This window comes from Staurois parvus, unplaced genomic scaffold (genome assembly GCF_062004578.1).
Source record: "Staurois parvus isolate SC_StPar_1 unplaced genomic scaffold, SC_StPar_1.0 ptg000080l, whole genome shotgun sequence".
Taxonomy (NCBI): Eukaryota; Metazoa; Chordata; class Amphibia; order Anura; family Ranidae; genus Staurois; species Staurois parvus.
Genome location: NW_028317876.1, coordinates 7,004,011 through 7,148,189, shown reverse-complemented (window position 1 = coordinate 7,148,189; position 144,179 = coordinate 7,004,011). Strand labels below are relative to the sequence as shown.

The 144,179-nt window shown below is 42.7% G+C and overlaps 2 protein-coding genes across 10 annotated transcripts in view; both read right to left on the bottom strand.

The window, feature by feature from the left end:
- The window catches only part of CENPU (centromere protein U), a 48,308-nt gene extending 33,371 nt beyond the window's left edge, over positions 1-14,937 (bottom strand). For 2 of the 7 annotated variants that reach the window (XM_089669618.1, XM_089669619.1), the window contains exons 1-4: positions 14,825-14,899; positions 8,520-8,624; positions 7,585-7,636; positions 818-941 (exon numbers count right to left, since the gene is read on the bottom strand). In XM_089669618.1, coding sequence (XP_089525744.1) covers positions 818-941; positions 7,585-7,636; positions 8,520-8,624; positions 14,825-14,883 — 340 coding nt within the window. In that variant the 5' untranslated portion in view covers positions 14,884-14,899. Of the gene's footprint in view, positions 1-817; positions 942-7,584; positions 7,637-7,700; positions 7,791-8,519; positions 8,625-11,482; positions 11,584-14,824 lie in introns of those variants that run through there. The other 5 variants (XM_089669616.1, XM_089669617.1, XM_089669614.1 and 2 more) reach the window with 5 other exon arrangements.
- Positions 14,938-25,326: 10,389 nt separating this feature from the next.
- ACSL1 (acyl-CoA synthetase long chain family member 1) lies at positions 25,327-143,413 on the bottom strand. 3 transcript variants are annotated; one of them, XM_089669611.1, is made up of 21 exons: positions 143,261-143,413; positions 104,151-104,363; positions 83,982-84,096; positions 78,739-78,803; positions 73,987-74,088; positions 66,443-66,542; positions 63,288-63,466; positions 59,480-59,512; positions 58,032-58,083; positions 55,201-55,274; positions 50,994-51,071; positions 48,634-48,768; positions 48,414-48,548; positions 47,610-47,705; positions 45,765-45,837; positions 44,273-44,361; positions 44,071-44,187; positions 39,041-39,184; positions 38,864-38,965; positions 34,286-34,357; positions 25,327-27,380 (listed from the first exon to the last, which is right to left on the bottom strand). In XM_089669611.1, exons 2-21 carry the CDS (start codon positions 104,343-104,345, stop codon positions 27,240-27,242), a joined length of 2,097 nt encoding a protein of 698 aa, XP_089525737.1. In that variant the 5' UTR covers positions 104,346-104,363; positions 143,261-143,413; the 3' UTR covers positions 25,327-27,239. The 3 variants fall into 3 exon arrangements, with proteins under 3 accessions (XP_089525737.1, XP_089525739.1, XP_089525738.1); XM_089669613.1 differs by lacking the exon at positions 50,994-51,071 and adding an exon at positions 50,858-50,935; XM_089669612.1 differs by lacking the exon at positions 143,261-143,413 and adding an exon at positions 110,784-110,972.
- Positions 143,414-144,179: the final 766 nt, after the last annotated feature.

The window sequence follows — 144,179 nt, the reverse complement described above, 5'->3', positions numbered from 1 at the left end:
GATGTAATTACCATAATATGGGCAGGCTTTCTATTGAGTCAGATCACAGAGATTTTCTGAAACATTTCTGGCAGTCAATCATGATACCTTCTCCAAAAAAGTTAGAAATACTTCTCTGAAAAAAATGTCTTATATGCTGTGTGACTGGGAATATATAACATATGGGGGCGGGGTTCTCAAATCTGATTGCAAAAAGTGAAATGCACAAGAAAGAGAAATACATAGGTTGCAATCTCTGACTTGTAGAAATGCTAGTTGATTGGCTGCCATGCTGTTTCTGTGACTGCAGGGACATCACCTTTAAAACCTGTATGAAGATCAGGAGTTCTGACTTCACTGGCAGCATGTGTATCCCAGATCTGTCACTCTATTAAACTATTTAAGTCTGAGATAGCTTGGCAGTTAGCATTTTTGACATGGGTGCAAGCAATGACAGGCTCCATCATGACTGTTTATAGGTGCGCTGGCTATCTGAGGTCCTACTGACCACAAAAGCAGTTAGGATAATCTCCCAAAAGGAGCTCAGAAAGCAAAAAACAAGCACATTGGAAAAGGGGTACCTCTTTATCATTTTGCAAAAAAAATAATTAAATATTTTTTTACTGCAGCCTGTAACCCAGTTGGAGAAATTCTCCTCATATCCTGTTCAAATGTCCACAAAGTGTGGCACCTATTGCAGAAACAGAGATACAATTCTGACAGGTTCCAACCCTTTCCGACCTGATCAAAGCCAAAAATAATGTTTTACAAGAGTTCCACTTAAAAACCAATCCAGTCAAAGTAATTTCACCCACAATTTGTACATTTGTGTACTCACTAAAAGATTCTTCTGAAATATCATCCTGCAGAGCTTCCCCCGCCTGCTTCAAAATGGTGAAGGAATTCAAAGAGGTTTGTTTTAATTGAGCAGACTTCTTTTTCTTGCCGTTTCTTTCTTTTCCCTTAACATAAAGTGAATGGATGAGAAAATGGGACTGTTTTGGTGTAGCATTTACAGTATAAACACATAGTTAATGGGAACTTGATGAGTTCTGTAATCTAGAGCAAGCCATGGAAACAAGATTCATGTCAAACCAGCAAGTAATGGCCAAGCGTACATAAAACCCTCCTAGCCGTGAGCTCTGTTAACAAAAAAAGTTACCCACTTATATTCATAGTTTGCAACAGAATGAATTGTACTATAAAAGGAAAAAACAACTAGCCACTGAGATGACTCACAGGTCTAACTTGCTCTTTCTTGCACATCCCAGGTGCTACTGCAACTACTAAAAAGAGGGTCTTCAAATTCCTTGTTGGATTTTTATTTTGAAATTTTTATTTTCATTTCAGATCCAAGATGGCTTTAAAATTACCAACAGAAGAAGATCACATTGAACTTGTTCTCCTGTATGCATGACAGTAACAGGAATCTTGCCTCTGCAAATTACACTCTTTCCTGTTTCTCCATGACATTCCTTTGGTGGAACAACATAAAATAGCACAGTTTGCTATTACTGTCAGAATTCTTTTTAAACAAAGACTTTTCCTAACAGATGGATCAGGAAGTGAGGTCCATTCAAATGGCCCCCTAGGTCTTCAGACCTAACACAAGTAGATTTTTTCTTTGTGGTCATCTGAAGTCAGTTTTTTGAATCGGCTCAGAGCAATTGTTGCACGAAAAGGAGGAAATCATCTCTGCATGTAACAGTTCTGCTACATTAAGAAACATTAAACATTCCTATATTCAGCATATAAAAAAAATGTCACAAAGTTCAAGGTCACCAATTTAAGCATTTAATGTAACAAAATGTTTGCATATGGATTCACAGACTTTTGTGATAACCAGCATTTTTACCAGAAACGTCTGTGCTATTATTTATGTATTCTTACAAAGGAGAGTGACAGGAAGAAGCCCTTGAAATACCAAAGCTAAAAATCTCAATATCTAAAGTAATACCACCAAGGTACTATAGTATACTAAAACATGCCCGAACCTGCTACTAAATTTACTATACAAATAGTGACTGACCACCATAGTTACACCACAGTCAGAATATGCATTGGCAGTGGCCAACCAATTGGAGACAGAAACCTAAAAGGCTACAACAGAATCTGTTGAAATATTATAAAAACAAACAAATCTGGTGCACTCACAAAACGATTATTATTTGTAACTGGTAGTTGTAAATGTTTTCAAAGTATGTTCACACTAAAAGATCAATCAGCTCCATTCTAGGAGTGTTGACTAAAAATCTAAATGACCTTGCTGACTGTCACTTAAAAGGAAAGTGCACTTATCTTCAAAGTACATCTCCTTGTGGTGTTCTGAACTTTGCAGCCTTCGAGCACCAAAGCACTTTATTTAAAATCTAACTGGTTACATGCATCGTGCAGTTTGTCACAGGATGGCCTCATTTGTGGATTTCCACTGAAATAAATACACACTGCGGAGAATGTGAGTAGAAGGTTGCACTGGCCAGATTCTAAAGGCTGTGGTGTGTATGTAAGCTGCGTATGTAGGAGTCCCCATGATCTAAGATTTTCTTAATTAACATGCTCAACATGTGATGTGTGTACTTTTATATTTATGGGCTACATGGCCCATGCAATTTTGTCCATCTCTGGTTTATAAAATACGAAAGACTAGTCTGTTAAAAAAAATTATCAAAAGAACAACCTAAGTAGTTGTGAGCTCCACTCCAATTTTAATTGATTTGTCTTTTAGACATTATTTCCTTGACTTACTATATTCTCATTAAAAACATTTACAGTATGCGGCATGATCCCCGATTTTTCATTTGTCAAATCGTACACCACTCTAATACAACAAACACCATTCAAGTACAACTAAATGCTTCTACGTGACCGTCTGAATACCAAATCCAGTTATGTGATGCACATGCTTCATAAAAGTAAAAAAAAAATGTCCTTTACCTTTCTGACTGATCCAAATGCTTATTTGTGTCTTACTCCGCACCCCCCTCCTCCTCCTAAACACTGCAGATCATAAATGGGAGGTTTCAGCAACAGACAGTGCTACCAATCCAGAAAGCAGTGGGTAGGACTAGGTGTGGTCGATTGACCAGCTACAGCCTTGTGAATCAGCAGTGATAATGCTGATAGTCACACCTTCTGTAACATCTTCTCATCCCGCTGTAGTTAAGCAGGCACAGCCGACATGAGTGGCAGCGCTGCTCTAAATTCAGGAGCAGTGCAGCCTCATTGCCACACCATCAAATGAAGCTGAAATAGGTATACTTCACTAGCAGGAGTAACAGGTATTTGTGGGACTCTGAGGGGGAACAAAGAAAATTGCAAGTACAGATGCACTTATACAGTCAGGTCCATAAATATTGGGACATCAACACAATTCTAACATTTTTGGCTCTATACACCACCACAATGGATTTGAAATGAAACAAAGAAGATGTGCTTTAACTGCAGACTGTCAGCTTAATTTGAGGGTATTTACATCCAAATCAGGTGAACGGTGTAGGAATTACAACAGTTTGCATATGTGCCTCCCACTTGTTAAGGGACCAAAAGTAATGGGACAGAATAATAATCATAAATCAAACTTTCACTTTTTAATACTTGGTTGCAAATCCTTTGCAGTCAATTACAGCCTGAAGTCTGGAACGCATAGACATCACCAGGCGCTGGGTTTCATCCCTGGTGATGCTCTGCCCGGCCTCTACTGCAACTGTCTTCAGTTCCTGCTTGTTCTTGGGGCATTTTCCCTTCAGTTTTGTCTTCAGCAAGTGAAATGCATGCTCAATCGGATTCAGGTCAGGTGATTGACTTGGCCATTGCATAACATTCCACTTCTTTCCCTTAAACTCTTTGGTTGCTTTTGCAGTATGCTTTGGGTCATTGTCCATCTGCACTGTGAAGCGGCGTCCAATGAGTTCTGAAGCATTTGGCTGAATATGAGCAGATAATATTGCCCGAAACACTTCAGAATTCATCCTGCTGCTTTTGTCAGCAGTCACATCATCAATAAATACAAGAGAACCAGTTCCATTGGCAGCCATACATGCCCACGCCATGACACTACCACCACCATGCTTCACTGATGAGGTGGTATGCTTAGGATCATGAGCAGTTCCTTTCCTTCTCCATACTCTTCTCTTCCCATCACTCTGGTACAAGTTGATCTTGGTCTCATCTGTCCATAGGATGTTGTTCCAGAACTGTGAAGGCTTTTTTAGATATCGTTTGGCAAACTCTAATCTGGCCTTCCTGTTTTTGAGGCTCATCAATGGTTTACATCTTGTGGTGAACCCTCTGTATTCACCCTGGTGAAGTCTTCTCTTGATTGTTGACTTTGACACACATACACCTACCTCTTGGAGAGTGTTCTTGATCTGGCCAACTGTTGTGAAGGGTGTTTTCTTCACCAGGGAAAGAATTTTCGGTCATCCACCACAGTTGTTTTCCGTGGTCTTCCAGGTCTTTTGCTGTTGCTGAGCTCACCGGTGCGTTCCTTCTTTTTAAGGATGTTCCAAACAGTTGTTTTGGCCACGCCTAATGTTTTTGCTATCTCTCTGATGGGTTTGTTTTGTTTTTTCAGCCTATTGATGGCTTGCTTCACTGATAGTGACAGCTCTTTGGATCTCATATTGAGAGTTGACAGCAACAGATTCCAAATGCAATAGCACACTTGAAATGAACTCTGGACCTTTTATCTGCTCATTGTAATTGGGATAATGAGGGAATAACACACACCTGGCCATGGAACAGCTGAGAAGCCAATTGTCCCATTACTTTTGGTCCCTTAACAAGTGGGAGGCACATATCCAAACTGTTGTAATTCCTACACCGTTCACCTGATTTGGATGTAAATACCCTCAAATTAAAGCTGACAGTCTGCAGTTAAAGCACATCTTGTTCGTTTCATTTCAAATCCATTGTGGTGGTGTATAGAGCCAAAAATGTTAGAATTGTGTCGATGTCCCAATATTTATGGACCCGACTGTATATTCTTGTTAATGCTACTCCCTGAGCCTTGATATAGCAGACAGGCTTACAAGCAGATGGAGATGGTTGCTGATATTGCGTAGAGTTTTTGTCCCCCCCCCCCTTTTTTTTCCTTTACTTTCTTCCTAAACCTGTCCCCCCTTCTTACACCAACCTTATGACATGTCCTTGGCTCTATTCTTTTCTTTCTTGTCTACTTCCACTCACCTCCCCGACTTCAGCAGGAATCAATGTTGCTAAGCCATATATTTAGACAAGGACTACTTTACACTAACCTGTATTTATTTAATTATGTCTTTGTATACAAACTTGTCATGAGGCAAGGAAGTTAGAAATGGTTTCCAAACAACCCTGTTGATGCCTCACATACCTAAACAGAAGTTGAAACAAAGTGAAAGCAATCATTTAAAGCAGTAGTAAACACCCCTGGGACACTTGTACCTACAGGTAAGCTTATAATAAAACTTACTTGTAGATACAAGGAAAATCTCCTAAATGGTGCATGGTTTTTTGCAACATGGCAAATGTGCTCTGAAGAGACAGCATACTCATGCTGTCCTTTCACAGCTCTGTGCCGCAGCCATGACTCCCGTGCGCAAGTGCAGGAGTGAAGTCATCGCAGCTTCGCCATTCCAACGGCTGGAGCCCGCAAACCCAGAAAGAAGACCAGGTGAAGATGGAGGTGTCAGCTCACCACTGGAGGGCAACATTTTAAGGGAAGTCTTTCATAATGTGCTAGTATGTGATGAATACTAGCACATTATGCCTTTACTTTGCAGGGAGAAAGTTTTTTTGTTTGTTTTTGCCCTACTTCACTACCGCTTTAATGCTATAGCAAAATTCCTGTTTACAACACATTGTCCTGACATGTGACGTATTACTTTGTTCATGCTGTTGATAGATCAAAATGCATATGACGAATGAAGTAATGTACAGTCATGGACAAAAACATTGGCACCCCTGCATTTCTGTCAGATAATGTACCACTTCGCCCAGAAAATGTTTGCAAATACAAATGTTTAGGCATTCTCATGTTTATTTCTGTTGTTTGTATTGGTATGACACAAAAAAGTGGTGAACCAAGAAGCCAAATCTGACACATTCCACGCAAAGCCCCAAAAATGTACATGACAAAATTATTGGCACCTTCTCAAAACTGAAAGGAATAATTGCATTTCAAATTTGTTATGCTCCTGTAAGTTGTAATTAAACTCACCTGTATCAATTAACATGTGCTGCTGACAATATAGAAATCACACCAGCAACCAGTTAAAACAGTGAAGAATTGACTCGACCTTTCTGTTGTATGTCTCTGTTGCACATGGAGCATGGAGAAGAGAAAGAGCAGCAAAGAATTGTCTCAGGATTTGAGAACAAAAATTGTGCAAAAGCATAGACAATCTCAAGGTTACAAGTCCATCTCCAGAGATCTTATTGTTCCTGTGTCCACTGTGTGCAACATTGTCAGGAAGTTTACAGCCCATGACACTGTAGCTAATCTCCCTGGACATGGACAAAAGAGAAAAACTGATCAAAGATTGCAATTAAGGATTGTTCAAATGGTGGCTAAAGAACCTAGATCAACTTCCAGACAAATGACCTTCAGGCACAGGGTACAACTGTGTCAGCACGCACTATACATCACCCTCTAAATGAAAAGGGACAAGGTAGGAGACCCAGGAGGACCCCACTGCTGACACAAACAAAAAAGCCAGATTTGTGTTTGCCAAAACTTACCTGAGGAAGCCAAAATCCTTTTGGGAGAATGTGCTGTGGACAAATGAAACAAAAATTACAGCTTTTTGGTAAAGCCCATCATTTTACTGGTTTCAGAAAAAGAAATGAGGCCTTTAAAGAAAAGAATACAGTCCCTACAGTCAAACATGATGGAGGTTCACTGATGTTTTGAGGTTGCTTTGCTGCTTCAGGCACTGGATGTCTTGATCATGTGCATAGCATTATTAAATCTGAAGACCATCAAAGAATTCTGGGGTGCAATGTAAGGCCTAGTGCCAAAATGTTGGGTCTCCGTCAACAGGACAATGACCCAAAGCACACATCAAAAAGCACCCAGAAATGGTTTCAGACAAAGCGCTGGAGAGTACTGAACTGGCCAGCAACGAGTCCAGATCTCAATCCACCTGTGGAGAGATCTCAAAGCAGCAGTTGAGAAAAAGAACCCTTCCAATCTGAGAGACCTGGATCAGATGGCGAAAGAAGAGTGGTCAACATTCCAGTATAGAGGGGTAAGAAACTCATTGATGGTTACAGGGAGTGATTGATTTCATTTTTTTCCCAAGGGGTGAGCTACCAACTATTAAATTGAGGGTGCCAATAATTTTGTCCAGTCCATGGTTAGGGTTTTGCATGGAATGTGTCAGATTTGGCTTTGTGTGTCATAATAATAAAAACAAAAGAAATAAACATCAGAATGCCTAAACATTGGAGTGGCAATAATTTTGACCATGACTGTATATACACATGTAGTATAATGCCTTGCTTAATTTCGGGAAAATATAAAATTGTGCTGCATGATAGATTTTCGACCATAGTTTTACTTAAAATATTTCTTATTACAAAATAAGTAATAGTAAAACAGTGATTATGATTTCCAGAACCACTTACCTTTCTGGGTAGTTCTCTGTCCTCGACATTTTCTCTAAATAAGCTTTTTTTCCTACACATCATAACACAACAAAGTTGTAGTGAAAAAGAAAAACATTTAATAAAATCACACCTACATAAGTACTTTTCTGGAGAGTATGTGGTCTATTGTCCTGTCTGTATCTGAAGTTCCTAAACTTTGACAGAAACATTTACCGTTACACATACCAAAAGCATTAAAATTAAAAAGATTTACATTAATTAATTGATTACTATGAGCAATACCCCGTTTACTTGCTTCTCATAAATGAGTAAAAAAAGCTAAAAAATAAGCAAATAATAGGGAAAAAAAAGGAGGAGGAAGGTTAAGCATAGCAAGCATTCAGACAGGTACTGAGCACCCACTGGCTGCAGCAAGTGATTGATATGGGACTCCGGTGACACTGGTTATGGACTATTGGTCTACCATTACTGGTAAAACCTTTTTCTGTTTCAATAAAAAAATTTTGAAAATAAACAGCAAGTGCACATAGTATAATTTTCATTATACAATGGTAGTTGATCAGTGGTCTTACAACCCAACATAAAATTTGTTTATAAAACACCTCTAACTAGGGTACGGTTCCAAACATTTTAGTAACTTGCATACCCTTTGGCAGTCAATTTCTATAAACTGTACCCCTCAATGGGGGAGAAACAGGAGTAGGGGGCAGGGATAATAGCAGCACGCATTACCAACTGGTGGGTGTGTCAAAGACAGTGGGAGGGGCTTAAAGGGGTACGCTTAAATAAAATCTAACCCTACCCTGCTCTGGTTCAAGAGTGAAGGGGTCAGGAGTAAGGTACAGGCGCAGGGATCAGAAGCAAATAAAGCACAGAGAGCAGGTGTCAAAAGTAAGTAAAGCACAGAGTGCTTCCCAAGTGAAAATTCCTCCCATGCTGCTTTGGGCTGTTACCTGGATGCTGTCTTTAACTTCTGATCCCTGCTCCTCGGTTCCACTGGCTTTGCCGCCAGCTCAAAAGTCGTCCTTCTCCAATTCTTAGTCTTCTTCCCCTTGTTCCTTTGAGCAAATTTTCAGTTACACAAGTTCCGCAACTACAATACAGATTTTACCAATATAACCACTTTTTGTGCATCGGTTTTGTACTTGATAACTGTTTTATGTGATTTATAAAGTAGCAGAGAACAAATCTAGAAAAAGGTGGTTATGTTGGTGACATCTATATTGTATTAACACTGACTGCAACTTGTGTAACTGAGAACTTTGGCAAAGATGTATTCATTTTTAACAAAATGCATTTACACATATTATATTATATATTGCACATTGGAACAAGTTTTCAGGTATACAAGTTACAAGCAGTATAAATACAACGCAAATTTCACCAATATAACTACTTTTAACTATTGAACATTTGTCCAGTACTACCAGTTACATTTTATGTATTTTAATGCTTATTTTAATCAGTTACATAGCAAACACCTGCAGACTACCAGACTACACAGCACACTGTGACTGTCTTCAGTGAGCAGCATGGCAGCAGGAGGAGGGTGACATCAGTTCATCCTTACCCTCCTGCCAGCTGAGGCCTGCACCGTAACTTAGTGATCTTAATGACGAAGTGTCAAAGAGATTCTACTGCCACCATTTTAAAAAACGTTTTCACATACCCCTAAATGTACTGGAATGTACCCTTGGGGGTACTTGTATTCTATGTCAAGAATTGCTGGTCTACTTAACTAGAGCTGGATAATTCCAGGTGACCAGGTCCCCACTGCCACTAAGAATCCCTTTCCTCCTGTACTTACAGCCACATTAGTGAGCTGAATGCTATAGCGGAGCTTTTGGTGACCCTATAGTATGAAATCCTGGGTTACAGCACTCCCCAACGATTGTCTACAGCAGTGGTCTCCAAACTGTGGCCCTTTGCTTGCCTTTATCTGGCCCTTGGGGCACTATTTCATTCACCAACACCAACAGTGATGCACAGTTCCTGCCAATGACACCAACAATGGGGCCCAATGACACTAATGATGGGGCAAAATTCCTACCAATGATGGGGCAAAATTCCTCCCAATGATACAATGATGGGGCAAAATTCCTCTTCATGACACCATCGTTAATGTCATTGGGAGGAATAGTGCCCCATCATTGGTGTCATTGGGAGGAATAGGACCCCATGACTCTTATGATGGGGCACAATTCCTCCCAATTACACAAATGATGGGACACTATTCCTACCGATGATGGGGCACTATTCCTTCCAATGACACCAATGATGGGGCACTATTCCTCCCAATGACAACAACGATGGGGATCAATTCCTTCCAATCACACCAATGATAGAACACTATTCCTACCAATCAGACCAATGATAGGGCACTATTCCTCCCAATGACACCAATGATGGAGCACAATTCCTTCCAAAGACACCAGCAATAGGACATTATTTACTCCAACTGATGCTGTGACATTTTCTACTCCCGAAGGCCTCCTAGATTGTAAGCCCCAAGGAGCAGGGCCCTTGAACCCCTCGTGTATTGAATTGCATTGTTACTGTACTGTCTTGTATACGGTCTCCCATTATAATGTACAGCGCTAAGCAAACTGTTGGTGCTATATAAATCCTGTATAATAATAATAATAATGTCCCCAACGCTGCAGCCCGCTGCAGCCTGCTGTACCCCCCCCCTACCCCCCACTCATGACAGAAGTTCCCCATACTAGCGGTCGCTTTTTAAAAACAGCGCGGCCGTGCGGGGCTCCGTCCACACAGCCGCGTCATTCATTTACAGTGTTCTGTGAATTAACAAACTACAAGTCCCGACAGCCTTAGAGGCTGTTGGCTTACAGTTCTCAATGAACTACCAAAGCACTGTGGAGCACCGTGGTAGTTCACTGAATCTTCTTATCAATATATCTGCTTGCCTGTACATCCCATACAGGAAAATAGATATACTGACAGATCTGCTGGTACATTGCTTTGCAGGCTCCTGCAACCAGACATAATAACTGCACTACTTTTAACATGCACAAAAAAGTGCATTTATTATTTTTGGTCAAAAGGTGAACTTATCCTTTAAGGCTGATCAACATTCATATCAGTCAACAATGATATAAGATTCCATGTTCTTGTTGTCAGTGGAACAAGTCCCTTGCCTGCTACTTCATACACACATCTCTTCAGACCTGTCTCTTATTTGATTATGTTTAATTCCATTATAAGATCACAAGGTTTGATCACATTTCCTAGCATTTTCTACAATACTATTCATAGATTCCACCAAGCACAGTACATTGTCAAAAAGTCCCCAACTTCTCTCATAATTTTGTTTTCCTTTAACCTTTAAGAAGGAAAGCAAAATATCTGCATAAATCTGACCAGAATATAAAAAAATATTGAAAAATCAAATAGGCTCATTGAAACGTGCAGACACAATGGAGGTTATTTACTAAAACTGGAGAATGCAAAATCTAGTGCAACTCTGCATAGAAACCAAGCAGCTTCCAGGTTTTGTCAAAAGCTTAACTGAACAAGCTGAAGTTAGATGCTGCTTGGCTACCATGCACAGCTGCATCAGATTCTGAGTGCTCCAGTTTTAGTAAATCTCCACCATTATAGCATAAATGTAAACAAAGTCTGTTCAATATTAACAGAACAAATGTTTTCTATTTAACCATTATCTTGCTATGTATCTTTCAGCTACCTATATAGTCATATGCAGGTTGGGTAGTGCTGACTCCTAGTTCGGGGAGAGATTTTGGCAGGCTTGTACATACCTCACCTCTTAAATCACACACATATTACTCCGTGAGATCTACAGAGCACAATATAGCTTCAATCACCAGGCTGTCTAGAAGGAATATGAACACAACCTATATATATTAGATTCCCCAAGATTCTAGAGGGAGCTTACTCTGAGCCCTTATTTCTTGACTTGTTCTTCTTTGTTGACATGTTTACTCCTTACAGACTCACGTTTTGTAGAATTAAGACATATTGTTTCTGTGGCTGGGCCTGTAAAACATAATATTTTCAAAATGAAAATTCCACGTTCTTTTGACAAATTTGTAAGGCTGGCTGGGAGAGAAGTTCTAGTACACCTGTCACTATTAATAATTAAACTGGATTTGACAATAAAAGGTAGGCATTTAGCAATGCCTCCACATACATTTAGTGGTCTTTTCAAATGCTGAGTCAATATAGCCAATCTCAACACTTCCTAGCATTGTCCAGAGCTTATTCTGCATTTCCTCTTAGTTGCCTTTTAGTCAAAAAGGCTGACCATCACAGTGATGACAATAAAAAACATGGAAGGTGCAGCTTTCAACATTGCTAGGTACAGCTGAACTTTGCGTATTCGAGCACCCCAGGATTTGGACCACCAGAAACCTAAGTAGAGGTCTGGCAACGTGTTATATGTTTATTGCCTCTTAGTATATGTGATGTTGATATACTAGGAGGCTGCAGGAAGAGGCTTTTTGTCATTCTCACCTTGGCAAGAAGCAGGTTGTAAACAAAATGAGTAAATAAAAAAAAAAAACAGTAAATAAAAATCAGTTTTCTTGAATCGTTTAAAACCTCACCCCTTTTGCCAAGTCCTACTCCTTTGTCGCAGCTGGTACAAACAGCTGGATCACAACTTCTGACATCAGGAGATATGATCCAAGGAGGGAGAAGTGAGCCCCAGTCTATGATTATCTCCCTCTTTCTGGCCACCATCTCTCCAGTTCAGCACCAGTCCCTCCTCTGCTACTGGGACATGGTTAAAAGACATTACTCTCCATCCTACAACCTCTCCTAGTGGATTACCCTCTCTCTCCGCCACTGCAACATTCACTTCCACTTTTGCCTTTTCGCATCCCTGATCACAGTTAGGCCTCATTCACACGGGGTGTACATAACCGTACGTGCATGCAAGGCCATGTTTACCGGCATGTGGATGCATAGGTGATCCATGTATTCCTGTGCAGGCAATCCCACTACTGTTAATTGGGGCACAGCGGCTTCATTGACACAGCCACTACTCCCAATATGACATCCGTATGTGTGCACAGCCCGAACACATCCAGAGTCTTTTCACACTGGCATTCGGTCTACATCCATCTGCCAGTTTTTTTTGCCTGGATCCAGACTGAAAATTAGTGTATGTCTATGGGCGGATATAAACAGATAATCGTCTGTTTACAATTGCCTATATCCGTGCCCATTCAGGTCCATTTGTTAATGGAACAAGGCTGCATCCTTTTCCATTGAGATAGATTTGAAGAGATGTAAACATCTGTTTTTTGGAAAGAAACATTTTTTTGCTTATACTTTTGTTACCTATGTTTTGTTTCTGCAATAAAAAATAGGATGCAAAAACAGGTGTGAACTGTACTGCAGATGGATGTGTGGGATTATGGATGTAAATTAAAGTGGCTATAAACCTCAGACATGAAATATGAACAAAGTATATCCCTCTATAGTGTGTACTTGTCTCAATGAAGAGCACTAAGTGTCATTTCTGTCTGCTACCTTGTTCCTCTGCATGAGTCACTGACTATTCCTGACATCAAAGAGAAGATTGACAGCTTTACCTCTGTTCCTGTGAGCTGTGTGGAGGGGGCTATTTCTCTTCCCTCTAATCACCTCTCCTCACTGAGGTCTGCAGTGTGTAATTTCAGCTCTCTGTCCCCTTTTTTCTGAACTCTCAGAATCTTTATAAATTCTGTAATTTAAATGGCTGTAGAGGAAATTGCAGATAAATAGGTACAACTTATGTAGGAGGATCTGTTTTCTCTCTGTGTATTACCTGAGGTCAGTAACTTCATTGGGTATGTGTAAAGGTGTACAAACACTTTAACGCCTCGGCCTGAGGCAAGAACATGTGTGCCCCATGCAGGGCTGTTTTGTCGGCACAGGGATGCACAGGTGTTCCATGCAGACAGTGCCATTGATATCAGTTGGAACACAGCTGCTGCTGCCAATATGACATCCATGTGGGTGTATGGCCTCAAATGCACACTGTGTGAGTTTGGGGACATTCACACGCACCCGCAGATGTCATATCGGGAGAAGCTGTTGTGTCTGTACAGCAGATGTATCCCAATAGACAATAATGGGCCTGCCTGCATTGAACACTGGTGTATGCCCTTGCCAGCAAAACACGGCCCTGGCACAGAGTACACATGTAATCTCTCCATGTGGATGAGGCCTAATATAAACTGAATCCGTATTCCATTTGTTTATTCTTAGCTATAAACCTGACTGAGCAGATGATGTCCCTGTAATAGGACCCTCAGCTACTACTATACCACCCCTTCCCCCATCCTCAGTGATCCTCCAGCTATGCTCAGTCCCACTCTATGTATTCTTACAATATTACAGGATCACATGAGATCATGTAAAGGGAAAGTATACAGTCCATGTAGACTATTGTAAAATGGAATATGTTCCAGATCAGGCAGAGGGTAATCCAGTTGACATCATCAGGATGTGACGCACATCTGAGCATGCGCGGGGACCACTAGGGACCGGCGTGCTCTTTCTTCAGGCATACATGTACGATCTATGCCTGAAGAAAGAGCGCCAGTCCCTAGTGGTCCTCGCACATGCTCAGAAATGCGGGGCATCCTGATGATGTCAGACGCCTACATCTTCAGCTCCGGACATACCAGGGACTGTCGGGCTTCTCCATCCATGACCCTTCACGTGCAGCGCCTCTTGCTGATCGGCCCATAATCCCTTCCAGAGCATCTACCCACACCTGGCGATAGACGTTTTCCACACTTCGTCCCTATGAGCCTGTATACTTATTGAAAGATGTGCGTTGCCTAACTTGCTTTTTAACAATAAATGATTATACAGTTCACACTTAGAGGCGCTGTGTCCTCTGATTCAGATCAGATCATCCTCAGCTGTCTCAGCCCCTCCCCCATCAGATACCATTCAGCTTCAAGTTCTAGATCATACTAGCACTCAGCTGGCATCCTCCGCCGCCCTCTAGTGGCAGACATGGATACATCAGGTGCAGTCTTCTATAGCAGTCACAACCAGTGAACCAATCCCAATGCTCCTCTCCTGGTTCACAATCGCCGATGGCAGCACTGCTTATACCAGACATTAGCATTTCTCCTTTCCCGGCTGTAATGGAAACACCGCGTTTCCCAGTGGAACAGCGGGAGAGGGTCTGAGGACACATAGAGAACTCTAAGAACTCCCCCCTGTACTTATCTCCTCCGGAAATACCCTCTAGAATACAGACCGCGCTTCTTACATGGTTCGTAATATCCACACTTTGAATCCTATAGAGCCCGCTAGTTCCCTCGGACTCATCAGTCGGCGCCAAACCAGAAGAGAGTCGTGGAACGCAAACAACTCACATCCGCTTCCTTCTTCCTGAATAGAGAACTTCCTGCCTTCTGATGGCTGAGGAAGAGGTGTGCTTTCTGCCTCCTGACAGCAAGGGGCGATGTACTGCGTGGCTGATCACAGTGTGATGGAGGTCTTCTCCGATTTTGTATGCTATTTTGATGTCCATTTGAAACACGTTTGTGAATGATGGCTCTGAATGGGGGGCATTGTTTGCTAAAACACAGTGTATAATATACAATTTTTTTATTATACCAATCTGTTTATTACATTTCCATATGTACAGGGAAAACAAATGATACTGTCTGCCCCAAAAGAGTTGCGTAAGGAAAAACAAAACACAAGAACGTATCAAAATAGACAATAGTACAATGGGAGGACACAAGACAGCAAGCGGTGGTATCTAGTAGTCCGTTACCTCCTGGTATCCAATCCTATGTGTACTCCAAAGACATGCTGATAGGTTAAAGTGTTACTGAACCCACAACAGTAAAATCAGTCTGTATATACAGTGAAGCATGCTTGTGGAACCTAAGGGGCCAATCCTCTGCATTGTGTAAAAAGGCTGTTTGACCCTGAGTTCTCTGATCCTCCTCTTATTCCAGTATCCCCCTCCTATCTCTTGATAAGACATATCGTGTGGAGTCACTCTGCACATGCTCAATTTGGTGTATATTGCTAGAAAGGTTTTTTTTTCTTGGGAGAGTGCATGTGATCAGCACAGGACCAATCAACACTCTCCAAACAGAGGTCAGTAGTTCTACATCCTCCTAGAGAAAACTTCTACAAGCTTTAACCAGTGCGCAACTGGACACTGATAGATGTCACAAGACTACTCTGCTGATGAGAAAACTGAAAAATTCCCACTCATAGCCTTGGGAGGGTACTCCTACTGCCATGGAATTCATCACAAAAAGAGAATTACGGTAAGTATTTGATAAGAAATTTTCCGTTTTCTTGACAGACTCCATGGCAGCATACTTATGGGAAATAGCTAGCCATACACACATGGGTGGGCAGTTACTCAAAGACTTTAATTTGCTCTGTCAACCAACAGGAGTTTCAAACCAAAATTAATAGGGGATAAGGAGGCAGGTTCTACACAGTAATGAGCCATAAAAGTGTTGATTGAGGACCATGAAGCCACTCTGCAGATCATCTCAGGGGTGACATGCCGGGAAGCCACCCAGGACATAGCCACACTTCTGGTTGAATGTGTGGTCACCGCCTCTGGAGGCACAAAGTCCTTATCTCTGTAGGCCATTTGGATGGCCTGGACGATCCAGGGAGATGCCCGGTCTCTTTTACTCGGCCCATGGAAAAGGATGAATAAATGGCCTGACCTACGGAAGGATGCTGTGACCCACAAGTATAGCCTTAAGGTCTCACCTACATCCAGGGGGTGAGCAACATCGACTCCCGAGGCTCTAAATGTTGGCAGGACAATCTCTTGGTTCTCATGGAAGACTGAGGCCACTTTAGGATTAGAACCTAGCACAGGGATGAGGACCAATCAATCTGGGAAGAATGTCAGAAATCGCTCTTTACAGCTAAGGTTCCCAGTTTTGGAGACTCTTTTTGCCAATGTAACCACCACCAGAAAGGGCGCCTTGATGGAGAGCTCCCTCTCTATGGGTGGCCCAGCTGCTTCTGGCACGCCTCCAGAGAAGAAGTCAAGGACAAGCGGAAGGTCCCATTTTGGGAACCTCAGTTTCCTCTGGGACCTTAACCTTACTGCCCCTTTGAAGAATTGCTGAACCAGAGAGTGACCGGCCCATGATACTCCAGTGAAGGCTGAGATGGCTGACACTTGAACCCTGAGGGTGCTGACCCACAGGGGCAGGTCCAGGTCAGGCTGCAGGAATCCCAGGACATCCTGAACCCTTGGATTACCAAAGGATCCACCCACGGTCAAGATACAGTCCACAAATTTAGACCAGACTTTCCCATAGACCCTGCTGGTACTTGGTCTTCTGGCATTCATCAAGGTAGGGATGACCTCAGCAGGACAGCCTAAGGCCTCCAACCCCCCCCCCCCCCCCCCCTCTTAAGAACCAGACCATTAGATGAAGCCAAGCTGGGCAAGAGTGAAGAATGGCCCCCTGTAACAGCAGGTCTGGCTTAAGAAGGAGAGGAATCGGATCCTGAAAGCTGAGCTGCGGCAGTAAGGGAAACCATGGTTTGTTCGGCCAGTATGGAATTACAGCCACTACCTCCGCTGCTTCTGCTCTGAGCCTCCGAAGAAACCTGAAGATAACAGGGACCAGGGGAAATGCATAGGCCATGCGAAACCTCCACTGATCCATCAGAGCATCTACCCCAAAGGCCTGGGGACAACAATTCCTGGTGTAGAACATTCCCAGTTTGCTGTTGTACGGGGAGGCAAACAGGTCAACTTCCTGACTGATCACGAGGGTCAGTATACACTTGAAAACTTCTGTGTTGAGAGACCACTCATTGTTGTCCAATTGAACCATGGATACGAAGTCTGCTTGCGAGTTCTGGACTCCGGGGACATATACTGCCGATATGTTGGACAGGTTTCTCTGAGCCCAAGCCATGATTGGCTCTACCTCTCGCAAGAGGGACAGGCTGTGGGTCCCGCCTTGTCTCCTTATGTAGGACACTGCCGTCATATTGTCGGACCTCAAGAGCACTGATTTCCCCTGTGTTAGGTGCTGGAAGGCCCTTAGGGCACAGAGCGCCTCTCGTAATTCCAGGACGTTCGACCCCAACCTGTAGGAGGGGAAGCTCCATTTGCCCTGGGCTATCTCTGACTGGCAGAGAGCACCCAATCTGGAGTTGCTGGCATCCATAATGATTGTGACCCAGGAGATGGGGGCAATCGAATGGCAATTGAGCGGGTTCTTCCCCTGCAGCCGCCAAGGAAGGCTCTCCTTCATGGAGGGAGATATGTAAATGACCTGGCCCATGCTGCCTGGATTCCACTATTGAAGAAAGCCCTTCTGGAAGGGTCGCATTCTCCACTGTGCCCACTTCACCATTGGCGCTGTGGACACCATGGTGCCAATGATCTTCAGGCATTGGAGGGCTTGAAGGTGTGAGGAAGACAGGGTAGATAGTATTCAGCTCTGGATCACTGGAATCTTCTCCATGGGTAGGGAGATGGTGGCACTGATCGTGTCAAAATGAGCCTCGAGAAATATTAGGGACTGCGTGGGCTCCAACTGGCTCTTCTACATATTCAGCAACCACCCAAATTTGAGAAGGGTTGAGATGACATGGGCACTGTGCTGTAATAGCTGTTCTCTGTCCTGGGATAGTAGGAGCAGGTCGTCTAGGCAGTGGTGCAGGCAAATGCCTCTGGTTCTGATCATGGCCATGACTGGCAACAAGACTTTTGAAAACAGCCGAGGCAACATCGAAAGCCCAAAGGGGAGACACACGAACTGGAGATACCAAAGATCCACATCAAACTGGAGGAACCTCTGAAAATCTCGTGCAATGGGCACATGAAAGTAGGCGTCTTTCAGATCTATAGACAGGATCCAGTCACCTAGTTGAATTGGTTGTTGAATTATGAACAGAGTCTCCATCTTGAATTTTGACTTCCTGATAAAGGAATTTAGATGGGTGAGGTCTATAACCAGCCTCCATGCCCAGTTTCTCTTCTGGACCAAAAAAGGGGCGAGTACATGCCCTGAAATTCTTTGCCCTCCGGAAACGGCACAACAGCACCCTGCGCCACCAGAGAGTCCATGTAGGACAGCAGGATTTCTCTCCTTTCTTCGGAATGTGGAAGGGACATAGGGGTGAACCTGAGATGAGGAGGGCTCTTGAACGCCCAAGCATTCCCTAAAGATACCGTGTTGACGGCCCAGGCGTCCTTGATTGAAGCCTCTCAGACATGCCAAAAGTGGCAAGGGCGTGCCCCCACCTGGCCAATCTCAAAAGGACTTTGTGGCCTCACAACCTCCAGAGGTCGGGCTCTTGGAGAATTTCTGAAAAGATGATCGGCTTCTCCTCCAGCCTCTCTTGAATTCGCAGCCTGGCTTGTACAGGTGCGAGTCCCTAGCTCGTTCTGAGCCTTGACTTCTGGGCTGAGCCCTCTTCTGGCCTAGCAGATGCCAATCCTGCGCCAGGAAACTGGACCTCCCACCTGTAGCCCAGGCTATAGAGCTGTCCAGTTTGTTCCCAAACACGGAATGGAAAGTTTGGACGATCCTTCCTTATGTGTTTGAAGAATTTCCTGTGTTTAGGGGAAGACTCCACGGCTCCTTTCCACTTCAGGGTCTCTTTGACTGCTTTGACTAAGGGCGAGACCAAAGCGAAATCGAAGCCCAAACATGGATCATCACTCTCCGCCTCACTATCCAAGGCTCTGGCTGACAGGTTGCTAGGTTGTGAAGGCTCCAATCCCTCTTGGGGATCACACCCTGACTGATGGGCTGCAGGCACGACTAGTCCCAATTTCTTTCAGGGTGTCAGGAAATAAGATCGCCGCGGCGCACGAATCTGCGCATGCGCGGGATCCCGACAAGGCATGCAGGCGTGCGGGCACTAGGACCAAGGCGCCCAAGGCGGCACTTGCGGCCACGCATGTGCACTCGCGGGTGCGAGCCTGTCACCAATGACGACAGCAGGCAGGCTATTTAAACGGGCCACTGCAGGATCCTAATTGCCGTATGGTCTTATTCTTCTGCTTGTGATTTCTGACTCTGATTTGTTTTCTGTTACTGAACCCAGCCTGCTCCTGACTACTGTTGACCATCTCCTGCCCTGACCCCTGGCTTGTCTGTGGATATTCTTCTGCCTGCTCCTGATCATTTGACCTCCTGTTTCTGAACCTGGCCTGTGACCCGACTATCCTTCTGCCTGCTGCTCTGCCTCCTCTGATATCAAACCCGGCCCGTCTGACTCCGCTACTTGCCTCACGGTGCATCCGCATCCATCCATCCATCCTGTACGGATCCATCCGCATCCTGCTATGGTCTGCTCTGCCTCATCCATCCATCCTGCATGGATCCATCTGCATCCATCTGTTCCTCCCCAGTCCTGCTACTTCACCAGACGGATCCCAGGCCCTCTCACCTCACCGCGCTCCTGTGACTGCTGTCTCACTCTCAGCGGTTCCCGAGCCGGGGCTGTCGAGTGGTCTGCCTCTTCACGTCAGGCTCACTACTAAGGTACGTGACACAGGGACTCTTGAACTTGAGAATCACACCCTCAGCAAGTTTTCCTATTGGAGCTGCGGGAGTGCCCCTTAACGCGATGACTGGAGGAGGAACAAGAGCTTCTCCTATGACGCCTAGAACTGGAAGGAGACCTGTAGCATCCGGATTTAGAGGACGAGTGATGGCACCGAGACCTGGATGTACCTCCGTCATTGTGTGCTGTATAGTGGCGATCAGACCTAGAAGTGCTGAGAGAAAAAAAAAAAAAAAAGACACAGAACAGGGGACAGTTAAAAGCACAAAAAAGCGCTAGTAGGGGATCAAGGGGCTAAAGCCGTCTGTACCTACTGCACAGGGGCTGGGCACAAGGAGGCAATGACACATCTATGCCGGGTCAGCTGCGAAGGCAACCAAGCTGTAAAAAAAAACATGACATGCAGAATCCCAGCAGACCACCAGGGGCGGCAGAAGGGAGCAGGTACTGACCTTCACAGTAAACCACAGTGCGTGGGGAAGCTAGCACATTCAGCCCACAGGATTTCCCAAAGAAAACAGCTTTGACAGCTGTTTAAATTTGCCACCAAAGCTATAACGTCACCACCACTGTACTGCGCATGCACTGGGCCCCAGGACGCCTGCATGCATGTGCCACCATCTTGCGCATGCACGAAGCCAAGCCTCATTCCAAGGCCGACTCACACATGCAAAGTACGCCGGGGACCGCTCTGCACCAGGAAGCGGTGGCCTGGAGTGCAGCATTGCGCTCAAGGCACCCATTAGCACCAGGGAAAGATAAAGAATGAATAACAAGAAAAAATGAGACCCGGAGTGGGCAAGGAGCACTGCTTACCAACCCTGCACAGCCACGACCGCCTGCCTTGGAGAACGCCTCGTCCGTTTGGGGCGCTACATGGCCACCAGCTGTTAGCAGGCTATCCGGCCCAAGTTGCCACTCGCTCGCCAATAGCAGACCTTAGCTTTTCCAGGCACCAACTCCTGCTCACACATTTCCACCCTGCTATTAGCTGGGGAACACTGGAATTGATGAGGGGACACCTGCTACGCCACTCCTGGTACCGCATCCATTCGCTACGTCCAATACCCGCCTTTAGCTGGGGACCCCTGGAACTGACAAGCGGCACGTCACCTCACATCTTCCAGAGAGGCTCGCCAGGCTTTGGTCGTTGACCATCTTGTATACAGGAACCAGGTAAGACTTGCACTACATCCATTGGAGGAGGCCAAAAGAGGAACACAGCCTCTGACGAGGAGCAAAGATTTATGGGAGTGAGGTCCTATAGGAGAAGAGAGGGCAGGACTAACCCATACATATGCTGCCATGGAGTCTGTCAGGAAAAGGTATTTAGAAGTTTATATTTACTAAAATAATTGCATTTCCATGTTCTGTGTATTGTGGGAGACCAGACCAGATATAGTGAAAGCAGGGTACTTGGTTTAGTAACACTTTAATTAGCTTCTGTTTAAATTGTCCCTAGTATGTGTGAATGGGAGATAGGGACGTTAGATTGTAAGCTCCTCGAGGGCAGGGATTGAAGTGAATGTACTATATAGATCTGTAAAGCACTGCGTAAATTGGCGGCGCTATATTACTACCTGTAATAAATAATAAAAATAGTATAGTAAATAACTATATAGACCATGCCCCCACTAGCAAGGTGATTTCTCAGAGCAGAGTGTTCCATGTGGTGGGGAGGGCTAAAGTTGTTTCCCTGGTTATACCGACCAACAACAATAAACTTGTGGTGTTCTTCAGAGATCAACGGTCATTCGAGGCATAAAAACACTATAACATAATGCCAATTGGTTCTTATTGTAATAAGGTCACATCAAAGAAAGATTTAAAAAAAAAAAAAAAAAAAAAAAAAAAAGGAAAAGCGAAAAGTGAGGTGGCCAAGAGAAAGGAGGAAGGTGTCTTCCAAGTCCACTAAATCTGGTGAGAGATATCTAACCCAGGGGTCCCAGGTCTTATCGAATTTGGTAATATTATTCTGGAGGGTACACATGAGTTTATCATTAATCATGATCCAAATAATGATATAAAAAAAATGGCTTCCACCTGTAAAAACCATTCCTGTTTTGGGGGTTGTCTCATTGTTGCCCATCTAGTGCACCTGTTAAACAGTTTCAGCTGCTTTGCGGTTAATAAAATGAACAACCCCCTCTGCTACTTAACTGACCAGATCAATATCCCAGGAGGTTAATTGACTTGATGCTATACTCTGATTAAAAAGTGTTCCTTTAATTTCTTTGAGAAGTGTATGTTTTCCTGAGATCTTACCTTGGCTTCCTTTCGCCTGGTTTCTGCATTGCTACGGGTGAAGGTATTCTCCCGTAGGGTACTCCCTAAGCATAGTGCAGAAATGTGGTAGGTGTGTCCAAGGAGTACGCAGCAACCCGGGTGCATACTGTCCTGTAGTGAAGTCCTCATGGCAAATTGGCAGGAGGAAGTGCCTGTGTACTTATAAGCTCTAGGAGAAAGTGATGGTAAAGTGTGTGACCTGTGGTGTGAAGCAAAACCTGGCCACCCACCTGAAACTCTGGTTGACTTGGCACCAAGCTTGAAGAGATTAGACTATAAAGTGAATACATTCCAAACTGTTCCCATTTTTACGGTAACAGACCCCATCTTACTTGTCCGTATACAAGATCCAGGCTTCACAGTGGACATACTGCGGAAGGGTCTTGGTTTCATAGAGATATATACCACAGTATTGTATAGTATTCTGCAGCTAACTATGTGAGTTGCACAAAATGTTGAGGTGTGCACCCATGAAGAATCCAGTGCCCAAAGCAACATTACAGGCTGTCCTAGGCCCTACATATTGGAACATCCCTGCACACACCTGTCACTGTAGAAGATAAAAAAAAAAAGTTGCTAATTAAAAACACGTCACTGAGAAGGGCTGGGTGGGTCTGGAACAAGATGCATCACCACTCCCGCTGCAGACTCTTCCTGTGGCAGACCTAGACTCTACCACTTCATGTGAAATCTTACCCCCGATAGGTACTACCTTAAATCAGTCTTGGCCAAAATGGGATGCCATACCATGTCCAGTGCACAGTGATAAATTGCAGCATGTCTGCATTCTGCAGCACAACTCCAGGCTGCATTTCAGTGTGACTAGAACACATAGAAAACAATTGTTTTCTGTGTGTCCTTGCAGTGACTGGCATTCTTCCAGTGCGGGAAAAACACCATTCACCACACTAGTGTGAATTGGCCCTAACAATTTTCCTAAATGCCACAATTTAATTGTGAAGACTTCCTAATTACCGATTGCAGGTTCATGGAACCATGAAAGCAGCACATCTGGACTAGGGTGCCAAGGTACCAATTAATCCACCACTTCTTTTGAAAGAGCAGCTGAACTCCAAGCAGACATTAAAAACAGCAGTGACTGAATGTGATTAGGATATATCAGCATTTTAAATTGCAGCTAGTGTAATTACCACAATGTGACGATTTAAACCTGTTGGCACCCCCTGTACAGGAGCACTCAGATTGGGAGAGGAAGTGGCAGTAGAGATAAGATATGCCACCAAGCTGACTGTGCTCTGTTGTTGGAATGTTTAAATCTCAGAACTGTGTACAGAAATACAATTCCTTAGGAGAGGTATAACAGCTCTATTATACAGTATCGCACAGAAGTGAGTACACCCCTCACATTTTTGTAAATATATTATATCTTTTCATGTGATAACACTGAAGAAATTACATTGTAGCAAAGTGTCAAGTAGTGAGTGTACAGCTTTTATAACAGTGTAAGTTTGCTGTCCCCTCACAATGACTCAACACACAGCCATTAAGGTCTAAACCACTGGCAGCAAAAGTGAGTACACCCCTAAGTGAAAATGTCCAAATTGGGCCCAATTAGCCATTATCCCTCCCCGGTGTCATGTGACTCGTTAGTGTTATAACGCATCAGGTGTGTTAAATGTGGTGTTATCGCTCTCACTCTCTCATACTGATCACTGGAAGTTCAACATGGCAAAGAACTCTCTGATGATCTGAAAAAAATCGTTGCTCTACACAAAGATGGCCTAGGCTATAAGAAGATTGCCAAGACCCTGAAACTGAGCTGCAGCGCGGTGGCCAAGAACATTCAGCGGTTTAACAGGACAGGTTCCACTCAGAACAGACTTTGCCATGGTCGACCAAAGGAGTTGAGTGCACGTGCTCCAAGTCATATCCAGAGGTTGTCCTTGGGAAATACACGTATGAGTGCTACCAGCATTGCTGCAGTGGTTGAAGGGGTGGGGGTCAGCCTATCAGTGCTCAGACCATACACCGCACATTGCATCAAATTGGTCTGCATGGCTGTCATCCCAGAAGGAAGCCTCTAAAGATGATGCACAAGAAAACTCACAAACTGTTTGCTGAAGACAAGCAGACTAAGGACATGGATTACTGGAACCGTCCTGTGGTCTGATGAGACCAAGATAAATGGATTGGTTCAGATGGTGTCAAGCGTGTGGCGGCAACCAGGTGAGGAGTACAAAGACAAGTGTGTCTTGCCTACAGTCAAGCATGGTGGTGGGAGCGTCATATCTGGGGCTGCATGAGTGCTGCCGGACCTGGGGAGCAGAAGCAGAGCATGATCGCCTCCCTTTGGGGACTGAGCCACAGGGCAGTATTCCAACATAACGACCCAAACACACCTCCAAGACGACCACTGCCTTGCTAAAGAAGCTGAGGGTAAAGGTGATTGACTGGCCAAGCATGTCTCCAGACCTAAAAACACTATTGAGCATCTGTGGGGCATCCTCAAATGGTGGAGGAGCGTAAGGTCTCTAACATCCAGCTGCTCCGTGATGTCATCATGGAGGAGTGGAAGAGGACTCCAGTGGCAACCTGTGAAGCTCTGTTGAACTCCATGCCCAAGAGGGTTAAGGCAGTGCTGGAAAATATTGGTGGCCACACAAAATATTGACACTTTGGGCCCAATTTGCACATTTTCACTTAGGGGTGTACTTGATTTTGTTGCCAGCAGCTTAGACATTAATGGCTGTGTGTTGAGTTATTTTGAGGGGACAGCAAATCTACACTACTACAATGTATAGTGAGTGTACAGCTTTGTATAACAAAATGTAATTTCTTCAGTGTTGTCACATGAAAAGATAGAATAAAATATTTCCAAAATTGCGAGGGGTGTACTCACTTCTGTAAGATACTGTATGTATTTCAGCTGTGAAATTCAGCTTTAATGGCAAAATGAATAGTACACAAATGAAGCCGAACACATGCAACAAGTTGTACAATGTAATAATCATTTATTTTGGTTTCCTTCATTTTTGGAAGGGGGGTGATAAGGGAAGCAGGACAGAAAGATTTTGGTTTGTACAAGATCAATACCGTTTGTTATACAGTTAAATTCAGGTTTTAACAAGTCATGCATCTTTTGGATAAAAATTTACTCTGATCTGTGCAATGACTTTTTTTCCTCTTACTCTAGTTTACAGTGCATTGTCATAAATCACACAGGTTTTTACATAGTGCAAACCATTGTTGTGCTTGTGTACAATTCCCTTGTGTCTTGCATTTAATAAAAAACACCTGTACATGAACACCTTGAAAAGCCTTAAAACTAATAATGCTGACAATATATCTTCCAACACTCTCTGCTATAAGAACTGTTCTTTCATTCCCTTAAAGTCAAATGATATTACCAGACAAGTCAGCAATAATTGCACTTTTTAAATGTTTACTGAACCAGTGGCAAGGACGAACCCCCAGCCCCCTAGCAGCTTTGATAACATGGAAAAAATATTACCTACAGAAGGAAAAGGACTATGAGGCTTATTTATTAAGGCAGTGATCCATAGAAACCAATCGCAACATCTTTCACGGATCCAGATAGTAGACTGAAATCTAGTTATTCTTGATCTTTGAAGCTTATGATTGCAAACTGCACTGCCTTACTAGATAAGCCATCGGTGTTTAAGGGATTATTTAAAAAGCGTGCAGAAAGGTTTTCTTTACGTGTACCTGTATATCTCTAAAGGACCATGGTAAAATATTAAATACCACCACTTTAAAATACCACTACCCTAACTTAATCAAACCCATCCCTGCAGCATGTTTAGAATGAGAAAGAGGACATTAATAAAGTGAAGTAATTGGCTTTCCATTGTGCAGGCCTTTACCACCTTTTAAACCAGTATATACAAAATTGCAGGATAAGAGATCTGATATGGCAACCAGGTCGGTGACTTGAAATTAAAGATTGATGGCATTATTTAATGAGGCAGAGGTCAAACGTGCAAAGTGCAGTGCAGTACCGCCCTACCCAAATAAAAACAAAAAAAAAAAACAAAAACAGTAAGCTATTAATTTATTGTTCTGACTTGCTCTAAAGAAATGTATACTATGGCCTTGCCTGAACTCACAACAGTCAGGTTAGACGGACACATTTCACACAGTCTTTTAAGTTAAATACGCTGCATTCAAATGTGTATTGCACTGTAAAACATTGTATCTGCTTAAAACACATCATCAGCTCAGCATGGTAGCAGAGAGATTTTGCTATATCAGCATACTAAGAACAATGTGCAATGTATAGATATTAGTACAAATGTTCAAAGCGCTGTCACAAGGATCATACAAAATCCTACAAACAGCCAAGTAAAAGTGTCAGTGAAACACTCCTGAAAGAAAAAAGAAAAAAAAGTACCTGATTTGACCTCAACCCACCAGCACATCATCATAACTCTTTGCACTGCCTTGTTAAATAAGCCTGCTACTGTTACAGAAGCACACAAACGGAGCAAGGAAGAAATTAGGAACAGTGTGGATTACACCAAATCGTGACATGGATAGAACTGACATGCACACATGTGCTGGTTTACATTCACATCTGCTGAGTCATTTAGAGCATACATCAAACATCCACAAAATAATATTACTACAGGGAAGAGAGATCAAGAAAAGAAGGGGCATTTAGAGATTGACATTCATATTAGAGATGTCCAAAATGACTCAAAGCACATATAGCCGTCCTTCACATTTTAAGGCCTACTTTGAATTTTTTTGGTCACAGTAGAGAAGATAAACATAAAAGTGACCAATAAGGCATTGTAGAAATGTCTTCCATATTATTCCTATGATCAGCCAGATTTGAACTTTCTATTGTGGATTGGTAGCAGGATATACTGAAGATGGTCTTTTTATACATTGTTACTGGCATAGAGTTCATCAATTTGTTTCTGGAAGTATTTTCGCAGCTCTGGCCTCTTGGCTTTCATGGTGGGAGTCAGCAGGCCATTCTGGATTGAAAACATTTCTGGGTATAAAGCAATGTCTTTTACCTGCAAGAAAAAGTAGTAATAGAATAACTCAGAAAAAAGAAAAAAAAGGAAAAAAAACAAAAAAAACCGCACTGGTTAAACTCTGACACCCTCCCCCCAAATAAATACATTTCTATTTAACTCTTAATTTAAGTCCAAATTTCTTCAGAAATTTCACTACCGATCTGTGTTGCTGGCTCACAGTTTTATCAAAAATAAGTCCAATTACAGATCTCCACTGCAATATGAATTTTTTCTTTGGTAAAATTTGTTTCAAGAGTTGCAGTCTAAAAAGGGATGCCAAGGCAGCTGCTTTTTCAGATGGTCATAGTTTTTATAGAACTCAGTGGCGTCACTAGGGTTGGTGTCACCCGGTGCGGTAAAGCATGGTGTCCCCCCGCACCAAGTATAGTCCCCCCCTCAGCACAGATTCCCCTTTTCCACAAAGGCTGCATTAACACTTGAGCGATTTGTAGCTTGAAGTTCAGAGCTCCAAAAACGGTCAAACTTAAAAAATCAATTGTTCTCCAAGGTGCCTGCCCACATCTGATCGTGTGAACAGGTACCATAAGAAAATAGCTTTAAGTTTGAATGTTTTTTGGAGCTTTGAGCTTCAAGCTACAAATCGCTCAAGTGTGAATGCCGCCTCAGTATAGACCCCCCCACCCCTCCACTAAGTACAGACCCCCATTCCCCAGTACAGTTTCCCCCCTTCCCTTGGGAGGGGAGAGGGCTTGTACTCTTTTGGGGGAGGTCAGATTTCAATTCCAACCCCCACTTCTAGCATCTAGGGTCCTCTCCCCTCCCAAAGTGCGCCCCCCCCCCCCCCCAAACATATATCCTCTTATCCATCTTTTATAAATTGCCCCACTTCCTGGTCAGTCTGCTCTCCCCCCCCAAACCTCCTGGTCAGTCTGATTCCCCCCCCCCCCCCCAAACCTCCTGGCTATGTTTTCTTTCGGAGAGACAGAGTAAATAGGAAAGGTGGTGGTGTCTGTCTATGTGAGAAGTGATCTCAGAGTGAGTGTGAAAGAGGAACTAGTTGGAGAGTGTGATGAGGCTGAAATATTATAGGTGGAACTGCACATGGGGGTGCGTACTACAAAGGTAATCGTTGGTGTTTGTTATAGGCCTCCCAGTGTTAATGAGGTGGTGGAAACTCAGCTCCTTGCACAGATTGAAAGGGCTGCAAGGGCTGGGACAGTGATAATAATGGGGGATTTTAACTACCCGGAAACTGACTGGAGTAATTGTACTGCAGGAACAGATAAAAAGGGCAAACATTTTTAAACCTACTACAGGACAATTTTATGGTACAGTTCATAAAAGCTCCTACTAGGAATGATGCTCTGCTGGATCTGGTAATCTCAAACCTTGCAGAGCTTATTACGAATATCCATATAAAAGAACATCTGGGTAGCAGTGACCATTACAGTTAAATGAAATCATGTTAACAGCGAGCACATACGGAAAAAATAAAAAACGCTCAATTTCAAGAGAGCTAATCTTCCAAAGCTGAGAGCTGCTCTCCAAGACTTAGACTGGGAGGGAATATTGGCATCAATGAACACAACAAAGAAACGGGAGTTCTTCAAAAAGACTATGTGAACACACTGCGAAATATATTCCCATGGGCAACAAGTTTAAAAGGATAAAGATCAAACCTATGTGGCTTACGGACTAAGTTAAAAAAGCTATAGATAATAAGAAAAGAGCTTTTATTAAATATAAAAATGAAGTAAAGCTATCATCGTTTAAACATTACAAGGAATATAACAGAATATGCAAAAAGGAAATCAAGGCCGCAAAAACTGAAAACGAACGACAGATTGCAAAAGATAGCAGGACCAACCCCAAAAAATTCTTCAAATATATTAATAGTAAAAAAGGTCTGGTCTGAGCATGTAGGCCTTTTGCAAAATAATCTAGAGTGGGTGACTGGGGACAAAGAAGGAAAATTTATTTAATACCTTCTTCAGCTCTGTGTATACAAAGGACCGTGGGGGAGCTCTTGTCCATAATGGGCATGGTATTGACACAGCTCCAGATGATCCACATTGGCTCACAATTGATATGATCCAAAAATATTTAGACAGTTATCTAGACAGTATAAAAGGTGAATAAAGCACCTGGACCAGATGGCATACACCCACGGGTCCTTAAAGAATTGAGCTCTGTCATTTCAAAGCCATTGTTTCTAATTTTTAGGGACTCTAAATGACTGGCATAGTACCAATGGAAGGCCAATGTGGTGCCAATATTTAAAAAGGGGTCAAAATCTTTACCAAGTAATTATAGACCTGTTAGTTTCACTTCTATAGTTGGGAAGATACTGGAGAGTTTAATAAAAGACCACATAGATGAGTTCTTGCTGGAAATTTTTTTTAAAACAACAGACAGCATGGATTCATTAAAGACAGAAGTTATCAAACAAATCTGATTTCTTTTTATGAGGGGGTGAGCAAAACCTTGGACAGAGGGGTGGCGGTGGACGTGGTATACTTGGATTTTGCAAAAGCATTTGACACAGTTCCCCACACATGGCTAATGTGTAAGGTAAACTCTACAGGCTTGGAAAAAATCTGTATGTAAATGGATAGAAAACTGGCTAAAAGATTGTATTCAGAGAGTAGTGGTTAATGATTCATACTCTGAATGGTCTAGGGTTGTCAGTGGTGTACCCCAAGGTTCAGTGTTGGGACCCTTACTTTTTAATATATTTATAAACGATATAGGGTCTGGGATTAAAAATCCCATTTCAGTCTTTGCAGATGACACCAAGCTGTGCAGTGGAATAACGTCCTTACAGGATGTCTTCAATTTACAAGCCGACCTCAATGCACTGTTTAATTGGGCAACTATGTGGCAAATGAGGTTTAATGTTAATAAATGTAAGGTTATGCACTTGGGGGCTAAGAATATGCATGCATCATACATACTAGGGGGAGTACAACTGGGGGAATCAATGGTGGAGAAGGATCTGGGAGTTCTAGTAGATTACAAGCTAATAATGGCATGCAATGCCAAGCTGCGGTTTCTAAAGCGAGCAAAATCCTCTCGTATTACAAGAGGTATAGACTCCAGAGAGAGAGATATCATATTACCCCTGTACAAATCATTAGTAACACCTCATCTGGAATATGCAGTTCAGTTTTGGGCACCAATTCACAAAAAGAACATTGGGGAACTGGAGAAAGAACAGAGAAGGGCAACCTAACTGATACGAGGCATGGAGGAGATCAGCTATGAGGAAAGATTAGAGGAACTGAATCTGTTCTCTCGAGAAGAGGAGATTAAGGAAGGATATGATCAACATGTATAAATACATCAGTGGTTCATATAGGGAACTTGGTAAGAGCTTCATCACAGAGGACAAGGGGGCACTCTTTACGTTTGGAGGAAAAGAAATTTAATCTCCAACCACGGAAAGGTTTCTTCACAGTGAGAGCTGTGAAAATGTGGAATAGATTCCCTCAAGAGTTGCTTCTGGCCAGCTCAGTGGATTGCTTCATAAAGGGCCTGGATTTTTCTTAGATACACAGAATATAACTGGATATTAACATTTACAGGTAAAGTTGATCCAGGAAATATCTGATTGCCTCTCAGGGGATCAGGAAGGCATTTTTTCCCAGTAGAAGCAAATTGGATCATGCTTTGCTGGGTTTTTTGCCTTCCTCTGGATCAACTGTGGGTATAGGATTATAACTTTTTTTTTTTTTTTCTTTTTATGGTTGAACTGGATGGACTTTTGTCTTTTTTCAGCCAGACTATGTAACGTCAGATCAGTGTGGGACATCTACAGCAGTGTTCCTCCTCCTCCCCCCTCCTCCTGTGTATATGTAAACAGCAAAGGAGGGGAGGTGGCTTCAATGCAGACTCTGCTCTGCTGTGTGAGACAGGGAGACAATCGGCGAGAGATGCAGATCAGTCACTGAGGTGGTGTTAGTGTCCCTGCTGATGGGTGTCACCAGGACTGCTGTTAGAAATCATGGGGCCCCGTATAGCCTACCTGATGGTAAGCAACCGGAGATGGTCAGACTGCAGACATACTACAGGAGATGGTCAGAGAATGCAGACATACTACATGAGACAGTTGTGGGGAAGAGGCCCTTCCCCCATCAACATGGGGACAAGGTGCTTTGTAGTAGGGTGGGAGGAGGTCCCCTTCCCCAAAGCACTCCCCTCCCATGTTGAGGGCATGTGTCCTGGTAATGCTTGGGGGGGGCTTGGCTTCCTGACCTGCATGTTTGCATAAGGGTCTGGTGTGTATTTTCAAAACAAATTTTCACGTGGGGGTCCCCTCAAACTCTATACCACTCCCGAAGGGACTTTTTTTTATAAAACAAAATTTTAATTGTCAGGTAATACCATGTCGGCGATTCTTTTTACATTCAGCTGTCAGTGGGAAATCCCGCTGACAACTGAAATATAAAAATGTTTTCATTACTAAAATACAGCATGACTTAACATACTTCATGCACTATTTTAGTAGCTGTGCAGTATCTCACCGCACACTCAGATATGGCAAGATATCGCTTAGTGAATTGGATCTTCTGTTCGAAGTTCACAATCGAACCTTTGATAGGTTTGAACGTAAACCGAACAGATGTGTGTTTGGCCCATCACTAGTCAGCGACTGCATTTATGCAATTATGCCTGAATCCAGTGTAAAAGTATATAATATTGGAGCCCTGCAAGATCAAGTCAGAAATCCTCTTTACAAAAGTACAACTAAGTGACAGAAGGCAGCAGCACTTCCAATCTTGTCTTATAAAACAGAAAACTGGTCAACAGCAAATGGAGGACAGTAAATAGTTAAATGATTCAGTGAACCTGCAAGCCTGAACCAGCAGTAATTCCTCCAAAAGACAACATCAAACAAGCCCTGCAGCACACAGAGCTCTAGCCCAAATAGCTCCAGAGAAACAAATGGACATCATCAATAGCGATGTGTCGCTGGTTACTTGGAATGCTGGACAGCTGCAGTGTCTTCAAAAAAATCTCATCAATGTGTTCAAGTAGTGAAGTGTGCAAGTTGGATTAGGCAGGCTTTCCCTGATCTGTATGTACCTGCACACTGCCTGAACACACTGGTAAGATTTTTTGAAGATGTTGCATGTTGCAGCTGGCATTCCAAGTGACCAGTGACATATTGCTGCTGATGTTCAGTTGATTATTTGAAACTATTTCGGCTAGAGCTCTGTGTGCTGCAGGATTTGTACTTCTGATCGGACCTTCTTGTGGCTCTCGGGCTTTAAGTACTTTGTGTTTCCCCTCCCGGCTCCCCCATTCAACCGCGATCAAGCCACCAGCATCTTCCATTTACAATCAAATGTGGTGGGCTTGGAGAAGGTGGGGGGTTACAGTGTTGGGTTAGAGGAGGAGCTACTGTTGCTGCAGCCAGTGCAGTACATTTGTCGTACCCCTCCCTCATACTCCGATAAGCAGCACTATTGGATACTACACTGTGTGTGCAGAAACCTGAAGCTGCCAGCTTGCTGGGTCCTCCCGTCAAAGTACAGTACTCCCTTATTGGCATCCCTGGGTGTCACCCCTCTGGCTGGTGTCACCCTTGAACAAACTTGAAGTTTTACTTTAATGACCAGTTCACAAAGCATTAGCTTGCATATAGTCTAGCCTCGAGAGCAATGTGTACAACAGATGTCTACAAAGCATTTAACAAAATGACAAAACTATTTTTTGGATAGAGTAGGGAATGAATAAAACCCTTGTTTTTTTCCACCTCTCCTTCCCAGTCCCAGGGACACAATAGGAATGAGGAAAAAAAAAGAAATCTTTAAAATCAAAGTATGGGATTTTTTTTTCTCTAACTTATACTTACCTAGGTGGATGAAGCATTGATCCGATGCTGCATCTGTCCCACAGCACTGATCGCTCAGTTCTCCCAGCCGCTCTGAGCAGAGAGCAGGGACTGTCAGTTATCACTGTCTGCTATGGCCCACACCCAGCTGTGAAGGGCAGGAACAGTTGGCTCAGGCCCTTAGCAGCTTGCTGGAAGGCTGAGCCAGGTGCTGGTCCAGACATCTGGGTTGATTCTGATGTTAAGATCGGGATCTTTCCCCAGCTTGGACAACCTGAGTGATGTCAGTTGACTGTGGACTTTAGCTCGCTGTCAGCTGAAAATGGGTCACAGGAGTGCAGAATGAACTGCATTCTTATGATCCACAAATTACACCCAAACTAGCTTTGGCTGTACTTCTCCTTTAAAGCACGGGCAGCACAGTGGCTAAGTGAATAGCACTTCCACCTAGCAGCATAAGGGTTGTCAGTTTGAATCCCAACCACATTACTACCTGCCTGGAGTTTGCATGTTCTCCCTGTGTGGCTTTCCTCCGGGTACTCCCGTTTCCTCTCACACATCAAAGACATGCTGGTAGGTTTATTGGATCATGTCTAAATTGGCTCTAGTATGTGTATGTATGAGTGGGAGTAAGGAACCTTAAATTGTAAGCTCCTTGATAGGGGGAATCCTGTCAGACGCCAACACTGGTGCTCCACTGGTAGATTTCCAATTACAAAACCTTAGCTTTTCCATTACCTCTCCCACCGACAATAGCCACCAGGGCATATAAGGCAATATTCTTAGACAAAACAAACCTGACAAAAAGGTTCCAAACTATTACATTCTCTAAAGTTTTGGTTTTAGATATACTTTTAGAAAGGGTCTCACTCTCCTTGTTGGCTTTTTCAATTATATTATGGAAAATGCTGTAGGCAAAGTGCACACTTACAGCTGGGTGGAAATAACTCAATCCAAGTAGACTTTACTGCTGGGCTTCGTTACAAATCAGAGTGACTAGGCTCAACAACTTTCAACCTTAAGGAACTACACTTTTATGGAGAAAAAGCAAACAATCCTCTCTGGGTGGCATAAGGTACACTAATAGTTAACAGAATACACTCACTTGTTCAAATGTTTTTAATCCAGCTTCTTTTCCAACTTTCAAAAAATCTTCTAGAATGGCATTTTTAAAGTCCTAGAAAACAGAAAAAAATAATAGGATGTTCAGAAGCTTGGTTTGGATTCCTTCAGAAATGTGAAAGACACTTGAACTGCAAAATTTCCCTAAATTACAAAGAGCTTACATATATATTATGATTATTATACAGGATATATAGATCGCCAACAGTTTGCTCAGCGCTTTACAATATAACAGGAGACAATACAGTTCAATACAAGAGGGTTAGGAGGGCCCTGCTCCTTGGAGCTTACAATCTAAGATACTTTATTACTGTACATAGAAACATAGAAGAGTGATAGCAGAAAAAAAAATGCAGTCAGAGTCTGCCTCATTTTTATTTATACATACATTTTTTTTTTTTAAACTTTTTTGTCTGAATATAGATCCGTTTGTCCCAAGCAGGTATGAATCCACTTACTGTTGACTGGCTCACTACCTCTGCTGGAAGTATATTCCAAGCATCAACTACACTTTCAGTAAAATAATACTACTTTCTAAGATTAGCTTTCAACTTTCCTTCCGCTAGTTTGAGGTCATGTCCCCGTGTTCTTGATCTTGGCTTCAGATTGAAAATACTGCCCTCCTGAACCTGATTTACCCCCTTGATGTATTTAAAGGTTCCAATTATGTCCCCTCTTTCCTCCAGAATGTACATATTACGTTTCTAAAGTCTCTCCTGATATGTTTTATCCCCCAGACCTTTCACCATTTCTGTTGCTCGTCTCTGGACTTGTCCGATCTTCCTGTTCGATCTTATCAATATCTTTTTGTAAGCAAGGTCTTCAGAACTGGATTCTAAATGAGGTCTAACCAGTGGTGCATCATCTATGAGTGCAAAGTGTTCACTGCACATGTGCACCGAGGGAAGGTGCCCACTGTGCCCTGAGGCACTGCACCCATGGATGATTCTCGGGCTGGCATGAGTTAAGTGTCCCTGCATACAGTGTCCCCTCTATTGACCGGCCCCCTCCCTCTTAGCTCAGTCTTGGTCTCCTGGTGACATGCTGTTCCCCTCCCTGGGCTCCTCTGTGGGTGACTGCTGGGTGTCCCTGCTCTGTCCGGTGAGTAGTGTGTCCTGCTTGGTGCCAAGTTGTCCTGCCCATAGCCAGGCTACCTCTCCCTCCACCTCCTCCAGCTGCTGCAGAACTTCTTGGGGGGGGGGGGGGGGGGGGGTTCGGACAGGTCTGCTGGTGTTGTAGTGCGGGGCAGTGATTGGCATCTGTGGGATTCCCAAACCTCATACAAAATGACCCCCCTCCTGCTCTTCACCTCCCAACAATAACCCCCTCTCTGCTCTCCACCCTAAACAAATAACCAACCTCCATGCTCTTCACCTCCAACAATAACCCCCTCTCTGCTCTCCACCCTCAACAATAACCACCATGTTTAGCCACTTGCCTACTGGACACACTTCTACCCCCTTCCTGCCCAGGCCAATTTTCAGCCTTCACAGTTCATTGTGCGGTCATGCAACACTGTGCCCATATGAAATGTTTATCATTTTTTTAAAACAGAGCTTTCTTTTGGTGGTATTTAATCACCTCTGGGTTTTTTATTTTTTTCTAAACAAACCAAAAACTGAATATTTTGAGAAAAAAAAAAAAAAGTTTTAGTTTCGGTTATAAAATTTTGGCAATAAGTGATTTGTTTCCTTCACGGATGTGCGCTAATGAGGCTGCAGTGATGGGCATTGATAGGCAGCACTGATGGGGAAGCACTGGTAGGTGACATTGATAGGTATTGCCAGGCATCACTCATATGGCACTGATAGGCAGCACTGATAGACGGCACTGAACGGCAGTTCAGATGGGCACTGATATGTGGCATTGATGTGCACTGGTAGGCACGGATATGTGGCATTTTTATGGCACTGGCAGGTGGCATTGATGGACACTGACAGGTGGCACTGCTGGGGCTACACTGATCATCAGGGCATGGATCATCAGTGCTCAAATGATCAGTGTTCATGTCCCCTCTGAGGAATGCAGATTACCGGCTCTCCTCAGGAGCTGTCAGCGTGACAGCTGGTGAGGACAGAAATGCGATAACCGGCATTTCCTTATTTATATGCGATCAGCTGTGACTGGGCACAGCTGATCAAATGACAAAGGACGTCATATGACGTCCTCCCACAACGGGAGAACCGCCTTGCGCCCGTCATTTCCGAATATGGCGGGAGGCGGTTAATGATGGGGTTAGTATGGGGGAGGGGGGTCCGGTGTAATCATGGGGGTAGTTTCGGGGAGGGATGTGTGTAAAATGATGGGGAAGGGGTCTTGTGATCCTGTGTAATGATGGTATGTGCTTTATTCTATAAACAGGCTCAGTGTGAAATGCACTAGGTGCTATTCCCTATATAACACTGATCTCTATACACTGAATGCTATTAACTATATATAACACTAATATCTGTACACTGAGTGTACAGGCATACCTCCAGGGATATCAGCCCTATTGCAGCATTTGTGTAATCTGTAAAAAGACATACCTTACCCACCAAACCTTTAGTTTTATTGCTTACATATATATTAAATAGAACAGGACCTTGTAAAGACCCATGGGGTACACTACTAGTGGCGGTTCTCTATTCTAAATGAACACCATTTAAAGCCACACTCTGGTATCTATCCTTTAGCCAACTGCATATCTACTGGACAGCCCAAGGGTTATGTCCTAGATTGTAAACGTTTTATTACATCATAATGTGGAACTGTATCAAATGCATTGCTAAAATCAAGATAGAATATGTTCCCAATAACACCCTGGTTCAAAACATTAGTGATATTAGCAAACAAATCTGACTGAATTCTTTTTTACTTTTGACTATGATCTGCCCTCAGTAAAGCCATGCTGCTTTGGGTCCAGCAAGTTGTGTGTTTTCAAGTCATCAATGACCCTTCTATTTAGGAGTGATTCCATTAACCTGACAACAGATGTTAAGGGGTAAGGCAATCTCTAGGCGCATGTTACACCCATATTTAGGGTGTAACATTGTCCAATGCACCAAAATCCGGCCGCCAGTGCTCCCCTCTGACAGCTGGTGAGGATTATTCTCTCTGCACCCGCTCTGCCCACAAAGCTGCATCCATTCAGTTTACTGTGAATGAATAGACAAGTACCGTCAGCCATTGCAGCTCAGGGATTGTAGTTCTCAATGAACTGCAAGGGGCGCTGGTGAGGGCTCTTGTAGTTCAATGATATTTCCTGCCATTCAGTAGCTGTCTGCCCATATGGGAGGTAGCTGTGTCTGCATGATCCTGGCATTGCACCAGGAATCTGCTGAATGTGGGTGCAATGCTTTACAGGCTACAATGTACAAAAATAATAAATGCACATTTTTTATTTACTTACAAAAAGATGTGCATTTATTTCTTCTTTTACAAAAGGTGAACTTTAAAATCACTGGCCTGATTTTGCCAGCTTCTAATAATTTTGAAAAAAACATTTTTATAACATTTTATTTATTTTGCATAATTTGGTAATTTGTTGATAGCAACAGTAAGCCTTACAATGTATTGCAAAGATGTATACAGCACAACTTTGTTGGAAAAAAGTCAAATGGTATTCGCAATTATGGCATGAAGGATGAACAATGGCCTAGAGTTCTAAAACATGTACAGATATCATATACATACTGCCAGTGAATATAATATGGAGTTATACAACTTTAGTAGTTTCCCTTTAATCAAAATACATGCAGACATGTACGATAGTAAAAGAAAATAAATAAATAAAATTCAGTTTATGTTGGCTGGATGAGAGGAAAAGTCACTGACAAACAGGACTGCATAGCAATGGAAATCTGTGCAGCTGCTTTTGCCACAATTACAGGTTAGTCCTATTGTGTTTCCATAGCTTGTGTCAGCAACACAAAGCAGCAGAAACATTATCAAATGACAGTTTAAATAAAAACTTGGAGATAAATATGGGATGTGCTGTAGCCAACTTGTTTTCCAAGGTGAAGGTTCCATGGCTGTCATTCCTGATCATTGTTTAGCTACCTAGTAAAATCACGACCATGGATCAAGTATGCAGGCTAGGAGTTAAACCTTTCAGACTAACTGCATGCTTGGTTTAGGCCAGTGAATAATAGGCAGTAAAGCCAGGATTTGGAAGATGGCCCCGGGCCTGAGCCTTAAAAACCATGTCGGTAACGCTATCTCACAGTTCAAATCCTTAAGGTTCCATTTAAAAAAAAAAAAAAAGTCATAGGGTGACAGTGTGGTCCCTGTATTACAACAAGTATGTGGATCAGCTTTAAATTTCATTAGCTTCCTAGCAAGAGAAAGCAGGCAACCGGCGATTTCAACCGGCGGTCAACAATGGCAACCCCCATACTGCTCACACTCATGACATCTGATATAGAACTAAATCAATACTGAATATATTTCTTACAAAACCTGGTAAGTGGAAAGACAATTTCTATATTTCTAAATTTGAATGGAGCTTTTCTTTAAAAGTATAAATAACATGTCATCAGACTATTATGAAGGAGGCAGTCGTACACTGCTATACACCTACCTTATTCTTGCACAGCTCTTCAAACGTTCCTTCCAATTTCCTCTTTTTGGCCCAACTGACTGCACTGTCAGGATCTGGCACCACAACACCAACAAGGAAAGCCTGCAAACAATGAAAGGACATTTTAATATGTGCTCCTTTCATATCATGTCAGTTTTTACAAAAGTTAAGTATTACCTGTAAGCTTTCTCCATAAACAAACACCTGTACCACTGGCTCACTTCTTGAGTAGATATTCTCAATTTTTTCTGGTGCAATGTATTCACCTTGGGCCAATTTAAATATGTGTTTCTTGCGATCTATAATTTTTAATGTACCGTTCTAAGAAGAGAAAAAAATTACATTTACTGGTATCTGGGATACATGCATTTAAAGATATTGAGAAACTATAGTCAAATTCTAATTGCAGCTGCAATACATATTCCCACATCTACATTGCTTTCCCAGCACAAGGGCTAGGGCAGGAAGTCTATTGGGCAACTAGTAGCTAAAACTAAAGATGCCACACTTCTCTTACATATAAAATGACGTAAGACACAAAAAAACATTCCCCCACCTGACACTCTAAATGCAAGACTAGTGGGTAAAATGATCACGTGAAGACATCTGGACTTGCAGGCACAATATGATTTTTTTTTTGTATTTCAATGGTTTTTATTAATTTTAAACAGTATAAAACAGAGGCAACAAAACACGCCCACGCAGGGGCTATCAATTGCACCGATAGAAAATGCATAATAGAGCAGACAACGCTCTAATTCCAATAAGGCAAAACGTATACCCGCGCAGGGGCTATCAATGGCACATAGGTTACAATAACATCAGTGAAACCCAGATTATCGCACCTAAAGACAGCTGTCCACTGTCACATCAAAACAAACAGAAAAGGAAAGAAGAAAAGCAGAGAAGAAAGAAAGAGAAAAAAAAAAAAAAACAAAAACAAAAAAAAAAACCAAAGAGCAAGGGTCCATGAGCGCCAATACAAAACTCCTTCACCTCCCTATACTGGCAGGGGGGAGCGTGGGAAAGGCATATTGCAACCACGGCTCCCATATTGTCAAAAATTTATGTTGAGAGTCGTTGCATATACTCGACATCTGTTCATTGAGCATCATAGTAGTCATACGATCCCGCACCCCCTGAAAAAGTACAAACGGACTCTTCCAGGCCTGGGCAATTGTCCTAGTGGCCGATAAAAACAAATAGGAAGCCAACCGCTGCTGACGAGCCAAGAGGCCCGGTATGGGGCAATGAAGCAAAGCATACCGAGCATCCCGGCGTATGGAGAGATGAAACAAAGTGAAAAGGAGGCCAAACACACGAGACCAAAAACGAACCAACCTCGGGCATGACCACCAGATATGCAGTACATCGCCACGATGGCCACAACCCCGAAAACATCGATCACTACAGGCAGGGTTAGCCTGGGCCAAACGAGCCGGCACCCAATACCAACGAAACAATACCTTATAGGCTGCTTCCAGCGTGGTCGTATTAAACGAACATTTAGCTATGAGTGACCAGGCTTTATTCCAGTCCTCCGGATCCACAGCCACTCCCAGGTCGCGTTCCCACTGAACTACATATGAAAGAGAAGTGTGCGACGAGCATCTGTTCAAAGCTGCGTAAAGAAGGGAGATAAGGCCCGGGGCGCCCGGACGCTGCTGGCAAAGCCGTTCAAAGGCAGATTTCTGATATGGGGAAGCAGAAGTGGCCCTCAGCAAGAGTAGCCAGTGCCGCAACTGAAGGTACCGAAAAAATTCCGCTGGGGGAACATCCCGAGACTCCCGGAGGACATTCCAGGTGGGAAAGGACCGAAAAATCAAAAAGTGTAGCACCTGTGAGAAACCATGAGCCACCCACCAAGAAAATGCCCTCGGGTGATCTAGACCCGACGGGAAAAGAGGGTTATTAACGATTGGAAGCAAGGGCAAGAAAGGCGACATCAGACCACTGGAGTAACGTACTGAGTCCCAGACTCGTAGGCCATGGAGCAACATTGGACTCAGCGCCGTAGGACGCAGGGCAGGGGGAAGCCATAGAAGTGTCGATAGTGCGATAGGGGCACAATTAGGTAGTTCCAGCAGGACCCAGAGAGGAACGTCGGAGGAAGCGTGCAACATAGACAGCGGGGCAATTTGGCTCGCCTGATAATACTTAGTTACATTGGGTACCCCAAGACCACCTTGGAGTCTATGAGCAAAGAGCGTATTTCTAGAAACTCTGGGATGCTTATTGGCCCAGATAAAACGCATAAACTTCGCCTGAAGCAACCGAAGAAAATGAGGGGGAACCCGCACTGGGAGGGTGCGAAAATAATATAACAATTTCGGCAAGATGGTCATTTTCACTGAGTGAACCCGTCCTATCCAAGACAGGTGCGGAAATTGCCAAGAATGCATAAGAGAAGATAAGGAGCTAAGCAAAGGATAATAATTTGCAGCAAAAAGGGAGTCATAGGTGGGGGTCAAGCGAATGCCCAAGTATTCAAGAGAAGAGGAAGCCCATCGGTAAGGGAAATGGGATTGTAGGCGTGAAACCAAATCTGAAGCCAAAGTAATATTGAGAGCAACGGTTTTATCCAATTTAATACGTAGACCCGAGATCAAGGAAAAGCGCTCAAGAATTGCCTGCAAATTAGGAAGCGTCGTCAGAGGATTAGTAAGGGTCAAGAGGGCATCATCCGCAAAGAGGCTCAGCTTAAACTCCTGTCCCGCGTATGGAACCCCCGATACATTGCAGTCGGTCCGGAGCGCTAAAGCCAGTGGCTCAAGCGCCAGGACAAAGAGTGCCGGGGACAGTGGGCAGCCCTGCCTCGTCCCTCGCCCAACAGGAAAGGGATCCAAGAAATATCCAGCGTATTTAACGGAAGCCGAAGGAAAGGAATACAAGGCTTGAATCCATGAGAGAATAGAATCCCCGAAACCCCAGCGAGACAGCACAAACCGCAGATATTCCCAGGATAGAGAATCAAAAGCTTTATATATGTCCAAGGACAGTAAGAATCCTGGGATTTTCCGTTGTTGCAGAAAATGTATAAGATGGACCACCTTACGGACGTTATCACCCGCCTGCCTCCCGGGGACGAACCCTACTTGGTCCCTGTGGACCAGGCTACACAAATATTTATTGATGCGAAAACTAAGGATCTTGCCCAATATTTTCAAGTCCTCATTAAGAAGAGAGATGGATGATTTTTTTTTTAAACAGATATTCACATAATCATGCAATCTTGGATCTCCCCAATGGTTTTCATCTTAAGGTATGCAGCAGAATGGATAAAGTGCAACCAGAACCTTCCGACACAAATTGTAATTAGGAGTTTAGTGCCCATAGACGTGCATCACCAACCAATCTGGAACCATTATTTAGAAACCAGTAATAATAGACAGATCCTACCAAAATTGCAAGGCGGGAGTCTAAAGAATATGTACACCTTTAAATTCTTTAACATATACAGTGCCTTGAAAAAGTATTCATACCCCTTGAATTTTAACATTTTCTCATGTTACAACTAAAACCGTAAATGTTGTTGGGATTTTATGTGATAGACCAACACAAAGTGGCACATAATTGTGAAGTGGAAGGAAAATAAATGATTTTCAAAATTTTTTACAAATAAATATTGGAAAAGTGTGGCGCGCATTTTGTATTCCTCCACTGATTCAACTTTGTAGAACCACCTTTCGCTGCAATTACAGGTGCAAGTCTTTTTGGAGATGTCTCTACCAGCTTTGCACATCTAGAGAGTGAAATTTCTGCCCATTCCTCTTTGCAAAATAGCTCAAGCTGTCAGATTGGATGAAAAGCATCTGTGAACAGCAATTTTCAAGTCTTGCCAAAAATTCTCAATTGGATTTAGGTCTGGACTTTTCAATTAAACCCTAAGTGAGGGGATGAAGGAGGAGGAGGGGGAAGGGGACAAAAGCTCCACAGAGCTCTAAAAGTGATAATTTTACAGGAAAGCTGATCACCGACTTAAAAACATCAGGACTGAGGCTGCAGCTGCCATGCTCCTGGTGTAACTGCCTATTGCCCAGGATGTTTATATACGTATGCCGAGCAGCATGCCATTAATAATCATCTGAAGCTGTTAAAATGTATATACTTATCTAAAAATTTCAGGTAATGACCCCAAAAGCAGATAATGGAGATGGTTACATAGTTAGTCTGGCTGAAAAAAAAAATACAAGTCCATCCAGTTCAACCATAAAAAAAGAAAAAAAAAAAAGTTATAATCCTATACCCACAATTGATCCAGAAAAAGGCAAAAAAAAAACCCCAGCAAAGCATGATCCAATTTGCTCCTGATGCAAAAGAAATTCCTTCCTGATCCCCCGAGAGGCAATCGGATATTCCCTGGATAAACTTTACCTATAAATGTTAGTATCCAGTTATATTCTGTGTATCTAAGAAAGAATCCAGGCCTTTTTTGAAGCAATTCACTGAGCTGGCCAGAACCAACTCTTGAGGGAGTCTATTCCACATTTTCACAGCTCTCACAGTGAAGAAACCTTTCCGTGTTTGGAGATTAAATTTCTTTTCTTCCAAACGTAAAGAATGCCCCCTTGTCCTCTGATGACCTCAGGGTGAATAGCTCTACACAGAGTTCACTATATGAACCACTGATGTATTTATATATGTTGATCATATCCCCCCTTAATCTCTTCTCAAGAGAGAATAAATTCAGTTCCTCTAATATTTCCTCATAGCGGATCTCCTCCATGCCTCGTATCAGTTTAGTTGCCCTTCTCTGTACTTGCTCCAGTTCCCCAATGTTCTTTTTATAAGCATTTTGTCTTGTAAGCATTTCCATAAGAAAAGGCAGATAGAAGACTAATCTAAGTGTATAATTTCTTTATATAAACCTTTCTAAAAACAGATAAAAGGTCTACATTTTGCATTATTAAAAAAGTTATACACAAGGGGTACATAATAATAATAATAATAATAATTTAACTTTAGGCTTTGTGCCACTATTCTCGTTCTATTTGGGTTAATAATCATTGATAAGTTCAGGAACACAGTCCTAACCTTGGATGAAATCAGTGCCTCTTTATATCATGTTAGTATCTGAAAGTCTCTATTCCAGGAAAATGGGAAATTCCAATTCTAACCTCTACGGTATCTGAAGTTATTTCAACAGACAAAGAACAGTCTTCTGTATCTCTATCATTAATTAACCTCTTGGCTGGCACTGTACTTACTGGTAACCATTTGCCAATATCTCCTGTGTGCAGCCAGCCATCCTTGTCTAAAGCTTCAGCAGTTTTTTCATCATCTTTTAAGTATCCTAGAAAAACATTGGCTCCTTTGACACAAACCTGAAAGACAAACATTGAGTTTGTAATACTTCAGTCTGTTTCTCAGAAGATTGTTATAGTACAAATTTCTTTGTTTTGCACTCACTTCGCCTTCTCCTTTTGATGCAAAATAATTCATGTCTTCCACATCCACCAGCTTTACATAGTTGCAGGGCATAGGAGCACCCACATGACCTGTTAAGGAAGAATATGCTCACGATCAATATACATACAGGTGACATTTAATGCTGGATAAAGACTAAAACAGCTGCTTATATAAATGTAGAGGGAAGTGTAGTTGATAATATTGGAAAAACTAATGCCTATATTTGCTGGAAAAACAAAAAAAAAAAAAAGTAAAAAAACAAGAAAAACCAAACCTCTCAATACACAACTAAAATACAAATGTGAGCTGATTTACTAAAAAAAAGGAATCTAATTCGTTTAGCCAGTCTTATGGTTCAGACAGAACAGCCAGTCTCTAAGAAAATCTGTAATGCAAAAATATGGAGGCTACCACTGTGGACCTATCCAAAAAAATTCTAGTTGTCTGGCTGTTTTGAGTCACTGAAATAAGCAGTCTGACTTTACTCGCTGCATGCTTGTTCCATGTCAGGAACATGTCAAAACATGTTAGTTTTTTTTTTTAATCAATACAAATTGGCTCACACTTGCATTCTGTTTGGACTAAGAAAGAACAGCATGCACATTGTCATGTTTCACATGACTGTCATGTTGACTATTATATACCTTTAAATGTTTCAGTGTTTTGTCTCTGCTCCTCCCTTTCCTTTAGTTTAGCTAATATTGCATAGATAGCCCTCCCCCCTTACCAGAGATGCATTGCAGCAAGCCTCATGGCAAGAAGCAGAAACAGTATGTTCTTTCAACCTAGCGAATGTTTATTGTTGCAAGATTCTCTCAGTTTATGGAATAAACTTCACAAGATCTGCAAGATATTCTGATTGAGTCACTGACTGTAAACCCCAACTGAGGTTGAAGTTATCGCTATTTCATTCCAACTGTAAGTTACAGAGATCACACTATCAATGCTTAGATTGGACACACAGAACACACATCATAAGATCATCCCTGTCGTGTCTTAATTTCCTAAATGATGCCATTTTGCTTGAGAGAACATGAAACTACATAATGCTTAATTCAATACGGCAAAACACACAGCAATTATGATATACAATGTTCAGCAAATGACATCCTCATTCCTACCCTTAATGTACAGTAGTCGCAACAATGAAAAATAATGGCTTGCGCTGAATTGTTCCCATCTGTGGTTTTCCTTTCAAAAGTATCTCCTAGGATTTAAAATGCTTCTTACATTCTGACTGCAGCCCCCAGTATAGGATGAGTGAAAAAAAAAAAAACCCCATACATTCCGCACTGCCTTTTGTTACCAGAATTGTACTTCCCCCTAAAGGATATGAAATGAATAGAAGTCCTTACCGCTGAATATCAAAATCTATAGAATTGAATTATCACCACTTATTTTACATAGTTGCAGACAGCCAATCAGGAAGGAGTCAATTTTTACATAAAATACCAAAATTATACTAGATGACTATTTCTCAAAGTGTATTCACCTGCTGTCCAGTCTCCGGGAATAGTAAGTGAACAGCCAGCAGTGCATTCAGTCTGTCCATAGCCTTCATAGAACTGGTTAGGGAAGAATACACAAACACCAATGCATTACAATCGTCAATTATAAAAAGTCTCACTAGATGGTTTAAAAACTTTTTTTTTTTTTTAAACCCTTTGGGGAACCATGTGCATGTAACATTTGGTGCGATTTGGATCTGTCTAGCCGTTGCTAAACTGCTGCTAGGAAGAAGATTTGTGAGTGATGGCATTGATTTGTTAGTTGCGGCAGCCCTGCTATTCACAAAAGCTCACACTCCTGCAGAACTATGTGTCTATCTGTTGCTTCTTGTAAACATACACATCCCTGGTTAATGGATCACGCAGCTCTGCAATGCTGACTGATAATTCACTTTTATGAATGAACAGCTTGCTTCAAGCTGTGCTATAGAGGGCACTGGTCCCATCAGTGCTGATCACACAGCGGGGCTGTACAAGCGCCAGCAGATAGAGCATAGAGAGCTGCAAAGCTGAGTGAATATCTTAGGGATATGAATGAAAGATCAGCATCATCAGGTAGTAAAAGAACAGTCAGTTGAGAAAGGGGGCCAGGCTCTGTGCCGACTACACCTCCCTCCACAGGAACATACAATCTGAATTTAACAATGGGGTGGAGCTACAGTCAGCAAAACAGCTTTTAATCCCAAGTGGGGCCTATGATCCAATTAGGACCATGTACTTTGTTCCCTTCAGGATTAAATAAAAAAAACGAATAAGAGTTCTTTGGAAAGAAAAGCTGTGGCCAACAAAAATTTCCTTTAAAAAATACCAATGACCTGGGTTGATTTGGGACCGCATCACAGATGTGAAATTACCAGTTTCAGAAACGATCAGCAATTATTATTATACAGGATTTATACAGCACCAACAGTTTGCGCAGCACTTTACAATATAAGGGAGATACAAGTCCCCCCCCCCCCATCATAAACATTATCTTCACAGAGCAGAGGATACAAGCATTTTACAATGGCCAATAGTATAAATGTAAAGTAACCATTATATCAACTTGGCAGGGGACAGCCCGGCTCCAGAGTGTGCCTGTACGGGGTCCCCCCAGCACATGGCTTACTGAGGGGGCACTCAGAGGAGGAGGAGCAGAGGTACGGGCCGCTCTGTGCGATACTATTGCACAGAGCAGGTAATTATAGCATATTTTAAAGAACAAATTAGGATTTACAAATCACTTGTTGAACAGGAGTTATATTAAACCCTTAATGCTAGTTGTACACATGTGGCAGCACAACGGTGGGCTGACACCAAGCTGCCACACACACACATATTTTATATATATATATATATATATATATATATACACACATACACACACATATTATACACAGTGTCCCTTGTTTGTGCTGGGGGCGCCGAGTGAGCAAGCTCCCAACTCAGACTACATTGTTACTGAGAGCTCTGTCACTGTTTACGATTAGGAGCCAATGGGGTGGACTTATGATCATGTGGTCACTGTTACAGCCAATCATACGACTGGGAAGCCCATGTAACACCTCCAGTGTTATGAACTTTTAAAGTGCTGCCTCCTGCTAGCTGAAAAAAGTTAAAGACAAGTATAAATAATTATAGAGTAGCAGCAGATATTCCCAAATACACGAACAATGACAAAATCGGCTTATATATCTCTGCTAGCTTGAAGTATATCTTTTAAATCACTAGGCACTCAAAACAAAGCTGAACAAGAACAATGTCCAGTACTTTATATCTATCTTTAACATTTTACTTCATTCCAAAATTGAAAACACAAAAAAACCCAAAAAAAAAAACCCTGTACCAACCTGGCAACCGAGAGCTGCCCGCAAGAATGTTAACACGGTAGAAGAAACAGGAGCTGCTCCAGTAATCATAAGTCGTACTTTTCCACCAAGACTATTCTACACATAAAGAGAAGAATTCATTTATTTTACACAAAATGTATTGCAGTAGTCAAACTGGATGGACCTCTCCTGGGATATTGTACAGACTTGCTACATTTTATAGTCATAGCTATATTATATCAAAATACACAAATGTAGAATTTCAACATTAACAAGTTTACACCTTGGAAATAAAAAGAAAAAAACATGCCCTTCCCTTTAGTATGACACTGACACACACAGACTGACACACACCAACCAGGGTGTGGTAACCTGCTGGTATGGGGCAGTGAACCGAGTTTTGTAGTTAAGTATTTTTCTTGTAAATTTTATTTTTTATTATTAGAGAAAATAAATACAGAACAGTAACTAAGGGTATGTGAAATGGGCCCTTTGACCCTAGCCATACTGAACAACACTGAACTCCAGACAGACATCTTAAATTAACAAATGAAATGCATATTTAAAAGCCATTTTAACTCCAAAGTAGGTCTGCCCATCCCAACTTCACATTTACAAACCTTGGTCTACCTGACAATTCTACTGCAGTGAAGCTAAAACCCCTTTACTCCCACTGCTCTCTTCTCCTGTCAGCTAATGTGCATGCACAAGGCTGCATTGACTCCCATTCCTGCCCTTCCCTCTCCCAATCTGGAATGTCAGTATAAGGGATTATAGGTATAAATAGGAACTAAACATATTTTGTTTTTGAACTATATGCAATACCTGAACTTTCTGAAATATGAGCTTGTCCCACAGGCTATCCTTTCGGATAATTCCGCTGCGGAGCTCGGCCTCTTTTCTCTTTGAAGCAAAGTCTAACAGCCAGCGCTTCAATGAAGTATTTGCCTGCCCAAATATCTGAAGAGAAAAACATCAGTTATAATCACATCAGAAACAGAAGGAAGGATTTACTCTCCTATGTAAGCACTGTCAGGCATCTTACCCGATCAAACATTCTGTTCAACAAACGGGGCACCACTGGGAAAATGGTGGGCTGCAGAACTTTCAAGTCATCCATTAACAGTCTGATGTCTCCCTGAAAAAAGCCTATTCGAGCCCCATGGCAGAGAACTACAGTCTAAAACAGATCAAGAATTTAAACACATTTTTACATTTATATACAGTTGATATACATTTTGTAAATGGGTTGATTTAGGTTTGCTGAACAAGTCTGTGCATCTATTTTTAATATTCATATTAAATTAGATTTTTTTTTTGCTTTAGAATACAGGATTCTTCCACAAATCACTGTTTGTAGAGCATACATTGTAATAAGAAAGCCCAGCACTACTTGCTGACTTTGTCCATAAGGATCTGTATCTACTAGAAAAGAGGGGAGAGTTGTGTCCATTTGGTTATTTACACAACTAGTTCTCTAGCTAATCTGTCCTATTCACGATGCGGGCTAATAACCGCATAGAAGTAAGCTTGGTCAGAGGAACAGAGCAACTCTGAATGTGCCACCTGCTGTCTACAAGTGGTAAATATAAGATTTTAATCAATAGTATTTTATTTTTACTAAAATAGTATATACAGAAAATTATGTATTGTGTTTAAAAGGAGAACATGCTCAAATTTTAAAGGAAATTATGTGACTATTACCATTTTAAAATGGTAAAATTTCAAGCTCAGTTGTAGAACTTTTGGTGAATTTGTTTTAGTTTAGGACAAACTAAGGAAGACAAACCATCTCAGATGTTTTGTCCTCACTTTGTTTGCGGACTTGAAAGGAAGTAGGCGATATCAGCCCAGGGGGGAAGTGGAGGATTTTAAAGATACCCTGTCACCTGACCTCACTTTTGAAATAAAAGCCTTGCAGCAATAGAGGATAATAAGCACTTGCATGTTTCCCCCACGTTTTTCTCCATGTTGTACCCTGTACAACTTTAGTAGAAATATGACCACTTCCTGGATGTGTAAATTAACAATGCCGGCCCTTGCACCTGCCCCCTTCTGTTGCTGCTATTCAAGAACATAGTGGGCTACCTATTAGCAAATGTTATGATTTTTGTGAGTATTGGCATTTTGGTATTTATGCACCCAAAAAGTTATTAAAACAGTCATGCCAATTGGAGCAGTGTCATCCCTGCTGGCATTACTCTGCTAGGTGTAAGCTCCTACCATCAGACTCTGCCCTGTCAGATGAGATGCTGTTCATTGAGCCTCAAGCATAACTAAACAATATCAGGGGAAAACTACAGAGCCTCATTTGAGAGACAGCTTTGATTTTGCCTACGGCTACCGATGCCACTGAAGACAGTAGAGCCCAGTAGCAGTCTTAGGTCTGCTATAATATGATCAATAATTACAGGGTCCTCAAATGCACAAAACAAGGGAACGACAATCTTACAGGAAGATTGTTAGTGGGTTTAAAAGAGACTTGGTCTTCATACTAATATCACAGTCTGCTGTGTGATCTCTAAAGCCCCATATACACGATCAGAATATTGTATGAAAACCGTGAAACCTTTGTTTCTTTTTACATGAGAGCAGATACATCCTTCTAATAAAACATACAACAGGTCTTTCTAAGGTTTTACAATCTGATTGAGATAGATAGAGATAGGATAGTTATATATACACACACACACACACACACACACACACATTACAATCTGATCTCCTTTAGATCTACCAAAAACCATGAATATAAGAGCCTGCATGGAAACTTGAATGCATTGTTCTGGTTAGTCGTATTATATAGTTTTGGTAAACTTGAAGGAGATAGCATAATCCAGTGTAGGCCAAATCCCTTACAGTTTTTGTTGTGATCTTTGGGAATAAATAACTTCACAATAAGCTGAAAGAGTTCAGGGATGACCTGTTTGAAAGCTTTCACTGCCTTAAACAATATGTAGATAGTTAAATGCCTATTGTCTGAGCACAAATGTAATTTAGATTTAAATTTCTTGACATTGCTGAGAGCCATTGCGCTATTAAATTAGATGTAGTTCCAATTTGTCACACACACACACACACACACACACACACACACACACACTGATAGGAAGTCACTCTCACCAGAATGTTGTTCCAGTGAGCGAATTACATCCATCTGAAGGTGTTCTCAGTACACAAGTCTCCACAGAAAGGAATCTATGTTCTACATACCTTCTACAACTAGTTTTAACTACGAACATCCATTTAAGTTTTATTCAGCATCTTACCTGGACCAGTCTTTCAAACATGTGTGCCAGAGGCAAATAGGAAATGTGTATATCACTGGCGTTCAGTGTTAGTAAACTCTGGAAAATATGACAAAAATTGCTAAGCATGTGAAAACACAACGTGACTTGTGCCTACCTCTACAACTCTTTCAAACATATGTGCCAGTGGCAAAAAAGAGATGAGAACATCTTGAGTAGAAGGATACGCCAAGTCCTGAGCAGCAGGAGAAAGACAGTTCAAGACAGTGATTTTCTCAATTAAGGAGTATCAGGTCACCAAGGGTTTAAAACAGTTGATTTTCAGGGAACACATTTCATAGAAGAAAAAAAGTATAAAAACACAAGAAAGAAAGAAAAATTAAGCAAATCAGAATGTCCACCACCAAGCATGCTTCATTGATGTACAACTATTCATCCAGAGAAAAAAGGATTAATGTTCTCTGTTCAGGTCCTCTAATCAGACTTATGCACAATATGCAAATCTTTGCAAAGTTCACACTATTACTTCTACACTCAGTTTGCCTATACCACTAGACAATATAGCCATTAAAGGCCAACTCTACCTTTAAAAAAAATAAAAAAAATTATAAATGCACATATATTTTGCAAAACAAAAAATCCTACACTTTTCTTTCCTGCAATCAGCCTGCAAAACATTGCAACGGCCATCAACAGATCGTGGATGCAAAGCCAAGCTCCTGCAAACTCTTCCTCCAGCTCCCAGCCTGTACCGAGATACAGGCTGTCAGAGAAATGGAAGAGGTAATAATGGGCTACGAATGTGGTCATCAGCACACTCGAGTTCTACTGAGAACTACAGTTCATCTCCTGCAGTGGCAAACAGCGATTGTACTTTATTTACAGATCTCTGAATGAATGATGTGGCTGTGCAGACAGAGGAAAAAAAAAACAAAAAAACACACACACTTATGGGGGGCATGGAGAGTTTGGGGGGTGGTCCCATTTGTGCCCTGTACCATCCTAAATATGGGTGTAACATGGTGCAAAAAGTGGGGTTAGTCTTTAAACCCAATCACAAGGCAGACACAGACAGCAAAATCTGAAAGACTACAGCACAAATGAAAAGTTTAGGAATTATAGAGGGATAAATGACCTCCACATGAGGATTTCATGCTCTGGAGGAAGCCTTTTTGCAAATTTTTGTTTCTACTAATCACTGTTCCAAAAGGTGAACTCCTCTGTCCAGGAAAACTGATGCACAATGTCTTTCTTAAATGCCCTACAATCAGGCTATTTTAGGGGAAAAAGGGAACAGCATTCTGTATTTCAATCATTAACTATTAGACCCTTGAACCATTTTTATTTTCATATAACATGCATACCTACTGTAGGTTGTAGAATTCTGCATAGAGAAATGAAAACTGTACCAACATATTTTTTATTAAGCAGAAAAAAAAAGACTGATAACAGATTTTCCATCCAGGAGGACCATCATAACCCTGATGATTAGCACTATATATAGTCTGTGCCAAGAATAACACTGTGTACCTGACTGCCCATTTATAGCTTTACTACAAACATGAAGATCAGGTTTATCTTGTCTGACATCTAGGCTATTTGTTCACATTGGTGCCAGAAGCATTGGAGCATCCAGCATGAATGACTCTTCAGTGTTCATCCAGCTTTCGAAATGCATCCTTGGTGAGTTGGGGTAATGCAAGCTAATTGACAGCTGTAACATATTTTCCGTAACACATTGAGAATTTTAATGTGAATACATGCCAAGCGAACATAAATATATGAACTGAGCACTACAACTCCTCTTTTTACTCAGCACCTGGCATTTGGTGGAAGGTACATGGGGTTCCACTTTTTGCCATTCATATCAACAGGACCTTTATATAAAAAAAAAAAAAAAAAAAAAAAACACCCTCTCCACTCTGCAGCGGTCTACACTGCTCAAAAAAACAAAACAAAAGTATAGCATCAAGCCAATTACACTCCTCAGATATTGATCTGGTAAGTTGAGTAGCAGAAGGGGTTAATTTCATGAACACCAAAGCAGTTAAAACGGATTAACAGGTGCACTAGATGGGCAACAATGAGCACCCCCAAAACAGGAATGGTTTTACAGGTGGAGGCCACCGACATTTTTTCCTACTCATTTTTTCTGACTGCTTGTCACTAGTTTTGCAATTGGCTAGGGTCAGTGTCACTGCTGGTAGCATGAGGCGTTACCTGGACCATACAGAGGTTGCACAGGCAGTCCAACTCCTCCAGGATGGCACATTAATACGTGCCATTGCCAGGTTTGCTGTGTCTCCCAGCACAGTCTCAAGGGCATGGAGGAGATTCCAGGAGACAGGCAGCTACTCTAGGAGAGCTGAACTGGGCCGTAGAAGGTCCTTAACCCATCAGCAGGACCGGTATCTGCTCCTTTGTTCAAGGGGGAACAGGATGAGCACTGCCAGAGCCCTACAAAATGACCTCCAGCAGGCCACTGGTGTGAATGTCTGACCAAGCAATCAGAAATAGACTTCATGAGGGTGGACTGAGGACCTGACTTCCTTTAGTGGGCCTTGTGCTCACTGCCCGTCACCATAGAGCTTGATTGGCATTTGCTACTGAACACCAGAATTGACAGGTCGCCAAATGAGAGCAGATTTGCCCTGAGCACATGTGACAGACATGAAAAGGTCTGGAGAGGCCGTGGAAAACGTTATGCTGCCTGCAATATCGTTCAGCATTACCATTTTGCTGGTGGGTCAGGAGGGATGCACAGACCTCTATAGGCTAGACAATGGCACCCTGACCGCCATTAGGTATCGGGATGAAGTTCTTGGACCCATTGTCAGACCCTACACTGGTGCAGAGGGTCCCAAGTTCCTCCTGGCGCACGACAATGCCCAGCCTCATATGGCGAGATTATGCAGGCAGTTCCTGGAGGATGAAGGAGTTGATACCACTGAATGGCCCTCACGGTCGCCTGACCTGAATTCAATAGAACCTCTGGGATATCACATTTCGATCCATCCGACGCTGCCAGGTTGCACCACAGACTGCCCAGGAGCTCAGTGATGCCCTGGTCCAGATCTAGGAGGAAGTACCTCAGGACACTATCAGTCATCTCATTAGGAGCATGCCCTGACGGTGTCAGGCATGCATACAAGCACATGGGGGCCATACAAACTACTAAGTACCATTCTGAGTTGCTGCAATGAAATTTCAGCAAAATTAACTAGCCTGCTACATTTAGCAGAGATCATTCCCGTCTAAAACTAATGCACACAGCTTTGCCTAAGTGTGACACAGTGGAAGACCATAAACCAGATACTGCGTGCCACATGTGCTTGCAACCCAGGTTACACTGAACAGCATAGGACACAAGTCTGAGATCTCCTTCTATACCCTTACCTTAAAAGCCATCACCTAAAACAATAAGAATGCAGAACATCAGTTCTACACATTGAGTAACAACACTACATTCACTCAGAGAGCAATACAACCACTTTTAGTACATGGTTAGTTACAATTTGGCAGCCCTAGAAGGGCTCTGCAGTAACTTTTTCTCTTCCAAGTCAAACTGGCTCTTTGGAAGTTGTTTGCACCACACAGAACATTACTGACACCCCCGAAAACAAGACAGTTGGGGAGAAAATTAAAGAAGAGCACATATTTCCACTAAAGACCAGAGGCAGAAGCAGATGGAACAGAAATAAAGGAGGATTCATAGAGCAGGCAACAACTCAATTTCATTAAACTTTAGTGGAATGATGATGTATTATTCCCATTAAAAAATAGTGTGTTAAACAGCAGATGGCAATGTTGAACAAGGTGATGGGGTGGAAATGGTATTTGCAGGTACAATACTAATCTTTCAGCTGGTTTAAAACCGATCAACTGAAAGATGTTTTTATTTAAAATTATTCACAGAAGGATTAAAGGAGGGTTAAAACAAATCAAGCATTGTATATTTTACATACAGGAACGTTCCTGTAAACTTAAATGAAAACAAACTATGACTCACTCTGATTGTGACAGTTAAACCATTAAACCAACAAAAGCAAGATAAAAGGATAGCAAGAAGCAAAGGAATGAATAACTCAACTAATATCTTAGTAATCTCACAATCACAGCCATGTCTCTGCAGAAGGCCAGATAATTCAGGCTGGTTATTTGCAGCTCTAACCTCAAAAGGCTACATTCACACCATTTTGATTTAAAAAGAAAAAGCATGTGTCCAAAAACAAAATGTTTACACATGATACAGCAGGTAAAATTTTTTTTACATTAACATGCTTTTCTATTGATTTGAATGGAATCAGTCAAACTACAGTAGACCACTTCATTTTCATAATGCATTCAGTAACATATCCACATACCTCTGTTACTTTAAGGAAAGCAGCACTGTTGCTTACAACATTCTTATGAATAAGCATTGCACCCTTTGGATTTCCTAATGAGAAAAAAAAACAAAAAATAAAGTTAGCCTCAGTAACATCTCATGGGTTTTACCCTCTCTTGTAATACCATTTATTGGCTAAGTTAATAAAGATTCCTTTAGAATAACTTAGATCCCTTCCTTACATATTTCATACATTGCCTGAAGATGGTAGGGTTGTTACCACAAAGACTTGCAGCCATTCTGTTAAACAAGAAAAAAAAAACAAAAAAAAAACACACAACTTAAAATGCCAAACTTTCTGCAACGGTGACTTTTGTTTAACTTTTTTTTTCTGCATTGTCACATGGGGGTGAGGAGAGTCCACAAACTCCAGTCACCAGTTGGAGCTTAAACAGGGCATTTCCTCTTCACTCTCAGCATCCAAGTAGATCAGAGTGGGAGTGAAGAAAAGGTAGGACTGTGATGCTGGCAAGGGGAAAGATAAGTGAACCTGTTTGTTAAAGAACAGATTCTCTTTAATGGCATTTTTTCCTAGAAAACATGGAAGATGCCATTATGGATTTCTTACTCTGCAAATGCTAGCTGTCTGGCTGTAATCCTGACTCACCGGTTTCAATACCCTAAGTGGCTAACCCAGAACGCGTGTGTTAATCGGGAGTTTTGACTGTTCTTTGACCGTACTTGTTTTAGATCAGTGATCGGTAGAATATTAGAACCAGCAGGTTGGCATTACAGCCACGGAACTAACATTTTCAGATTAAGGTCAGCAATAGCAGCCTTAATGGTTCTCCCATGAACCATTCGAGTAGACCTGTGGCTTCGATACAGCTATAAAAACAGCCAGGTACATAAATATCCAGTTAGATGTACTGCAGGGCTCCCAAACAGCCTGGAATACATAATATACCACTGGTATCTGACCAACAACTCTTCTAGTCACCTCCTGAGACTCACTACTGGTGGATGAAGTCACCCATCAGATGGCTGAGATGGTGGGAGACGTTAGCAACCACTAGAAGTAATCACTACTTACATATCAGATTGTCAGGGTAGTGTGAGCTCATGGGGACACTCTGTACCAGGTGCTGCTTGTGCTTGGCAATTACACAGTGGGATTCATTACTACCCACCCTGGCAAACTTTATGACACCAATTATCTCCATGAATTCATTCAGCAACTCAGAACATCCAAGCAAAGTATAAGAAAAGCCCTACTGTAGATTTCAGAGAAATACATGCAATGAAATGAGGTGGTGTTAACAGAACCAATTTCAACTTCTATGAGAAACCTCTCCAGTTATACAAAGCTTTTTATTTTGTTCGCACAGCGTGGAGAATGTGCTGTAGAGGATATCCAATACCATGGCACACTTTTGTAATGCTTTGTAAAAACTAATTAGTATGAGTAATATGGAATTCACCACCTAGTAAATTCCAGTGACTGTATGAAGAAGGGTGGAAAAAGAATCAGGAATATATACCCATGGTTCCATAAAGAAGCAATTTTTAAGCATGTCTGTATATATTGGTTTCAATATGATACTATGTAGCAAGCTTTTATTGGCAAAATGTTAAAAATGAATCAACTGTAGACAAATTTATTTTCAGGCATCCATGCAATTATAAAATCGCTTATGTAGCCAGGTAATATAGACCCCCCCCCCCCCCCCCGGGACAGTCTGAGGGCAGCTCTGCTCTAGATTTTCTGCAAGCTTGTGTGTCAGACAGATAGTGTTGTATATATCTACTGAGAACAAAGTGCACCACAGGAACTCGGGCCATTAAAGGGAAGGAACCAGAGATCGTAAAAGGTATACACATACATGGGCATCATTTAGTTTAGCTTGTAGATGCTAGTCTGAAGAACATCAGATGGAGAAAGAGTTTACAAAGCATTTATCAAATATGAAGCCACCTCCAGTTTGAGTTTTAAAGTGCTGAATATAAACCCTAATGGGAATGCAGGCTGCAGCTTTAAACAGGCATTTAACATTCTTTCTGTTCAGCATTCCTAAAGTTTGCTAAAAGCCTCAAACTACAGCTTCAAGAAATCCTTGAAGTCAAATTTGGAAACCCCCTGTATGTGTTGTGTTCCCATTTACACAACATAATAAAATTAAAAGAAAAACAATCAAATCATACATTTCTAGTTTCTTTGGGGCAGGCCTTTGAGCAGACTGCAATCTGCTCAGAACAATTTGAAAGTGAAGGGACAAAAAGGGGATAGGCTGGATTTCCTCATTAACATATGATCCAGATTCCAAGCTCTGAGATCTTTAGAGTTCATCTTTTGGAGCATGCTACATCCATATTTAGGGTGCAACCTGTAACATGCTCCAGCAGTCACCACCAACTCCCCCATGCACCCTTATAGTGCATTCACAAGCCCTGCAGCTTTTGAACTGACAGTCCAATATATGTTTTTGCAAAGCATACTCCTTTTTATATATATTTTCCCCAAAGATGAACTTATCCTTTAACTCTTTGTTACGACAGAGTTCAAATCCAGTTTACAACTGATGAGAACTGCCAGAAACATTAAAGACGGGGTTAATTAAGGCAAACATTAACTCTCTAGCCCCCTCCCCAATATTACACAGCAGGAGAAAAGCTCCAATTTTAGAGTTTTCAGAAAAGAGCATGTAAAATGTAAGCTGCATTATTTTATTGTTATACTATATGAATGGGTACGTGTAATAAATATAAAGAAGGTATTATCCAAATTTGGCTGCAAAAGTGGAAAGACAGCTTAAATAGAGCCTCCATCTTTATGACCAGTAAGCAATGTGGAAAAGCAACAGCAATTACCAGTTGTCCCGCTTGTAAAGCAAACCACTGCCAAGTCCTCTGGCTTTGGTGGCTGTAAATAAAAAAATGAAAAAAATACCAGTTAACTGAGCCTGCATGTCAGATAAAATCTTCTCAATGTGTCATTCTATACTGCAGTCTCTCTCATCCAGGGGCATGTGAACACCTGGGGTAATTCATGGCTGTACTCAATAAGGCAAAAGTAAAAAAGGTATTTTTAACCTCTTTAAAAACAAACAACCTTTAAACCATCAATCTATTTCTTTGTGCATACTTTTGTACTTTACTGCATTTCAAATATAATTATAAATACAGTAATACCTCAGTTTGCAAACACTTCGGATAATGTAATTTTTGGTTTACGAATGAAAATCCATTGAAAATAATGCCTCGGTTTACAAATTTATGAATTTTTTTTTGCAATACGAAGTGTATGTCGGTGCTGATTTTTAAATGCAATTGCTGCCTTTTTTTCCTTCACTATAGCACACAGAATTAACTGTCACTTTCCATGGAGTTAAACGGAAACAGTTTCTTTTAAGAAACTAAAAGGAAACATTGTTTCTTTTAACTCAGGGAAACAAACTAAACTAAAAGAAAATTTTTTTTTTAGCTGGGGGGAAGTGACAGCTGAATTTCTGAGCTATAGTGAAGAAAGAAAAAAAAAAAAAAAAAAAAAAAGGCGGTAATTACATTTAAAAACCATCACCATAAAAACGGCGTGGGGTCCCCCCTCCCATCCATACCAAGCCCTTTGGGTCTGGTATGGATTTTGAGGTGAACTCCCATGCCAAAATTAATAAAAAAAAATAAATGGCGTGGCCCCCCCAAAATCTATACCAGACCCTTATCCGAGCATGCAGCCAGGCAGGTCAGGAAAGGGGGTCGCCCCCGCCCCCCCCCCCTCCTGAACCATACAAGGCCACATGTCCTCAACATGGGGGAGTGCTTTACAGCGGGGGGGGGGGGGGGGGGGGGACAAGGGCCTCTTCCCTGCAACCCTGGCCGGTGGTTATGGGGTCTGTGGGTGAAGGGGCTTATCGGGATCTGGAAGCCCCCTTTAACAAGAGGGCCCTCAGATCCTGCCCCCCCCCCCCCCTGTGAATGAGTACCCATTCACAAAAAACAAAAGTGTAGTGTGAAAAAAAACAGGACATGGTCCTTGACAAGTCCTTTATTAAAAGAAAAAACTAAAAGAATGTCCCCCGCAGTAGATCCAAGCGTTATTTTAGTAGCGTTTACTTTTTTCTGAACTCCGAAACGGATTAATTGGTTTTCAATGCATTCCTATGGGAAACAGCGTTTCGGATTACGAATTTTTCGCTATACAAAACGTCCTGCAGAATAAATTAAATTCGTAAACCAAGGTATTACTGTAATCCTTTCCAGAAAGTATTTTCAGCCTATGTGCAACCTTCTGTACAAAATAATGCCAACACGGCGCTCACCTTTGGTTTCTCATGATGATCCCGCCCTTCCTCCTGATTTGGGAGACAGATTCATGAAATGTTATTAATACAGACCATACTATACAATATAAAGCAAAACATATGGAATGATCTCATAATACAGCAAAATAATGTGATAGCCTCAATTATGTCCATTTTATTTAACAATTAACAGTCCAGACGGAAATCTCCTATATGCTAACTGGAGAATGTGCAATGAATGAATAGATTCACAATGTTACTTGCGGTCAAGATTTAAGGTCTGTAGGTAATACATTTAAAGGACACTGTCAACTGGACACAAAAATGGCAAAAAAAAACCCTCAAAATCCATGTCAAAATATATGAATAATAAATGAAGAAAAACAAGGAACAAAACAGCAGCAAATTTTGGAAAAATCAGGACTCTGCTAAACATTCCACATATTGCACTTTTTTGCTGTCCTCTTGCTATCCTTGTAAGAGGACCTTGGGTGTTATGAAAGGCTCCTACAAATAATAATATATTATTAATATTCTTATAAAGTGATAAACTGAGTCATTCATTTTTAGGCCAACGTAAAAACCATGAAAAATTAGATAAAATAGAGCTGATTTTCTAGCATAACTAAAATATAAATTTTCTCGCTCTCTTCCATTTTAAAAATCAGAGGAGGGCGCTGCCTGATGCTCACCTCCTAATCTACCAGCACATCATCCTGCCAATTTCACAAGGTTTAACATGTCCACCCAACTTTGCGTTCTTCTCTCATGGTAAATTAAATTAAAAGCCATATTTAAGACGTAACATGCAACAAGTTCAGCATGCACCCCAGCACTCCCTCCCCTCCCCCCATGACAGCGTATTTTCTCCCCAAACCCGTGCTCACAATTTGGAAACAACAACTATACAGCTGTGAGATTCTCACAATTTCCTGTTAATGAATAGACTACAAGCACCATCAGTCATTACGGCGGAAGGCTTTTAGTTCTAAAAACTCCAGGGCGCTGGCTTGTAATCTCAAAGATCACTAATCTTCTTCCTCTCCAGTAACTGCCTGATCACAGATGCAATGCTCTGCAGGCCTCTTAGAAAAAATAAAGGCATCTTTTACCTGCAAAAAAAAAATTAGCTTTTTTTCCCCCAAAAAGTAAACATCCTTTAATGAGAGGGGTCACTTTTAAGTGCACAAATTTCTCACTTTTAACCAGTTCCTGACCACACTATAGCCAAAAGGACGATACAGCGTGGTTTGCTAGTTCTGGGCGAGCATCCATGGACGTCATCCCTGAACCACACCATGCGCAAGCTGTGATCACTGTGTCCTTCGGACACATCTGATCACATGTCCAGGTAAAGGACCAATCACAGCCACCTTCTACCATGTGATCAGCTGTGTCCAATCACAGCTGATCACAGTGTAAATAGGAAATGCTAGTTATTGTAAGTCCTCTCCTCACGCTGACAGTGCGTGAGGAGAAACTGTAAGCGGCATTTCTCAGGAGGGGACATCAACAGATCATCAGTGCCCTGATCAGCTTAGTGCCTCCTCAGTGCCTATCATTGAAGGATATTTACAAAAAACTTTATAATTGAAACTAGGAACAACTTTTTTTTTTTTAAATTTTGGTCATTTTTCGTTTAATAAAATATAAAAACCCCAGTGGTAATTAAATATCCCGAAAAGAAAAGCTCTATTTGTCTGGGGAAAAAAATGCTAAAAATTTAGTTTGGGCACAGTGTTGCATTACCACGCAATTGTCAAAGTGCAACAATGCTGAAAGCTGAAAATTGGCCTGGGCAGGAAGGGGGTAAAAGTGCCCGGTAGGCAAGTGCTTAAATATATCACCTTAAACAGCCATACAGAATACTGTCAATAGTCACCTTTTCTGCTGCCTGTGCTGCCAAGACATCTCCATGAAAAGTCTGCAAGGAACTGGGAGTGTATGCCTTGTATCTCCTGTAGCGCCCACTGGTTCCTCCTGCTGACCTTCATGCATTACTGGATACAGCAGTGTCATGCAGGTGAGCAGGAAGAACAGTGATAGCTGCTGGACACGCAGGAAATCAACACTTCTCAGTATCGGAGCAAGGTTCTGGCAGCAGAAAATTTACATTTTTGATGGTCTTATGTAAAGGTTATTGCCATTTGTGGGCGTTTGATAAGGTCACTAGGCATGCAGACCACATAGACTTTTTATTAAGATGTTAAAAGGATGCAGTTGTACTGAGAGAAATATGCAGGCTGCCACTGTTGACCTCGTATGATTTTTATATTCTCTATCTATACATACCGTATTTGCCGGCGTATAAGACGACTGGGCGTATAAGACGACCCCCTACTTTTCCTGTTAAAATATAGGGTTTGAGCTATACTCGCCGTATAAGACTACCCCTCTTCCAACGCACACCAAATAAAAATGAAAAAACATCAGATTTGATTTCAATATGGTATGGTATTTCAGTATGGTATTCCAATGATGGGGTGCTATTCCTCCCACTGACACCAATGATGGGGCATGATTTCTCCCACTGATACCAATGATGAGGCACTACTCCTCCCACTGACACTAATGGTGCCCCATCAGTAGTGTCAGTGTGTGAGGAATAGTGTCAGATCATTAGTGTCAGTGGGAGGAATAGTGCCTCATCATTTGTATCAGTGGGAGGAATAGCGCCCCATCGTTGGTGTCAGTGGGAGGAATAGTGCCCCATCGTTGGTGTCAGTGGGGAGGAGGAATAGTGCCCCATGGTTGGTGTCAGTGGGGAGAATAGTGCCCCATCATTGGTGTCAGTGGGGGAGGAATAGTGCCCCATCATTGGTGTCAGTGGGGGAGGAATAGTGCCCCATCATTGGTGTCAGTGGGGGAGGAATAGTGCCCCATCATTGGTGTCAGTGGGGGAGGAATAGTGCCCCATCATTGGTGTCAGTGGGGGAGGAATAGTGCCCCATCATTGGTGTCAGTGGGGGAGGAATAGTGCCCCATCATTGGTGTCAGTGGGGGAGGAGGAATAATGCCCCATCATTGGTGTCAGTGGGGGAGGAGGAATAATGCCCCATCATTGGTGTCAGTGGGGGAGGAGGAATAGTGCCCCATCATTGGTGTCAGTGGGGGAGGAGGAATAGTGCCCCATCGTTAGTGTCAGTGGGGGAGAGGAGCGGCTGCTCCTTATTTCAGTTCGGCAGCTTGATTTTCGTGGGGCCGTTCGGCTCCGCCTCCTCGCCGTTGATTGGTCGCCTGTGTGCGCTGGCGCCCAATCACCGATGAGGAGGCGGAGCCGAGCGGCCGCGCGACCATCGAGCGGCCGAACTGAAAGAATTAGCAGCCGCGCTTCCTGGACCGGATCATCGTGGGACCGGGACCGGAGCCAGGTAAGGTACAGCAGCCCCTCTGCCCACCCCTGTACTTAGTGTCCGTTGGAGGACACCACCCCTGGAAAAAGTGCCGCCCTGACACACCGGCTCGCCGTATACCGGCGTATAAGACGACCCCCGACTTTTCAGAAGATTTTCAGGGGTTTAAAAGTCGTCTTATACGCCGGCAAATACGGTACATACCAACACACACACACACACACACACACACACACACACCTTTGTCTGATGTCTGCATCTTCAACATTTTTGAGCCACTGACCCAGAAGAAATAGGCAGATCAAATCAGAGAGTTCATAAATTAAAAATCGGCACACCCATTCCATGTCACTACGTTAGGTGAAGCTAAAGGATTAGCCTGACAGTCAGAAGTAGCATTGTCAGAAGAGGATATCTGTGATGGCAACTTCTACCTTTACTCTGTACATTTGTTTTTTTGAACTGCCACTAACCTCTATTTCCTTCAGACTAATTATCTCCACACCACATTTCTTGCCACGCTCCACAAGATCTTCATCAAAAGGATCCATGAGCACAACAGTGCGAAGGACAGGCGTGTCTCCCTTTTCAACATTGGACAGGAGAACTTTAGCTTTGTCAGCGTTGTCACAGAATATCAATGAAATGTCCGCTAGTAAAAAAATAAACACATCAGCCTTCAACAACTTTCCAAAGAAACTCAAGATATGCTACTGTAGAATAGTATACTATATGATTAACTGTCCTCTACACCATTATTTTGTTTCCATTAGAGTAGGAAAGAGCTAAAACTCATCAGGTAATTTTTAGCATACCACTGGGGACATTTACTTCATTTCCTGTCCCAGAAACACAACAAAATGAAAGACAAAGGGAGGGGAATCCCACACTTGGTTGTCACCAGAACAGGGGTCTTCATAGGAAGATTTATCCCCACCTCCAGTGAGGACTTCCCTTCACTTTCGGTCTTAGGCAAAACAGGTACATAGCAATAAAAACCTTTAGAGGTTCTAATTCTTCCTCACACTATTTAAAAAAAATAAAATTTGAATACAATATGAGGTCCTGCAAAGCCTGTGATGATAGGTGGGCAAAACATTGACATAAGCCTGTTCGTCCTACTGACACTTCCTCCTACGTGCTGTACGCCAACCCCGTGGGGTGGATGCACTAAGCCATGACTGCAAGGGATAGGGCAAGCACCATGCTAATGCAAGTACATTTTTCCTAGCACCTGAGACAAAAGCAAACAGTGGCAGGCCTGTTGGATATGACCGCTAAGCATGGTGATGATTGGTAAGAGGAGAGTTGGTGCTCCGATCTAATCACACTGTCACAGTTTTTTTTTTTTTTACTGCCATCTCTGATCCAGCACTGGTTACCAAAAGGGAAATGGCAGGTTTCAGATCACTCTTTCACAATGATGTGCTAGCAACTCAACCGGAGTTGAACATCATTGTGAAAAACTACTTCAAAAGCACATGGATATCCAGTGTAGAGATTTCCACTAGCCTCTACACCATTGTACTCATTTCTAGCTAAACATATTCAGCGCAAATTTTCCTGCCTTGTTCTTTGGTTTCCAACACAACAATGGAAAGTGTTTATGTAGAGGCGTGATTTCTGTGGATAAATGGTTAAGTGTGGTCTGGATAGTTGTGGGTGTGGTCACAATGTCACTTTTAATTGGATCAAGGGATAAGGTAGCATATACAGTGGGGATTGAAAGTTTGGGCACCCCAGCTAAAAATTTGTATTAATGTGCATAAAGAAGCCAAGGAAAGATGGAAAAATCTCCAAAAGGCATCAAATTACAGATTAGACATTCTTATAATATGTCAACAAAAGTTAGATTTTATTTCCATCATTTACACTTTCAAAATAACAGAAAACAAAAAAATGGCGTCTGCAAAAGTTTGGGCACCCTGCAGAATTTATAGCATGCACTGCCCCCTTTGCAAAACTGAAACCTGCCAGTGTCATGGATTGTTCTCAATCATCGTCTGGGAAGACCAGGTTATGTCAGTCTCAAAGATTTTAAATGCCCAGACACATCTGACCTTGCCCCAACAATCAGCACCATGGGTTCTTCTAAGCAGTTGTCTAGAAAACTAAAAACTGAAAATAGTTGACGCTCACAAAGCTGGAGAAGGCTATAAGAAGATAGCAAAGCGTTTTCAGATGTCAATATCCTCTGTTCGGAATGTAATTAATAAATGGCAGTCATCAGGAACAGTGGAAGTTAAAGCAAGATCTGGCAGACCAAGAAAAATATCAGACAGAACAGCTCGCAGGATTGTGAGAAAAACAATTCAAAACTCACGTTTGACTGCACGATCCCTCCAGAAAGATCTGGCAGACACTGGAGTTGTGGTACACTATTCCACTATAAAGAGATACTTGTACAAATATGGTCTTCATGGAAGAGTCATCAGAAGAAAACCTCTTCTACGTCCTCACCACAAAAATCATCGTTTGAACATTGCAAATGAACATATAGACAAGCCTGATGCATTGTGGAAACAAGTTCTGTGGACCGATGAGGTTAAAATTGAACTTTTTGGCCGGAATGAGCAAAGGTACGTTTGGAGAAGAAGGGGCACAGAATTGAATGAAAAGAACCTCTGTCCAACTGTTAAGCATGGGGTTGGATCAATCATGCTTTGGGGTTGTGTTGCAGCCAGTGGCACAGGGAACATCTCACGAGTAGAAGGAAAAATGTATTCAATAAAATTTCAGCAAATTTTGGATGGTAACTTGATGCCATCTGTGAAAAAGCTGAAGTTAAAGAGAGGATGGCTTCTACAAATGGATAATGATCCTAAACACACCTCGAAATCCACAGGGGATTACATCAAGAGGCGTAAACTGAAGGTTTTGCCATGGCCTTCACAATCTCCTGGCCTCAACATAATTGAAAATCTATGGATAGACCTTAAAAGAGCAGCGCATGACAGACAGCCCAGAAATCTCAAAGAACTGAAAGACTTTTGTAAGGACGAATGGGCAAAGATACCTCAAACAAAAATTGAAAGACTCTTGGCTGGCTACAAAAAGCATTTACAAGCTGTGATACTTGCCAAAGGGGGCAGTACAAGATATTAACTCTGCAGGGTGCCCAAACTTTTGAAGATGCCATTTTTTTGTTTTCTGTTATTTTGAAAGTGTAAATGATGGAAATAAAATCTAACTTTTGTTGACATATTATAAGAATGTCTAATCTGTAATTTGATGCCTTTTGGAGATTTTTCCATCTTTCCTTGGCTTCTTTATGCACATTAACACAAATTTTTAGCTGGGGTGCCCAAACTTTCGATCCCCACTGTATGTTTAATTATGTTCGTACTTTTTTTTTTTTTTTTTTTTAATACAACCTAATAGATTTTGAGCTAAACCACATCTGACTTCTATATTAAACCGCAAGCCTCTTACCACCCTATGGGGTCATTCTGTTCTTCTGACCTCCTCTTAGCCAGTCAATACTCTCATCACTCTTCATAAGAAACAGTGAGCTAGACAGCTACGAATTTTAAAGAGATCAGAAGTGGAAGCACCCATTGGTTATGTTTTACTACCCTGAGAAGTCTTCACTTTAAAGCCCTAATAAAACAACCAAAAGTAAAATTACCTTTGTTTATGATGTATGTAATAGCTTCAGCTCCTAGGGTATCATACAAAGGAACAGCCACCATAGAGTAGGTATAACAGCTCAGTTCTGTGATTATCCACTGTAAACAAAGGATATTAAATTAATTAAAATATAAGCAATTTAGCATATCCAACCTTGGTTTTTTTTTTCAGATATATAGCCATGCATTTTTAAATGGAACTGCAAGTTAAGGAGGCCTGGTTAGACTCCATGCTAATACAAGTGCAATAAGAATTTACTTGCACACATATCAGAAGAAAGGGTGGACAAGCATCACTAGAATCTATAGGCACACAATATTTAGAGCTCACTTATACATTTTGCCACATTCAGATTAGTAATTTATATGGATCTGAATGCAGCAATACACCGATGTACACTGCTACATTTTCATTCACAGCATTTAGTTGCATCATTCAAAACTAGAAAATGTGCATTCACAATTCTACATTTGGACAGTATTTTACACTGTACACATGTAAATGTGTGTGCTAATGTTTACATGCGTACAGTGCAATGGCCACTGCTCAGGGCCGACATGCACACAACAATGTGAAATCAGTGGGCACAGGTGCCATTGATTACACACTGTTTAAATACCAGCCCTGATTGACTCATTCATGCAACAGTGCGCAGAATGACCTCTGCCTTCAGTCAACTAACTCCCATAATGTTTTTACATATCAAGACCCAATTTAAAAAAAAAAAAATTTTCTTCCACATACCTAGCTGTAAAATCCATTTCTTGGAGTACATTACAGGACACAGAGCAGGCCATAATGACGACTATATGGGCTATATGCCACCTATAGGTAAATGGACACTAGCCTCCATGGCTCGGAGATCCACCTGCTAAAACCTTGTAAATTTATGAACCGTAGACCATGTAGCAGCCTTGCAAACCTTAGCAACTGGTGCCTGCTCTTCAAACCATAGACTTGAATGATTATCTGCTGAATCCACTTAGAAATAGTTGATTTGAATGCGGCCTGTCCTCTCCTGGATCCTAATAGCAAAATAAACAAGGAACCTTTCTAATCTGCGCCGGAATTCTCAAAAATACCCTTATTGCCAGAACCCCATCCAGGGTATGCAAAGATCTTTCTTTTGCAGACTTAGGCTTAGGAAAGAATGAAGACAGAACAATGTCCTGACTGAGAGGAAAACTAGAAACCACCTTTGGCAAAAAGGACAGATGAGGCCGTAACACTACCTTATCCTGATGTAAAACCAAACATGGTTCCCTACAAGAAAGAGCTGCCAACTCCGATACCCTTCTTGCAGAGGTGATTGCCACCAAAAACAGAACCTTTCGAGTTAGCAGAATTAACGGAATCTCGATATGTTCAAATGGTGGTTTCTGTAAAACTGACAAGACCAAGTTCAAGTCTCAAGGACACTGAGGCTGTCTGATGGGGAACAGTACATATCACCTCCTGTAAGAAAGTACAAACCAAAGAGTGAGAAGCAAAAATCGGTCTTTGGAAGAAAACAGCCAGGGCTGAAACCTGATCCTTCATACAACAGCCAACTTCATTTCTATTCCTGATAGGAAATATGTGATAGGGTGGGGGGGATTTCATCTTTTCTCCAGATGAAATTCCCCCCAAATCAAATATTTCCAGGGGTGCCAATTTCGACCCTCAAACCAAGACATACGCTTTCCAATTTCTATAACAAATGTTCCTAGAAACCAGCTTATTAGCGTTCAACATTGTGCGGCTAACAGAGTCTGACACTACCCTTTCAAGATTTGGGTCTCAACAGCCATGCCGTCAAATTCAGCGACCAGAAAGCTAGGTGCAATATAGGCCCCTGAGACAGCAGGTCTGACCGATCTGGCAGAGGCCATGATCGCCCACTGCTAGCTTGACAATGTCCATGTACCAACACCTCCTGGGCCAGGCTGGTGTCACTATCACCAGGATCGACTTGTCTCCAATCGCGAGTAATAGCCGTGGGAGTAGTTGAATCAGAGGGAAAAGCCTGAATTAGGGAAAACTGATCCCACGGTATCAAAGCATCTACTCCTATTGCAAGAGGGTCCCACGTCCTGGACACAAACCTGTCCACCTTGCAGTTGAACCTGGACGCCAATAGATCTACATCCGGGTACCCCCAACACTGGCAGATTGCCTAGAACACCTCAGGATGCAGAGCCCATTCCCACGGAAACAACAGCTGACGACTGACAGTCTTCCTGCCAATTCTCTATCCCTGGAATGAATACTAACAGAACTGGAACATGCCCTTCTGCCCAAGCCAGAATGTGATTTACCTCCTCCTGAGCCCTCCAGCTCTTAGTGGTTGATGTATACCACTGCTATAGCATTGTTGGACTGGACCCTGACTGGCCAAGTATGAAGCCTGGTCGTCCAATATCTCGGGGCAATCCGCACTGACCAAAGCTCCAGGATATTGATGGAAATGATCTTTTCCTGCGGCGACCAGGTCCCCTGGACTGTGGTCCCTTCTAGAACAGCTCCCGAACCCAAGAGGCTGGCATTGGTTGTTCCTCTGCAAAAGCCTTGAATGGAACTGCACAAAGGGCACTGCCCCGAATGAGGATACCATCTTCCCCATTACCTCACGCACAGACAAATGGAAAGATACTTCCTGTGCTCCTTAAATTCCAAACCTGATCTCTCAGGGCGTGGCCCGTTCCTGGAGACAAACACCTTTGCCTGAACAGTGTCTAGGACCACTCCCAAATACTCCAGACTGTACTGGCTCCAGGGCTGACTTCTTGAAGTTGAGCACCCAGCCCAAGCGTTCCAGAGTATAAAATTGCAAGGACCACATTTTTTCCTCAGGCTTGAACCAGTCTGACCTCTGAGCAGTAGAACATCCAGATAGCCCAAAATCGATATTCCTTGAGTTCTGAGCAGCCCCAGAACTGGAGCCAGAATCCTTGTAAACACTCAGAGCCGTGGCTAGCTCTAAAGGTAGTGCCACGAACTGAAAGTGTCGAGTTTCTATCACAAACCGCAGAAACCTTTGATGAGCTGTAAATATTGGCACATGCTGGTATGCGTCCTTGATGTCTATGGACGCTAGAAAGTCTCCCTCTTGTAAAGATGCGACCACTGACCGGATTAACACCATCCAAAATTAACGAATCTTTAGGAACTGGTTCAGCCCCTTTAAGTTTAGACTAGGCCTTACATCCCTAGTTGGCTTTGGAACGGTTAATAGCAGTTTGAATAACATCCCTGCAACCTTTCATCTGCTGCAACCTCCATAATCATGCCCTGGGACAACAGCCAGTTGAGTGCATGAATCAAACATTTCCTTCAATGGATTTGTGGATACATTGGACATTACAAAAACGGGAAGGAGGAATTCCCCAAATCTCCAGTTTGTACCAGAGACCCACTTATCCAGGACCAGCTCTTCCCAGATCTCCGAAAAAACAAAATCTCCCCCCCCAACACTGTCACGAGTGGGGGTGCCCCTTCATAATGAAGCGGAGTTAGAATCTGACCTGGTGGGCTTCTGCACCCAGGTTATCTTCTGGCCCTGGCCCTGAAATTTTCCCCTAGACGCAGAACCCTGTTTACAGTGAAATGCTTGCCTAAAAGAAGAAGCACCAACCACTAAAGTGCCGGTCTCCTTAAAGGGTTGGGAGTTTGAACTTTCTCTTAAGGGGTAAAAGCATATTTTCCCCCTGAGATCTTCTGGATATACTTGTCTAGGTCCTCCCCACGCAATTGTTCTCCATGAAAGGGAAAACCTGCCAACAATCTTTTGCACGGTAGTTCTGCCGCGTAACTCTAACCACAAGACCCTGCGCATGTGTACTGACAAAGGCCATGCGAGAGATCTGCTGAATCGAATCCTTAAGGGCACCAACTGCAAAACACATCCTGTGGTGAATCTGCCAAAGCCACAGCCGTATCCTACTCCAAAATCGATGGTCTTCTAACCACCTGTTTAACACTGTCATTCAGACTCTGACAGATACAGATAGCAGCATTCACTGGTTGTGTGGCAGCCCCTGCCAGGGAAAAAGGCCTTGAAATCGACCAATGTTTTATCCACCAGATCCTTAAACACCTGGGCATTATCCACAGGGCAAGTTAAATGCTTAAATCAGGGAAGAAACAGCTGCGTCCACCCCCAACACCCCCACTTTCTAACAAACCTCTCCACTGTAGGATACAGAAGGGAGAATCTTTTAGGCAGAACAAAACCTCTGTCTGGGTACTCCCAGTCAGCATAACTTGCTCCAAAAAGAGGCTGCACTGGAAAACGCCTGAATACTTAGAGGCGGCATAAATGACCCCAAAGAGGAATAAGAAACCTCAGATGCCTCTACTGGGGGTAACTTGAAACCTGATTGGACCATATCAGTGAGGGTCTTAACTAATAACCTCTGATTGAGAAGCAGAAACCCCCTGCTTCTCATCAAGCTGCGACTCCTCTGACAAGAGAATCCGTTACCTGACCCTCTTCAGGATCCTCTACTGCAGGGGTCCTCAAACTGCGGCCCGCCGAAGCCATTTATCCGGCCCGCTGGCAGAGGCGTATTTGCTGCGAGGAAGGGACACGAAGTACAGGGGCGGGCAGGGCGCTACTGTATCTTACCTGGCTCCGGTCGCACGACGATCCAGTCTAGGAAGCGCTGCTCCTTCATTCACTCCGGCCACTCCCTCACTTGATGTTTGCGGTGCCGCTCGACTCCGCCTTGGCACACAGGCGGCCAATCACCTGCGAGGAGGCGGAGACGAGCGTCCCCGCAAACATCGAGTAAGGGAGAAGCCGGAGTGAAGGAGGACAGCTGACAGGTAAGTGTGCCATGCAGATGGTGCTGCTGCAACTTAGGTATGCTGGCTGCAGCAGCACCATGCTGGAGCAGGGGTCAGCAAGTTAAGTGTCATTTGTGTCAGTGGGAGGAATAGTGCCCCATCACTGGTGTCACTGATACCAACGATGAGGCACTATCCCCTTCCCCCACTGACACCAACGTTGGGACACTATCCCCTTCCCCCACTGACACCAACGATGGGACACTATCCCCTTCCCCCACTGACACCAACGATGGGGCACGATTCCTCCCACTGACACCAACGATGGGGCACGATTCCTCCCACTGACACCAATGATGGGGCACGATTCCTCCCACTGACACCCATGATGGGACACTATTCCTCCCACTGACACCCATGATGGGACACTATTCCTCCCACTGACACCTATGATGGGGCACTATTCCTCCCACTGACACCAATGATGGGGCACTATTTCGCTCCATAAGACACACTTGGGGGGAAATGTCAGTGCGTCTTATGGAGCGGTCGGCCCAGTATTCCCGCCACCGTTTTATGTCCGCAGTCTCTGGTCATCACCTGTATTGTGTCCGCATTTGTTCATAGGTTTTTTTTTTTATGAAACTATAGTCCGTCCCTCCAACGGTCTGAGGGACAGTGAACTGGCCCCCTGTTTAAAAAGTTTGAGGACCCCTGCTCTACTGCATCTTCATCCTCAGGTTCCACACACTCTTGTTCAAGGACTGGTGGGCCCAAAGATGGTGATCTTTCCCGCCTCTTACCCTCTTGAGCCACCGATGCAACCATCCCAGCAATCTTGTCTTCTAACCCTGCTGATGCAAGATTCTCTTTTGTTCTGTACGCTGAAGTGGACACACAGGTAGTAGCCACAATGCCGGACAAATGCAGCGGCTCAGATTGACCTGTAGCCCCTGGTCTTTCAGGAGAAGATAACACAGCGGAACTTCGACTAGGCTTCACAGGTGGTGCATTTGCACCCCTTCCTGCTGTACCAACCCCACACAGCTTTCTTGATTACATTACCTCCACTAGTGTTAGAAGAACTGTGTAAGAATTTAATCAAAACACAGCATGAAAAACAGACCTCCTTAAAGTGAAGCAACACACTCCAATGCAATCCACTGCAAAAAAGGGGGTAGTATGTACACAACCCTCCTGCCTGACTGGCCAACCCTCTCAGGGAAGTACTCATGTGCCCTTAGAATAAACTGCCCTGTCCAGGGTTCTAGAGCATGCGCGAGAGAGCGAGGCCCCATAACTTTTAGTGAAGGGCCAACCTTCACCCATCACCACAGGCCTTCCAGGAGAGAGAGCGAGCGACAGCGCGCAAGCACGAGAGAGAATGCACAAGCACACAAGACACACAAACGCGAGAATGCGAAAGAGCAAGACACCTGAACTTTTAGTGAGGGACCAACCTTTACCCATCATGGCAGGCCTTCCAGGTGAGAGCACGAGCATGCACAAGCAAGAGGCCCATGAACTTTTAGTGAGGGGCCAGCCTTCACCCATCACAGCAGGTCTTCCCCTAAAGACCTTCAAGGACACAGTCCCCCTTGTCCAGTGCTGTAAAACCGTATTACAGGCAAAACCCTGAGGATTCATCTCCTTATCCAAACGAGGCTTGGGTACCATCCATTTTGACTAACAGCTTTTCAAATGGATCCAATTGAGACCCTTGACTCCCAGCAGAATCGTTCCAGACCTCCCAGTATGCTCCACAGAGCACATGCAGCACACATTCAGTGAACATCCACCTTACAGACACTGGCGAAAAAACTTCCTGTGTAGGAGGGGTTATGGGGGGGGACTTCCTGCTTGGTCGGCCAATGTCCATTCACCTATAGGTGGCATATAACCCATATAATCATTATTATGACCTGCTCTGTGACCCATGATGTTTGATAAAGAAAAATAAGGCCTGTGTGCATTAGGCCTTAAAACAACACAGAAAATCAAGTATGTGAAATGCTTAATTGTAGCTTTTTTTCCTTTCCATAAATTAGTCTGTTCAGAGCAACAAATCTAAATGAAGATTAAGAATTTTGACCACTTCAGGAAGAGTCCATTTCCCAGAACAGCCTCCTCCCTCCTTGCATGTCATGGCAGTGTCCTCTTCTGAGAGTGTTTAATGACTGTGCTGACCCAGCTACTCCTCTCACCTCCCTTATATAAAAGTCTTTACATAGCTGTCGGGCAGGAGCAAAGGGTAATCTGAGTGTTGTTCTATGGTGTACTCTGAAATTACATACAGTTACCTCTTGTAGATAAATTCATTATATTATGGTGTATATCCAAAAACACTATTTTTTCCAGGAGCCTTACATACTTTTAAATCTGTATCGGCATGTAGACTATTTCTTCGGTGACTGTTCAATGTCAGATCGGCATTTAGAAAAAAAAAAAAAAAAATAATGTTTTTTTTGAAGAAACAGAATCGAGGCAACCAAAAGTGGAGCATCACTGGGATTTCTGGACAAAAACTAATACAAGTGTGTGTACATTAACTTGTAGAAAATAAACCAGTTTGAATCTTGTAGCAGATCCTAAAAGGTATATCAGAACATCACCTTAACAAGCTAATTTGATAAACCTATTGAGAAAAACATAGGTCTTCAAATCCAGGATACTCGCTAGTTATGTTGAAGTTTATTCTACACAGTTGCACAGCAGGAGAATATGTTTCTATTCTTAAACTTTACTTAAAACACATCACACTAATAAAATTCTTACCTCAGGCCTGTTCTGAGCAAAAATGCCAATAAACTGTTCCGAATTAGGTTTACAGCCCCTGTGCAGCAAGGCAGACCCCACATATTCTGCTCTATCCGATACCTGGAGGTGAAGAAGCAATAAGTTTACAAGCCAATATCTACAAGAAACAAAAGCAAAATACAAAGTAAATTAAAAAAGAGAAAGGTAAGACTGCCTAGGTTTTGCTGCCTTTTATCTCTCCAAGTCTAAGCATGAACATCTTCCACATATTCTATTTTTTTACACTATATTTAAGCTGCAAACCCTTCAAACATGAAATGTTAAAGATCATCATCATTGATCAAGCCACTTAAAAATGGTTCTCACTTTAAACATAAAATGCATCATAAGTTGGACTTCTGCTTCCACTACATTGAAAAGTAACAATAGATATGGGTTAATTTGCTGATCTCAGATCTGTGAGCAGTTTCAGATGTCACCAGCGAGAGCAATTTAAATTGGTTAGAAAACCTTTCAGAATCACTACCAACCCCACGATAAGCAGGCTCAGCAATGTCTGCCGCACTGTTCATTTCGTTCATCAGAGCTGACCTTAGCATCTGACCTCCCTCAGTGAAGAATATCACTCTGCACATACAGCAATCCTCTAGAGGAGGTCTTTAAGGTTAGTCAGACAGCATTCTCAGAGAAATTACCTGGGAAAGTGATCTAATACCCTTTATACAGAATTCCATCAGCAAGACAGCGGTAAACCGCATTATTAGACCTAATGTACACCTGGTAAAGAGGCATACCATATTATAACATATTTAAAGCGGAGCTCCACCAACAAGGGGAATCTTTACTATAAAGCGTCGTCCTTCGCTCCCTCTTAAGGATTGGCACCTTTTGGGCACGGGATTGGGGGCACCCAATGTGACAGGTACCCACTCCCACTTCCGCTGAGATCTCCTAGGCGATGGGAAGCGAAGGTTGTTGTGGTCCCCCCCCTTGTCTTCTGGGACACGTGACAGGTCCCAGAAGACTACGGGGCCATTCACAAAGTGCAAGCTACTTGTCCATGAGCAGTGGGCGCCCAGCTGTGAAGCCACAAGCGGTCACAGCTGGGTGCCCACAATGAAGAGGATGGCACCAGGGACACAGGACAGATGGTATTTTAAAATACAGGTATCTTTTTTAAAAGTCAGCAGCTACACTTTTTGTAGCTGCCGATTTATTTTTTTTAATTTTGACTTGACAACCACTAGTCTATAAACTTTGTTCTGTTTTAGGACTACAGGCAGTCCCACAAACATCCGATTCATACTTAAAGTGAATTTCCAGCCTTCCCCCCACTAAAAAAACATCCCAGCGATGGTCTCAACTAATCTAAAACATTCCAGCATTTGTACTAAAATGTAGTTTGTACACACACACACACACACGATTTTGCAATTCTGGGTAGGGGGCGCGAGCGCCCTGCCAATGGCGGCTTCAGCTGTCGATCACCAGGTTCTGGACGGTGATTCCCCACCAGCACTTGGCGATCGCCGAGCATCACTGATGGGGCAGAGGTCTGTATGTAAACAGTACAGATCTCTCCCGTGTCAGCTCCAGCACGCTGCTTTGTATGGCTCTGCATAGCAAAGCCATACAAAGCAGCGTATAAAAAAGTGAAGACTTGTGAGCTGCTACTGTATATAAGTGATGAATAGCCCAGAGTACTAATTATGAATTGTCTGCACCTAACACATACTAGTGTGTCAAACCAATGCAATATCATACAAAGCAGTGTATAAAAGTGAAGACTTGTGAGCTGCTACTGTATATAAGTGATGAATAGCCCAGAGTACTAATTGTGAATTGCCTGCACCCAACAAATACTAGTGTGTCAAACCAATGCTATTTCATACAAAGCAGCGTGCTTACATAGTAAAGCACAGTACACAGAAAAACAGATTAAAACAGCAGTTAACCCCTTCCTGTTCAGTGTCAGTGCTTTTTATAAGCACTGATCACTGTGTTAGTGTCACTGGGGATGTCAATGATAGTCAGTTTCCCCCCAGCGTCCGAATGCCAGCCACAGTCCCGCTGAAAGTAACAGCGCTGTATTGCAAATAATGGCCTAGTCAGGAAGGTGGGGGGGGGGGGGGGGGTAAATCCTCTGGAGGGCAAGTGGTTAAAAAAAACCCCAAAAAACTCACTGTGCTCCCCTTAGCAAGCGCACTCCCATCTTCAGTGTGGGCATCTGAAGCCCACTCGTTGCTTCTTCCAGGATACGGTTCTGCTGGTTACCCAGCATGCAACTCCTGGTCTGGCACATGCGCAGTGCGTACAAAGGACGGCGCACTCATCTCCGCCTGGCATCACGTTATTTCCGGTTTGGAAATAAGGCAATGCTAGAAGCGGAGGCTGCCCATTGACTCCTGGGATTGAGGACACTCCTATCCCAGGAGCCAATGGGCGGCTGGATATGACGTACATTCTGATGAGTAATGGAAATGCGATCACTGACATGGTGGGTGGGTGGGTGTAAAAGGTCAGGTAAGTGGAACTCCGCTTTAAGAACAGAGGCAGCGTGACATCAGGTAGGGCAGGGCGGTCATCTTGCGCCTCAACGCATGCTACCACCTACTGTTCAGCGGACCTGTCAGCAATCTTTCTGCATGCCCAGTTAAACCTTCTCTATGCTATCCAAAACGTATATTGGTTGGAGTTGCACTTAAAACATTTACCTGTTCCAGCTTACATACAAATTCAACTGAAGAACAAACCTACAGAACATTTGTAACCCGAATTTCAAAATCTCAGGTTACCCTTTACACAACATTTAGGAAGCATAATTGAGATGAACACAATTGTAGTAGTCTCCATAATCCCTTGTAAACAAGTGCTAAGAGTGGGAGAAGGAGTAGTACCTCCATCAACCTCCTGCCAGATATATCTACATCCAGGCAGTGGACAGTGCAGGAATGCCGCTCACCTCCTCCCCAGGTATGATCAGCTGCTCATCCAAACCCAGGTGATCAATGGATCCTCCCAGTACAGCCGCCATCCAGGGACCCCAGCCCCACCCCTTCTGATGTCACTCTTCTCATTCCTGGGATTTAACCCTTTCTGTGCCCATTCTATATACAGGGCTATGCATGAAACAGCACAGCATGGTCCAGCCTGGGTGTCACCTCCCTCTGACAGTAGTAAGATGAGGGGGGTCAGAGCACATCTCATGTCTGATCACTTCATATTGGCTACAGGGAAGCTGGCCTCCCTCCACCTGCCTGTCAAACAGATCTTCATGATCAAAAAGGTATTGAAGTCAGGGGATCAGGAGTGATAGCCGGGAATATTATATTCTAGAAAGAAATTACATTTCCACTGACAGGTTTATTTGGGGGTTCATTCATATCACATGCACTGTGCATAGCACGGAATGCTTTTTGTTAATTGCGTTGACATGCATATTTTAAACGTGTTGAGTTGCATGAGTTTTTTTTCTTTTTTTTTCCCCCTTAAGCAGAAGCCAAAATCCTTTTTTCTGATCACTGGTTCACAACACTTGCAGTGTCGGAAACATGCATTTCCCACACTACACAAAAATGTGCCGACCCCTACAGACACCTGATGTAAAAGGGGGGCTCTGATGGGGACACTTATTTTTGTTTTATTTTTACATTGCTAATTGCTAATTGTTAAAGAAGTTATTTTAGTTTTGTAACTTTACCCTGCATAAAGCATTTAACAGTGTCATTTCATGAGATAATTTTTGAGGGCATGTTTAGGGGCAGAATTAGGGGAGGGGCATGGTAGGGGTTGGGTGGGGCAACTGGTGCCAGGTAACTCTTAAGGCCTGGCTAGTAGCGCAGGACTAAAAATTTTGAGCCGTTACACTGTTTTGTTTTTTTTTTTAAATCTTGTACAATAAGATGGTATAATGTATGGAGAGCTTAACCATTTGTCTACACTTACACACAAAGGCTAGGTTCACATAGATGTGGTGCGATTTTGCCAGTTTCAATGCAAATTTCAAGGGGTAGTTCAGCAATTCAGGTGCGATTCTGATGCACCAATTTTAGTAAATCTACCCCTCTCTGTCCAACTGAAATTCATACACAGCCATAGTGGTTAGCACCTCTGCCTTGCAGCAGTAGAATCATTGGGTTCAAATCCCAACCACAGCACTACCTGCTTGGAGTTTGCATCTTCTCCTTTTGACTGTGTGGGTTTGCTCTTGGTACGCCCGTTTCCTCCCACACTCCAAAGGCATGATGGTAGGTTACTTGGCTCCTATGTTGGCCCTAGTATATGTATGCATGAATGTGAGTTAGGGACCTTGGATTGTAAGCTCCTTGCTGATTCTTTATAGCAGATCCTATTACAGTCTAATGACTTGGCAAAGGGGGTGCAGAAATGAGCTGGCTGAAAATTGGTTGTCAAGTGTTCGATATTGAACTGCACTATTTCATATTAACCTGCCTAAAATACATGTTCAGAAAATGCACACAGAACATTGTACATTGCCTTAGGCAAAACATACAGAACAAAAAAACTCAACCCGTCATTGTTCTAGTCCTGGTTAGACAAACAGGGACAATGCCATGAGGGCAGCTCCAAAACAGGTGCTAACAGACCTAACAGTACAGACATTGGTGCGATTGGCTGCTCCTCAATGACTTCACTTAGCAAATACGTTATACCTCAGGGAAAAAAAAAAATATTACTGGCATCTCTCAGCCGTTTCCCCCCCACACACTCAGACTAGCAAAATATTTGCCCAGATAAAAGAAAAATTACCTCTTGGTAGGATATCCATTGATATGGCTGGTTAGGCTTTCTATGTCCTAAACAAGGCCCATTATCTGTAAGAGGAGAAAAAAAAAATATATAAAAACGGTCAAATCAGCGTACTGACAAACATTTTTGTTAAGTGTGCAAGAAGGATTTCACCTGTCTCACAATTTCACATATATAATAAAACATTTCAGCTAACTAAAATATAGATCGTAGATCTATGATCTGAAGAATCCTTAAATTGGTTGTAAAGGCAGAAGTTCCTCTATGTAGATAGTAGATATATGATCTGAAGAATCCTTAAAGCAGAGTTCCACTCAAAAGCGGAAGCTCCGCTTATTTGCCTCCTCCCCTCCCTCCACTAACATATTTGGCACCCTTTGGGGGGGGGGGGGGTGGATACCTCTGACAGGTACCCACTCCGACTTCCAGGCTCAGTTCACCGCGGCGAAGTGTGACGGAAGTTCAGCCCCCTCCTCCCTCCCACAGTCTCCTGGGAACTCCACTTTAAATTGGTTGTAAAGGCAGGAGGCATTCTATGCATTAAGGTAAAACATCTGCATGTAGCTTACTCTCCCCCCCAGATACATACCTGAGCCTGATCCAGGGATGTGCACAAGTGCAGAGTCTCTCTCGCTCCTCATTGGCTCATGTACAAAAAAGTGGGAGCCATTGGCTCTCTCGGTTGTCAGAGCCAGTGACAAGGCAGCGGGTGTCAGGGCAGAGCCCCATTCTGTGTGTATTATGGACACAGCAGGGCTCAGGTGCAAGCAGCATGAACTGGTGCTCCCAGAGCAAGGGGTTTGCTGTGAGGGCACTCAGCAGAGGGGAGAAGGCAGACCGGGGACCCAAGAGGAGGTTCGGGGCTGCTCTGTGCAAAACCACTACACTGAGCAAGCAAGTATGATGTGTTTATTATTTTAACAAAAAAAAAAAAAAAATCACCCTTTAAAATCACTAATATAATGCACAAGTCAAAGTTTGGTTTTCATGGCAATTTTGCCTTCTCATTCAATATAATGGCCAAGTCAGTGTTTCATTTTGTACTGGAGGTTCTGTCTTTTCTTGGTTTTATCCCTGTGAAATCCCACCTCCAGCACACAAATTTGCCTCACCCCCTTGAGATCCTACCTCCAGCACATGCACATTGGTTTTTCCTCTGTAGAGCGCCTCCAACGCACAATCTTCAGTTTGTCCTCAACAGAGTACTCCGTCTACAGTACAACCTCCTATCACACGAATTGTACAGTAAACACCTTCCACGTCCTCTTCACAGACATTTCATAATAAGCTCAAACACAGTCTGGAGGTTCAGCTCAGAGTAAAGCTCATTTCAGCAGCAGCCCTCCCTACTCTTCAGAAGTAAGGTTTTTCATTACAGTGTTTGTGCAGAAAGTGTGAATGCAGGCCTAAACCCACTCTGAAGTGTTTGCCTCTCTTGCTGCTACTGTATAATTAGTCATTTGGTGAATGGGTGCTTAAACTAAACAATGGGGAGCCCTGTCATTTACCTGTACATCTTTGACCACATACTTTATGGATTTTTCCATAACTAGCAACAAAACTAACAATCAACTTTTGTGGGTCAAAAGATGACCTTTTCGGCTATTTGTCAGACCTTTGCTCTCCTCTTCTGCACATATTTCTCCCATGATACCCTTCACACTCCTCTTCTGCACATTCACAGTACAGTCAAACTTCACACTCTTCTTCTGCACTTCTGGTTTGCTCTTACCCTTTGCACTCCTATCCTACACATTCTTCTCCCTGTCATATCCTTCGTAGTCCTCTCCTTCACGTACCCCCCCAATGTCATACCCTCACATGCTGCTGTCATACCCCTCCACACTCCTCTCCTGCACATACTACCTGCTTTTATTACCCATCAAAATTCTCTTCTACACATACATGATTGCTGTCATACTCTACACTCCTCTTCTGAATATTCTGCTTGCAGTCATACCTTCCACACTTCTCTCCTGCACATAGTACCCACTATTATACCATCTGCACATATTGCCCACAGTCATTCCATTCACATTATTCTCCAGTATATACTACCCCATAAGACACTTCCTTAGCATTGTTTGATATATCTCCAAGCTTTCCCGATCTGGTACAGGCACACTTTTTCCTACAATCTATAAAAGGAAAGACGGAATTCAAATACTGGGAAATCTATTTTTAAGCCAGATGTCATTTCCACCCTCCCCTCTCAAAAGTTTAGGCAGATTTAAATATTTACAATAAGAAAGAGGACCTTGCTGTTCCTTCAGAGCTCTGCACCGTGGCCGTGACTCCTGCGTGAATGCGTAAGAGTGACATCATCGCAACTCAGCCATTCAAAATCGCCGGAGCCCGCAAACTCGGAAGAAAGACCTGGTAAATATGGAGCGATGTCACCGCTGACCTGGCTCCCATTGGAGGGCTTCATTTTAAGATAAGTTTCACATAGTATTTTTTTTCTTTTCAAGTTTACTACCACTTTAACATTTACAATAGACATTTTATTTCTTTCAAAGCTCTGATCCTTTGCATCACGGGCATAAACTGAACTGCAGATGGCCAGCTTTACGCTAGCCACAGACAGTGAAGTTTCCCCAAGAATGACAGGTGAGGGGATATCCACCCATCATCTGTAGCACCAAGACCTATCCCTTTTTCTTATGCAAATTGCCTGACAAATCTATGCATCACACATACAGCTAATGCCCTTTAAGCAGAAGACAAATCACTCTACATCAAACAAGATTTCAGATACACTTGATCTCAGGTAGCTCAGTAAGCACGCATTGCAGCCTTATACAGGTAAAAACTAAAAAAATTAGAATATCGTTCAAAAGTTCATTTATTTCAGTAATGCAACTTAAAAAGGTGAAACTAGTATAGGAAATGGACTCATTACATGCAAAGCAAGATAGTTCAAGCCGTGATTTGTCATAATTGTGATTATGGCTTACAGCTCATGAAAACCCCAAATCCACAATCTCAGAAAATTAGAATATTGTGAAAAGGTGCAATATTCTCGGCTCAAAGTGTCCCACTCTAATCAGCTAATTAAGCCATAACACCTGCAAAAGGTTCCTGAGCCTTTAAATGGTCTCTCAGTCTGGTTCAGTAGGAATCACAATCATGGGAAAGACTGCTGACCTGACAGTTGTGCAGAAAACAATCACTGACGCCCTCCATAAAGAGGGAGAGCCTCAAAAGGTAATTGCAAAAGAAGTTGGATGTTCCCAAAGTGCTGTATCAAAGCACATTAATAGAAAGTTATGTGGAAGGGAAAAGTGTGGAAGAAAAAGGTGCAAAAGCAGCAGGGATGACCGCAGCCTATAGAGGATTGTCAGGAAAAGGACGTTCAAAAGTGTTGGGGACTTTCACAAGGAGTGGACTGAGGCTGGAGTCAGTGCATCAAGAGCCACCACACACAGACGGATCCTGGACATGGACTTCAAATGTCTTATTCCTCTTGTCAAGCCGCTCCTGAACAAACAACAACGTCGGAAGCTTCTTACCTGAGCTAAAGAAAAACAGACCTGGTCTGTTGCTCAGTGGTCCAAAGTCCTCTTTTCTGATAAGAGCAACTTTTGCATCTCATTTGGAAAGGACCCAGAGTATGGAGGAAGAATGGAGAGGCACACACTGCAAGATGCTTGAAGTCCAGTGTGAAGTTTCCACAGTCTGTGTTGATTTGGGGAGCCATGTCATCTGCTGGTGTTGGTCCACTGTGCTTCATTAAGTCCAGGGTCAACGCAGCCGTCTACCAGGAGATTTTGGAGCACTTCATGCTTCCTTCCGCAGACGAGCTTTATGGGGATGCTGACTTCATTTTCCAGCAGGACTTGGCACCTGCCCACATTGCCAAAAGCACCAAAACCTGGTTCAATGACCGTGGGATTACTGTGCTTGATTGGCTAGCAAACTCGCCTGACCTGAAGCCCATAGAGAATCTATGGGGCATTGCCAAGAGAAAGATGAGAGACATGAGACTGAACAATGCAGAAGAGCTGAAGGCCGCTATTGAAGCATCCTGGTCTTCCATAACACCTCAGCAGTGCCAGAGGCTGATAGCTTCCATGCCACACCACATTGAGGCAGTAATTGCTGCAAAAGGGGCCCAAACCAAGTACTGAGTACATATACACGCTTATACTTTTCAGAAGTCCGATATTGTTCTATGTACAGTCCTTGTTTTATTGATTGCATGTAATTCTAATTTTCTGAGATTGTGGATTTGGGGTTTTCATGAGCTGTAAGCCATAATCATCACAATTATGATAAATCATGGCTTGAACTATCTTGCTTTGCATGTAATGAGTCCATTTCATATATTAGTTTCACCTTTTAGGTTGCATTACTGAAATAAAATGAACTTTTGCACAATATTCAAATTTTTTCGAGTTTCATTTGTATAGTACAAATCCTCACCTAGGTGCCAGATCAGTAACGCATGGTCACACATACTTGCTTTATAGGATGAGATGCACAAAATCCAATAACTTAGAATGAACACGAGGTAAAATTTAAAAATGGGGAAAAATGTCTGTGCGTCTTATGGAGCGAAAATAGAGCAGCCGGCCTGGTATTCCTGCTGCCGCGTTAGAATACTGGGCCGGCCGCTTGGCTCTTCTGTGCAGCAGAACCTGCTCCTCAGTTCTACCTGTTCCTCGGTCCAGCGATGTCCTCACTGTCTTCTCTCCCTGGCGCCGGCATCTTTAGTGTGGGCACCTGGCTGTGACAGCTTGCGGCTTCACAGCCGGGTGCCCACTGCACATGCGCGAGAAGCGCTGCGCTTTGTGAATGGTCCGGCAGCCTTCTGGGACCTGTCATGTGTCCCAGAAGACGGGGAGGGAGGACAACTCCACGGAAGTGGGAGCAGGTACCTGCTCCCCCCTTTCGCTCCCCAAAAGGTCCGCAGTCTCTGCTCATCGCCTGTACTATGTCCACAATCTCTGCTCATCTCCTGTACTATGTCTGCAGTCCATTGGTTCAGAATATTTTTTTTCTTGTTTTCCTCTAAAACCTAGGTGCGTCTTATGGAGCGACATATTACAGTAATTCACCGGCTATTCAACTGAGTAAGAATGCAGAAAATCAAAACACTGCTTGATTGGATCCAAAATTTTTCCAAGCACATTAAGCAAAATCTAAAAAAGGAAGGATCTGGAAGTTGAAAGTATACATAGTAGACTCAACCCACAAATAGCAGAATGGAAAATACGTGTAAAACTGTAAGGTGAGCTTACTTGACACTCTTCTTCCTCTCTGGAAAACTTCATAGACTGTTCTGACATCATCATAGTAGTAGGTCACAACTTCATCACTATCCAGCAGTGCAGATCTGCGGGCATTCTCATGTCCCTGTATAAATAAGATCTGATTAACAAGGATTACTGAATCATTAATTAAAAAGCAAGATTTAATAAACCTGCAGAGACAAGTATGGAATGTAATTGGCAAAACATTAACTCGGTTAATGCATGCTTCACTTCCTGCACTATTTTCCCCCACTTAAAGCTGAACTCTAGGCAGATATAAGAGACATACATTACTACCCATCTAGTAATGAAGACAGCAATAAATGTAACTTTTAAATGCAAGCTGTGTAAGTAGTGGACTTTGACCTGGTATCAGCCTACTGCAGTCCCTATAAAAGGCAGGGTTGCAGAGTCAGAGGAAGAAGCAGTACATCCAGTAAAGTTCATTTGCTGACCAGAAGCATGCCGATAGGAGGAGAAAGCAGAATGACAGATGAGCACATGACTGTGCTGCTACTCTTTTTACACTCCAATAAAAGGCTGTGGCAGGTTTAGGAGGCCCTGGGCTCAAAGGAAGTGGGTTGAATGATTCTTGCCCACAGACTAGGAATATCTAGTGGCAGCAAACAGAAAAAAAAAAAAAAATATTAGGATGTGAAAATCTCTAAACTAAAGACTGCATCAAAAGTTGGTTTGTTAGTTTAAGTTTTAAAGTGCTACAGGGATGTTAAATTCATATCGGCCAACGCCCGGGACACGTACTGCGATGTGCACTGCATTGCATTCAGTGGAGCACAGGGGAGACATGCAGGGTCTTTTAGACACTGGATGTCTCAAAAAGAGAACCTGTCAAAGTCATCACATTGGGAACTTTTTGTCCCATGTTATTTAAAAAAAAAAGCCAAGTAGAAAAAAAGGATTTTTTTTTTCACATTTTTAAAAAATTAAAGTTACACTCAAGCATACCCTCCCTCAAGGCCTCCCACATACGTACACATGTAAAAACGTAACAGCACACGCTGGGGAGCCTATGCATGAAGACGATTGCGATACACGTTACAGAATAAGAGCAATAATTCTAGCACCAGACCTCCTCTGTAACACTTAACTGATGACCTATAAAGGGGCTTTAAAAGCGTCACCTATAGAAATGATAGGGTTACTAAAGTTTGTTGCTATTTCACGAGTGCACGCAAATTAAAAGGTTTGACATGTTGGATATCTATTTACTCGATGCAACCTGGTCTTTTATATTTTACAAAAAAAAAAAAAAAATTATTTATTTCTGTGTGTCCTAAAATTAACTTGTGTACTTTTTACTAAAATTTTGCAATTCCTAGACCTTTGTGATATCGTGTGACAAAAAATTGGAACTATCACTATTTTATTCTCTATGGTGTCAGCTTTCAGAAAATATATAATGTTTGGGGGTTTTATGTAATCTTCATGCCTAAAATTAATTTTTAAACGTGTGCAAAAAAGGGCCCTGACAGCAAAAGGGATAAAGGATAAACCCGACACTCCCCTTTCCCGACACTCCCCTTTCCCGACGAGAGAGACCTTGCTCATTACACTGCAAGGTCTCTCCCCTCCCCGCTAGTCCCTGGGTGCAGTGCTGGAGAGAGGCAGGGAGGAGGAGATAAACAGCACAATGTTACAAATATTAAACATTTAAGTCGCCTAAAGCCCTGTTTTTAAAAGCCCCAGACATTACTTAAAGCAGAATTAAAATACGGTTTTGGTTAAAATGTATTTTTTAATCATGAGGGACAAGTAGATTAGGACCCCGATTTAGTCCCTGGACAGGTAGTTTTTTCAAATATTTTCACACTCCTGTGCTATTCATTTTTATTTATGGTTGGAGTTATGCTTTAAGTAAACAGAATAAAAGCAAAAAGGCCTAGAAAATTGTCATTTGTAGAAGAACATCCAATGCTCCATATAATAAATGACCTACAGTAGGAATAATAAATACAGTACACTTACAATATAAAAAACAGAAGTATCACAGATAACTAGAAATATGGAAATGTGACAGCCATGAAAGCATAGCATGTTGTCAAAGACAAAAGATACACAGACCCTTAAAAACGCCAGCAAATACAAATATTAAATTTTCTTTACATTCTCCTCTTGGACAGGAAAGCATTTGATACAAAACAGCAGACACCTGTTCAACAGAAAGAGCTAGGTTGACATTTGCGTGCTGCAGCACACACAAAAATATGCATTAGTTTGAATTCCCATTCCCATGTGGTGGTGCCATTCTTTTGAAAAGCTGAACTAAATTCAAAAATACCTACCTCTGTTCCAACAGTGAAACCCACGAGAAGTCTTTGATTGGTTGGTGCACCATAACCATCACTCCCATCCATGCACAGAAAGTGCATTCATTCTTGCTCACATGCGCTGTGCCAAAATGTAAACCGAGCTGCATATGCAATGCTCAGTGTACATTCTACAGAGGACTGCAACTGGCAGATAACTATTTATTGAAAAGAGAAATTGCAGAGCCTACCTTTTTGTAATTTTTTTCCAAGTTCACTTGCTGACAGGATGAGAAAGAGTGCATTTTTTTGGGCATGCAAAAGTACATGGTAACAAAATGCCATGCACTTTGGAGCAAGGCGATTTTAAAAAGGGTCCTGCACTTTTGTGCAGGCCTCTTCCTGTGGGCTTGATGCCAAGAGAATGAATCTTAAGCCTACAACCACTTTAAATTTTTGGATAAAAAAAAAAAAAACCACATACAACAACAACACAACAGTTCCTTAACCACCTGCCTACCAGGCATCTTTCCTTCCTGCCCAGGCCAATTTTTTAAGCTTTCAGCTGTTGCACTTTGAATGGCAATTGTACAGTCATGCAACACTGTACCCATATGAAATTTCTATAATTTTTTTCACAAATAGAGCTTTCATTTGGTGGTTTTTAATTGCCACTGGGTTTTTGTGCACTATATAAAAACACAAAAAAATTCTTTATTTCTATTATAACATTTTTCTAACCAGTAAAATTTTCTCCTTCACTGATGTGCGTTGATGAGGCTGCACTGATGGGAATTGATGAGCAGGTACTGTTGCTGCTGCACTAATATGCAGCACTGAACGGCGGCAATGCACTGATAATCACTGCCCTGATTATCAGTGCAGATGTCCTTTGTGACACTTGCCGGTTATTGGCAATACTTTCCTCACGCTGTGACAGTGCGAGGAAAAAAGTACTGGCGATAACCAGCAACTGTATTTACTTTATGATCAGCTGTGTCATTGGACACAGCTGATTACCTGGAAAAAGTCTGCTGTGATTGGCCTTTACCTTGTCATGTGATCAAATATGTCCGTAGGACACAGCAATCACAGATAGCGCCGGGTGCGTGCTGCTGGGGGCGCGTTCTGGGAGGGAGTCATATGGGAGCCCTACCAGAACTGGACAACTGCACTATAGCCATCATTCGGCTATAGCCCAGTTGTCAAGTGGTTGCAAACATTAGTCAATCCAGTATATACACTTGTAAACTGGTCGAAATACATATGCCATGCAACTGGGGAAAGGAAATGCACTTCTTAAATGGTATTGAACATAAAGTGCATCCAGAAAGTATTCACAGTGCTTAACTGTTGCCACATTTTTGTTATGTTACAGCCTTATTCCAAAATGGATTAAAATGCATTTTTTTCCCTCAGCATTCTACAAACAATACCCTATAATGACAACGTGAAAGAAGTTAATTTTGAAATCTTTGCAATTTATTAAAATTAAACAAAAAAAAAAAAACTCATGTACATAAGTATTCACAGCCTTTGCTCAATACTTTGTTGAAGCACCTTTAGCACCAATTACAGCCTCAGGTCATTTTGAGTATGATGCTACAAGCTTGGCACACCTATTTTTGGGCAGTTTCTCCCATTCTTCTTTGCAGTACTTCTCAAGCTCCATCAGGTTGGATGGGGAGCGTCAGTGCACTGCCATTTTCAGATCTCTCCAGAGATGTTCAAAATCAGGTTCAAGTCTGGGCTCTGGCTGGGCCACTCCAGGACATTCACAGAGTTGGTCCGTAGCCACTCCTTTGTTATGTAGGCTGTGCACTTAGATTGGGGCAACTGTTCATCTTTCAACAGGACACGGAACCTAAGGTCCAGAGCACTCTGCAGCAATGTACATAGACATCCTTGATGAAAACCTGTTGCATTCATCTTTCCTTCGATCCTGACTAGTCTCCCAGTTCCTGTCGCTGAAAAACATCCCCACAGCATGATGCTGCCACCACCATGCTTCACTGTAGGGATGGTATTGGCCAGGTGGTGAGCAGTGCCTGGTTTCCTCCAAACATGACATTCAGGCCAAAGAGTTCAATCTTTGTTTCATCAGATCAGAGAGTTTTGTTTGTCATGGTCTGAGAATCCCTCAGGTGCCTTTTGGAAAAACTCCAGGAGGGCTGCCATTTGCCTTTTACTAAGGAGTGGCTTCCATCTGGCCACTCTACCATACAGGCCTGATTAGTGGAGTGCTGCAGAGATTGTTGTTCTTCTGGAAGGTTCTCCTCTCTCCACAGAAAAACGCTGGAGCTCTTTCAGAGTGACCATCGGGTGCTTGGTTACCTCCTGGCTAAGGCCCTTCTCCCTCGATTGCTGATTTTGGCCAGGTTGTCTGCTCTACGAAGATTCCTGGTGGTTCCAAACTTCTTCCATTTACGGATGAATTTTTCTGTACCCTTCCCCAGATCTGTGCCTTGATACAATCCTGTCTCAGAGGTCTACGGACAAATCCTTGGACTTCATGCCTTGGTTTGGGCTCTGACATGCATGGTTAACTGTGGGACCTTATATAGACAGGTTTATGCCTTTCCTAATCATGTCCAATCAACTGCATTTCCCACAGGTGGACTCCAATCAAGTTGGGGAAACATCTCAAGGATGATCAGTGGGAACAGGATGCACTACAGCTCAATTTTGAGTGTCATAGCAAAGGCTGTGAATATTTATGTACATTGTTTTTTTCGTTTATTTGTAATAAATTGCAAAGATTCAAAACAATCTTCTTTCTTTCATGTCATTATGGGGTATAGTTAGTAGAATATTAAGGAAAATAAAAGAATTTAATCCATTTTGGAATAAGGCTGTAACATAATAAAATGTGGCAAAAGTTAAGCACTGAATACTTTCTGGATGCATTGTATGGCCAAGAAAGAAAAAAACAAAACATGCACACACCCCCCTTTACTATGCTTCTCCCCTCCTGTAAGGCAGAACGGAATGTACAAACAGGATAGTATAACAAAGGCTATAAGTGAAAGTTAGGAGAGTAGACTAAGTGACAACGCTACCTCAATAGAGTAATTTGAGTGTCAGCCTAGGACGAAGTGTTACTGCCAGTCTTACCAGGACATTAACAAAAAAAAAAAAAAAAAAAAAAAGAAAAACAATGCAGCCATCTTCCCCAAAGACTGGCAATCTGTAATATATATAATTTTTGTTCTTGTATTTAAAAAGGAAGGAAGAACAAATATGTCAGATGTTCCACATCCCCTTATTTCTTACACATCCCAATGCTTGCTTGAATTACATTCCCTGTAGTTTACACAAGGCCAGCAGTAAATTCCCTATCTAGCTCTCTCATCTACAACTTCCTGCCACAAATTAGCAAGGTGCTATCCATGGAGTCGGCTCTTACCAAACAAAACTAGAAAGTACACAAGAAAAAAAAAATTATTAAAAGTATGCATGCCCACACAAGTTTAAACCACAAATCAAACAGTGTGGGCGTTCAAACAAAATTATTTGACTCATTGACGGCAAGCTTGGATATTCTAATGAACATTTTTTTCAGAATTTGCAAAAGTGTGCAGAAAGTTCTACTGGTGTAAAGCTATTTTTAGGAAAGCATCAGGCAGATGCAATGATTGCACCTTAGCTCTGGGAATAACAAGATAATATCAAAAGGGAAATTCTACTAACTTATCTCATTGATGTATTCACCCCCTCCACCCTTTGCCTCCATAGTTCTCAGCCACTAGGTAGCTAGATATGGCACTGTCAACTCATTTTGCCAAATAGGACAACTGATAGTGTAAACAAAATAAAGTGGTCTTAAAATCCAATCTAAACTTAGGGTAAAGATTAAAGCTAAACTCCAAGCAGATACAAAATACACATTAAAATTGATAAAAGCAACTTATTCACTCCCTGGTTATCTCTTGCCTTGACTATTGTAACTCCCTCCTCATTGGCCTACCTCATCGCAGGCTATCCCCTCTTCAGTCTACAATGAATGCTGCTGCCAGACTTATCCACCTTACTAACCGTTCCATATCTGCCACCCCTCTCTGCTAATCCCTCCACTGGCTTCCTATTGCCAAACGGATAAAATGCAAAACATTAATAACGTATAAACCCATTTTTTAACTCTGCCCCAAAATACACCAATCTTATCTCCAAATATCACCAAAATGTATGTACTCTCCGCTCCTCGCACGACCTCCTGCTCTCTAGCTCCCTTGTCTCCTCCTCCCATGCTCGTCTGCAGGACTTCTCCAGAGCTTCCCCCATCCTCTGGAACTCTGTACCCCAATTTATCAGACTAAATCGCCTACTCTGCTCACTTTTAAGTGATCTCTGAAAACCTCTCTTCAGAGAAGCCTATCCTGCCCTCAGTTAATAAGGAATCTTCTATTCCTCTTACCAGTCCATCCCCCATAGCTATTACCTTTTGTACCACTAGTCCCTCCCTCTTAGATTGTAAGCTCCAAGGAGCAGGGCCCTCCTAACCCTCTTGTATTGAACTGTATTGTTGCTGTATGGTCTCCCGTCATATTGGAAAGCGCTGAGCAAACTGTTGGCACTATATAAATCTTGTATAATAATAAAAAGCAGTACTGTATTAAATTGTGCATTACTTTTATATCAACCTCAAATACAGCAGTACACAGACTGGAAAACAAATTGGTGTGCTACATGCAAAGTAACATGCTGGGGAGAGAGCAGAGAGTGTATTGTACAACTTTTATCTTGTTTGGAGCTTAAAGCCAAACTTTACTCGGATACCTCTGCTCAAAATGGTCCAACGTCTGCGAGGTCCTTTGCTAGGCTCTTTCCAGATGCCTGTCTTTGGTCATTTTTACTAGCCAGCGCTCTGCCAGAATGTAATCTGAAATGTTCATGAGCAGTTTAGTGTACATTGTACAGAAGACTTTGAGCAGGCAGGCAGGTAGGTCAGTGGAGGAGATTTAGTAAAACTGGAGCGTGCAAGATCTGGTGCAGCTTGGCATACAAACTAATCACCTTCCAGGTTTTAGTGTCAAAGCTTAACTAAACAAAAGTTGGGCCCCTTTCACACGGGCCAGATCCAGATCCCCTGCTTAGCTGACAAGAGCTGCTGGATGACAGGTTTGTGTCAGCTCCACTTATGTAGAACGAACATGGATGCAGTCTGCTCTCCTCTATGGGCATTCGGATGTAAAAACGGACCAGCTGTCCATTCACACCCGACTGCCCTCTGATCTGGACAGACATAGGGGGGAACAGCACCCCCTTCTATTTGTTTTTGGCAGATGGGATTGGAGGTAGCCAGGTGTAAACAGACAAGTCTGTTTATTTCCAATTGCCCATAGAGGAGAATGGAAGGTCCGGTCTGTCTGAAATACAGACAAGTGGAATGAACCAGACAGCGTATATGATAGGTGCCTTAGCAGCTGATTGGCTATCATTATTATGGTTATTATTATTATACAGGATTTATATAGCACCAACAGTATGCTCAGCGCTTTACAATATAATGGGAGACAATACAGCAACAATACAGTTCAATACAAGAGGGATAGGAGGGCCCTGCTCCTTGGAGCTTACAATCTAGGATGCACAGCTGCACCAGATTCTGAGTGCTCCAGATTTAGTAAATCTCTCCCATTGCATGTATCTTCTGCAAATAGGGGCTGTCTACTCAGTTTTTTATTATAGACTTTAGTGACTTTAGTTCCTCTAAGTAACAGGAAACGGGTGGGTGTACAACAGGGTAGGTTTAGAGATGGCTTTAATTTTACTTTATCTTGACTTGCAGGTCCAGAAACATCACACTAGCCTGGCAGTAGCCAAAGCAAGTTAACAGTTAGCAGTGGTGTAACAGACTGAATATTAGCGACCAGTGGTATAACGGAGATTGAATATAAGTAGTGAATGATTTACACGCTAAGCTTTGTAACTGTATGCATGGAAGCATAGAGGAATGTTGTGAGCCCATTAGTGTGTTATTAACCAAGGCAGAACAATCCATGGGTTTTGGCAAAGGTTAGCAATATTAAACCTTCTTAATTTCCTTGAACTAAAGAGATTAAATGTATTCAGTTCAGAGCACAAAAGTTTAAAATTCCCTTAATAGGATTTGAAGTAATGCACACCATGGGTAAATGAAGATTTAAGTGTAGGCAAATTGTACAGTGAAGTGCAAGCAATGGTCACAGGTTCTATAGTCTGGGCACAGTCTCTGCCCAATGCTCTTCACTGTGGAGTTTACATAATCTTCTAGTACAAACTGAATACACAATGGCCAGGTGTCCTTTCTTTCAATATCACCCTGTTATTGCACTGTTATGCTGCCAGAAGCATCGCCTGATCAGGCTCTTACCATGCATACTGGGAGAAGTAAAACATTGCAAAACTAGTTTCGGCTTAAAGGACAAGTTCAACATGTTACATATTCCTCCCTAAAAACAGGAGGAATATGTAACATTTCCCAATGCTGTAGCTGCTGCTGCCTGACCCCCCACCCCCGTGTCAGCAGTACTGGGAGAAGTTGCCCGTATTTAAAAACAGCTTGGCCATGCGGTGTTCCACCCATATGGCTGCATCATTCATTCACAGTGTTCTTTGAATGAATGAACCACAAGTCCCGACAGCCTTCGTGGCTGTCAGCTTTTAGTTCTCAATGAACTACCGCTGCGTTATGAAGCACCGTGGTAGTTCATGGATTCTGTCAGTATATCCCGCTTGCATCCTGTATGGGCAAGCAGATATACTGACAGGTCTGCAGGAGACCTGCATGGCACCGGCGGTCTCCTGATCACTGGTGCAATGCTTTACAGGCTCCTGCAACAAAAAATAACATTTACATTTTTTTTCTTACCTGCAGGTGAACTTATCCTCAAGCCCTCATGCACAGTGGACATTTTTACAGCTGCAGTTTTTAGCTTTTGACTTGTTTTTTTTCTACAGCCAGTAAACTCCCCAGCATGTTATCCTAGGTTTCCATGCACACAGACTGTAGTCGTTTTTTTGGCAGGGGCGTTTTTGGCTGGACAAAAAAAACCCCCAGAACTAGTGGGTTTCTAGAGGAGTTTGTTTAGCTGTAAAAAAAAAAAAAAAAAACAATCTAGTGCTGAAAAAAAAAAAAAAGTGGTAAAATCGCAGCAAAGCAACGTTTTTGGACTTCTTTTGACAAAAAAAAAACCCCACTAAGAAACACTAAAAAATGCAAACGCAAACAAAAAAAGAAAAAAAACACAGCAAAACGCTAATACAAACACAGTAAAAAAAACTCAAGTTTTCAACGTGACTTTACACAGCTAACGTTACTAGCAGTATTAAAAATGCCCAGTGTGCATGGAGCCTTAAAACTTCAAACCAACCCTTTCCTTTCCCAATGTTCCCAGAAACCACTGCGAATATTCAAGGTAAAAACAGATTGTTGTACAGTTAGTCCCCAAGTCTGTCTCACAGTGTGAGATCCAAGGGAAATCTAGTTATTACTCCATTTTGCTTCTCAAAAAGCACAAAAAAAAAAAAAGGGTGAAAGCAAAGCCAAATCGGTCACAGCCCTCACAATAAAAACATTTTTTGTCCATCCTTCAAACAGTAATGTATCGCTCCTCTGTACATACAGTGGATATAAGAAGTCTACATGCCCCTGTTAAAATGTCAGGTTTCTGTGACGTAAAAAAAATGAGGAAGATAAATCATTTCAGAACTTTTTCCAACTTTAATGTAACCTATAAACTGTACAACTCAGTTGAACAACAAACTGAAATCTTTTAGGTGGAGGGAAGTAAAAATAAACTAAAATAATATGGTTTCATAAGTGTGCACACCCTTAAAACTAATACTTTCTTGAAGCACCTTTTTATTGTATTCCAGCACTCAGTCTTTGAGTATCAGCATGGCACATCTTGACTTGGCAATATTTGCCCACTCTTCCTTGCAAAAACACTCCAAATCTGTCAGATTGCAAGGGCATCTCCGGTGCAAAGCCCTCTTCACATCACCCCACGGATCTTCAAACAGATTCATGCCTGGGCCATTCAAAAAAACTTTAATCTTCTGGTGAAGCCATTCCTTTGTTGATTTGGATGTATGCTTTGGGTTGTTATGCTGATTTGGATGTATGCTTTGGGTTGTTATGCTGAAAGATGAAGTTCCTCTTCGTGTTCAACTTTCTAGCAGAAGCCTGAAGGTTTTGTGTCAATATTGACTGGTATTTAGAACTGTACATAATGCCTTCTACCTTGACTAAGGCCCCAGTTCCAGCTGAATAAAAACAGCCCAAAAGCATGATGCTGCCACCACCATGCTTCACTGGTGATGTGCAGTGTTTTTGCGCCAAACATATCTTTGGAATTATGGCCAAACGTTCCACCTTGGTTTCATCTGACCATAACACATATTCCCACATGCTTCTGGGAGACTTCAGATGTGTTTTTGCAAAATTTAGCCGGGCTTGGATGGTTTTCTTCGTAAGAAAAGGCTTCCATCTTGCCACTCTACCCCATAGCCCAGACGTATGAAGAATACAGGAGATTGTTGTCACATGTACCACACAGCCAGTACTTGCCAGATATTCCTGCAGCGCCTTTTATGTTGCTGTAGGTCTTTTTAGCAGCCTCCCAGACCAGTTTTCTTCTCGTATTTTCACCAATTTTGGAGGGACGTCCAGTTCTTGGCAATGTCACCGTTGCACCATATTTTCTCCATTTGATGATGGCTGTCTTCACTGTGTTCCATGGTAGATCTAATGCCTTGGAAATTCTTTTGTACCCTTCTCCTGACCGATACCTTTTAACAATGAGATCCCTCCGATGCTTTGGAAGCTCTCTGCGGACCATGGCTTTTGCTATAGGATGCGACTAACAAAATGTCAGAAAATACCTACTACAACAGCAGAACTTTATTTGGGGTTAATCAGAGGCACTTTAAATGATGGCAGGTGTGTACTGACTCCTATATAACATGATTGTGATTGCGCAGCCCTGCAGCAGTACTTATGCTATAGGACAGAGGGGAAGCGGATAAAGCGGAACTATACTCACCTCAGATCAAGCGATTCAGTGTCTCCACACTCCCTGCTCGGCGTGAGAATTCAGTCAGATTTCACGTTGCCGAATTTGTACAGTGAGTTGCGCATGTGTGGCTCACTGTACAAGGGTGGACAGACAGGTAGGCAACTTTAATGCAGAAGACTCGAAGCATGTCTCTTCTGCATTAACAATCCTGCCCGTCTGACCAGTTTACTAGTCTAAGTTCCATCTTAACAACCAGTTTCCTGCTATGGGAAAAAAAAAAAAAAAAAATACCCACACGAAGCATGAAAAATGCATTAGAAACACATATGAACACAAAAACACACTGAAATATGCACGATTATGCTGCAGCACCACTGTAAACCTAGGCTAAAACGTTAAGATACAAAGCTACAAGGCATGTGTGTAAAAAATAAAAAAGGACTGATCAAAATCTTTGTATCTTTATTCATTTGTCATCTTATAATAAACATGAGCAATTTGGTTAACACACTGAAGCAGCTAAAATTTGGTTTGGTATCTAAATCTCAATGACCTCTGATTAACCCACACATTTTGTCGAGAGGGAGCAGCGCATTTAAAAGAGCTACTTGAGTGGATTATGACGGTACCACTAGGTTTACATGCTTGGGCGATAGAAAGAACTAGCTTGATTCAAATTTTCAGCCATTGTTTGTAGAAATTTCACCTCCTACACTTGTCCTTTAACAAAGTAATGACAAAGATGTCCTCCTGTAACCCTATGACACCTCAGAAACAGGGCGTGTAGTCGTGGGAAAAAGGCTGTGCAGTGCATAAGATCCTAACCACACATGAAATGTAGGCCGAAACATACAAAAGCAGCCCAGGATTTAGGCAGCTATGAGCAATACATTAGTTTATTTTGCGTGCTTTGAGGTCCAGTGATGCAATGCACTCGAGAAAACACAGCTTTAGCAGTGTCTACATGTCTATTAAGATGTTAAATTATAGTGCAGGAGTGTCATACTCAATTTCATCGCGGGCCACAAACATTATGGTTGCCCTGAAAAAGGACAAGTTGTAACGGTAAGACTAGATGTCCAGAACACCCCACCCCCACTTTACATCAGATGTCAAGAGCTCCCCCACCAACAGAAGTCGAGTCCCCCACCCTCCCTTACATCACAATGCACCCCCAGTACCTTGTGCTGCTTCTGGGAAGCTGGCGGCGGAGCAGAGAATCAGAACTTGCAGCATCTGGGAGGAGGACTGGATTCAGCAGCCGGACACTGCTAAATGCGAAGACCAGAACGGCGGAGACAAGGGGGTGCTGCGGCTGTATGGAGACATGCAGGATCTGTAGGAAGAGTTCTGTCGTCCTCTCTGTTGCCAACTGCTGAGACAGAGGGGAGTGGGATAGGGGGCAAAGACAAGCCTCTCCATGGCTGCATAGAGAAAAAGGAGTTCTGTCCTCCCCTCTACTGCAGGCTGCTGAGACAAGGTGGGGGCAGAGACGAGGCAGGTGCTGCAGCCACAGGAGAGGTGTGATGGCCACGTGAAATAGCCTGGCAGGCCGGATTTAGTCCACAGGCCTGGTGCTGGACACATAGTTTCTATAATAAGAAATGTTCCAAGCTTTCAGCTTCAAAGTTTGTTTTTTTTCCCAGTGCAGATCTAAAATGTGATCGTTGCTCCAGGGCAGTGGTCTTCAAATTGCGGCCCGTTTGTGAGACTGGCACTATACTGGCACCAGCAATGAGGCATTACTTCTGACACCAACAGTGGGGCACCATTCCTCCCACTGACACCAACAGGGCACTATTTCGCCTCCTACTGACCAGAGGTACTAGGTAATTTTTTTTAATTTTATTTCCACTGACCATCAAGTTTGATGCATTGTTTACTCTGTGGGGCATTTTCTAATCCCACTGGACATAATCCAGCCCCCCTAAAGTCTGAAAGGTCGTAAACTGGCTCTTTGTTTAGAAAATTTGGAGACCCCCTTCTCTAGGGCAACACAGAAAAAGGTTAAAATTTAGGGATTTAGTGAAATCAGCAACAGTGACAGTATTTCTAATAATTGAAAGTGTCCCTTGTGCTAGTGGCTGGCATGTTAATACGAACGGCTGCACCTGTCACAGGCACTCATCAAAAGTACGACTATCTCTGCTGTTCCTGCCCCACTCTATGCATACATGCTGTACTATTAGCTATCAAATGAATAGTGTGGATGAATGAAAAAAGGTCCGCCTCCTTCATTAATAGAGCGCTTTTCATTATGGGAAGCAGTAGTACAGTTTTTATGAATGAGGGGGAGAAAAGGGCAGGCAAAGTCAGCACTTTTGAAAAGATCAACTGTGCTACTTTATATTTCAATGGTTTATATTGAATAGTTTTACAAAGGAAAATACATAAGTAAAACAAGCAATATCAATGAACAACCTTCCATCGTATATACAGATGGAAACATAAAAACAAAGTCTGCCGCAAAAATTAGCAGTTTAGACAAAACAAATCGTGGCCAATTCGAAGTCAATTATATATCTCGCCTTGCCAACATAGAATATACAATGCAAAGCAGTACAAAAAGAGTAAATTACAAAAGGAATGAGTAGAAAAGGAAAGTCCAGATGAGGGTCATTAAGGCACAGAGGTATTGGATCCACAGGTTCCATGTGTTATCGAATTTCTTCGAATTATTGTGTAGGACACAGGTGAGTGTCGTTAATCACGATCCAATTAAGTTTCTTTGTAACAGACAAGTGGAATGACCAATTGCCTCCAGTGTCTAGCTATAGTAATTCTCGCTGCCAGAAACATATAGGAAATAAAATTTGAGATTTCTTGGCAACATTATCTGGAAATTTGTGAAAGAGCGCTGTCTCCGGGGATCTGCGAATATTTATACACGTCACAGAGTTTACCAATTTGAACATTCGAATCCAAAATCTAGTTATAAGCGGGCATTGCCACCAGATGTGAAACATAGACCCAACCTGGCCACAACGCCGGAAACACATCACAGAGGCAGACGGATGCATCTTTGCAATCTGGGTAGGTACCAGATACCATTTCAACAAAGTTTTATATATAGTTTCAATTTAAGTAGTATTGATAGAAATTTTAGACAGTAACAAGGCGATATCTTGCCAATCTGATACTTCATAATTGACAGCTAAAGCTTTTTCCCAATGTTCCATGTAAGAGAGTTTACAATTCGGGTCAGTGAGGACAGCATATATTGCAGAGACCCGGCCTCTTAGGGAATCCCTATTCCTGCAGGAGAGTTCAAAGGCAGTTAGCAAACGTGACTCGTCCAATAAAGCGAGCTTCGAGCGGATAAATGAGACAATCTGGTTGTATCTAAAGATTTCAGTAGTAGGCATATGTAACTGGTCTTTAAAATATTGCAGAGAATGTATACAAGCACTATTAGGATAGTCTCCTATCCGCAGCAAGCCCTTATTAAAAAGGGGCCGGTGTTAATCAAGGCACAAACTCAGGGCTGCAAAAGATCAGAGCAATAGGTGTATGAGGTGATGCTAGTGACTTGCGGTGGCGTACCTGGTCCCAAACTGCCAAGGAGAATGACAAGGTGGGGCACAATATAGGAGGACATAATCTACTAGGAAGCCAGAGTAACACCCCAATAGCCAAAGGGTGACAGGAAAGAGCTTCTACAGCTGTGCCATTTTAAAAAGTAAATCACATAGGCCTTGCTCACGCAGGCGGTAAAAACTAGCAGTCTGACTGTTTAACTGTCCTCCAAATATGGTGACAGCTCGGGCGAGTACAAAATTTGCAGGTTTGCTGCCAAACAATCGCTCAGTGAAGTGTACAGTTATACAGAACAGCCGACGGTGACATCACCAGCACAAGCACTCTGAAGGAACAGCATACCTGTGCTGTTCCTTCAGAGCTGTGGCCGAAACTCCCACGTGCATGTGAGGGAGTGAACCTGTGGCTTGACCATTCAAGTAGCCACAGCCCAGGAACCCCCAAGAAAGACTGGGTGAAAATGGAAGCCCTGTCAGCAGGGACAACACGCCGCTGGAGGGCTTCGTTCTAAGTGGCTAAATGGTTAGCACTTCCACCTGGCAGTACTAGGGTCGTTGGTTCGAATCCCAACCACGGCAACACCTGCCTGGAGTTTGCATGTTCTCCCTGTGCCTGCGTGGGTTTCTTCCGGGTACTCCGGTTTCTTCCCACAGTCCAAAGACATGCTGGTAGGTGAATTGGATCCTGTCTAAATTGGCCCTAGTATGTCTATGTATGAATCTGTGAGTTAGGGACCTTAGATTGTACACCCCTTGAGGGTTAGGGACTGATGTGAATGTACAATATATATGTAAAGCACTGCATAAAATGATGGTACTATACAAGTACCTGAAATAAATAAGGCAAGTCTTTCATAGTGTGCTTGTATGCAATGCATATTAGCACATGATATTACCTTGCAGAAGGAATTTTCTTTAACCACTTGCCTACCAGGCACTTATACCCCCTTCCTTACCAGGCCAATTTTCAGCTTTCAGCACTGCCACAGTTTGATTGGCAATTGCGCGGTCATGCAACATTGTACCCATATGAAATTTTGATCATTTTTTTCTCACAAATAGAGCTTTCTTTTGGTGGTATTTAATCGCCACTGGGCGCTTTACCTTTTGCGCTATAAATACAAAAAAGTGCAAAAAATCTGAAGAAAAAAAAAAAAGTTTCTTTGTTTCTATTATAAAATTTTTCAAACAGTTAATTTTTCTCCTTCACTGATGTGCGTTGATGAGGCAGCACTGATGGGCACTGATAGGCGGCACTGATAGGCAGCACTAAAGGGCACTGATAGGCAGTACTAATGAGGTGGCACGGATAGGCGGCACTAATATGCAGCACTGATAGGCGGCACTGATGATGGGTACTGATAGACGGCACTGACTGGCATCACTGCTGGGCACTGACTGGCACAACCCCTGGGCACTGACTGGTGGCACTGACTGGCAGCACTGGTGGGGGGCACAGGTGGTGGGAACAGGTGGGTGGCACTTCTGGGCACAGGTGTGTGACACTGCAGAGTGGCACAGGTGGGTGCACTGCTGGGCACAGGTGGGTGATCTGCTGGGCACAGGTGGGTGATCTGCTGGGCACAGGTGGGCGGAGCTAGTGGGCGCACTGCTGGGCACAGGTGGGCAGAGCTTGCGGGTGGCACTGCTGGGCACCGATCATCAGGGCACTGATCATCAGTGCCCTGATGATCGGTGCCGATCCCCGCTCTGACAACTGCCAGTTCTCGGCAGTACTTTCCTCACGATCTGACAGCGTGAGGAAAGTGCAGCCAAGAACCGGCACTTGCATTTTCCTCTGATCAGCGCGTCATTGGACACCGCTGATCACGTGGTAAAAGGCCGCTGTGATTGGCCTTTTACCACATCACGTGATCAGCTGTGTCCGTAGGACACAGCTATCACGGAGATCGCCGGGTGCGCGCCCCAGAGCGCGTTCTGGGAGGACGTCATATGACGTCCACCCAGAACTGGCCAGCCGCAGTGTAGCCGTCATTCGGCTATCTGCGGTCGGCAGGTAGTTAAGCAAGTTCACTACCGTTTTAAAGTTCAGGTTGTACTGAGAGGTAAAAAAAAAAAAAAAAAAAAAAAAAAAAACACTTGCATGTTGCTTTTACTGACAGAATTATTATGTATTACATTTATACAGCACTTTACATATTTACTATGCGTTCACATCAGTCCCTGCACTCAAGGAGCATACAATTGAAGGTTTCTAAAAATATTAGGTGCTAGGCTATTATAGTGACTTTTTATTCTTCTGAATCACTTTCCTGAATAGCAAAATCATGAGTCAGAATGTTATCAGCATTCTTTTGCTAGGTCAAATAGAGTTGAAACAATGATAGCACAACAGCCAGGCATCTACCATTTACAGAACAAAAAGTTCATAATAGGAAGTGTCCATGTTTCTCTCATGGCACACTTCCTACATTAAAGGATGATGAGCAATGAACAAAACTCAGGGAAATAAGGCCCAGACAAGCAAGCCAACTTTCCACTGGGGTTTTCTTTCTTCTACAAATTGTTCCAGCACACAAGATGTGAAAATTTAAATTGTCCCCTGGCCATGCCCAGCTCAATACTCAAGAGACACAACCTACAAGAATGAAAGATTCCACAGAGCAAACAGCCTCTAGACAACATTCCAAGAAGTGTGTCAATAGTAGGCAGAATAGATTACAATAGGTCATCCAACTTGAGCAGGATAGACATCTCATCAGTATGCAATGCCTTTGAAAAGGACAAATACAAAAAGCTCATGTAAGCACCAACAGTACTTAATACATAGTATATTAAACTATATTACCGATCTTCAATAACCTACATAGCCTGTAAGCTTTAAAGGTTTTCTGGAACTGCACTTTCAAAACATTACGGTCATACATTGACATCCCTGCTTATGATCCTCCTCATGTGTCATACATTAGTGACAAAGTGACATTAAAGAATTTTTTTTTTTCTTAGATGCTCATAGTATTGACTTGCATGCTCTTGCTATTCCTTTTAAAAATCTCTATTATTTTCTTGCTTTCATTGCACCCCTTTCCGTGTTATTATTATACAGGATTTATATAGCACCAACAGTTTGCTCAGCACTTTACAAAATAAAGGGAGACAATACAGCAACAATACAGTTCAATACAAGAGGGATTTGAGGGTTGTCCATCTTTATGTATTTGGGTGCCCCCTTTTGCTGGGATCTTTGGAGTCTCAGTTTGGCTTCGGCTCTCCATCCCCTCCATATCTGTGCACCGAGAATGGCTACACATAAGGTTGTAGCTCTAAAACAGTCAGATCCTGCAAGGCATACAGAGCACACACATACCTTGGCTGGTGCGGAGAAAGGAGGCGGAAACATTTTTAGAGAGTAGAGCATGAGCATGTAAGGCATACAAGATGCATCTCATTTAAAAAAAATTGGCTTTAAAGAGGCACTGAAGACCGCAAATTTTCTCCAACTGTCCCATTCCTCAATGGCATCGTCTTCTGTCTACCGGTTTTCGGCCATCTTCATTGGCCGGCATGGAATGACAGCACTCCTGCATACGCACAGGGGGCCCTTATTCTGGCACGCAGAGATCAGGCTGGCTGCTGTAAGCTGTGCCATGGCATGCACAACTTGGTTTAAATGCGGGGAATTGCTGAGATCAGACAGGTAGGTGAATTTTATTGCAGAAGATATATTGCATGTTTCGGTTATAAAAAAACCTGCCTGCTTCCAGTGAATAGCAGCAGAACTTTAGTTCCACTTTAATATAAATCGTAGTCCTCATAAGGACTCTTATCAAAACGTGCAGCTCCACTAGATTCTGCAACATGCTGCCAGATGAGGAAGTGGCCCAAAATGTCCATGATCGTCAGCGAAGCTCTAATGCAGCCTTCCCTCAACATTTTCACCACTGAAAAAGGTCTGGGTTTTGTGTTTTATTTTAACTGGATTAAAAAAAAAAAAAAAAAAAAAAAAAAAAAAACCACAACCCCACCCACCACATGTTCAGGTCTTAGGGAAACCCTATTAAAATTATATCTACAGTTCATGGGGCATTTGCATGCTCGGAAGGTTTTGGAAAGTTTTTAAAGGACTAAAGAAAAAGGATACACTTCCATTCCCCTTCTCTACATAACAAAAAATATCTTCAGTGATATCATGAAATGAAACAGAAATTGTAGTGATCTCCTAATTTGGTGATCACTATAGGCAAGAGATCAATCTGACACTCTCTTCAAGGAACCCCTAGCAACCTGTGGAAAAACCTTGGTTGAGAAAGGCTGCCCTAACAGTTACATTCGGTATGGTAGTCCTACAGAAAGATGATTTTATCAACATAAAAAGTTTTAGTTGGCAGAAAAAAAAAAAAAAAAAAATAATAGTTTGTGTGGAGTCACACATGTGCATTGCAGATTGAAGCTCCGATTTCACAGCTGATATAGTAGTTGTTCACCAGTTCAGGTTGGGTTTACATCAGGTACAGGACAGGTTAGTCAGGTTCAGGCCAGTATCTTAACCCATTCACAACTGATGACGTGTGTGGTTTAGAAACGATTTCCAAATAAGTCAATAGCCAGTTAACAGCACTGGACCGCACTTCTCTGAAATCGGACACGACTCTTTTCAGTCCGCACTGAATACGCACTGCCAGTGCACCGGACATATGTGAACAGACACTATAGGAAGCAATGTTTTACATGTCATGCGGATTGGATGCAGTTCAAACTGGATCGGTTACAACACCACTGCTTTATCCAGCTTTTACACAATAAGTCTATGTATTTATGACTTTGGTGTTTTAGTTCCTCCAGCATTGTACTGATGCATGTTATTCTACTAGAGATATACAGAGTTAATTTGGTGTCATCGCTCCCATAAGAGGAAAGTTTGTCACTACAGTATTCTCAAATATATAAAAGCCAAAAATGCTCAACAACATACTTTACTAAAAAGGTAGTTTAATGCTCTGTTAATTTAAAATTAGAATGGTTACAGAAAACATCAAAGTTTAGATAGAAATCCTTGTTCAGTTAAAAAAAACAAAAAACAAATAAAAATGTAGCCACTCCTTTGCTGAAATACTGTAACCTCGAGGCCAGGGATAGCAGTGAATGTACAGTATGTAAATTGTTGTGTAAATTGTCAGCGCCATACAAATACCTACATAATAAACACGTATGTCATCTTTCCTTATAGAATATGCAAGATCTTGGTTAAAGAGAAGAGGACACAGCGAAGATGGAAATTCCAACTATGGTGTGTAGATTTAAGCAATTCCTTCTAAACCAGTTGTCCCCAGGCTGCTCCAGAGCATACGTCTAGACAGGTGCTGCACACTATTATAAAGATAGCAAAAGAGTTACCTTGACTTCCACCGACTGCATGGCCAAGTCACACGGGGGTTTCAGGGCTTTTGGTCTTGTAGCGTACCAGTAAGTGGTTAAAGCAGCAAACGCACCAAAGCCCATCAAGGTGTTGGTGGGAAGAGTGCGTACATATTGGTGAACATCTCTCAGCTCAGGGATCCGAAGACTCCTGAATATCTCGTGTGCTTGCATTATTAGTGCTCTCTAGACCTGTGGGAGGAGCAGAGTGGGAGGGGGGGAAAGCATTAAGACATGTACAAAATTAACACTGCAATGGCTTTGTACAATTTGCAAGCTAAAAACCACTTTCATATATTTAGTAGCAAATCAGAACAACAATTGCAAGCATGGACTTTCTAATATTGAAAACATTTACAGGTCTACCAAGTCGCTATACTTGCTTTGTATGTGAAAAGGAAACCTGTGCAAAGAAAAACTGCCCCCCCCTCTGAAAAAGCTGGTTGCCTGGCTGTTACTGGCTTCAAAACGTCAGAGCTACCAAGCCCATAGGACATCTAGAGCTTCTAAATCTGCATACATGTACCAGATTCTCAGAAAGAAACGGAAGCCACCAGCATTACAGTCAACTGTTTCAGTAGGTGGTCAGAACTGTCACCATATAATCCACAGTACTGGTTTCCTATTAAATACTTCTGTGTATAAAACAGCGATAAGTAAATACTCACCTTCATCTAATAAATGCAAATAAAGCAGTCATTTAGAGAAATGGCTTTTAATTACGGCTCATAGTCGTGGCTAAAAGGGATAAATGCTTGAGTGCTCTATGCCATGTATCCGCGTGTGCAAGTCATCTGCCATTCACCTCTCTGGTGTACACAGACTGACACTGACAATCAGCGTGGGTTGGCTCTGTAACACACAAAATGGCCACTGCCCCAGTCTAACTGGCCTTCACAGCAAGGAGCACATGTAAGGGCGACACATGTCAAACAAAAGAGAAATATTCCTGACTCAACATGCCAACCAGCCTGAAAACAAACCGAATTGACCTGTCCAACAATATGCGTTAAAAACAGGGGTTTAGTTAGCACACATTTGCAAACACATGCGTAAGCTACAGAGCCTCATCACGGCACCCCAGTATTCTGTAGTTCCTAACTCTAAAAATTTAGGGAGCCCCTATAGTAGAGGCACATGTATTTAATGGATAGACCAAGGGCAGTTGGACCCGAGGAAGCCCACCCCTCCTTAAACAAAAAAAAAGGTACAGGAGCGCACTGGACACCCAGCATGTAGCACAATGGCAGCTAAGGTGTCCAGTGCACCCCCTCACCAACAATTCAACAGTACAACAAATGGCCACTGCCCCAGTCTAACTGGCCTTCACACCAAGGAGCACATGAAAGGGTAACACATGTCAAACAACAAAAGCGAAAAATGCCTGACTCAACTTGCCAAGCAGCCTGCAAACTGAATTAACCTGTCTAAGAGTAGGAGTTAAAAGCAGGGGTTTAGTTAGCACACAGTTGCAAATACATGCATAAGCTAGAGCCTTATCGCGGCTGTTGAATTATTGGTGAGGGGGTGCACTGGACACCTTAGCTGCCTTTGTGCTACATGCTGGGTGTCCAGTGCATTCCTGCACCTTTAAGGAGGGGTGGGCTCCCTCAGGTCCACATGCCCTTGGGTCTACACATTTGTAGAGTTAGGAACTACATAATATCAGGGTGCCGTGACTAGGCTCTGTAGTTTACGCATGTATTTGCAAATGTGTGCTAACTAAACCCGTTTTAACGCATACTGGTAGGCTCCATGTACACGGGACATTAGGAAAACACTTCTGAACGATGGAAACTGACTGCTGGAAAATGTAGGTTACAAAACATCTGTTTAGCTGCGTTTGCATACCGCTTTTATAAGTGTTTGCGTTTAGAAGCATTTTTTAAAGATAATCTCAGGAGACCTTCCAAAATGCACAGAAAGCACTGAAAAACAGTAGAAAATTACAATTTAAGACATTGAGAGAAATAGAGAGAACAGAAGCAGAGAGAGCAGTATGTGTTGAGAGGACCTGTCTTTTCTAGTTGCATTTACTATGGATCCTATCATGATCATAATGCAGCATATTCTACCATTTTTTCCTTCACACAAAACCTGGAACTGACTGCGCTGGTGTACTGGGTCCATTTGAATACATGGAAAACACTTTGCATGCATTTCTGATGGAAAAAAAGGCTCTGGACAGCATCTGGATATGGAACAGTTAAAAAAACGCTTATAAAAACGCAAATGCTTATAAACATGGTTAGCTGCGTTTACAAGCATTTGAAATGCTGATAAAATCTACTCCTGAACGCAAGTTTGGTACGTTCAAAAATACCACTGTAAACTCAAGTGCCTGTAAACGACAGTGTACATGGACACATAGGAAAACATTAGGGAAAGTTCAGAGGCTGCTAAACACAAAAAAAAAAACCAAAGCTCCTGAATGTCAGTTTATCAGCTGCAGTGTACCTGAACCCTTAGACTCGGTTTGTTTACAGATTGGTTGGCAAGTTGAGATAGGAATTTTTCTCTTGTTGTTTGGCTTTGTAACATAGCTGCCTTCCCTGCACTGTGCATGACAGCCTGTATTTCCTGTAGAGGACAAGATAAGCCATCCAATATTCTCCAGAGATGGAGATACACAGAGCTAACCGTTCCTAACACCACTATAACTGTTCTATTAGACAACGCATGTGGCTCAGTTCCCTGTCAAGGTGTTCCATGCATCTAAAAGACACAATTTTTACCCTATCTACACATAAGCTAGGTCAGCCTCTCAACCAGGGTTCAGTGGAACCATAAGGTTCCTCCAGAAGGTTGCTAGGAGTTTCGGCAGCAAGTAACTATTTGTACCTCTCAGATAGGTCCCCCCAGAAGAGGAGGTAAGGGGCTGCTCTGTGTAATATCATCGCACAGAGCAGGTAAGTAGAACATGTTTGTTATTGATAAAAAAATAAATTTCCTTTAGAACAGTTTTAATATAATCATTTGTAGATTGGCCACTAGGGGGAGGAAGCACTCTGTTCATTACTCTGTCTCCCACTGCTGAGAGATCTGCTACAGAGTGGGCATGGTTTTCAAAGGGTCGGCTAGCTCAGGCTTGCATTGTGAGAAATTGCAGTAGGCCCCAACCATAATGTAATGAAACCTTAACTACTACCCAATGAAACCCTGACCAAAGTTGGCTACACAATACTCCAATTCCCCCATCCACACATTCAAGGTGATGCAGAGATCCTCCCCACCATGTCATTGTATTCTGCTGTCAGGATACACTGATCAGCGCTACAGTGAATTGGCTGCATGTGCTGATCACAGTAAAAATTCTGTTCAGTAGAAGTCAATTGTCAAATCGACATCTCATTTATTTATTACAGGTACTTATATAGCGCTGGCAATTTACGCAGCACTTTACATATATATTGTACATTCACATCAGTCCCTAACACTCAAGGGGCGTACAATCTCAGGTCCCTAACTTACATTCATACACACACTCATACTAGGGCCAATTTAGACAGGATCCAATTAAGCTACCAGCATGTAGTTGGTGTGGGAGGAAACCTGAGTAACCGGAAGAAATCCACGCAAGCACAGGGAGAACATGTAAACTCCAGGCAGGTGGTGTTGTGGTTGGGATTCGAACCAATGACCCTAGTACTGCCAGGCGGAAGTGCTAACCATTTAGCCATTGTGCTGCCCGCTCATGAACAGGAACAGTCATAGATTGAGCAAAATTCAGCTAGTCCCTGCAGAGCTGGTTGAATTTTGATTTATGGCCAGCTTTACCCATACCCCTTCCCAATCGCCTTCCTACTCTTAGCCCCCACCCCCACCTTTTTTCCCCCTCGTTTTGTTCTCACCATTTGTTTCTTCCCCCCTCCTTTACCCACTCCTCTCCTTACCCACTCCCACCTCCCTGTACCATAATTAGCCCATCCCTCACCTAGTCCTCTTTACTGCCTACCTCTGCACGGCAAGCTAAAGCTGGTCTTGAGCATCTCCAGTGTAGTTAAAGAGGAGAATAGTTTTATATTACCATGCAGGGGGGCTGTGCCCACACTACATGGGTTAACTGCTCATTTTTGTCTAGGGGATTGCAGAGCAGAGATACTTACTTAGTCCGCCAATCCTCCGAGCACAATACCGGTCCCAGGTGATCCTATTCACCCACTCACCACCACCACTCTAGCAATCTTGCGAATGAACGTTCCTTACATCATCATGCACATTAGACCAGCTTTGGATACGAGGATGGCAGGTACATTCCACCACTGGACGTGGGGTGGTGGTGGGGGTGGTTTGGTTTTCTGGAGGATCGGGTAAGTATAACCGTTCAGTGCACTCCTAGACCTAAAATGAGCAGTTAACCCACGCAGTGCAGGCACAGTCCCACTGCACGGGAGGAAAAAAAAAAAAAACATTTTCATAGAGTTCTTTAACTATAAACTGGAGATAAAGAATTCTTAATTCTTTTTTTATTAAAAGGGCAATGCAATACAAGGCCAGCCATAAAATCACAGACAGTGATAAATAAGTACATAACATGGTTTAAAACATCAATATGCAATTGTCACATTTATCTCTTAACATGAAGACCTTATAAAAGGCCAAACGTGCCAGAGACAGCAACACAATATGTAGGATGTGTTATATTCAAATAGTAAGCACCATTCCCAAATTTTGTACACAAGGTACTGTAATTCTTTTTGAACTTACTACAGTCATAGCGCAAATTTGTAAGTCATGCTATTAAGAACTACCTGAATTTGTTGCGAGAATCAGTAAAGCTACCAAAAATGGCAGCAATTTCTGAATATGGTGCAGCCATTTAAATGGGCCATGCCGGCAGAAAGGGGTTTATTGAATTCTGGGGTCTAGGTTTTGGTTTCCCCAGTTCTTGGACCCTTTTCTCCCTACTTAATCATTTCCCCCTTAACCCTATATGAATCTTTATACCATTTCATACGTTCTTGCACATTGACGTCAAAACCCCCAGAATTTTAGGCATTCACATACAAAAATCTAGGTTGCTGGTCATTATTTTACGCATACAGATGCATGTACAGTAAACCACCTTGCTAAAAAGCAGCTAGAATAATTTGCACATTTACACACGCAAATACACATAAAAAGCATGTACTATACTGCCCATCCCCATTTAAGTGGGAACTTTCTGCCAGGAATATCTGATGTTCATACACGAATATCACATGCAAGAATCTTGTTACTCTTTTTATTGTTGCAACACAAACATTGTAACGCTGTAAGCATACTCTGTAGCCTTTTCTTTATTTGAAATGTAAATAAAATACTGAAAGAGGAAAAGAGACTACAAACAAAACACAAACACACACGCGCGCGCACACGTTACGGAGCTTGGGATGCTTCCAACCACAGATGTGTGCATAAAGTCCGACACCACCCCCTCCTGGGCCAAACCAGAATTTGACAGAATTGCAAGGTATGCAACGCTGATAGTCTTATTTTGACCCCTTTGACCTATTTAAACAAACTACTGAAAGCGTTTTTGTTTAACAAAATAAAAGAAACAATAGTATATGCATGTGCAACCTTGAATAATCACTTTTTAAAGTGCTTTTCGAATTGTCTTTAAAACAGGTGATTTGGATGTTGTAAACTCCAGTCCAGTGGGGGGATTGCGCATTGCAATACAAACTAGTTTTTCATATTTTGTTTGATTTACAAAATGTATTTTTTTTTTTTTTTTAATATGGTGTTTATATGTGTGCTGTCTATTGTTTGTACTTTTTTCATTTATATATTTTTTGTTCAGGTGTACAGCATTAATGTACACTAAAAGTTAAATAGCACAGTGTTAAAATATACGTATTCGTACATTGAATGTATTGGTCTTGTTATATATTATCGGTAAGCAATAAAAATTCTTGTTGATCCTGCCAGAAAGCTTTTCAGCTGATAACTTCCAGGGCTCTCTCTGTGCTGCACTGTTGTCTGTTACAGTGTTCTCAGCTATCTCTGAAGACTGTCTACATACAGTCCACATTATGAAGAGGAGAGGGGGAGGTGTTTGCAGTTCTGTCCTTGGCTGACAATCTGCTTTTCACATATAAAGTTTGGCGAGCGAGTTATCACCCTAGGACAGGAAGTGGCAGGATCATCATGTAAATATAAAAGGAAGCAAGCCTGAAAATGGAAAGATTGTAGTCGCCACATCTAAAAAGGACAGGTAAACAGCAAAAAAACATTACATTTTTGTTCCTGGCTTTTAGATACAATATGTCAGTTCTGAGGAAAAAAAAAAAAAAAAACACTGTAAAATTCATTTATGTACCAGGTACTACATCCATACCTCAAACCTTCTACGTGGCAGCATATTAACGAAAAAAAAAAAAAAAAAGAAACCAAAAACACACACACACACACACACACACACACACAAAGCCATAATTTCAGGTTTACTTTAATATGCAAATACCACAACTTCCCCTATAAATTGTACTTAAATAACCCAGACTCAAAAATCTACGGGCACGTCTAGATCTGCAGCAATAATAATACATTCTTCATTCAAACATCAAATTGCAACAACTCCTGTATGAGGTCAATAAGTATCTCTTATAAACAGAGAAAGCAACTCACCAGTCTGCGCCTCTGAAAAGTGACAGGACGCCCGGCTGCAATGGACATTTACGTGTCAGCTGTTGTAGACAAGGACTCTTGGGACACAAGTCACATGCAGAGGCCTGGTACTTAATGCTTAGTAGGCAAAAGGTAACAGAGGCGGGTAAAGGCCAGTGACAATCTAATCTGGCGAGAGTCACCCCACATGCAGAGGGTGGCATCCCTGACACAATGACATGCAGACTGCAGAAAGACTGGCAGCGACAGACAGTCACTTGCTGACCCTCACTTCCCACTGGCAGGAGAAACATTAACCCCTTACCGACAGAACACACCAGCAAACACTGTGGTAGGAGATTTCAATAGCTGCCAGTGTAAACTGTAGAAATAGTTACTCTTGTATGCTTTTACGATTTCATAACACACACTAAGCATCGTACATAGTGCACTTATTGATGAAATTGAAAAAAATTAATCTGTTATGAGTTTTTGCACTTTGGCTTTTATCACTGTTATATCAATGTCTAAAGCTGAACTCCAGGGTTTTTTTCAACTCTTCTCTGTACAAGGGAGTCACCAATAAGGACAGCAATCCTAGGTGCTGTTTGCTACTGTGTATAAGACCTTGTGAACACTGAACATTTTTAAACACTGCTCCTATGGGCGTCTAGCATGTTTTCTTCTATGTGTCCATGCAAATACACACACAAAAGGCGTCTAAGAGCAGCAGTGTTTTGCCAGAAAACTGCTTTCCGCGTGTAAACATGCGATAACGCTAGGCGTGTTCAGTGCTTGAGCGTTAATTATAATTTATTCTGCCCATTAAAATGAATCAACACCCAAGCGCTTCATGCCCCTAAACAAGCTACAAACATTTACAAGCGTCATGTTTTTTCAGCCAAAATGCCATTGCCACGAGAAAAGGAATCTAGGAGCGCTAGGCAAGCATCATGTGTGCGCGAAACCTAAAATGTGATCGCTTCACTTACGCCTGATGCTATAGTCAGCGCTCTCCTTCTGGCACAGTGTTCAGGCAGGTATCGTTTCGTGTAGCTGCCCTCTCCTCTATTCACAAAAAAACCTCATATGCTGTTCATTGAATGCAAAATGTCCTGCTTTGTGAACTAAACATTTTCTGAACTACAGATTACATTCTCTTCACAACATAGGAGGGAGGTGTTCTGTAATTTATGGCAGCGAGTTAGGCAAAGCTGATTAGACTCCTTGTGATAACACTGGTGGAGTGAACAGGACACATGGCAGCACTTTCAATGATCTATTTATCAGACCAAAAAAAAAAAAAAAAAAAAAAAAGCACATATGGGGAAGTTAATGGTTAGCATACACTCTAAGCCAGACCTAACACCCACATGCGAGGCTAAGTGTAGCAATTTTACACGATGATCATCCTCATTCTAGTACTACAAGCCATTTCTGCAGTGAACAAAGTGGTAATTTTAAAACACAGGTAATATGAGACACCAATCACACTTGACTTCCCATTAAATGCTGTGCATTTGTTGTATCACAAAAGCAATACAAAAAACACCAAAAAGCGCAAGAAAAAAAAAAAAGTTCACACCTGTACAAAGATCATTTTCTCCCAGCATTTGTACACACTGTAATTGAGACTTCAATAAATGTTTCACACACACACACCATTCTGCCACAAGGTGTCACTGGCCAGGACTGACACGGCCTTCATGGTAAGAAAAAAATAAGCATTTTACCATGCCAGAAGGCGATGACCAGCCCTGAATGTTTATATGAGAAGTAGAATGTTAGATAGACATAACTGTTACAAAGCCAAGCATATCTTAAGCTGGCCTTACACGGATCAGTTTCCAGCAGATTCCTGTATTGTCCAAATCTTTTTCCCATGGAAGGACCTGTGAGACCCAACCAGCACAACAAAAGCAGATTTTTCATTTGACTTTTGTTGAAGGAGCAAGGTAAATTTTTGGCACCTGCATGCCAGTTGGATAGCAGATTCATCCATACGAGTTTACCATCTACTTCCCCCACCAAGTGGTAGCCATAGTTACAAATCTGGCAACTAAGATTACGGATGTTCAGATTTTGGACGCTTTGACACAAGTAAAATGTTTATCAACTGATTTTAGAATAAAATGTGTTTTTATTGCTTGTTGGTTCTTTTTTAGAAAATCCATAGGTCTACAACAATTCTAGGGGCATATAATGGGGTTGGACAAAATTAAGGAAACACCAGGTAAAAGAATGAAATCGTTACCGAATGGCGTTGGTCTGCCTCTGGCATCCAAGACAGCCTGAATTCTCCTTGGAATTTTTAAATACAAGTCTTGGATGGTAGATAATGGAATCTGAGACCACCCTTCATTCAAAAATCATTCCAGTGCTCGCAGAGATGCTGGAGGTGGGAAATGAGCCCGAACTTTATTCTCCAAAATGGACCATAGTGGCTCTATGACTATGGGAAGGTGAGAGATTTTGTCTGCATGCCAACACCAGCTGTGTTTATTTGAGCATTATCATCTTGGTAAATGGCGCTGTCTTCAAGAAACAATGTCTGTACCATGGGGTGCTCATGGTTGGCCAAAACTTGCACACGGTCTTTGCAGGGTCTCTACCTCTCAAGGTGATGGGGCCTGCAGAATACCCATATGGCTGCCCAAACTATGATTGTGCCTCCATCATGCTTTACCGTTGGCATAAGACAGTCCTGGTCATAAGCTTCGGATGGTGTTTGCCACACGTAAACACGTCCAGTGGTTGGGAACAGTGTGACGCTTGATTCATCGGACCATATCATATTCTTCCATTGATCGATAGTCCATGATTTATGGGTGCTGCACCACTCTCTCCTCTTCTGAGCATTAATATCAGTCACTAATTGTTTGGCAATTGCAGCTCATCCGTGAATGTTTTGCTTATGGAGTTTCCTCCACAGTTTTAGTTGACAAGGGCTTTGAAAGACTGAGATGGAGACCTTTTGCTGCAGTTTTCTTATTCTGGGTCACAATCCTGTGCTTTTGTCCGTCTCTTCTGGTCAGTTGACCGTGTAGACCGTACTTATACAGTTTCCGAGAAAATGTCTGATAAGCATGTGGTCATAACCTTTGATACTGTACCTCACAACATGGCAAATAAATTGGCAACTTCAGGCACAGAGGCACCAGCTTAGCAGGCACCAACAATCTGCCCTCTTTGAAGCTCATTAAGCTCTGACATGACTCCGTATTGCTAGCAGTGCATGCATTGAATGACGAAGGTGAGGCTTCCCACCCAAGTGTCTCATCACACAGTGGAAGCAAAAGAACTACATCACTTCTGCTTTCAACGCAAAACGTCATCACTTTCACACCTGCAAATCATGTAGTGTTTCCATATTTTTTCCCAACCCCTGTATGTAATCTTACCAATTTGGCACATATTCACAATCTGCAGTACGATCGACATGGAAAAGTTGCTTTATAAATTAAAATCGTTGCTGCCAGAGGTATATGTGGCAATTTCATTGTCAAATGGTTTATGAATATGCCCTCCGGATCAGAAATTCTATTTATTACACTATTTTTTTTTGGTTTTCTTCTATAAGTTTTCTAGATCATGAGCACATTATTGTTAAAGCAGACAATGGTACCACGTTTACTGGTTATCCCAGACTGCCGTCACAGGAAGCTTCAGTGCCTATAGCGTAGGGGCGATTTTGTTCAAAACGCAATGCTGAAATGACTCGCATCTCCTGATCAAGCTGCGCTCACCCCACTGACTGCAGAACAACGGAGTTCATTGTGAGACGCACACCCTTCACAAAATAAGCCATTTGTTCCTTCTATCTGCTGAGCCTCTGGTCTAGTATAAAGGGGCCGTTTGCTTCTTATTCATCTGACCCTCCCACATACATACACACACGTGCATGGGTCAGAGTCTGAGAATGACAGGACAACAGCAGACAGCCCATAGGAACGAAAGCGCTTTTGACAGTTTGAGGAAGGGTTAACTTTATAGAATGAAACAAAAACACGTCCTATTTAAATAAACAAATCTAGAATGTCATCTCTACGGCTAAGTTACACTAGTGTTTGCCCTCTGAGTGATCTGTGGTGGATCGCCTTTAAGATGGCACTTGACAGGCAGTGAGGAGGTATTACAATATTAAATAACTCTGCGCCAAGCGTCTTAACCACTTCAAGTCCGGACACTTTTACCCCCTTCCTGTCCAGGCCAATTTTCAGCTTTCAGTGCTATTACACTTTGACAATTGCGCAGTCATGCAACACTGTACCCATATGAATTTAGCTTTTTTTTTAGACAGATAAAAAAAAAAACTTCATCTTGGTGGTATTATTCACCACTGGGACTTTTTTTTGCTATATAAAATATAAAAGTCCAAAAATTTTGAAAGAAAAAAAAAAAATTTTGCAAATAAATAATTTCTTCAAAAATCTTGGCCAAAATTTGGTTCTTTTTAGTAAAAAAAAATAACCCAAATTAATAACTAAAAATTACTACTTTTTTTTTAATTTTAATTTAATTTTTTATATTTATGTTTGTTTTTTTACATACTGTCACCCTAGCAGTACAGTGTCCCCATAGTCACATTGTAATACTTTATTTTTTATTTTTTTTTTAACACTGATTTCTTTTACAGCCTTCATTTCTCCTCTCTGGCTGCATTCTTGCAGCCATTGAGAAATACTGCGAGAGCTGTGATTGGTCACAGCTTGTCACATGGTACAAGGCTGTTGTGATCATTCACAGATTTCACTAGTAGCAAGCAATGATGTCAGAAGTGACATCTTGCTTACTTCTATTCATGTGATTACTGATTGGCCAATCAGTGATCACATGAACGGGACCTCACACAGAGGTCCCATACAACAATCGTGGTGCCGCGCGCCCAGGGAGTGCACACAACCTGAAAATGTGGGTGCCATTTATGAACGGCAACCCGCTCCTGCACTGCTCCCGTCCGGCCGTTTATGTACATGGGCCAGACAGGAAGTGGTTAATAGAGAAAATATAGCAGCTAACATAAAATTGAAAGCAACAATGGTAAAAATAAAAAACAAAACAATGTAGCGCTTAATTTCACAATTAATATTAATGTAATAAAAATCAAAAAAGTCTTAAGAAAAAAAAAAAGTCCTTAAAATTGTGACTGAATCTTCCATAAATCACATAACTGGAAAAGGGGTGACGAGTTGTCCCAAAGAGGGAGAAAAGAGATCCTCCACTAACAACATACACAGCCTCCTACCAGAGGGCAAGACCACAGGTCATGTGGTCTAACACAGCATATACAAAACGGTCAAATGGAAGGATTGGACCATATATCTTCTCCACCTGGAGGCACCTCCACAGCTCACATCACAGAAGATGTACTCCAAAAGAGTGGCCGCAACATAAAGACGGAAATATAGGACCATAAAGCTTCTCCACCAAAAGGCAACTCCACAGTTTAGAACACGAATGTTATATTTCAATAAACCACCTTAGGATGTTAGAATGCATGTAAAAGAGAAAAAGGCTCCTCATGGCATAGTAGTAAAATAATGCAAGCTTTAATAAAAGAAATGCACTTACAAGCCAGCAGTAGAAAAAAGCATGTGAATTTGCTAATGTTTCCAATCGACAAATTTACCCCGGCACACGGCGTGATGACGTCAGAGGACATAGCTCCACCCTACGTGCTTCGTCATAGGTGGCGTTGTCAGAGGTGGTATTATTTATCACTGCCTGTTTTAACCCCCTAAAAAGCTGACACCACAACTGTGTACATTGAACACTGTTGTTGAGCAGCCTCATTCACCTGAATGTGACAAAAGGTTTCATTCTTGCTGTGTGGAAAACATTGTGAGCACAGCATTGGTACATTCCAGTCTGCTGCTTTTGCAACTTAAGAGAGGAACAGCTGGGGGTCAGAAGAAACATGGCTAAACCACAAGGTTTTATCACCCCCAACTGCAAGTGCATACAAGCCCTATGTAATAAGCATACTGAAAAGAAAAGGCCCCATTCCAACCTGAGCCTCTTGTTTCTCGAAGCTCTAAAATCCCATGTATTAGAATGGCGACAGTTCACTTATGAGAGCAGAGATGCCTGAGGCTGTATTCACATCACAGCTGAGTTATTTTCAGATGTATTTGAGTGTTTTGGAACCATACTGCAATCATTTTACATATGTATTCAAGCCTCAGGTGTTTTTGCTTTAACCACTTGCCTTCCAGAGGATTTACCCCCCTTTCCTGACCAGGCCATTTTTTGCGATACGGTGCTGCATTACTTTAACTGACAATTGCACGGTCATGCAACGTTGTACATAAAATGAAATGTATGACTTTTCCTACAAAAATTTTTCAGTGGTATTTGATCACCTATGCATTTTTTTATTTTGCTGCGCTATAAACAAAAAAAGACCAACAATTTTGAAAATAAAAAGATTTTTGACTTTCTTATAAAACATATCCAGTAGAAAAAAAAAAAAAAAAAAAAGTAATAAAATGGTTTCCGAAATTTAGGCCAAAGTGGATTCTTCTATATGTCTTTGCTAGAAAAAAAAATCCCAATACGTGTAAATTAATTGGTTTACATGAAAGTTATAGTGTCTACAAATGGCGGTATATACACTGAAAATTTGTTTTTTTTGTTTTTTTTTTACTAGCAATGGCGATGATTAGCTACTTACTGTGGGACTGCAGCAGGCATTCAGACACTGGGTGGGAACTGACTGCCATTGACATCTCCAGTGACTCTAATACAGTGATCAGTGCCATTAAAAAGCACTGTCACTGTACTAATGACACTGGGCAGGAAGGGATTAACATTTGGGGAGATCAAAGGGTTAACAGTGTGGGGTGATGTTTTACTATATAGACAAGCTACTTTGTATTGCTCTGCTGTGCACAGCAATACAAAGCAGCCTGTGCTGACAGAGAAGAGATCTGCGTTGTTTACACACAGCCCTTTCCCCTGTCAGCTCCACTGACAATCACGGAGTCCTGGTATAGAATATGTGGCCAGTAGCCAGTGATTGACATGCTGAGTAGCCAAAAACGGTGCGGGTAGGGAGCACGCACGCCCCTTACCCAGAAATTCAAATCACGTATATACCACACACGCGCGATTTTGCGCTGCCCTGTAGCAGTACTTCTGGTATAGGGCAGTCGGGAAGCGGTTAATCAATGGAAAGCACTAGGAGGTAGGAGACCTACAGGCTCAAAAATGCCTGAAAGAACACTCAAACACTTGGTTCAAGCATATGCAGGCATTTCAATTGAAATCTATGACAACATTTTTTAATCAAGGTGCCCTCAGGTTTTATCAGGAGTGCCTTGGCAAAAATGCCAAAAAAAAAAAAAAATTGTACACATGCCAGTAGGTGGATCAAGCCTGCCTTTTAGTTATTCAAAGGCACAGGCTTTAATTGTGCACCATTACATCTTCCTAGCTGTCAGCAACATAAGAAGCCAATGTCATCAGTTGATAAGGACATTGGGCTTCTGCACAGCATCCTCGTTTGCCCCTCTCCATCAGCACTGGAGTCACATAGCTAGAGTGAGGGAGAGAAACAATGGCATACTAGTCAGTACCAGTGTGCAAAAGTGCATTTGCTTTGGAAGAATAAATCCCCTCTAGAAGTTAGGTACCCTACACGTTTAGATGTTGCTACGTTCTTTAAAACGATTTGTTTAGTTTTTTACTTTTTGTAATGGGTGCCTCCACAGTGCAGAAATTCAAAGGGTGCCTCGACTGGAAAAAAAAGAAAAAAATAAATGTTGAGAAACACTGATCCAAGGGCCCAAGACTGCCCAAATCTCATGTAGCCTTTGGTGCTTCAGGCTTTGAGCTAAAGTAATTTGAGCGCTTTTATGTGGTCACGATTGAAATATATGGATCTTGGATGTTGAGCATTTTGAAGCTTCGAGCTACAAACCGCTCAGATGTGAATGGGGCCTAATGCAGGCCATACATGGGTCGATTTCTCTTTTGAAAATCCTAATTATGAATTTTCATTTGAATTTTGCACCATTAGTGGACCACAGCAACGGCCAATATTCACGCGGCCACCAAATTAGAGTAATAGAGCATGTTAGAAATTTTTGAACAATGAATGAATTTCTGATGGGAGTATCATGCGAGAAACATAATAGAAAAAAATGCGCATGAGCGGTGACCTGAAAAGAAAAGAAAATTCCTGGCCACAAAATTTCTTTTCTGTAACATGATGTGAAATTGAAGGCTTGGTTGGTGAATTTCAAATTCAGTGGTGGAACCATCCAATTACAAAATGCACGAAATTTCGGATTTTCAAAAGAAAATTTGTTAGAATTTGACTCATGTATGTCTGGCTTTGTTAACATATGACTAAGGAATTTAGAAAGAGCACTGCATTTGTACAATAGGGCTGGAGAGAATGTTAAGGCCACGAAAAACAAAAAAAAAAAACAAAACAGGAAAAAAAAAAAAAAAAATATGGTAGAATAGCCCCCCATCACCCATTTGTTTTAACACCTTCCCACCTGGCCTATAGCAGATTGATGGCTGGATGGGACACTCGCCGTTGTGAATGGGCGTCATACGACATCCTGTCAAAACGAGCCACTCATGCTGCTGCAGAACGGCGCGATCTGTTGCTGGCTGTGTCCACGGAACACAGCCGATGACATATCACTACACAGGCCCATTGCCAGTGTCATGTGACCAATCACAGCAGATCAAATGTCAATTGTATACAATGGATGGCTTCCCGTCATGCCATCCATTGCATACAATTATGTTGCTAGCTGTGGTCAAGGCAGTCACATGATACAGACAGGGCCAATCACAGCCCATCTCTATCATGTGATCGGTTTTGCCCAATCACAGCTAATCACAACAAAAGACTGAATGAATCAGTTTCATTCAATAACAATGATTGCAAATATCAATTAAATACATTGGTATTAGCAATCGTGTGTAACAAAAAAATCCTGATCACTTGCCTAGAGTTGTTCAATGTTACTATTGTAACATTGTATTGCTTCGGTCAAAGTGTGCTAAAAAATAACATGGGGGGGGGGGGAAAAAAACAAAAAAAACACACAAACACAATGTAATAGAAATTTTTGAAACATTTTGAAAAAATACAAATTTAATTATTATTTTCACCAAAGATATGCAGCAGAATACATTTTGACCTAAATTTATGAAGAAATTTTATTTGCAAAATTTTATAACACAAAAGAAAAGTGTGGTTTTTTTCAAAAGTTCCAGGTGTTCGTTTTATTTAGCAAAAAATAAACTCAGTGGTGATTAAATACATCAAAAAGAAAGCTGTGTGAAAAAGAAATTATAAAAACGTTTCATATGGGTACAGTGTTGCATGACCACGTAATTGTCAAAGTGTGACAGCGCTGAAAGCTGAAAATTGGCCTGGGCAGGAAGGGGGTATAAGTGCCCAGCATTGAAGTGGTTACAATTCTTAGAGGATTATGGTGACTGTGGTGAACATGTCTGTGGCTTGGTTATGCGTTTCAGGTGACAAGCTGCCTGCTGTTGCTATGAGGATTTACCTCAGCTGCTGGGCAGATCTTCAGTCAGCTGAGCTGATTTTTTTCTCAGCAAAATAAAGCACAGAAACATGGATGGAGGAGTTTGATTTGAATATTAAAAAATGAAAAATAGTTTTTTGGGATTGTGGTGCTCAGATGCAGTTCTGCTTTAAATCTTCATGCCATTACTGCAGCTGTTTTAAGGTGACTCCTCTATCAATGGAGCAATAGGGGTCTCCTTGGACAGCAGCACTGTCTAGAAAGGGTTAGATGGATTAGTAGAATTAAATGAATTTAACACAAGTGACCAACATGTTAAAAGAGACGCACAGTCAAAGCTCTTTTGGCTCTACTTCTCCCGTTGATCACAGTGCAGTTCGCTCTGCAGTCCTGTGACCAGTTTTCAGCTCAGCCGGCCCAGGCTGGGGAAAGATCCTGACTTCCATGTCTGGAACCACCCCACATTTGGAGCAGCATGTGGCTCAGCCTCTCAGCCAGCCGCTCTCCCCCCCTCCACAGCCCAGTGCTTCAGTGAGTGCTGGAGGGGCAGAGCAGCCAGCGTTGACTGACGAATAAAAAAAACAATCTTCTTTTAAAGAATCCATTGTATACTCTCTATTCTGCACCACATCATTCTGTGTGTTGCACGGTACATGCCCTACTCCACACCAACTCATCATTCCGCATGCAGTAATGTACGCCCCCTATTCCACACCAACTCATCATTCCGTATGCAGTAATGTACGCTCCCTATTCCACACCAACTCCTCATTCTGTATGCAGTAATGTACGCCCCCTATTCCACACCAACTCCTCATTCCGCATGCAGTAATGTACGCCCCCTATTCCACACCAACTCATCATTCCGTATGCAGTAATGTGCGCCCCCTATTCCACACCAACTCATCATTCCGTATGCAGTAATGTACGCTCCCTATTCCACACCAACTCCTCATTCCGTATGCAGTAATGTACGCCCCCTATTCCACACCAACTCCTCATTCCGCATGCAGTAATGTACGCCCCCTATTCCACACCAACTCCTCATTCCGTATGCAGTAATGTACGCTCCCTATTCCACACCAACTCCTCATTCCGTATGCAGTAATGTACGCCCCCTATTCCACACCAACTCCTCATTCCGCATGCAGTAATGTACGCCCCCTATTCCACACCAACTCATTCTGTATGCAGTAATGTACGCCCCCTATTCCACACCAACTCCTCATTCCGCATGCAGTAATGTACGCCCCCTATTCCACACCAACTCCTCATTCTGTGTGCAGTAATGTACGCCCCCTATTCCACACCAACTCCTCATTCTGTGTGCAGTAATGTACGCCCCCTATTCCACACCAACTCCTCATTCTGCATGCAGTAATGTACGCTCCCTATTCCACACCACCTCATTCTGTATGCAGTAATGTGCGCCCCCTATTCCACACCAACTCCTCATTCCGCATGCAGTAATGTACGCTCCCTATTCCACACCAACTCCTCATTCCGCATGCAGTAATGTACGCTCCCTATTCCACACCAACTCCTCATTCTGCATGCAGTAATGTACGCCCCCTATTCCACACCAACTCCTCATTCTGTATGCAGTAATGTGCGCCCCCTATTCCACACCAACTCATTCTGTATGCAGTAATGTACGCTCCCTATTCCACACCAACTCATCATTCCGTATGCAGTAATGTGCGCCCCCTATTCCACACCAACTCCTCATTCTGCATGCAGTAATGTACGCTCCCTATTCCACACCAACTCCTCATTCTGTATGCAGTAATGTACGCCCCCTATTCCACACCAACTCCTCATTCTGCATGCAGTAATGTACGCCCCCTATTCCACACCAACTCCTCATTCTGCATGCAGTAATGTACGCCCCCTATTCCACACCAACTCCTCATTCTGTATGCAGTAATGTGCGCCCCCTATTCCACACCAACTCCTCATTCCGCATGCAGTAATGTACGCTCCCTATTCCACACCAACTCCTCATTCCGCATGCAGTAATGTACGCTCCCTATTCCACACCAACTCCTCATTCTGCATGCAGTAATGTACGCCCCCTATTCCACACCAACTCCTCATTCTGTATGCAGTAATGTGCGCCCCCTATTCCACACCAACTCATTCTGTATGCAGTAATGTACGCTCCCTATTCCACACCAACTCATCATTCCGTATGCAGTAATGTGCGCCCCCTATTCCACACCAACTCCTCATTCTGCATGCAGTAATGTACGCCCCCTATTCCACACCAACTCCTCATTCTGTCTGCAGTAATGTACGCTCCCTATTCCACACCAACTCCTCATTCTGTATGCAGTAATGTACGCCCCCTATTCCACACCAACTCCTCATTCTGTATGCAGTAATGTACGCCCCCTATTCCACACCACCTCATTGTGTACACTGCTAGATTGCTCCCTTTTACACACTGCCTCATTTTACACATCCTTATTCTGTTTGTTGCACTAAAAAATTAGTTAATTTAAATGCTGCCTTCTACTTTACTTGTAGATACAAATGTGGCCTTTGAGAACCATTAGCTTGCAGAGCATAAACGGTTATACTTTGAATATGTTTAATACATTCTATGATACAGTAAACAAATCAAGGTGTGTTTGCCAATGGTGGACCCTAGGCATGCTATAAATGATCTGTTACCCGACTAGAACCAAATGTTTGCTCTGCAAGTTGCTATGGGCAAATAAATTATTCTTTCCACAGATATGGCAGAGGTCACAGAGCGCCTCCTGTTGACTGCATATGAAAAAAATATATATTTACAAAAATACTACAGCACTACATAATATTTTTCATTTATACAGAATATACTTTTTTATAGGCAATTATTCAAATGTAATGACCCCAGTAGTAGAAATATATACTCTGCAGGTAAACAAAAAACCCCATAAGTTTAATAGTTTAATTCCAGCTTTAGTTAATAACTACTCAGCTTTTACCTTGTGTAGAGGAATCTCTTTTGTTGGACAGGTGGTTATAGGCTTTAGAATACATGTTAAGCCGTAAAGGCTTCAATGCTCTCCTGAGGGCAGACTTGGGAGATAATCGCTTGTTGTCTCAGATATACTTATAAATAAGCAGCTCTGCCAAGCAAGTCTTTTCAGTAGAGTGAAATTTATATTATACTGTATATGTTGTATTTGAACCAAGCAAATTAAAAAAAAAAAAAAAAAAAAAAAAAAAAAGAAGAAGAAAGATTGTATCCAGTAACTGAGGAGGAACTCCTAGAGAAAAGAAAGGCCTTGGATTTACACCGTATAGAACATTAAGGCTCTATTTACACTAGTGTGATTTCCGACGCCGCTTGAGTCACACAGAATTACGCGACAATGGTGCCTGTTCACATCAACACAACTCAGCGCGGAGCGACTTTGAAAAAGGTTCATGTACTACTTCAGTGTAATTCCAGCATGATTTTGGCCTCATAGAATTTGCAAACCACTTCAAAGTTCAAGATGCACTACATAATCGCACAGAAAGTCGAATTTAAAAAAATTAGATCACAGCAGTGTGAAGCTAGCCTTAAGGCTAGATTAACACTAGAACAGGGTGCAGGAAAACGATGACCCGTCTGCATTTCCCGCAAAGCGTTACATGCTCTGCAGTTACGATCTGCAGCATGTGTCAATGGTAAGTTAACCCCTTCCTGCTGTCACCTCCCAGCCCTGCTAGGAGGCGGCCATTTCAATCATGTGATTAGCAGTCACAGCAGTGACAAGATCAGAAAGCTCCCATTCGCAAGAATGCATCGGGAGCTTTCTGGTACTCGCTCATTACTTTGCTGGAAGCACAAAGGGAGTGGGCTCTCAGCACAATAAAGTGTTTACTTGGGGACACGTGTATGCAGACGCTTGGCATGAAAGCCCACCCACCGAGAGGCTACATATATGCATGCGGCCAATGGAAAGTTGTTTGGACACTCCAAACACAGGTTGCCGTGCATTTCCAAAAGTAGTGCATGTAATACTTTAGATGCAATATGAGCCTAATCAAAAAATGAATGGGCTCAAATTGCACTGCATCGCAAGTGAATCGAACAGGAATTCGCAGCATATTCCTGTGCAATTCATAGTGTTATCCAGGGTTTGGAACACCTGAATCTAATGATTTGGAGGAGTGTCCCATCATCACCATGGCCACAGGTGTATAAAATCAAGCACCTAGGCATGCAGATTGCTTCTACAAACATTTGTGAAAGAATGGGTCGCTCTCAGGGGCTCAGTGAATTCAAGCGTGGTACCGTGATAGGTTGCCACCTGTGCAATAAGTCCATACTTGAAATTTCCTTGCCACTAAATATTCCATGGTTAACGGTTAGTGGTATTATAACAAAGTGGAAGCAACTGGGAACAACAATTCAGCCACGAAGTGGTAGGTGACGTAAAATGACATAGCGGGGTCAGCGCATGCTGAAGAGCACAGAAGTCGCCAATTGTCTGCAGAGTCAATAGCTAAAAACCTCCAAACGTCATGTGGCCTTTAGATTAGCCCAACAGTGCGTAGAGAGCTTCATGGAATGGGTTTCCATGGCTGAGCATCTGCATCCAAGCATTACATCACCAAGTGCAATGCAAAGCGTCGGATGCAGTGGTGTAAAGCACGCCACCACTGGGCTCTAGAGCAGTGGAGACATGTTCTTTGGAGTGACGAATCAAGCATCTGTTTGGCAATCCAATGGACGTGTCTAGGTTTGGCATTTGCCAGGAGAATTGGACTTGCCTGGCTGCATTGTGCCAAGTGTACAGTTTGGTAGAGGGGGGATTATGACGTGGGGATGTTTTTCAGGGGCTGGGCTTGGCCCCTTCGTTCCAGTGAAGGGAACTGTTAAGGTGTCAGCATACCAAGATATTTTGGACAATTTCATGCTCCCAACTTTGTGGGAACAGTTTGGGGATGGCTCCTTCCTGTTCAAACATGACTGCGCACCAGTGCACAAAGCAATAAAGACATATATGAGCGAGTTTGGGGTGGAGGAACGTGACTGACCTGCACAGAGTGCTGACCTCAACCTGACAGAACACCTTTGGGATGAATTAGAGCGAGACTGTAAGCCAGGACTTCTCATTCAACATCAGTGCCTGACCTTACAAATGCGCTTCTGGAAGAATTGTCAAACATTCCCATAGACACACTCCTAAACCTTGTGGACAGCCTTCCCAGAACAGTTGAAGCAGTTATAGCTGCAAAGGGTGGGCAACGCAATATTGAACCCTATGGACTAAGACTGGGATGCCACTCAAGTTTATGTGCGTGTAAAGGCAGGCATCCCAATACTTTTGGCAATAGTGTGTACACAAAAGGGCTCTAAACCTAATATACCATAGTTACTTTAGACCTCCCATACTTATACAGCTATTTGCTCCTGATATTTGTAGTATGGCGTGCACAGATTAATGCACACCATATCAGACTAGAGACCAGACCCACGGTTAGCTCTTTTGGAATACACCTTCCATACCATACACACAATGTCAAATATTTAGCTTATGTTTCTGTATAAATTAAATTGGCTCCAATTGATTATTTTACGTTTACCAAACTTCTACAAAGCAAAATATACTTTAGGTTACGTTTAATCCAAGCATAAACATACAATAGCCAAACAGACTGGAGAAAATAAAATTAGAATTATATGCCTTCATTGTAAAATCTAAAATATTCTATCCTCCTCCGTGCTGAGAAATGTTTCAATCACTCACTGCCACCCCACAGGACATGAACATAGAGCAGAACATGGGCAGAAGCGGCATGAGGTGACCTATTCATTCAGTTAGGTCTCATTCACACTGGCACTCTTGTTCCTAATTTTTCTAAGCACAGTAACTGTTACATGGGAAGAAAAACAATTTACATTTTATGCCTTCTAGATCACTTCTTCCTGCATTTAGATGTTCCTGCTTAGTCAGGTTTAACTTGCTTTTAGGCTCCATGCACACTAGTGTTTGCACACGATCATGGTGTTTTATTCCCGTTTTACAGGTACATGTAGAGGAGAAAATAAATAAAAAGAAAAAAAAAAAGTTAGGAAAAAACTGTTAGGAGCATTTAGCATTTTTTTTTCTGCTGGAAAAATGTACCAAAAACTCTACAAAAAACTGTTTTTTTCTGCTAGATGCTGAAGCTCAAAAATACTAAAAGCCTAAAGCAGTGTGCATGGACACATAGGATAACACGATTTAGCTTCTAGGAGCAGCTTCTAGGAGCTCAAAAAAATGCTAATGTGTATGGAGCCTTAGAATTTCTAATTAGATCCAGGATGCAGAGAAATTATTATTTCCTAAGGCCTTGCTCACACTACACGTGAATAAAACGGATGGGAAAACAGAGCAGATTTCAGTTTACATCAATTTTCATGCATGTTTCAGTGAGTTTTAAAAAATCCACACGATACTAGTGTTGTGGTGTGAACGGGGCACATCGAGAACAATTGTTTTTTGTGCTCCTGCAAAATGCGTGCAAAAAAAAAAAATGTACGTCTCTGCACATGGAGTGAACAAGGCCTATATACAACCAAGTGCAGGTAACTGTACAGTGTGAATGTCACCACTGAAAAGAATTACATGCATTTATACGAATTTAGAAATGATCTCTACAAGCATATAAATATAGGTTTGACAGAGGCCTTAGGGGAGAACAACAGCAGGCTGAGGTTCTGGGACATGGGGCAATTGGTCACCTCACAGCTACTCCAGGAATGACCCTGCAGCAGAAAGTTCTCATATTTCAGCAAATTTTTTTCTCTTGGATATCAAAAGTGTTGCTCGTGTCAACATAGTTTTTCATGAAACTTGAAGCAGTAGTTTAGGAGAGAGGGAAAAAAAGCACACCTAAAAGCAGTGGCTCCCAGTCTGGGGATTGACATGAAAAATACCTAAATATATTGGCATGCCTAAGAGGTACTGGCACAGATTTAAACTTTTTTTTCCCTGGGACTGTAAACAAAATGTCACTTGACACTAGGCAGTACAAACCTCGGTGGACAGGGGCAGTAGGAGCATAGTAATTGGACATCACCCTCCTCCAGATTAAAGGCATTTTGAACCCACACCTTGTGTTTTTCCCTCTGCAGGAAGTGCATTGAACATGTAATTTCTTGGTGTCATTTTTTTCGCCATGTAAGTACAGCCTACCGTAGTGTAAATCTTCACAATCCTTTGTCAACAATTTGTTTGCATTCAAACATGAGGCATGCCGCATGGCACTGCACAGGTAATACATGACCTCTGTCTGCAGTCTAAGAATTGACACTTACTGTGAAGGATATACACAATCCCGGGGTCTAGTGCTCTGCAGGTGAAAACTGCATAGTAATTAGATCTGACACAACCATAAGCAGGCAAAGCAACTACCAGAAAGTTCACCATGCATTCTTTCATCACTTTACCACTCCCACATTTCTGACAACACAGAAGAAATGGCGAGGCATGGATTGTGACATGAAACAAGAAGCTGCCTGTACCCTTAGCGAAGGAGGACAAGCTAGGTGAATGAATACACAGACATGTGTAATGTGTTGACATGTTAGGTTATAAAGCGCTGTGTAAACTGTTGGCGCTATATAAATAAATCCTGTGTAACGATAATAACATATGGAAATCAATTAGCTTTGACACTGCGAACTACAGCCACATGTCAGACCAGCACTACAAGGTAAAGTAAATAAACACAGGGAATATAACTGCCATAGTGTCTAGTTAAAAAAAAAAAAAAAGTGTTCAATGCCTTTAAGAGGACACACCTTCTTTGGAGACCTAGCTCACAAACAGGTCCTCTGACACTGCAGAGTAGAATTCACTGGTTCTTTTATGGCTGTGAGCCATCCGGTCCTGTACTTTTTAATTTCCCTTGCACACAACCAAGGGAAGACAGGTTCACTTTATTAACATACACTTCACAAATAGAACATTAACTTCACTTTTCCAGATAAACAGCATCTACTCTTTTAGTTAATCAACTCCAATATGTTCTGAAAAGACAGTTAAACTACTGACATTTGATTTTTATATTCGGGATGAAAATGGAACACTGCACAAACTCCATTCATGTTAATAAATTTAGCATCCCTCTGGCTCTGGTCTGCGTCAGGAAAAGAGATTACTGGGAAAGGCTGCATGTCAATGACACACGAAGATAGGAATTTGTCATGGCTGTGCTAGGAAGTACTGACAAATACCGTATATACTTGAGTATAAGCCGACCCGAATATAAGTCGAGGTACCTAATTTTACCACAAAAAACCGGGAAAAACTATTGACTCGAGTATAAGCCGAGGGTGGGAACACCAGTGGGAAGAATCGTGCTCCATCATTGGTGTCAGTGGGAGGAATAGCGCCCCATCATTGGTGTCAGTGGGAGGAATAGCGCCCCATCATTGGTGTCAGTGGGAGGAATAGCGCCCCATCATTGGTGTCAGTGGGAGGAATAGCGCCCCATCATTGGTGTCAGTGGGAGGAATAGCGCCCCATCATTGGTGTCAGTGGGAGGAATAGCGCCCCATCATTGGTGTCAGTGGGAGGAATAGCGCCCCATCATTGGTGTCAGTGGGAGGAATAGCGCCCCATCATTGGTGTCAGTGGGAGGAATAGCGCCCCATCATTGGTGTCAGTGGGAGGAATAGCGCCCCATCATTGGTGTCAGTGGGAGGAATAGCGCCCCATCATTGGTGTCAGTGGGAGGAATAGCGCCCCATCATTGGTGTCAGTGGGAGGAATAGCGCCCCATCATTGGTGTCAGTGGGAGGAATAGCGCCCCATCATTGGTGTCAGTGGGAGGAATAGCGCCCCAACATTGGTGTCAGTGGGAGGAATAGCGTCCCAACATTGGTGTCAGTGGGAGGAATAGCGTCCCAACATTGGTGTCAGTGGGAGGAATAGCGTCCCAACATTGGTGTCAGTGGGAGGAATAGCGTCCCAACATTGGTGTCAGTGGGAGGAATAGTGCCCCATGATTGGTGTCAGTGGGGGGGTGGAGGAATAGTGCCCCATGATTGGTGTCAGTGGGGGGGGGAGGAATAGTATCCCATGATTGGTGTCAGTGGGGGGTGGAATAGTGCTCCATGATTGGTGTCAGTGGGGGGTGGAATAGTGCTCCATGATTGGTGTCAGTGGGGGGTGGAATAGTGCCCCATCATTGGTGTCAGTGGGGGGTGGAATAGTGCCCCATCATTGGTGTCAGTGGGGGGTGGAATAGTGCCCCATCATTGGTGTCAGTGGGGGGTGGAATAGTGCCCCATCATTGGTGTCAGTGGGGGGTGGAATAGTGCCCCATCATTGGTGTCAGTGGGGGGTGGAATAGTGCCCCATCATTGGTGTCAGTGGGGGGTGGAATAGTGCCCCATCATTGGTGTCAGTGGGGGGTGGAATAGTGCCCCATCATTGGTGTCAGTGGGGGGTGGAATAGTGCCCCATCATTGGTGTCAGTGGGGGGGGGGGGGGGGAGGAATAGTGCCCAATCGTTGGTGTCAGTGGGGGGGGGGAGGAAAAGTGCCCCATCGTTGGGTGTCAGTGGGAGGAATAATGCCCCATCATTGGTATCTGTGACACCAATGATGGGGCACTATTCCTCCCACTGACACTTGCTGACCCCTGTTCCAGTATGGTGCTGCTGCAGCCAGCATATGTGGTTGCAGCAGCACCTAAGCACGGCACACTTACCTGCATCTCCTTCACTCGATTTTCGCGGGGCCGCTCAGCTCCGCCTCCTCGCCAGTGATTGGCCGCCTGTGTGCCTTTCCTGAGCTACAGTTCTGGCGGCCAATCACCGGTAAGAAGGCGGAGCCGAGCAGCCATGCGAACATCCAGTGGCCGAACCGAATGAAGGAGCAGCCACGCTTCCTGGACCGGATCGTCGTGGGACCGGAGCCAGGTAAGAGACAGCAGCCTCCTGCAGACGTTGACTCGAGTATAAGCCGAGGGGGGCGTTTTTCAGCACAAAAAATGTGCTGAAAAACTCGGCTTATACTAGAGTATATACGGTACTCAAAATGACCCTGTGTGCTAGAATAGCCCTCCATATTACATTTAAAAGGTGTCCAAGCCCCTGTTTTTACTTTCAAATAGAAATGTCATCACATCTACCACACTAAATGCAGGCCTTCTGCTTTAATACAACTAGAGCGGATCTCAATTTTGGGAAAGCACTAAGAGCCAGGAATTGTCTAGGGAGAAAGGCAACAAATGGCCTGCAAATAGTAGATCTACAAATGGCAAAGATGTGCATCTAAAATAGTAAAATTCAATAAATGCAAAAAACAAATGCCATCAAGAGCAATCAGACTTCTGCTTGCTAAAGTGTCTTCAGTAAAATATATATTCCTTAGTTTTCAATTCCACTTTTACAGATATGACAACCAGAATATTTTCCCCTAATAAAAATTAAAATATAAAATGCACTGGCTGTCACCCAAGCAGCAGGCATCTATAAGCAAGGTACAAGGGGCTTTCAAGTCAAACTGGGACTTGAAATTTTACAGGTAGAAAAAGGGATGCTAGCGTGGCGGTACTACATGCAGTAGTAGGTGGCAAGTGTGTCCCATTACCGATAGGCGGCCACAAGCCAGTCCAGAGACTTAATCAAGATGGCAGACAGAGTTAGTGCATGCATCGAACAGCGTGTGGGGATAAAGTTTCTTGTGAACAAAAGGGGTAAAACCAGTAAATATCTACAGAAGAGTTCAAGCACAATACGGTGATGAGATGCACAGCCGCAGTAAGATATCTGAATGTCAGTGACGATCCCGGCTGTGGTGGTTCCCATTTCACAGCAGTCATTCCTGTAAACATTCAGCACACGGAACTCCTGATCCTGGATAATCGACACATAACCTGTGGTGAGATTGCAAAAGAGAAATCTTTCTGTGGGAATCTTGAACACAAGGATGACGAAGTAAGCAGGCTGTCCTAGGATGGTTCAGGCGTACTGACAAAATTTCCACGCCGAAGCTTCCCAGGCATTAGTTGAATACTGGGATAAGCATATAAATGTAGCAGGGGAGTAAGTAAAAAAATAAATGCAGTTTCCACTCCTTGAAATTTGTTCTTTTATTATGTAAACTCAAAAGTACCGATTTGTCTTGAACACCCCTCGTACAATAGTAAATCATTCTATTAAATTACAGGGAATGCCTTAAAACTTTCAGGATTTACCCAACTTTTAAAATACCTGTCAGGTTCTTATTGTGGTCTGCTTTTTCTGGAAGATATTTTCTACTTTCCTGTTCTGGTGAAAAATTTCTGCCTCTCAGAGAAGTTCCCACTGACACTATTGATCTTTTTTAGCCATCAATAAGGGGATAATTCATCCCACTGACCATCACAATTGGGTCCATTTCACATGTGTGGACCGTTCATCAGTTCAGACATTTTTTTTGAAAGAAAAAACTGATGAAGTTCACATCAGTTTTTTTACATCCACTACTGATGCAAAAACAGACCGTTTGTTTACATCACTTTTTTGTCCGTTTTTTTTTTTTGTTTTTTTTTTAACAGAACAAAAAAATAGGGTTTTGATCAGTTTAAAAAAAAAATGGATGTTGATGGATGCAGATATAAATGGATGATCATCCGTTTAGGTCCGTTTTTCCATAGAAATGAATTGATGTTAATTGTTCATCTGTCAACAGAAACTGTCCGCACATGTGAAAGGGACCCAATGTATCATGAGTTGTAGGTATAGTAATTTTTAGTAGGGGTTCACTGAGACCGGAAAGTAAGAAGTTATTTCAAGGGTTCCTCTGTGTTGAAAAGGTTGACACAAAGCAATAGTCTTCTTTTTGACTTGGCAACAAAGGATAGCAAAATAACCCCATGTATAATCTTATAAAATGTTCCCCAATTCTTGTGCTTGTTCTTGAAGTCTCCACTGCACTCATTGGCAACATTGTTATTTTTACCTGGTTTCAACTGTCAACCTGTGGAATGTTGCATATTTTCAAACACTGCAAACAGTTACATTAATAGCTGCAGAAAAGGTCAAAATGTTGCATTTAAATGTGTAGCCCGAGATTAGGTCCGCACTACTGGGATGTAAGAACATACTATAACAGTGGTCACTAAATGGCGGACTGCTGTCCGGAACCTGACCGAGAACAGTCCTTTCCGGACCACTTCAGCTGTCAATCACCGGATCCCGGACTGAGATTCCCGAACGGCACCCAACGATTGCCGAGTATCACTGACGGGGAGAGGTATGCATAGCAGAGCAATACAAAGCAGCATGCTTACACAGTAAAGCACAACACAGTTAACCCTTTGATCACCACAGATATTAACCACTTCCTGCCAGGTGTCATTAGTACAGTGTCAGTGCTTTTTATTTGCAGTGCTCACTGTATTAGTGTCACTGGGGATGTCAGTGACAGTCAGTCCCCCCCCCCCCCCCCCCAGTGTCAGAATGCCTGCCGCAGTCCTGTTATAAATTGCTGATTGCCACCATTACTTATATATATATATATATATATATTAAAATATATATTGCCATTTGAAGACACTAACGTTTATGTAAACCAATGAGGGGGTTAAATCCTCTGGAGGGCAAGTGGTTAATAGTTAATTTTTTTTGCTTTGAGTTTAGGCCTGTGTTTGTCCAAACACATTTGAATCCACGTACTGTTGACATACTCCCTACTTCTGCTGGAACTTCATTCCAAGCATCAACTACTTTCTCAGCAAAATAATACTAAGATTACTTTTGAACTTGCCTCCTGTTAGTTTGAAGTCATCTCTTCATGTTCTTGATCTTTGCTCCATAATGAAAATACCACCCCCCTGAACCTTACTCACCCGCTTGATGTATTTAAAGGTTTCAACCCTGCCCCCCCCTTTCCTTAAGACTGTACATATTAAAGAGGAGCTTCAGTCCCCCCCAAAAAAATTAAAAGTTAGCAGCTACAAATACTGTTGTTGCAGACTCTTAATCTCTGAATATAGGAACACTTACATGTCCAGAGATCCAGCGATGTCCTCAATAGAGCCGATTCTTCAAAAGGCTTCGGGTGCAGGCACCGGCATCTTAGCTAAGGGAAACCAGCAGTGAAGCCTTCCCACTTTACAGCCAGTTTCCTGCCATGCTGCACTTTGTGAATTGTCCTGCAGTCTTCATGGACCTGCAATGTGTCCCAGAATGCTGCCAGGACACAACAAAAAGTGCCAAATGTTGCAGTGGAACCTTCCCCGCTTTAAGTCCCTGAAATCTCTCCTGATAGGTTTTATCCCTCAGACTTTAACATTTTTGTCACCCATCTCTGGACTTTTTGTAAGTGAGGTCTCCAGAAAGGGACATAATATTCTGAAGGAGATCTAACAGATCTATATAGGGGAATCAGGACTTTCTTCCTCCTGCTGGTGAATGGCATTCATTCATTTTGAATGGCAACTTAACACACCTTGCTGCAATTTAACCCCAAACTTATTTTAGCAAAGGATGCCATTAGGCTGAAATTACCCACCAACTTCTAATTCTTGGAGATTTCAGCATATGTTCTCATATCTGCTTTTGCTTGACCTAAAGTCTCACGCTTCATGGCGAATTCTGTTTAATGTGCACGAAATATAAATCCCACAGCCAAAAGAGACACCCCCTTCATAAAGGCTGTAGGTCTCACTGATACTTGCCTCTTCAGCGATCCCCCATTGTGCCAATAAAATATCCCAAGTTGCCTTGTGTCAGAGCCTGGAGCAAGCGATGAAGTCACGCCCTCTGCCATGTGAGAGTATTCAGACTTTGTGATTGGCTGCTAGAGGCCTGAACACACTGCATCATAGGTAGACACATGAACCCCTCCCTAGCCCCCCACCTGCGAACACACACATACTAAGAAGAGTCAGGTATTACTATCTATGAAGGAGGAAGGAGAAGCAGGGCATCTCAGTGGGTTCCAATTCTAGGGCTGATCCACAAGGCCGTAGAGGACCATACACCATGGAGGGTGCATTTGTTTTTGCTAACAGACATGAAGGTATACAGTCATCTGAACAAATCAATAGCAGGCTGATAAGCACACATCTGAAAGTTTACATGCGTACAGGCATGGTTGGATGTCCCTGTCTGCATGGAAAGGTTTGGATGTGCAGGTATTAGTGTACGGAGCCAGCCTTTCATGGATTTGTGCAGGCAACTGTACTCTGCATCTGTCATTCCCAGGCACCATAGCCACATATACACCTTCTTGATTGAGATGTACAAGGCAGCCTCCCTGATTGGAGAAGTTCATGAGAGGGCCCTATACATCTCTATGACTGCAGGTACCCTGCGCTGGACAAAAGTTCAAGATGCTACAGGAAAAGCTGCAACTTGGGGTAGGTTGTATCTTACTGCGGTAAGTAAACAGCTGATTTGTGGGGGATTGTAGTATAACTGTACTAAAGAGGGTTAGATTGATTAACTTAATGAAACTGCATTTGTCCAATAAATGGTAAACACTGCAATAGTAAGTCTGAATTCACACTAAGTGCAGCTCCACTCCACACATGGAAAACTACTGTTTTCTGTGTGTCCCATTCACACTGCAACACAGCCTGGAGCTGTAGCGAACTGCGATAAAACACAGACATGCTGCAATTTATCATAGCACACCATACAGAATGGCATGTCACTGTACAGCAGCACATCGCACTGCTGTACAGTTACATGAAGTTTACTTTTGTACACATCAAATAAAGTTGAGTGGGGGTGAGGAGGGAGCCATGCGATGAGATGAACCTCACACCACATCGCCCCTACCAAAGCCACATCGGACAGCTGCCAGAGAGGAGTCATTCATCAATACCGTTAATGATAGATTATTTGCATAATAAATTCAAATATCTGTCACTGTTTAACAAGTGCCCCTATGCTGTGCCATAGATGTGAAGCTAAATTATCCTTGAAAAGATGGCTTGCAATTGCATCAGAAGGAAGAAAATAGACAGCTGCTATTTGGCTGCAAAACTGACCCAAAGATTCAGGCTACCAGTACTGCATACCAGTTGACACATTAATGAATATGCGGTTGCTTTAATAAATGTTTCCCACTGTACACTCTTTAAAGCTTAAATATAGTTAGCTTTTTTTGTTTAAATCAGCTCAAGGGACAGTACTTAAGAAAAAAAAAAAAAAAAAGTGTCCCTTTTACTGGTGGCTACTCTGTTCCATTAAATCCCTATCCTCTGCAACCCCCCCCCCCCCACAAGCATCTGCAAGGGTTAATATGAGCTGCTGGACCTATTGCAGGCACTCATCAGGAGGTAACAACCACCCGTGCTTTCTGACCCACTCTTCCATTCATAAAAAGTGTACTATTGCTTCCCACAATAAATAAAAAAAAATTCTATTAATGGAGGATGGAACATTGATTGAAAGGTCCACCTCCTGTAGTCACAGAGTACTTATCATTGTGAGAAGCAGGACAGCTTTTATGAATGAGGGAGCAGGTGAAAGTCAGGCATAGTTAGTACTTTTGAAATGTGCCTGTGACAGGTTCAGCAGTTCGTATTAACCCCTGCAGTACCGCATGATCACAGCTACGGGGGTATGTGAGGGGCTGAGGATTTCATGGAACAGAGCAACCACCAGCACAAGGGAAACTTCTAATTTAAAAGGATAAGGTCACCTTTTATAACAGGTTACATCTGTATCCAGGGTGCAACATGTTACTTAACAAGCAACCTCCCATCCCAAGCCCCCATTCTAACAGTGGGCTGGGCATCTTCCCAATTAGTCATTTTTTCAGAGTTCTGTGAATGGGAGAACTATTGTTAGCATTGCAGCTGATGGCTTGTAGTTCTCAATGAACTACCAAGGCATTGGTGAGTGCTCTAGTAGTTCATCGATTCCTCCTGTCATTCAATTACTGCCTGCCCCTATGAGCTATAGCCGGACAGCTACACGGAGTCTGCAGGAGCCTCAGATTGCACCCGTGATCTGCTGATCAGAGGTGCAATGCTTTACGGGCTCCTAAAAAAAAAAAAAAAAAAATTATTAAATACTGCACTTTTTTAAAAAGATGTGCATTTATTTAAGGCACACTTATCCTTTAAGTCCCATCCGTTGTGCAGATAAAAAAAAAAAACCCACATTCTAAACCTAGCATGAAGCTACTACAAGCCATCAATTAATGGGAACAAAAGTTTAAAAGTTATTACGAGTGAGAATCTGAATGACCTTCATTTTACAGAGTTGTCACCGAGTTGCCCTATTACCTAGATCACATAATTACAAGTCGTCTTGCAACCATAGGTTATAGGTTTTCAAACACAATAAAAGTCTGCAAAAGGGCATGCAAACAAAAATCTGCATAAGAGCATGCTAAGGTATGCGTAAAAAGAAATTCTAGGCAAACGAGAATACTGATGGAAAAAAAACATACCAGTCTCTCAGGCAGCAGACAAGGTACTGAGCATAGTACTTAATCTGTGGGAGGCACTGGACAGTCCTGTTTTCTAGGACTTTAGAACAAGTCATAGAACAGGGTCAAAGTGCTGTCCTTGTACAGCAGAGGTTACTTCCCAGGAGTCACCTGACCACCACATAATCATATTACTCACACTATGACAGCTTCTATGCTTCATACACGACAACTGACATAACAAGATCACATGGTGAGATACAACAAAGATACAAGAATGCTTCCTTCATGTATTCTGCATAGAACAAACACTATTTGGCAAACTGCCTACATCTACAAGAGCAATGTTTTTCTTTCAGACATAAACATGTCACAAAACAAATTAGAGGAGAAACCATCAGTCTCTTTGCAAAACATCTACTGCTTTTACCAAGAAAATGTACACGATCATTACAAATTCTCACCATTCCCATGTTATGTTTTTCAAGTCCCCCAGGGCACAAAAGACAGAAAGCATTTGTTCCATTTTCATCAGTGATGTGGATGCTGAGCTAGTGTGGCCTATGCCATACACCCCTTCCTGAAGCACTGTTCAATAATGATGCTCAGGAGAAGGATACCCAATTGGGTGCAATTGAAAGTGATTGTCTCCAGCAGCAGGCATGCACCCAAGACCAGGAATACCCAAGATACCCGGGACAAGAATTCCACAAAGGGAACACCCACAAATTGGGCTTTATACAGGGAAGTAGCTAACTGGCAATTCAAAGCAGTCATCAAGATGTGATTTACTGGGGAATCATTAAGTTCACAAAGATAAGTATTTAAACCTGAATTAATAAAATTACATTTTTTACTGCTGATCAGACCCATTTAAAGGGTGATTGTAAAGGTAGCTTTTCTTTTTTTTTAAATAATAAACAGGTCAAACATACCTGCTCTGTGTTTTATAGGTTATGCACAGAGCAGCCCCGAACCTTCTCTTCTGGGTTTCCCTGCAGGTGCTGTCAACTCTTCCACTTGCTATGGGGCACTTGTGCGAGCTCAATCCCAAGCCAGGCTGTTTGTATTTATTCAGAATCACAGCGCGGCTCAGCCCCACTTACAGGATTTGACTGACAGCAAAAGGAGCCAATTGCTCCCACTGTTCTCAGCCAAGTCTTTGGGAGAGGGGAGAAGAGGACAGAACTGCACTGGATTGAGAATGGACTCAAGTATTTAGAGGCGGCTGGGGAGGGGAAGCTGCCACTAATTTTTTTTTTTTTTTTTTTAAACACCTTAAAGAGGAAGTAAACCCCACCTGGTCTCTTTTACCTACAGGTAAGCTTATAATAAAGGTTACCAGTAGGTACAAGGAATAGCTTGTGCACTGTGGAAGAGATATTCACGTTTGTCACAGGCACACTTCAGTATGCCATCAGAGAACTGTGCCACGATCACGGCTCTTGTGCACATGCACAGGAGTGATGTCATCGTGGCTCGGCCATTCAAATAGCTGTAGTCCACAAACCTGGAAGAAAGACCAGGTGAAAATGGCACCGTCAGCAGTGTAAGCCTTACATAGTGTGCTAGTATGCGATGCATACCAGCACACTATGCTCTTAACTTGCAAGGGGAAGGTTTTTCCTTTTTTTCTTTCCTGCCCCGACTTTACTACCGCTTTAATGCAAAGAATGCATTCAGGTAGAAAAAAAAAAAAAAAAAAAAAAAAAAAAAAAAAAAAAAAAACACGACTTTAACCACTTGCCCACCACCCTATAGCTGAACTACTGCTACAGGGTGGCAGGGCTGCGTAAAATCATATTGTATAAATATATAAACACACATATATACACACACACGTGACTTTACAGGTAGGGGGCGCGCTCGCCCTACTCACGCTGTCAGTGTGGCTGTAGATCACAGGGTCTCAGCCGGAGACTCCCCGCCGGCACCTGGTGATCGCCAAGTATCACTGACAGGGGGAGAGGTCTGTATGTAAACAATACAGATCTCTCCCGTCAGCTCCTGCACACTGCTTTGTATGGCTCATCGTGCTTACACAGCAAAATACCACACAGTTAACCCTTTGATCTCCCCAGATGTTAACCCCTTCCTGCCCAGTGTCATTAGTACAGTGTCAATGCTTTTTATTAGCACTGATCACTGTATTAGTGTCACTGAGATCAGTGACAGTTAGTCAGTCCCCCCCAGTGTCACAATGCCCACCACAATCCCACAATAAATTGCCAATCGCCGCTATATATATATATATATATATATATATATATATATATATATATATATATATATATATATATATACATACACACACATATATACACACATATATACACACACATGTACACATACACACACATATACACATACACACACATATACACATACACACACATATACACATACACACACATATACACACCACCATTTGTAGACGCTATAGCTTTCACGTAAACCAATTCACTTACACTTTTTTTTTTTTTTTTAGCAAAGACATGTAGCAGAATACATTTTGGCCTAAATTTTACGAAATTTGAATTTTACATTTTTTTTTACTGGACAGGTTTACTAGCAAACAGTCAAAAATAATGTTTTTTTTGTCAAAATTGTCAGTCTTTTTTTGTTTATAGCACAAAAAATTAAAAAACGCAGATGCAATCAAATACAACCAAAAGAAAGCTCCATTTGTGGGGAAGAAAAAAAAAAAAAAAAAGACAAATTTGGGTGCAGTATTGCATGACCGCACAATTGTCAGTTAAAGTAATGCTGAAGCCATATCGCAAAAATGGCCTCGGTCAGGAAGGGTGTAAAACCTCTGGAGGGCAAGTGGTTAAAGTATAACTAAAGGCAAAACTTGTTTTTATTGTTTGACAGACTGGAAATGGATTACAACACCTGTTTCTTTTTTATTGCAGTCTGTACCCTTGGGGAGTTTCACCCTCTCCATTTGTCTTGTTTACCATTATCATTGTAAGTGAAAATAAAAAAAAAATCCCAAATTTTGGGTTGTCCCCAGAAAAGTAACAGAGGGGAAATCCTCCAATGGGGACACTAGTTCTGGTGACCAGGGGGTCCCCAAGGAATTCCCTTAATTTACAGGGATTCCTCTCACTTCCAGTTTTGGTTATGGGACAGGAAGTAAAGGTAATTCTCCCCAATGGGACACAGATGGCAAAAAAACTGACAGGGGTTATAGCCCTCCTTTACTTTATCCAAAATGAAAAATGTTTTGCCTATAGTTTGAATTTAAGAGAAATACAGTAGCCGCATGACCATTTTAATAGCATATTAAAAAGGGAAGGATTTTACACCTGTAAACTATATGTCAAAACCAATATTTCAAATTAAAAAAAAATATTTAATTAAAAAAGCAGGATATGTTGTGCTGTTCTTCTCATCTGCTGTTTACTTTCCATTTCTAAGGACTACATATCCCATGGTACTTTGCCTGCAAACTATCGCTCCTGCACTTACTCCGCCCCCTGAAACTCCTTCTCTCAATATCTCTGTAGTTCAGAAGGCAGGTCCTGTGAATTTTGTCACACAGCAGCAGCTACTCACAGAACACAGTGAATACAAGTCAAAGAATTCAAGGAAGGAAATGTGAGGGGATCTTCATAAAGTAAGTTTCACAAACTTCAAGATCATTCAGATTAATTGTAGTAGGCTAGAAATAATTGCAATACAATGTGCAGTATATGATTTTACATTTTCACTATAGATACACATTAAACTAAGAGTTCAGTTGGGCTTTACGGGGTATATGAAAGTGGAACTAAAGGGAGCTTACCTTTCCTTCAACAGTCCCTGTCCCTTGCTGCCTGTCTTTGGCCACCTTCATTGGTCAGCACAGGATGACGTCACCCCGTGCGTACGCAGGAGGCTGTCATCTTGCCGGCGATATCAGTTGAGCTACACATATGTAGCTCAATTTACTTTGCCAAAGACCGTGAGCAGGCAGACAGATATATCTTATTGCAGATGACATTGCATATCTCGAATGCAATGAAAAGCATGCATGCGACAGCTTTAGAGGCTAAGGCTCCATGTACGCTGGAATGTTTATTCAACTGACAGCAGAAAAATGCATGTAAATGCGGTACCTTGTTTTTAGTGTTTGGATGTCTATTCATGCCATTGGCCAGAGTACGCGACATTGAAATGAATAAATAAAGTGCTAAATGTGGGTAGTGCTTAGCCGCGTTTTACACGTTTTTGCTGCGGTTTCCTATTTTTGGCCAAAATGTTCTGCTGAACGCATTTCTCCTGCATTCAGAAGAGGGACCTTTAACTGCCTCAAACTCTGGTAAAAGCCTGTGTACGCATGGACACAGATGTTGATTTACTAAAGGCTGTGTGCTGCAAGTGCAGTTGCACTAGATCTGAGGGGAAGCTCTGAAATGAGGTGAAGCTGCTGATTTCTATAATCCAATCATGTGCAAGCAAAAATTCAGTTTTTTCTCCTTGCATGTTCCTCTCAGATCCAGAACAACTGAGCTTGCAGTGCACAGCCTATTTGCCTTTAGTAAATCAACCCCACAGGCTTTCATAGAGTGGAGATCAGAGGCTTTGGCAAAAAAAAAAACAAAACACCAAAAGCTCCTGACCTTGCGTTTAGGTGCAGCAGTGTGCTTGAGGACTTATGCAGGCCATAGACTGTTCTCTTATGGGCCGATTTTTCGTGCGAAAGAATAATTGGCCGATTTTCGCACTGTTATTGGGGGAATGGCATTGGCCGATTTTCGCGGTTCCTCATTTCGTTTATCGGTCATGCTGGAGAATTTGTGAAAAACAGCTGATTTTCTAAATCATTGGTGGCAACATCAGTTTACACAGCGAACAAGGTTTCGTTTTTTGGATGACAAATCGGCCGATAAACGAACAGTCTATGGCCTGCGTTAGTTTTGCTTTAGTGGCTAACTCCACCTTTAGGACCATGTTACATGTTTAACCCAGATTTAGGGTGTAACTGGGTGCCAAGTGGACCCCCACCCCCTCTGACAGCATGTAGCGGTTGTTCTTCCCTGGCAGTGCAGCAAATGGACTTGTAGTTCTTGATGGAAAGCAGGCGAGGTGATCAGGGCACTTGTAGTCCACTGACCAGAGCTGTGGATAAGGGGGCACCACCAGTCCTCCTGTATGGGGCCCAGGCAGATGGGCAAATCAGATCTGGATAGGGAGGATGATCAGCATGGCGGGAGATTGCAGTTACTGGAACCAATCCCCTGTATGGCTCTCTCTGCAGCAGCTGAAAGTTGGCTTTGTTTCCTATTCCTCTTTTTGGTTTCAGCTGCTGAAAAGAGCTATAGAGGGGATCAGTTCCAGTAGGTTCAAGCATCACCCTCCATTTCCCCATGCTGCCCAGGCGCCCCAGTGTGTCCCCACCCCTGCAGTGCTGCTGGCTTCCCTCATCTCCTTCCCACCGTTAGCTGCAAGCACACAATAGGACCCTTCAGGATGGAGATTTGGGGGAAGGGTCCTGTAAATGTGTCACATTTACCACTCCCTTTCCAGAATGAACACAATGATCAATGCCAATCATTCACTGTGTTCGTTCATTACTGAAACAGGGTAAACTGTTTTTTTTTTGGGGGGGGGGCGCCCCTCTGTCAGGTTGGCTGTATGGGTCCCGTGGTTTCTAATAGCAGCCCTGTCACTGACACTCCAACTGAAAGTCCCTACCTGGGGACCCACAGCAAGCTGGAGGAAGAGTTTGCAGGAGCCTGGCACTGCACACACAGCCTAGGAGCAGGGGTGGACTGACCATTTGGAAACTCAGGCACTGCCCGAGGGCCCGGGGTCAGTAGGGGGCCCCATGAGATGCCCCTGGTACCTTTTTCATAGGCTTTTTTGAGTTTGGCACGGACACAGGGGCCCCATGATGCTCTATTGCCCAGGACCCCATGAGTTGTCAGTCTGCCCCTGCCCAGGAGCCTGGCACTGCACACACAGCCCAATGATCACAGCTGCTTGTTTGCAAAAAATAAATACAGATTGTTTTCTGCATTTGCATTTATAGTTTTACAAAAGGTGTATTCACCATTGATCAGCCGCACAATGCACGAAGTGCCCAATGAATGGTCGTGTATGGATGAGCAGTGTGTGTGATCAGGGGGCGGCCAGCTAGGTGGCACTGGAGCTGTATGAAGTCTGCATTACCTCCCAGCACATAGTGTATAGGACGGTCACCCCGGACCCCTGTCATCATCTATGGGATCCATTCACTGTGTACTGATCCCAGCCAGCCCACCACTCCCCATGTGTGATCCCAGCCTAGTGCTGCCCCAGCACCAGGGGATTCCCAGGAGGAAGCAGCCAATAGAGGAACAAGAGAACGGACAGGACTCTTCCTCCATGGGTCTCACCAGCCTCCCCCATGGCCGGAGCACACAGGACCAGCTGCGACTTTCGCGCACACATAGACCGTCGCGTGTTCTCTATGATAAGGAATGGTCGGAATCGTACAGACACAGCCAGAGGCGAGCCCAGGCCTCCCCCACATGTCACCCATCACACAGACAGGAGCCCGGCATGTACAGCCCGTCCTACATCCATCACACTGCAATTAGCAGCCAGCCCGTCCTCACCAGCCATCCCCACTCTTCTCTTCACTATCTACCTACCTCAGCAAACCACAACGACAACGTGCATGCCGGCCCAGGCAGACCTATTTATATATAGACTGGCCACAGAGCAGGGCCGTGTTGTCTGCAGAGAGCACGCACCGCCCAAACTGCACTCCCTCCTTATCTGCATATACATCCTCCCCCAGGATGCCCGTCCTCTCCCGTCTACACGGCCCAGCCTCTTCCCCTGAGCAACGCCCCTCTCCGCTACACTACCCAGCCTCTGCTCCTTAGCTCCGCCCTCTTACTGCGCGGCGTTTCCCCTTGGCTCCGCCTCCTCTAGGCTTCATTTTGCCGCTTCTGCCTTTAGCTACGCCCACTCCTCAATGCGCTTCACTGCTTCTTTCCTTTTAGCTCCGCCCCGCAGCCTCTACAGTTCCCGAACCCCCTCTACAAATCTGCAGTTATTTTCCCTGTAGCTCCGCCTCTCTGCATATTTAAGCCTCTTCTCCGTAGCTCTGCCCATCCCCGTACATTCCAGCCTCTTATTCTTAGCTCCGCCGCTCTTCCGCTCTATACATTCTAAGCGTCTTCACTTTAGCTCCGCCCCTCCTCACACATCCAAGCCCATTTTTTGTAGCCCTGCCTCTCTTCCTCTACATATTTTAGGTCTCTTCCTCTTAGCTGTGCCCCTCTCTATTTTCACTTTGCAAGCCTCTTTCTCGTAGTTCCGCCCCTTTCCCCGGGTTGTTCCTGCCCATTCTGCTCAGCGCGCTTCTCTTCTCACATGAGCAGGGTGTATTGCATTGTCTGGGCGGTCCGTACGTACACGTCATACTCCAGTGGGAGCCAATCATTGAACGGGAAAGCTGCTGTGGTCTGTCTGGTAACGTGTGTACTGTACATATCCTCTGTTATGAAGTAGAATAACCATTTGCCCTCCAGAGGATTTACCCTCTTCCTGATCGCTGCATTA

Bases quoted from the DNA above. Each gene is read 5' to 3' on its own strand.
- ACSL1 (XM_089669611.1), bottom strand. From the start codon at position 104,345: ATGCAAGCACACGAGATATTCAGGAGTCTTCGGATCCCTGAGCTGAGA. The intron at 66,543-73,986 runs GTAAGAATTTTA...CTTTGTTTACAG, and splicing joins TTGCTCAGAACAGGCCTGAG to TGGATAATCACAGAACTGAG. The intron at 34,358-38,863 runs GTAGGTGTATAG...TCTGTTTTCTAG, and splicing joins AAGAGCTGTGCAAGAATAAG to GACTTTAAAAATGCCATTCT.